Genomic DNA, 120,855 nt, shown 5'->3' on the forward strand with positions numbered 1-120,855 from the left:
AAGAGGTATTAAAACAATGCCCCCCCCCCCTTTAAAAAAATATCAGTTCTATTAAATGTACTGGTTGCACCACTTCTTGGAAAACTGGTCTAACAAGTGTCAAATGCACTTTTGTGATTGCCTAGACTAATTATGTGCAATATGCAGTTTGTACTGCTTAGTTTAAAAACAATTTTGAGATTGATGCTGGAGCAAAAAAGATATGTTTTTAATATTTAGTATACATTTAGTATACTTGTGTGCTGGATAAATACATATCTGCTGGGTATATGCATATTCATGTGTATATATGCATTCAACCGTAGTCCTTGCCTTATGACCATAATTGAGCCCAAAATTTCTGTTAAGTGAGACATTTGTTAAATGAATTTTGCCACATTTTATGACCTTCCTTTCCACAGCCGTTAAGTCAATCACTGCAGTGGTTAAGTTAGTAATAGAGTTGTTAGGTGAATTTGGCTTCCCCATTGACTTTGCTTGTCAGAAAGTCGCAAAAGGTGATCTATCTGACCCTGGGATGACTGCAACCATTGTAGATACAAGCAAAGTTGCCAAGAATCTGAATTCAGGTAGTCAAGGGCTACCTATATTTGTTTCCAAAGACATTTTATGATCTTTTAAAGAATCATAACTTTTTTAAAAAAAAACTGGCAAAAGGCATGCCAATCTACTTCTATACGATCAGAGAAAACTCTATGGATGCAGATACAGAGTCAAAGCTCAACTTGAGAGCATTTTTACTTTTATCTAATTCGTGTGAATGGTCTTGGGACAAGGTTCCCCATAGCAATTATCTGAGAGAATGTTTTCTTTGTAAAAAAAAAAAGAAGAAGCAGTTGTATTGACCCTATTCATCTTTTGCCTAGCCAAGAAGTCCATCCCAATCTTGGGCTTTTCCCTCAGAAAATTTATTTAATCTTTAAATTTGTAGAAAGACAAATAATTTGTTACTCTTAAATTAACATACTGTCATTTCATAGAAAACATTTGCCTCCATATAGATTTGCCAAATGCATTTATACCTTTCTCAATTAATGTAATATCAGTTTGGATACTAATTTGTATGTGAATGAACAAGTAAAACAAAATTTGAAAGTTACAGGATAACTATAGGATAACTTTATGAAATAAATAAAACCTGCACAATCTCCTGGGGTGTTTGTATGTGTGTGTGTTATTTTTTCATTTATGTTGCCAGCAGGACCAACTTTGATAACTTTCAGTGGTAAAGTTATACATTCAGGAAATCCAAAAAGGGAGCAAATTCTTTTTCACAGAATTGCATATAATTATTTACAGTGTATTGCTTTGCTGTTCTTCCATGGCTGCTAGGGGGATTTTTGCAATACGATTTGATTTCAAAAAAGTAGTGTTATACTTTCTTGATCATAAACTTCAATTTTACTTTTTTTTCTAAGTATGGTAAAGGACATATTGGACCTCCAAGGTATTCCTGTTTATGTATGAGCATTTTAAAGAAGATAAAATAGGCAGATGATGTTGTTTATTCAATCATGCCTGATTCTCAGCAATTTTATAGACTAGCTCTCTCCACATTTTCCATTCTTATATGATCACTTTTACTTATTTTACTTGACTGGTGTTGACTTTTAGGGTGTATCATTGTGGAGGTTTATTTCATTTGATTTTTTTATTTTTACATCAGACCATTCTAAGCATAATTACCTTTCCCAGTGAGTTTGATCACATTACTTGGTTTAAATAAGACAAAATTTTTTGTGATTTTTGCCTTCAAGCAACGTGTTTGATTATATACACACCAGCACTTGCTTGCCTGTCACTTTTTGCTGTGTAAGGAATGAACAGGAGCCTTCTCTGCTAGCGCAGCTTGAAGGAATCCATTTTCTTCCTGTGTGGTTTCTTCATGGTCCAAATGGACAAATAAAGGATTAATGCCACTTTCAGTTTCTTGATCTACCAGTCATACATTCACAGACTACATCACACAGAAGAATTCTTCTTCACTATCAGTAGCCCATTATGTGAGTATTAAAGAAATAAGTTGTACATTTACTTCACTTACAATACAAAGGTGTATAGTCTGAAGCCTGATGCTGAGGAAGGCCACTAAAAGCCTTCAAGACTGCCCCTAGAACCTTTCCAATGGTTGTTAGTAAATTGCCTTAATGTGATACATTAATGCATGCCAGAGGTGGTATTCAGCAGGTTCTAACCAGTTCTGGAGAACCAGTAGCGGAAATTTGGAGTAGTTTGGAGAACTGGTAAATACCACCTCTGACTGGAGATTTTACAGTATCCTTCCCCCGCCACGCCCACAGAACTGGTAATATTTTTTTTTAATCCCACCACTGATCCATACGTTGAAAATGATGTTTATAATAACTCAATGTAAATTAAAATTTAAAAATACCATTAAGTTCTGCCACACTGATGATAAAAAACAGTTATCTCCCAAACAGTAAGCATCCTTCATCAGAGAAATAATTATCCAGGTTTTACTCTTCTGTTGTGGTTTTACCCACGAAAAATGTTTGGATCATGATTTGAAACTTGCCTAGGAAGCACAAAGGTGTTTCCTATATGATGAGGAAAAAGTGTTTATGGCCCTTCCCTACCATTGTTCCTGTTTGTGTTCTTTTTCTTGCCATTCTGCAAGATCACAGTCATTTCTTCACCCTCGTGTTTATGAGTGGCAATTTAACATTGCAGTTGGACAACCCAGATTTCTTTGTAGCATCAGGTGATTCTGAAATGCCCAATTCAAGGAAATTCATCTTGTATCCTAAATCACAGACAAAATCAAGTGACGGAGTCATTTCTTCACCCTCGTGTTCACACATTTATTATTTCAAATTTCCCCCTTAGATTCATCCCAAGTTTATTGTACACATTGTTTGAAACTGCAATACAGGTCATCATCATGTCATTGCACGCAAGGTATCTTATTATTAGAGAAGCATTGGAACAGCAACAAAATCTCTGTTGACCAATGATGAAAGAACAAAAAATATAAAACAATATATACCATTTTTTGCTGCTTAGCAAATATGATTCAAACACCATAGCTGATCACTGCTGTAAATATACTGCACCATAAATAAATGTAAAGTCGTTGTACAAAAAAACTTAGACATTTTTCATACAAACAGGATACATTTGGAAGAATTACACAAAGATTTTCCTTATATTTTCCTTTAAAAAAAGATTGTGTTTATATTCTCAAATATCCAAGTACTAATGAAATGCAGATTAATACAGAAAAGCAGGGGAATTACTATGGGCTCTGATATATTTGACAAGTGCTGTTGGGGAAAGGAATATAATTCAAATTGAGAGAGTGTATGTTTCATTTGAAATCACTTATTTTTCATCTGAAATCTTTAAAACCAAAACGAGAGCAATCTAACGGAACTAGAGGGAATCAAAATGTATTGAACAGATCATTGTTTTGTACTTTTCTTAGTTTAAAGGACTTAAAACACATTTTTGTAAAATTGCTAATTTCCATGAAGAATGATTACCAACCAAACTATATATCATATATGGTTGGAGAATTTAATGCACCAAAACTTTTTTGTTGTTAATGAAAATGAAACTTGAAAGTAGCAAATAACTGAAAAAGAGGTAGTTAGGGCCTCTCAATCCCAATTTATTGAAAACCATCTTTTCCTTCTCATTCATAAGAACAGGAAATACATGATTTTGTATTTAGATTAACGTGATCCCAATGTCTGGTAAGTGAAAAACATTTAAACAAAAACCTGAATAAAATATATCTGAATTTACTTTGAGATTCTCTGACACTCAGTGACGAGACTTTAACCTTCAACAAAATCCTGCTTTTCTTTTCACCACCACAGACAATATTTAGGATTTCCCTACAAGTATCAGGTTTTTTTCTGAGACTGATTGAGATCTCTTTTGTAATAGTAATATAAAAGCAGAACCAACAACCTCTTTCACATGACTAAAAATGCTTATTAGAATTATTGTTCTCTACACACTTCTTCAGAAAACAAAATATAGAATGTTATACCAATCCTACGGCAGATATTTTGGGATAATACAAGATAAATGGAAAATTTAGAACTATGATAGTATCCAGCTCTGATGGGTAACTACATCTTTTATTTATCATATTTCATGACTGCTGTAAGAAGAAGAAGAAAGAAAAGAATGAGGTGTCTATCTCACCAAGTGAATTAAAAATCAATCACAAGAGTATGTTCATGTTTGGTTTAGTTTTTAAAGGTTGCTTTGTTTTTTAAAGTTAATGAAGGCTCACTATGGTAGAAACAGTGTTATTAAGGAGTTCTGTCTTTCAGAAAACACTCAAACTGTTCTGCCAGACATTTGGGATTGAAAAAAGTAGGACATTTCCTTTCTCTCAACTCTTTTGTTCACCATTGCTGCCTGTGTACAGAGTCTTAATTCTATGAGCCTTTCATATTTCCATTAATACAAGATACCCTTATTTAACCACTACAAACCCATTGAATGAATGTTAAGCCCAGTCCCAGAATCACACCTGAGATATTACACTAAATCAGACATTTGCCTACGCAATATACTTATTGTTCTGAAAAAGTTTCCACACATACAATTGTACAGATGTTGACTTCTATTCAACCTGGAATCTGGTGTGGCAAGATATGACCTCATGTGAAAAGCAAACAATGTATGATTAGGTAAATATCTCCTTAGTACAAATAAGAAAACTATATATTTGAATTTCTGCTTTGATGCTCTCAGATAGAGGGCTTAGTGTTGCTGGTATCATGGTTGCATGAAAAAAGCTCAAATATCTTACCACTTAAATAGCTACCTCTGTACCTCTTATGCATAGGAAGCAGAAATGATATGTGAAACAATATTCCATCAACTTCTATATAAAGAGGTGTAAATCTCCAGTGGAAAGAAGGCATTTAAGAAAGGCCACATACTTAATACTAATAATCTTATGCTGCTGCTGTTGCTTACGATATAATGTTCTTACAAGATTGAAAACAGATAACATTAAGCTAAGTTTTTTTCTCTTTTTATCATTATTAATAGATTCTGGTTTAATAACCTGGCTCATTGTGATGAACAGTAATTAAATATGCATTTATGATAAAGAAGAAAAAGCATAGATGAAAATTTCTAAAATCTAAATGATGGGAAACAAAAACTTAGCTAGATTGTCCTTCTTTGGCATCTTCCCATCAGAGCAGGGGCCAAAATTCTGAAGGGCAGCAAATTTGGCAAAGTAGACTTGAATAAGATAAGGTTAAAAGCCAACTGTTATGGAAGAGGCTGGAACTGTTGGGAAATATCCAACACTGGAAGAGCCTGGCTTTATTTTTTGCAGGCTAAAGAACAGAAAAACACCTCTACCCCCATCTCCAGAATTTCACAGATCATTACTTTAAAATGGCATCGGCAACAAATTACCAAGATGTTCTAATGATTGAGCCTCCATAGATGAATAGAAGACAACTATTGTTTTGCACACTATCATTCATTTACATACAGGAACTTTTTAATACACTATACCCCTGCTGTTCTCAAAAACAAGGAAAACTGTCCAAATCTTTAATATTTTGAATTAATTTTGAAACTGTAACCAACACTAGAGCAACTTATATTTTCTTTATAGGACATTTATCTGAACCACTGAAATGTTAAAGGACTTCATTCTAAAATTCCTCTTTTTACCCTGGAGAATTATAGGGGACCTTGATAGATAAATCAAGTCCCTTAGACTATACCAAAAGAACTCAGAAATGAATTATTCTCTTACGTCTTAAAAGATCCTACGTTTCCTTTTCTGACCTGTTACATGCTTGGGCTTTAGTAATTAAACCAGTTCTGCTTGGATAATGAGACTTGCTAAACTGGGTTGCTTTTATCCTCAGAATCTATTTTACTGTCATATTTGCAGTTGCAAAGATCTTCTCACCTGATAAAGAAGAGTTGTGACTGACTTAATTGTTTCTCTTTCATCATTCTTGCCCAATCTTGTCTCTTTAAAGTGTACCTTTTCCTATACATATCTGTTATGGAAAGTGCCTGACTTAATTTCTCTTGACTGTGTGTAGTTTCTCTTGACTGTGTGTTATGGAAAGTGCCTGACTTAATTTCTTTTGACTGTGTGGATTTATCTCCTGGATGAAGAAAGTAAGAGATCTATTATGAAGAAAAGTACTTATGTGTTTTAAAATTATCTCTCCCCTTCATTCTATAAGCTTTTTCATTTTTAAAATCAGCTATGGGAAATCAATATGTCATTGGAACCATACATATTAAAGGAAGACAAGCTGTTGTTTGAATCAAAGATTTTGTTGTATGTATTCCTAACAGCATTTCCTTTCGATTATAAATATGGATCTGTAATTTTGAATTATCATAGATTCCCATTTTCAGGAATACAGACATATAACCATCTCATTCTTCTACTAAAAGCATTCCAAAGAGAAAAAGATGCTCAGCTCAAAATATGAACCCCATTTCCAATCAATCTTTGAAGAAGATGTGGCCTGCTAACTTCACTAAGGGCTGAGGCCATTACAATGTGTATCACATATAGACAATGACTGTCTGTAATTCTAACAGTAAGAAACAAATATTAGCTCAGATGTATTCATGTCAAGAAAGAGACTGAAAAGAAAGCATTACTTTGTTTCCCTTTCTCCGTAGCACTGTCAGTCAATGCAAAAATTGAGTTTGTTTGTTAATATGCCACTGTAAACTAATTCCAAATTTGGCTTAGCAAAGTAAATCTAGAAAGTGAGATAACACAGTATAGCAGAAACCTGTTAATTTCAAGTAAACAATTATATGCTATTGTAAAATGATAGAATGCCTTTTCTGTATCACTTGTAGGGGAGAAACTCATTATTTCAAAATGTTTAAGCACTTATATCACAAAACCAAGTTATCAAGGAAAACTGCTGTTATTTCAGTATGCACCAAGTGGAAGACTGGCAACATTTTGAAATGTGGGCTTCTTTCGTTGGAATCTCAAAAACAATGACCATTTAAAGACTGCAGATTTTTGTGCTTGATCAGATGGATTATGGGTTGTCATGAAAATAAAGGAAACCCCAGGAGGAAAAAATACACTTTCTGCTTCTTCTCACCACAGTTTCAACACTATAGGTAAAGCCAGCCAGAAAGATATAGAAGAACATGCATTCAAATGAGTCTTCTAGGAAATGCATCTTTGTGTACTGGATCCATCCATGCCTGCTTTGTTGCGGAGACCTGTGTTTGCAGCTGTTTGGCTTCCAACAGCTGAAGTCCAACTTTTCTCACCAATGTCCAATGGAAAGACACAAATCTTCACACTGTATTTCCAAGGCTGAATATTTAACATGTTGTGGCCAAGGACTGATGGATGGGGGGCTGGAAGCAGCGCACATGCTCAACTGTTGAACTGTCTGTTTCCACCGATTTCATGTATTTGTTCAGGATGGCAAAAATCTCATTGTTCAGAATTTGGTACTTCCTGATCCTGTCAGCCATTTTCTTAAGTGGCTGGAGATTAACACAAAAACAGGGAATAAGGACACATGAACACCATCTCTACTATTTTTATAGCCATTCTTTTGTCAATAGAATCATCAAGACTACTGGATAAATATCTAGAATAGTTCTCTCCTGCCTCTAAATGGGAAAATAATGTTTCAAACTTTCTTATTTCTTAGGCATCATAAACATAATATTTCTTTACATGCTTCCACAAAGGAACTGGAAAATAACTCATTTGCCTCACATTTTTATTAAATTTATGCACAAGTCTATATTTGTTAAATTATTGACTTCATTAAGTCATTCTTTTCCTCTTTCTCCTTGCCTCACTACCAGTGAGACAAAAGTACACAACACCTTTGCTAATAAAAGCCAGCAGACCCCGAATTTATTATATGTATATACAAAGCACTCACAATAGACATCATCCTGTTCAGTTGGGATGAATTATTTACTGTTTCTTTATATAATTCTCCCACATAAAAATGCAAAATCCCCAAAATACAAGTTGTGCTAATCTGCCTTTTAGAATAAAAAAGGCAGTTTCAGAAGAAATTCCACAGCTTTGTGATAAAGCACATGCTTTACATGGAGAATGTCAAAGGTTCAGAAATTTGGATCTTCATGAGCAGAAAATCATCTCACTAAAATAAGATTCAGTGCAGTGCAAAAGTTCTGAAGTTTGACCCAAAAACCTTTTCAAGTTTCCACCTGGGATATGTAAAAAAACTGTTTAAACTCTGGGGAACCACCAATACTCAATGTATAGGGTGTACAGTCAGCTGGTAGAATAAAACCTATACAAGTCCATGTGTTCCATCTCAGACTTACCACGTTCTTTATGATTTCATCCTTCCCATCCTGTCTTTGCACTTTTAACAGATGATAGCAGAAGTCAAAAAGGTCAAAACGACGTTGTTGTCCCAGAAGAACTATGACTGAGCAACCAGCCCAGTTTAAGCCATCTCCAAAGCACTGTCTAGAATAAAAAGGAATAGCGAAGATGTTATTTAGAAATGATGGAAAGATTTGCAAATCTTCTTGCTTGATTCTATGAAGAAATCATACATTCTGAGAAGTTCATGTAACAAAAAGACAGCCATGTGGCCTTTGTTCAGAAATAGCCTCAACACACGGAATCCAGTCACTAGCAAAGTATCCCTATAGATTTACATGTCATCAAATCTCAGCTGTTTGCAGAAGGGATGTAGCCTTCAATGCAGGCCTACTCACTCAGCAGTGAATTCATTTGTTCCAACTGGAATGCAGTATACAAATTGCATGGCGCTCCAGAGCCGGTGAAATTCAACGCATTCATCAACATGCATGACGCCGTTTGTTGGGGGAGGCCCACGCCAGATGGGATCTTGGAGGTAGCTACGAATGCGGGTCAGGATAACTTCAAACATGGACAGCCCACAGCACAATCTCTCCTTGGTCAGCAGGTCTCCTTCACGGGCTATGGCTATTTGCTGATGAGGAAGAAAGCTTTATTATGAGATACCAATTTCTCCAGAATTTTCAGATTGATCTCCCAACCCAGCCCTCTAGTAAAGTTTGGAACCTGTTAAAATGTTTAGGAAAGGGCTTAGCTTGCTTAGATTTAATTAAAATCTAGTAAAGTTTTGCCTGAGAATAACTGAACTGCTTTGTTTAGTTTAAGGAAGTTGCTTTCTAATACACCTTTGTATATTTTATCCAAATATTTATTACTTTAGTGGTATTCTTTGAATGAAATGACATTTTGGAAAGAGCCAAAATTTGTTGCTCTATTGGGATTTTTTTTTAAAAAAAAAAAATATTTTCTGCACGTGACATTGGTCATGCAAACTAAATTCCTGACAGTGAAATATATGTCTGCAATAATGTTTTCTTACTGTAGTGAATATTTTACTTCAATGAAGTGTAATTTGCATAAGACCAAGTATTTTATATGTGCATTTAATAATTATGTTAACAGTATTTGCTTATTATACATTATTAATCCTGATCTGCATGCCTTTGTGGATTTGTATTTCCTGTTTAGGATGAGTTTACATATCTGAGTACATGCTTAAATTTAATATTGATAATCTGTAATGCAAAATTTATGAGAAACTTAAAGTGTGACAGATAATAAAGAGAACCTAGGAAAAAAACCACTGTTCTGGTAATTTTCCATTATGTATTTTAATTATGATCGCAAGAGAATAAACATTTTTGAGATAAGAAAAAATATTTTTCTCTATTTTGAAAATTGGAAAGTCAATTAAATATTTCTACTTCCATCCAATTTTTTAGAACTCAGAAGCGATGGTAAACATAGTCAGAAAATAATTTTTTACTATATCAATAATTCAATATTTTGGGTAATCTAAAAAGCATGAATCATTTGCATGCAGAAACAAATGAGGGCTATATATACTATTTCCTGGAGAACTGCATTTGTCAATTTTCTGCACTTTCATTGGAAAGAGAGCAACATGATGAAAATACAGATATGCAGTGTAGAAATGGGCAGCAGGATGACAGAATGAAATTGATTAGCACACAACTGTGAACAATTAAAGGTATTTCAGCCTCACACTGCTATGCCATTTCAGTCCTTTGATAATGCAGTAGCAACCACAAAAGAGCACAGCTGGATGGACTTTACCTATTCTATTTGCTTTACAAAAATGCTAAGGCACCTTCATTAGTACATATTGAGTTATTTCAATACTGTTTATCTTTTAGGTTCAAAAAAACTATGAAAGTAGGTCCCAAATGTGCTTTTTCAAGATGGTGGGGAATGGAAGGAGTTATACTCCTTGCAGATAGCTGGTAGTTTGCATTCTTTTATTTGGTTGTTAAGGTCACCTGTAGGTTTATCTGTGCCATCAGGGTCACCTGAGTGGTGCAAATGGGTGTGGAGCCTTCTTGGAACTGTTGAAAGGACTGTTGTAGATTGGAGATAAATGATGTCATATCCCTTCCCCTCTATTGAGGGTTGTTCGATTTTGACATAAATGGCCTCTTTAATTCCTCTTTCAAACCAGAGATCCTGTGTCCAAAATATGGACTTTGTTGTCTTCAAAAGAGTAGCCTGTGTGTTTTAAATGCAGAGTGACTGCTGAATCTAGTCCTGATCTGTTTTTTCTCCTATGTTGTGCCATGAGTTTATGAAGTTGTTTCATTTCCCCAATGTTCAGATCTGAACATGGCTCACCTTAACGACCCTCTAAAAGAATGCAAATGACCAACTGTCTGCAAGGATATAAATCCTTCCATTCCCCACCATCCAGTCAGAGCTGAAGAAGCTTCTTTAATGAGATGCTAAACATCGTCAAAGAAAAAACGCACCTCTGGGACAACCATGACCTGGATGACTGATAATCTCCATAGATATTAAGGTAGGTGTTACCCATTACTTCTAGTTGAAATATAAAGTGGACCATCTAGTATGCATATTGATAATAATGGACCAATCCATTTTTAAACCTAGGCACCGAAAGCTAAAAAATGATATAGAAAACTGTGACTATAGATGTACTTTACCAAGGAGTAAATATTTGCAAATCAGTTTATATTGGGAATCCCCAAAAATAATTCTCAGGCTATACATCTGCTACTTCTCTTGCATACTGAAGATTCTTACATTGAAATCTTACACTGATTTCCTCTCAGGTAATTTCCAACTCAACTCAGGGAGTTATAGGATTGGGAATCAAATATGGGCTTTGGGAATAGAGTTAAATATTTTTCACTATGCAACAGTTGCATTCTTACTGATTTATTCTAATCAGATTTTGAGGAAAAGATTTCTAAGTACGAGATTTCTTAACATACATAGACAGTATGTCTTTAAAATTAACAAAGCAGAATGTCCTTTAAATAGCAGCACATTAGTGGCAAGAACTTACTTTTTTTTTTAAATAAATGTCAGCTGGGGCAATTGGGAAAAAAAGTATTTCCTAGAGTAATCTGATGCTTAATGACTGGACTACTAAAATATACAGTTCTCTACATGGGTATGCTACTCTTCAAAAGACAACTGAGAAGCCACAGTAGGCCCAAAACACAGATCCCTACTGGCCAAAAGGCATAAGCAGTTAGTAGTACCACACCAATATTTTCGTCACTGCATTGATTATCAATAGCTTTCCAAGTCCAATTCAAAGTGCTAGAGATTACATATAAAACCCTACAAGACTCAGTCCTTATATGTCTTTTCTGAGTATACTGTACCTGTCCACTTTTATTCAGGTGGGAAGTTTAAAGTTTCTGCCTCATATAAAGATGGTGGCCCAAAGGTGATCTTCTCAGTTGTAGCTCCACATGAAGGACCCATTTGTCCCCCTTACATTTAAGAGGTCCCAAATCTGAAATCAACCAAAGTATGCTGTTCTGTTGTGCCCCTGGCTGCTAATAGTGGAGATAAGCCCTGTTCTTGATAGGATTATTGTTGCTGTTGATATTGTGGCTGCTGTTATTATTAACCTTTATGAAATATTTTACTTGGGCCGTGATTGCTCATACTGAGGTTGGTTTTATCATATTGCATTAAGTGCTATAAACTGTCTTAGAGTCTTCACAATGGGCACCACAGTATATAAATTGTACACAAAAATGAACTCATAACTCTTCAATGAGAAAAAGACTTAAAAGGGAATATAATATTTCAAGGCAAAGCAAGAAAATAAAGCTCTTCTCCTTTTGGGAATCTTATTTAAGAAGAGTTTCTTGAAGTTTCTAAATAGATTTGTCTAAGTTTTTATAGAGATGTTGATTTTTCTTCTTCAACATCTTCTTTGTACTACCCAAATTAAAATGGGTACACTGATAGTTAAGTATTTCCTTAAATGACATAAGTATTTCAGTCTCTTCTTTTCTGCTCCAAGTCTTCTCTAATAATTTTAATGCAGACTATCATCAACTAGTATCAATAACAACACAATGTTTCTCAATAGTTTCAAAGAGTGATTAAGTCTAAGTCCATATTTGTTTCATGTAGCAAACCTGACATTGGAGTTCTACTATTATTAACTAAAGTATAGATTTGCTTTTGATGGTGAGATGGATGGTGTATAAAATAAGTAAATAAATAAACAAATAAATAAATAAATAAATAAACAAATAGTGTCACAGGGATATTCTGAAGAGAAAAAAATAGAAAACTTTAGAGAAAACGCAAAGAGATGCAAATCAAATTATTGCATAGAAAATTTATGTATTCGATATTTGTGACCTTTCCTGAAATTAACAATACAATTAAGGAAAAATAGATATTTTATTATTTTCTTGAGACTAATGTGACCTATCCTTCAGAATGACATTGTTTCACATCTATTCCTCTGTTTTCCATAATAAACGTAAATATGCTGAGGTACACATGGTTCTCAATCATGTATGCAGTATGTTTGAATATTAAGGAATGCCTATCTGCTCTTCAGAGAAAGGGTACGATGTTGTACAACTCAAATGGAGAGATTAACCTAGGACCTGGGCTGTGAAAAACTCAGTGGAATCCCACAGAAATAGGGATAGTTTCCCCAGAGGCACTACCATCTATGTTACTCAGAAGCAAGCAATCCAAGAGCAAGAAGGCCCAAGGCTTTGCTATGTTAGGAGCAATCATCTGAGATCACTGAGAACATGTCTCGCTCTGTACCGGTTTATATTCAGTGTCTCAAAATGTTCTTACTATGTATACTATGATGGAAATAATTCAGGTTAATAGTGGTAAATGATTTGCGAGTACCTGATAGTATATTAAGATACTGTCTAGTGAATAGGTGTGTCTACGTGCACTTTCAAGTCAGTTTTTGATTTCTGTTGACTGCCTGGACAAATTCCTGCACTTTTAGTAACCTTGAGTTATTTGAAAAATGAGAAAGGTGTATTAGGAAATCAGCAAACATTAAATTGCAAGATTCAACCAACAGAATGTATAATTTGACTTAATTTTCCAAATAGGACAGCTGGTTCAGTTTGAATAATTGTATTAGAGGCATCCAAACAGATTTAACTTCAGCCATGAGCATTTGCATTTTTATAGCATTAATCAATCTGAACTGATTCAGTTGAATTCAAATCATCAGGAGCAATCTGTACATCCATGGGATGTATAAGACTGAACAAATTATATATTTTAAGGTGTAACGATTGTTAGCAGTTCATGCAGCTTCAGACTGACTATGAGGATTTTAAAAAGGTTCAAGGCTAAGCAAGCTAGCTTCCTTCATTCGGGACTGCTAGTGAAGTTTTTATTTTTTTAAAGAATAAATTCTATTTCCCACCATGTCACATCTAGGTTGGCTCTAAATTAAATGTTTCATTAAATGTTCTCGTGTGCCACACAGACTGCAGCTGATACAGGCTTACAAATATCTCACTGAAATCAGCAGGAGCAATGGATGTCATTCATTTTATCTGGACTGCTGTTGTAGGACAACTGATCATCTAAGACTTGGGTATATATGGATATTAGACAAAGAGCAAAGCATTACATACAGAGAAGGCCCCAAGCACAGAAACAACACCTTCAGGGCTGGCCTCCACCATCTGTGTAGGGACAGTAACTACCAGCATGGCATCTGGGGATTCTGTGAGTTACTGTCTTCACACATTTGGAGGGGGCTAGGTTGGAAAAGGCAAACACAGGTGAATATTTGTCACAAAATTCCTTATATTGCTTCATTTAGTCCTCCACAAGGATCAATTCAAAATGGGCCCAAGAAATGCATTTATTTTTAAATGTTACGATCCAGGACAAATGTTAGAATTCTGGGAGTCATAAGACAGACATGTAGCCTGAACTATACTGGTATTCTGTGTGAGAATCTCAGTCATTTTCAAAGTAATAATCTTTAGAGGGGAAAAAAAACCCAATATAGCTGATAGCTTCAAGGCCGAGCCCTCTATTAAAAAGAACCACAAGCAAAGAGCAGATGCGTAGCAAAAAAGAGCTTTGCCAAGCACAAAAGATTAAGTAACTCATGCAAGTGAGCCAAGCCACAAAATATAAAAGCGTGGAGAAAACCCAACATTTCTGGAATTGCAACCTGCCAAGACTGGCCATTATACTGTAAGTATGTATTCAAAAATGCAACATGTCTGTGTATGACTGTGTAATCTATGCTTGAAAGGGAGACAAGTAATCAAATGCCAAAATATGTGTTATCATCAGAAAGACAAGATTGATTGCAGGTTCTTGTGAAGGGTACACTAAGAAAGTGAATCAAGAAAACGTCTTGATATAGAACCACATCCCAAATGGCAGGATAGTGAGGAATGGAAGGATTTGTATTCCTTACAGATAGCTGCAGTATAAATCCTTCCATTCCCCCACCATCCTGTCAGAGCTGAAGAAGCTTCTTGAATGAGAAGTGAAACGTGTTCAAAAGAAAAAAACAAGAAACCCCAGATGCCTCCTGGGACAACCATGACCTGGATGACTGAGAATCTCTACAGATTCAGTGAAAAGGTTTTAAAAGAAGGATAATATCAGATACAGTAGCTTTCACTTGTCGACTTCTTGTTCAGTGATTATGAAAGCACTAAAAAAATATTTACGACCAGTTTTTGAACTTGCAGCTGTCCCAGCATTCCTATGTAAAGTAAAACACCAAGTGCCAATTGGTATTTTGGGCACTTGGCAATTGGCACACATTTATGACGGTTGTAGGGTCCCGCGGTGAAGTGATTTCCATTTACAACTTTCACAGCAGGTTTTTGACACCTAAAGTTAATGGGAAAATTGGCAGAAGTCGCAAGTTGTGATCATATACGACATTACACATAACCACCACACAGCATTAGCTTCAGAGCTGCAGCCAGAATTGATGTTGTAAAGCAGCGAGGTCATGTGGTGTTTTACTTTACAACCATACCACTTTGTGACGGAGTTGCTCGTCTCAATTGTGACCTGTAACTTAGGACTGCTGTATTGATTTTATCACTGGACACTTCAGTGTGTGAATATTGTTAGCTGTCTAGAATGAGTGGGTGGTTTATAAAATTTTGTAAATAAACAAATACATAATTTGATTGCCACAATTAATGTGCTGTCTGCAAACGGCATATTATAACAAAGTGTCAGTGAAGATATGGAAAACTTGACAGAGAAGTATTGTAATGGGTGGCCTGCTCTTATTCTTTCCCATGACAGAACCAATAATAATAATAATAATAAAATGGAGCCAGGGGCATAGGATACAGTAGGAGTCCATGACTACTTTGAAACGTCAGGGTCCCCTTACAGAGACAAGAGAATGCCTTGCCTGATGTTCACTTGAACAATAACAAAATAAAATAAAATAATTTATATTCAGGCCAATAATGACAAATTAATTGTCTCTGGCACATAGGGTGATTATGGGGACATGACTGCATAAGAATCATATTGAATTTCATCCATTTTGCTCAGTAATGTTTCAATCAATATTCTGGGATGTACAGTTGAAATTCAGGCAACAAAAATAGAAAGGCTTCCTGAGGTCCGGGACATTCGAAGGATGGGGGATGCGGGGAGGAAGAATCAGGGGTGGGTGATGTGTTGTGTTACCCATTCAATATGGGTTTCAATGTCATCCTTACCTGAGGAGTTCCCAGCCTCTCTATTAAGGGAACCAGGTGAAGTGGGGCATATTTGGCTTCGAGACGCTTCATGCGTACCTCCAAGCGTTCTCCTTCTGTTAAGCGAGCAGCAAACAGTGAAATGAGAAAGCAAAAAGAAAAGAAAAAAACCTAGCATTTCAGAGTCATCTCCCAACCATTATCCAACTCTGGGACAAGTATGACATAAAACTGTGGAAGTGAATTGAGAAGAAGGATCACTACTTACAACTGTGACACCAAATACACTTGTAAGAGGATCTTGTATTTAATGCAAACATCTTGCTTTGCTTACAGGGTGCCCTTTCTTGTGAATTGGCCAATAGGGTCCCTAGTCAAATGAAGGCAATGAATAGCTAACTACATCTAAGATTCTTTGAAAGCTGAAATTTCTGTAACTTCATTGCTACTACATAGCTAGGGAATAATGACTGATATCTGTGCATCTCTTCACACCTTACCTTTGATGTAGACCCTGGGCAAAATATTTTGGAAGGGAGCAGCATGCAGCAAATCACACACTTCTTCCTGGGACTGAGGCAGGGGGAGGAAGAAAAATAAAAGGTGTTAAAAACTACCTAAGTACTGACTGTTTAGCTGTCAACCAAAACGGGAAGTGCAGAGTGATCTATTTGCTTTCAAAAGGCTATTCAATTCTAGCTCAATATCGAGGAAAAACGGACACGTGTGTCAAAAGTAAGTTTACAATAAAGATAATCTTGGTTTTTTTTGTAAAATTCAGCGCTTCTGCTTTGTTATTTCTTCTTATTCAGCAGTAGGATTTCTTGACCCTTGCTGCTAAATGGTGTATTTTCCATAAGACTGTAATAAGGACTGCTGGTAATTAACCATATTCCTCCTCCTTTGGGTGATCTGAAGTTGTCAGGCACAGCCAAAGATTGTGAGGGACTGTGTTGATATATCTTGAATGATTACATTATTCCACATAGATGTATCCACATATAGGCTGCTAATAGATGTATATAATTGATTTGTCCTCTCACAATTGCTTTTTTAAAATCAGTCTAAAGAAGAATTCTCTGAATGATTTGTTTAAATACGAACTATAAAGGCACCCTGAAAATTTCATCCAGTTGCATTGACGAAGCATGGAGTATGTCTTGCACTAATAGAAAAAACTCCAGAATGTACCAGACTTTCAGGTTTTCTACCAGGCCATGACTTTAATTAGGACTGAATATCTGCACCTGGAACTGAGCGTCCCCATTACAAAAACTTAGTGTGTAAGCCACAGTGTATTATGTATGTGACAGATACTAGTTGCGTTTAAGCCAGTAAATTCAAGCAATAAGCTGGAGTCTAGGTTTATGAGAAAATGTGCTTACATTATATTGTAATCTCTTTTGACAAGGCTTTGCCTTGAAAAATAGTATGACAATATTATAAATTAAATTAATATACCGGGGTTGTTAACTTGCCTTTTAATGAGGAAAAAAAATGAAAATTTGGTGATTTTTTTTTTGGCTATGTTAATTGCAAGTGTGCATCAACAAAGACTCAACATTTGGTAAACTGAAAAAAAAAACAACCAAGATGGAAAATAGCAAGGGCATAGCTAAAAATAACTTTTTCACAGAGCCTTCTTTGGCCACTGATGGCAGTGGGACAATGATCAATCCAATAGATGTACAGTCCAAGTTTGGAGCTTGGAAAGGCTAATCTAACACCTGGACACAGAGTATTCAACTGCCCTTGGAATAGTGTTGCAAGTCATTTTGTTAGCAGCCTATGGGCCCTGTAAAGCTCCAGCCCCAGTAGTGTACTTCTAAAATTTAATAGCAAATCTCCAAATTATATGGGGTAGTGGTGGTGTTCACAAGTAACAATATATAAGTAAATATATATTTACTTATATATAAGTAAATATATATTTACAATGTATAAGCAAATATATATATATATTTGTGAACACGCACAGACACACACATACAAGTCTTAGTATCTGTTTATTGAGGAAAATGCCCAAAATATTTTTAAAAGGGTCTGAGAATTCTGTTACTGCCCACTTTGATATCCTCATAAAATGATTCCTTGGCATCACTCAACAGAGGTTGACTTCCTGAGTGTCTTCTTTTTTTTAATCAACTTCCATTTGGAATCGGTTGGTAGTAAGTAAGAGATCCAAACTACAGGAAGCAGAAGATGAACCAGACTGGGGGCCAAAGTTGACTCAGCACGAGATCTTCTACGTTGGGTATCTTATTTGTTGCTGTGTTTTTCACCTGAAAGCAGCATGAGAGCTGTATGACATTTGGTTCAAGACTGTGCTTACAGGAAAGGAAGACTTATTTGATACCTACATGTCAAGTGGGGGGAAAAAACAGGATGGCACAGAGGAACTCTGCTCATACAGACATAGGCCAGATTCAAATCTCCAGAATTCCTCTTACTTTCAAAAACATGGAAGATCTTGATTGGCCTTCAGGCTCTGGGTATACAGTGAATAATACAGCTGTTCTATCTATCTATGTTCAAATCTATGTTTCATGGACTTCAAAGAGGCTTGAGCTTTTTGCTGCAATACTTCCTGTGAATTTTAATTTGCTGCATGTTTCCTGGTATGGACCACTCTTTTTTAAAAAGAGACTCTGTGATGTCAGTTGCCTACTTTCCTGGGAATATAGCCCACTGATCTCAGGTCAAAGTTATTTCCAAGTAGCCATACTTAGAACTGAGCTGGAAGAGGCTGAGAGAGGAACCACAAATGAGAAGAAATTTGAAAACACATACAGAGATTGAGAGTTAATCTAAACTGCAGACACACAAAGAGGCAAGACCTCGGAAGCAGGAATGTTGGCAGAGACTTGAGTAATGATTGCAGCAAATTCTGCATGACTCTACATGGCGGTATAGCAACAAAGTAAGCCATGATAGCTGCATGCAAGGAGGCAAGACACTGCAAAAGGAGGTGGTTTTGATACACCCTTGTGTGAAGATGCATTTGGAACGTTGTGATCAATTCTCCAATTCCCAGCCACACTTTGGTATGGACCAAAACATGAGCACTGGTCCCTTATCCAAGCCTCAGTGATTTACAGAATGTAATTTTGTGTACATTTTTGTAGGGGAGTCTAAAGGAGTAGCTGCCTTTTGGTAATATCTTATGGTAAGTAATATATCCTATAATTAGATATCACTGTTTCCTATTTTATAAAAAAGGCCACATCAGAACTTGGAATGTTCAATTTCAATCTTTGGAAGGCCAACATAGAGGGGAAGTTTTAGCTGCTAGAGGTAGCATCCCAACCAATCTTTTTATGTGAGAAAAAAACTCTGCGCACTGTAGAAGTTTTGTATAATCAGGGCCTGTGCTCTCCTAGAGTCTTGGAACCATCACTCCAGTACAGTCACTTATACCCAGATTTCCCCCTACCTCTAAAGGAGAGGGAGGAGTTTATCATTTTAATGCCAGAAGACGGTTTTCTTTATGCTAGGAGGCAAGGAAAGGTGCACACTTTTTTAAAAAAAACTTTAGAACAACTTTGGAAACACCCTAAATTCCTACTTCATGATAAGTTAGTACATTTATACATTATTTTGCTCTCAGAAAAGAACAACAGCAGAAAAGTAAACATGTCAAAATATTTTCTTAAAGTCATCAGCAAGAGACAGGGTCTCAATCAAAAAACATTCATAAATAATACAATGTACTCAATAAAATATATTCTGCATGCACTATGCTTATTTTTGTGATCATAAAAAGCTCAGAGGAATTATTTTAAATCCTAACTACTTCATTTAAAAACTAAAAACTGCCAGGAAAATTAGGCAATTTCGTTATGGATACAATAAATATTTCCTCCTTCTTCCAGGGGACAGTTCTTGGCATAGGATTCAGAATGCTTACCTCCATTCCACCTTTGGCAATCTGCAAATTATTGACACTACAGTATTGTCATAATAAACAACATGCTATTATTAAACAATTAAAAAAACAAACATGTCCAATAAAAGGGAGAACCTATTGTAAGCTTTCAAGTATAGTTTAAATACTATGCAATTTAAAAGGATTGTCGCAGCAATAAGGGGAATAGGCATGACTTCTTGAAATCATGACATCTTTAAAATTGGTAAATATCTTTTTCATCTTAATGGAAGAATAGAAACCTCAGAGAGTTATAAACTGGTATGGGGTAGGCAATCTGTGGCATTTCAGAACTTGCCGAACTACAACTTAGAACATCCCTAAGCTATATAGCAAATCATGACAGATGCCAGGAATTGTAATTCAGCAACTGGAGTTTGTCTATTTCTTAATTGGTTATTAAGATTTATTCTGACAGAATAAAGATCAGTTTTTTCATTTGGAGCTGGATGCTATCCCAGGTATGTAGGAAGCAATATTGGGTGCTAACGTAATGAGACAAGTTGCCTTTACAGATATTAAGAACAGTTTTATGCAAAATTAACAACATTCACTGCAACTATTACTGCTGCTGCACCTGAAGTGGGATTAATAGGCAAGGGCTATCAATCATTTCAAAATTGAAGCATGTATGAAGCACATGTATCATGTTATCAAGGTGCACATGTTATTATTTTAATACTATTGTGGTTTGTTAGAGACGCAGCTGCATTGAAGCCTGAAGGCAACTGTGATTTTTTTTGCAATAAGAAATGGAAAAACAAGTAAGCAAATAAATAAAATCAGCTCTTTGGTATTGTCTTTAAGCACTCAGAGTGCATTCATATGGACAAGTCCTTCTGCTTCTGTGTTTGTCTCTGTAGTTCATTTCGCCAGGCTTTTGGCAAGCCACTGAAGAGTGCTGTGACAAGTAATAACAAGCTTCAGCATCCTTTACAATCCTGGACCTTTCTGGCTGTGTGGGCTTTAGCTCACTGAATATCCCAGGCAGCATGGCCATTGCTACCATATATTCTGGGATTGGACATCCACCCATTGGAGTGGTACACAGGTTGGAGAAGCCTCTGGAGTGAGAACATAGGAGTTCCTGAACTAAGAAATTCTATAGTTCACAGCTAAATTGACATCTAATTGAACACAGATAGCTCATTTGTTTGTTCCTTTGTTTCTCGTACAATGATTTAAGCCCAATTATTTTCCCAAATAATTCATTTTAACTCACCAGGGCCTGTTCTATGAGAAGGCAGAAAAGAATGGCATTACCCACTTCCCTCAGACTTTGGAATACATCAGTCTTTAGTTCTGCATATTCAATTATGTCTTTCAGCTGGTGGTGGAAAAATTCCAGGATTCCTAAGGAAAAGCAAGATATAAATAAAAGACCCAAAGGTGCTTTTTCGAAAGGCTTCTGGACTTCCCTAGTTTTTCCTTGAAAACATTTCACTTCTCATCCAAGAAGCTTATTCATTTCTGACTGAATGGTGGCGAATGAAAGGATTTATATTCTTTGCAGTCATCTGGTTGTTATCACTCTGAAGGTTGGTCGTTCATTCTCTAAGAGCCATGGAGGCCACTTGGTGGTTTAACTAGGCCTACCTCATAGGACCTGCCAGGTGTAAATTTAGAACAGAAGGATCTGAATCATGCCCTCTCTGAAGCATATCAAATGCAATGTGCAGATGTAACTGGGAAGAGGTGGTGCCTCAGATTTTGTTAATGGCAGTAAAATTAAAACAATGTGGGTAAGTAACAGAAACAAATAGAAAACTCTTCACTAAGAAACCAATGGACAGGTACAGGATGGGAGTTCTTAGCTTGGTAACAAAACTTGTAAAAAGATCTTGTAATAGCAGCTGATTGCAAACAGTGTGAGGTGGCTGCAAAAAAGACAAAGGCGATTTTTAGACTGCATCAAAAGAAAAAATGTGTTCCAATTCATGGGAAGTAATTGTTCCACTTTCTTCCACTTTGTTCAGATTCCTTTTTAAATACTGTATCCCATTCTGAGAATCATATTTTAAGGATTCAAAATAACTGGAATGGGTTTACAGTAGGACAAAGAGGATAATCGGGACTGGAAATGAAATCCTATGAGAACAAACTGTGAAAATTTAACTTTGACAAAGGATTGGAGTGGATGGACTATACAGCACTATACAATACTTGAAAGGATGACATATTGTGGAAATTCAAAAAATTTCCTCCTGGTGTGCAGGAAGAATAGTGGTTTAATTTACTCAAAGACTGAATTTGATTTAATGTTAGAAAAAAAAATCCCAATAGGAAGTTTGTCAGTGGAGCCTACAGCTCAGGTAAGGTATTGGCATATCTGGGATGCCTTCATTTGGGTGCTTGCACGGGGCTCTACTCTATGTTTCTACAGTGATTCTTATACAGTAACCAGGTTGTTTCTACAACTCTCAATTAGTTGCTAAATTAAATCTCTGGAATCTTAATCTTTAGAATATATTTCTACATGTCTAAAGCACAAACTGAGACCAGAAGAAAATAATATAATTCAAAATAAGTCATGCTGATGATTTTGAACAAAGAACAGGAACAACCAAACGTGATAAACAAATAAGAATTAATAGAATAACAGAGTCGGAAGGAGTCTTGGAGGTCTTTTAGTCTAACACCCAGCTCAAGCAGGAAACCCTATACTATTTCAGACCAATGGCTGTCCACTGTCTTCTTAAAAATATCCAATGTTGGAGCATCCACAACTTCTGGAGGCAAGCCATTCCACTGATTGTTCTGTCAGGAAATTTCTCCTTAGTATTATGCAGAAGTACTAATCTCACAGTACTGACCTGGAGATCCATACTCATGCCTTGGCAGGCGGCAAATCTTCGGCATCACCTCTATCAAGGTCTTCACATACTGAAGGATGGTTCCTTGCAGCTATCAGAAGCAATTGGAGATGAATGTCAGCTCTGGGAAGTAGACTCAACATTCAAAACATCTGCAGTTTTACAAAGTGGCCTGCAGCTGCAAATCTTGGCTCCCTTCAGCCAATGTATGCAGTTACAAGTAATCTTGATCCTATCTCAGTTCAAAGAAGAAGGAAGCTTTAAATATAATGGCTTATTAAACAGAAGTAAAGAAATGTAGAAATGCCGGAAAAATCTTCTGAGTTCAATAGTTTGTAAGAAGAAACTGAGGCTTCAGAAATTTCAAAACCCAAAGGGGAACATTTGCCAAATAAAAACAGATGATTGAAATTGGCAACTGGATGTGCAAATGTCTGGGTCTCTGGAAGCTCCTCATAGTGTTTTTGAGCTGGGATCCAAACAAGTACTTTTAAATCACCTTTAAGTGAGCTACAATACTTAGAATATACCCAAATAGCTGTTTAAAAATATTTTTCTTTGAAAACATAATAAGAAAACAATTTTAAAAGTTTACACTAATAGTAACCCAATTTAAAAAACTCAAGCAGATGTTTTATATTTTTATATTGCAGTGCAAAAATATTTTTTTTCTTTTTTCCTTTTGTTACCAAGAAATCACTATATCTTATGTTGATCTGGTAATTTTGGTATATGGGTTTCTGAACACAGGTTTCCCGTATCATGGGAACTCTATTTCTGCCAGAATAATTAGAGATTTATAGCAGAATTACTGGCAGATGTGAAAAGCTGCTTCAAATCCTATGCAGAAACCATGTCTGGAAAATTAATTAAAATCTGCCTTGCAATCTTGAGCAATCTTGAGCAATCTTGCAAGCTATATTGAACGTCCCACGAATCAACTTCTATTTACACAACATGAATTTTCCTTCCTCTCTTCCCCAGATCCACTTCCGATCCTTCTCGAATCTTTGCCAGAACATCAGTTAAATTTCTGGAGCAGATTTTGGGCAACCACAAGGAACTTTAGGAGGAAGAAGAGAAGCAGAAAGACGAGGATTAAAACCAGTGGGTTTATTTATTCCCATTTACCAGGCTTTTGACAATCTTCAGCAGTTCTTCCATCACAACAGCAATCCCTTGGTATCCAAGAAGTCGGCAGATTGTCTTGAAGTGTGGGGGTCCCACAAAGTTTCGGTAAGAGCTATAAATGTGGCTGTATGCAATGTTGAGTGGCTGAGAATAAGAGGAGCAAAACGTTTATTTAATAAGACAATTAGCATATTATGGTTACAGTAAGGATAATATGTTGATAAGCACCAGACAATGATTTATACTTTATTCTCCCCCCCTTTTAATATCCAAACAATCTGGCTCAGATTCTTTTTTCTCTTTTAGCAATGGCATTTCAAACAACTACTAAACAATAATGCATTGATTCATAAGCTTTCTTTAAAGATAATCTAAAGCCATGGAAAGATAATTTAGCAATGCAGGATAGAAGCTGTACTACTAGCCCTGCAGTCTGAGTTTTGTTGATACTGCTATATTTTCTGATGCCAAAAGAACAGTTTAGAATCCATCTTAAAAAGTTGCTTCTGTAGGGAGCTGCTCCTAAAAACAGCATGAAAATTTTGATGTCCAATGTCCAATGTTCTCCACTTGCAACCATGATCAAGCCCAATGTAATGCTAAGCAATGTAAGTGAGTTTTGCCCCATTTTACAACCTTTTTTTGCCACACTTGTTAAGTGAATTACCAAAAAGTTGTTAAATTAATAACAGCGTTGTTATGTGAATCTGGCTTTCCCATTAACTTTGCTTGTCAGAAGATCACAAAAGATGATCGCATGACCTCAGGAACTGCAACCGTCATTCATGCATGCAAGTTGCCAAGCATCTGAATTTTGGTCACATGACCATGACGATGCTGCAATATTCATAAGTGTGAAAACTGGTCGTAAGTCATTTTTTTCAGTGCTGTTGTGACTTTGAAAGGTCACTAAATGGATGGTTGTAAGTTGAGGACTACTGCTATATAACATCTTGAGATTAAGTACAGTGTGAATAACTGATAACAGTTAAATATATACATGGGGGGAAGGGGGCATCTGATCTCTTAAAATTCCAGAAATGCTCTGATTACAGAAATAGTGAGTTACAGACATGCATTAGCTTCCTTGTTCAGAGCTATTATTTGATACATAATGCTGCACTGTTTCAGATGGCGTAATGTGGAAAATTTAAATTCCTTTATTCTGAAGTGATTAAAAATAAGACTGTATGTTATTGATTATTATTCCTGCCAAGTATTCCATAAAATCAAGAGCACAAGAATTTTCAAAAACCCTATCAGCTGTATGGAGATCCAGAAACAGCAACCATGTTGTTTGACTCACCTTTGAGCCATAAAGATAATACGGCTGAACATTGGCGGGTTTATCTCTCTGGGGTTCTTGGGTGAATGGAATTGCTGTCCGCACAAACCTAATAATTGTAAAATGATACAAAAAAAGTATGTGTGAGGAGGAGGAAAGCTATATCAGTCATCCTAACCCACTTATGACACAAAATAGCTGTTTCAATTAAACATTGCTCCCTAATTTAACACTACATATCTGAGATGTATCTTCAAGTAATACATCTAACACTTTTGTATTTGTACTAGTAATTTCATTCATTATATAATGCAACCTGGTTTGGACTGTAGAATAGAAAGGAGCCATTTAAGCTATAAACACCTACTCATTGCAATAATTAAAAATTAAATTATCCTAGACAAATTATATGTTCTAACGTTTGGGAAGAACAGTGAACACAAAGCTGCCAAACCATTGCAGTTATCTATCTCTAGCAGCTTAAGAGATTTATCTGTAGTCTTCAGAGAGGGGACCAACACATGTTATTTTGACATTTTATTCATACCTGTTAGTAGATCCATTGTAGCAATAATTAGGTAAAAAGTCAAAGTTTAGCTCCCAGAAGACATGCAACGTGATACGCCCATAAGGAGCTGAAACATTATGATTGGCCTCGCGGAACATGGCATCAAAACTGTCCAAGGTCATGTGGTTGCACAAGAGTCTATGTGTCAAACGATTGATCTCCAAAAGCCATTCAAGTTCCTGCATCAAAAAAAAGAAAAGACATTCTGCTCTCTCAGGATAAAAACTGAGATTCCTCATACAACAATGTTTATTTGTCCCATGTTATTAGATGAAATCAAATATTAACAAATGCATTCCATCTACGGGTACTCTCTGACATACAACCATAATTAAGCCCAAAATTTCTGTTGCTAAATGAGACAGTTGTTAAATGAATTTTGCCCCATTTTATGACCTTTTTTGCCATAGTTATTCAGTGAATCACTGCAGTTGTTAAGTTAGTAACACAGTTGTTAAGTGACTTCACTGAGTTTGCTTGTCAGAAAGTCACAAAAGGTGATCACATGAACTCAGGATACCGTAACCATCATAAATATGAGTCAGTTGTCAAGAGTCTGCACTTTGATCACATGACCATGGGGCTGCTTCAACAGTAGTAAGTGTGAAAAATGATCATGTCACTTTTTTTCAGTGCTATTGTAACTTCAAACAGTCACTAAATGAATTGTTATAAGTCAAGGGCTACTTGTATAAAATGCATTTGTGAATCAGAATCAAATCCAATTTTTGCATCTTCCCAACCCAAGTTGTTTGTAACATCCTGCCAATTTCTGGGGAATTTGAATCTTACACATATTTAAGAAGTATGGAAAAATGATATTTTTGATTGATTGATTGATAATAACAAAGAAATATTTATAATTCTTCCTTGCCTATAAATAAAATCATTAAATGCTGACATTTAAGTTGTCAAAAGTAATGTATAGGATTGACATCACCTCAACATACTTGTGAGCAAGTTAGAACTCACTGTAAAAGCATACATACTGAAGATGTATTTTTTTATTTTATTATCACACTAGCAATAACACACTTTAATAGAGGTTGATGGAAATAAACAGAACATATCAATTGGATACAATTATACTAAATATGCAGTATTGTGTAGTCTTGTCTATATATTTTATTTTGTCCCTTGTTTTGGAGCAATACTTACCACTATGGACGTCAGATCTTCACTTTCAAAGCGGCTAATAGCCTGATCTAATGATTTGTACATTGCAGCTGAGATACGCTGAGTGATAAGTCTGTTCAAGTCAATGGATCTGCCTAGCAGCTGCAAAAGGCACATGTGTAAAACCAAGAAATTAGTGATTAAAAAGAGAGCCAAAATCAAGTACAGAATCAGAACAGTAGAGTGCTTAAGATTTTGGACTGGCACAAGGTGTCAAACCCCAAGATGCTAAGCAAGACCAAGGGGACAAAGGCTATCAGCTTCCAATAAGGCACCTTTAATGTTCACCTGGGGTAATAAAATTTTGAAAAATTTGAAGGAATTCGCCACCTTCATTTATAGTGAGTTAATTACCACAATGTCTCTTTGAAGGCCTTTTCCCCAGATTTCTTCTCACCTGGGCTACATTACTATTTATAAGATAAGCTGCCAATGGAGTTAGCCATTATTTATTTCCTTCCTTATATTGAGAGTATTTTTTATATTTTCCAAAAACATGCCTTATGTAGAATGCCTTCTTCCATACAGAGATTCACAGGTGAAGCCCTTACACACATACCTTTTGGTAGTATGGTTACCTGGAAAACATAAATACTTGCAAGCAAGTATTCTAAGCCATGGAAGTGTATGTCAGGCATACTAATTCCCCCAGACTTTGGCATAGGAAATTAAAGCGTGAATTAGTCCTAAAGAGCAGCCCATAAAAACACCAAAGAATTTGCTAAAAGGAAATTGTACCTGGACATGTCTTTGTTTGAGCAATGTTTCATAGCGATTTGATGGTGGGTAAGGGATAATCACTCCATAATTTTTACATTCAGCCCGGAAGCGCTTATCCAGTAAAACACTGCAAATGAAAAATACTCATAAGAATCTTTACTTGATTGCTTCTTCACTACCACAATTCATTTATTCTCAAGACGTCAATGAAAAGAACTACGGTATGTAATAAGATCTAGTGTTTGCATGAAGGGATAATGAAGAAAAAAATATGACAGAAAAAAGCTCAAGGTAGAAACTGACATGGAAGCAATTCTTGCTTTCTCTCCACAAATTTTAAACAGACCTACAAGACCCTATGTACAGTGTTAATATGAAAAGATGGTTAGTCAGGAATATTATTTCTAATGTCATCACCATCATCATCATCATAGAAATCTGCAAACTTAAATTTTTGGTTGTGGAAAAAAATGTTTCCAATATCTAAAATAACTTGTTCAGCTACTTTGGGAAGGTATTGGCTCATTAGCAGAAATCAAAAGCAATAATTTACCAAGACAATGTGAATTGCCAAATTAATTATGTGAACCATCCATGGAGAGATGAAACATTCTAGAAGCAGCTACTATTTTGATAATAAAAGAATTTAATTTCTTGATGTAAAACAGATTTTAGGTGATATTATTCAACCAGTTGATTTTTAATTGCTGAAGAAGCATTAATCATTCAGCAAGAAGCAATACTATGCAAAGGTTTGCCATGAATTACTGCTATCATGTTTGAGTATGAACAATCTTCTTCCATCAATTTCCAGCTATGTCTACTTCTTGTAATGTCATCATACAAATCATATATTCTTTAGCTCAAGAACTAGTTTATTCATACAGAAAAACATTAATAGCTGACACAATACTTCCCAAACCAACAGAGGTTTCATACCTGCCAGCCATTGCTTTATAGTAAGCAAAGATTTGATCTGCCAGTTTATACACAAACTGATCAAAACATAAGTTCACCTGGTAGAAAAAGAACAAAAATGGGCTTTATAATAACAGGCATAAAAGTTGAAGTGATATATGTAAAATAAATCAAAACTTTGATATTAATAATTAATACCAATAATGCAGAGAGAACTTACTTCTGCTTCAATTTCATCATAGAGAAACTGCTTTTTAAACTTGGTCAAAGCATAATATGCGCTATCGTTGTAGAGATCCAGTGGGTAGAGCACATATCTGCAATTAATGAAATAGGTCAGCACAGACAAGTTTGTGCAAATATTTGTCTCAACTATGGTAGAAATTTTAAAATGCTATTTAATTTAAAACTACTGGTTTTGGGAAAGCCTGCATAAAACTTGATATAATATTAAAGCAAGCTTTCTTAAATTTGTGCATTACCAATCGATATTTGCTTACAATCTCTTCAGCTCTATCAAAACTTTTCTTCATGCATAAAACTGTATTTTATGAGCCTACAATGGAATACAGCCAATCGCACACTGTCGTGAATTTCATGAATTCATTCATTTGCAATATTTCTATTAGCATCTACAACCAAGTGCCCATCTACTAGCCTGCTCATAAATTATTTCCTATCATCAATTTTTCCTTACATCCTTAAAAATCGAAAGGAAAAAAAATCGCTTTATACAAATCACTTCATACTGTAATTCCTTTATATTATATGAAACAAATTGTTGTTTAAGAATACTTCAGCCCTTCACTCCTCTTTGTGAGGATACCACTAGACTACATGCAATAAATAAAAGTAAATTATCCTTCCAAAGAGATTGGCAGGTGCAACGAAACAGGGAAACTGATTACTGCACCTCATCACGAGGCACAAAGCTGAATTTGAATTAAATCAAATTCTTTCAATTATTATCACAAAGACACCCACAGATACATTTCATATCATCCTGGAGTTCTTACTCCATCATGGATGGTTCTTTGGTATCCAGGATGTGATCAGTTAGAATCCAGGGCATTGACATCTCAATGGGAAACTGAATTCGGCGACCCATGGTCAACTCCAGAAAAAATTCTCGGAACCAAAGTTGGGACAAATCACAGCATTGTTGGAGGGCTTCTGAAAACATAAGATATTTCCCCAATATAAAGTGTAAGTGAAAACATAATAATTCTCCAAAATAAAGTGCAAACCAGGTTTAATGAATATAATCTAAAAAGATATTGCAAAGTGTGCTACAACATATTATATGAAGATAATATAACAACATATTTGAACTGATAAAATTGAATATATAAATATATAAAATTAGACTGTTTTCTTACAAGAATACGATTGCAATTTATTAAACAAAACTATTTGGTTAACAATTGTTTTCAAATTCACACCCAGTTCTAATAGTTCTTTAATATAAATTACAATGCACTGAAAATTTCATTGTTCTAGAGCTGGTTATTCTTGACAAGCTAATTATTGATAAGCTAATTCTGTCTAGGTTATTTATTTCAGAGTTGATATTGCTACTTACCACTTATATTCAGAAGATGTGTAAAGAAGAAGGACTGTTTATGGAATTCTTCAATGGCCAGAACTATTGGCCCGTCCAGGCTGCTTCTGAGAGTCTTCTTTGAACCACTCTTGTCTGCAATGAGGGATTCTAGCATGGTTCTCACCATATAAAGCTGAAAAGACATGTTGATGACTGTTATTGCAGTCATCCTTTTATAAATAATAATAATAATCGTGTATAAATAATAGTGCTGGTAATCTTCAATTTAATACCAACTGTTTAACAACCAATTGGGGTTATAAGGGTCATAAGAAGGTTCTATCAGAAAATGTCACAAGGCTCCCCATTAGTCACATGACCACATTTCGGATGCTCGGCAATCAATTTATATTTATGACTGGTTGCAGCATCCTGCAATCATGTGATCATGATTTGCTACTTTTTTGAGAGTTTTTGATGTTTTACATTGGTTTCTGGCAAAAAGTGTACATTCGGGAGAAAGGGTTAGCCTTACAACCATATGATTTGATTAATGATCCCCATAAAATGGTTGTAAAATCAGGTCTAGTCACATGGGTGCCTTGACGTACAACTATCATGATTTATGACTCAAATTCCAATCCCAATTGTGATTGTAAGTTGAGAACATATTCATATTCAGTGGAAACTGAGAAGAGAGGTGGTATCAGTTCTTATCAGCTGTTCCACAACTGAGGGTGTCCTATTGAGTAGGCCTGCTCAAAGGAACTTGGAAAATGGAACTCACTTGGAGATCAGAATCTCAAATGAACTTCCCTCCTTGATCTCAGTGGAAAAACAGATTCATTTTGGAGCAGAGAAGATTTCCTACTACTATTATAGTTGTAACAAATCTCTTTCAATGCAGAAAGAAAGTCTCTGATGTGTACAAGTGGGTAAATAATGGAATACAGGTAATACTTAAATTATTACTGTAATGGAGACTGCCCAGTACAATCGTAAGATGTGACAGTCGTAAAGCTGGCGGATCATGTGACCAACCCATTTTACGATGTTTTTTGCAGCAGAGTAACCACCATAGCAATAGCCCTAGCAACAGCACTTACTTATATTCTGCTTCCCAGTGCTTTACAGCCCTCTCTAAGCAGCTTACAGAGTCAGTATATTGTCCTCAACAATCTGGGCCCTCATTTTACTGACCTCAGAAGGATGGAAGACGGAGTCTTTATTTACTTTATCGGTGTGAAACAGAACAGTATAATAATAATTTAAAAAACTATTCTAAACATCTGTTTGATAAATTAACCTGCATCTTCTTAATAAAGGAACAGATACCTGTGTACTGGAAGGTCCAACAGCTCGTCGTGGGACTTTGATATCAAAACCACCTTTGGGGTCTTTCTCCCCTCTCAGACAGGGATCATTTGGAGGCTCACGTCCTCCCTCCCAATCACAGATTGTCTTTCTAATTGCCTGAAGAACACTAGGAAGATGAAGAGTGGACCTATCATTGAGCTGAATTGCTGTATTTATAGCTAAGTTTAAATAATCAACTTAAATATGAAGTCAAAATATAATTATGTAATGTATAATTATGTATAATAATGTAAGTATTAAATCTGATATTTAATGATACTAGCATCAGTGCTAATTAATCCAGCATGTACACACAGTTCTACTACTTTGTCATGTAAAATATTCCATACCACATTAAAAGGCTAATTTCAGTTGCTAATTCATTCAGGTTACAAGCAGCAGATGAATGAAGATTGTCTTCGGTTACACCCACACATACATACCAGTGGTGGTATTCAGTCGGTTCGCAACGGATCGCGTGATCCGGTAGCAAGAATTTGGTGTGGGTTGCCGAACCGGTAGTAAGTTCTGGCTGGTCACGCCCCCACCCTCCCAACACTCGCTCACCCTGCCCACCTGCCTGACATTCGTCTAAGGTATTTCTTTCCTTTTTTTCCCTCCCAATAATCAGCCGTAGATAAGATCAGCTGTGCCGGGATTCCCCTTGCTGAGGCCCAGGAAGGCAAAAAATGGAGGGAGGAGCTCAGCTCCCCCCTCCATTGTTTGCCTTCCAGAGCACCAGAGGAGCCTTGGGGGAGCAACCCCCCCCCCCGAGGCTTCTCTGAGGCTAGAAGCTTCCAAAATGGAGCTTGGAGGAGTCCTGCATGCCCCTCCCATGCTCTGTTCCTTTTCTTCCTGAGCCCCAGAGGAGTCTTAGGGGAGCAAAAACGCCCCCCCCCCCGAGGCTCCTCTGGGGCTAAGAAGCTCCCAAAAATGGGTGGGTCTGCAAAAAAAAAAAAAAGCCACAACCACCCAGTCACATGGCCATGCCCACCAAGCCACACCCATAGAACCGGTAATAAAAGTTTTTGAATACCACCACTGATACGATACATACACATTATATGCACACCCACACAAAGAGATTGTGTGTGTTAGTGGAAGCGGTGGCAGCGGGGAGAATAGGAGAAACAAAATGTTCTGATAGTCTATTAAATGACATTCGATATAGGCTAGAGAAAAGTAAAAACTACAACCCCAAAGCTTCATGGTTATAAGAGACATTACTATAATCTATGTCCTGTCAAGATCTTCTCTATGGAAACAATTACTGGCCAAATATTCAGCATATGTGGATACTGTGTGGAATGCTGATTTTCTTAATGCAAAGTCCTGGGGACAGTGACTATTTGAAAATGGCTTGCTTGACACTATTGTTCCATATAACCTGGCATTGTTTATTTTTGTTCCAGTTTTCTACACTTGCACCCTAAGTACTTTCCGACCTTTCTATTTTTTATTTGACAATATTATAGATCCAGTCTGGCATTTCCTGTGAGCCATGCATGGAATTAATGCTGCACTTAGAAATATGCATGCTAATTTAATTCTGGGTATAGGCGTGCAGAAAACAATATTAAAAATAAAGTCCAAGTATTTACAAAACTTTTAGGAAGTGACACTGAATCCGATTAAGTTACCTGATGAGGACATTTTTCTTCTTCCTGACTGCTTGCCTCAGGGGCTCTCTCAGGGTTACCTGAGCAAAGTCCTGTAGAGCAGCATAGATTGTGTTCCTGATAGCCTGGTTGAAGACGCTCTCCATGCGACCCATGAGCACTTGCAGGCCCTTGATCATAGCAATAACCTATGTAGAATAAAAATAGTCACTGTGACTCTTTTAATTACACCAGGCCCATTCACATGCAATCTCAGGACAGCATCCCAAAGGCACTCTTCTAGTGTTATCCTGGAAGCCCTGGATTTGAGTGAACTTTTGTTTGCGTACCAGAATACAAGAACAAGTGGGGAAAACAGGACAATTTTAATTTGAAGACAGCAATGTTTGGATCCTCCAATATTCCATTTCAACACAAGAAAGAGTGCAGAGAAGAGCAACCAGGATGATTAGGGGACTGGAAACTAAAACACATGAAGAACGGTTACAGGAACTGGACATGGCTAGTCTAATGAAGAGAAGGACCAAAGGAGACATGATAGCAGTCTTCCAATATTTGAGGGGCTGCCACAGAGAGTAGGGGGTCAACCTATTTCCCAAAGCACCTGAAGGTCAGACAAGGAATAATGGATGGAAACTGAACAAGGACAGATTCAATCTAGAAATAAGCAGAAACTTTCTGACAGTGAGAACAATCAACCAATGGAACAGCTTGCCTTCAGAAGTTGTGGGAGCTTCATCACTGGAAGCTTTCAAGAAGAGACTGGACTGCCATCTGTCAAAAATTGTGTATAGTCTGCTTGGGCGGGGGGATTGGACTAGATGACCTACAAGGCCCCTTCCAACTCTGTTAATCTATAAACTCTGTAAACTCTTTAAGATTGCTTCAATCATCCATTCAAGGAAACTATCTCCCCTGGGCAAAAATGAGGGATATAGCCACCTACCTCTACAAAAGCAAACTTTTCCTCACTGGTATAATTGTATCTTGTAGCTCTCTCATACTCTTCAGCAGTGCCTGGACAATCTTTGTTACAGAACTTATCTGTGGGATGGACCAGCTTCCAAGAATACTTCAAGGGGGGAAAAACACAGAAAATCCAATTGGCAAAACCCAACATACTGATTATGTAGATTCTGTTTTCTTTAAATTAGGTTTTTAAACCGTACATAGGCACACACATCTTTAAATAACACTTTGATTATTGCAAACTTTTTAAGGAAAGTAAATTGAATCATGTTCAAGGGACTGGCTTATGCTGAAGGCAGCTTTACCTTAAAATCAATATTTAAATATATCAGAAAAAAAAATACTTGCCACTTCCATCACATGTGCACTCCACTTTGATAAAAGTTGAAGTCCCCGTAAAGCCAGGTCAAAAAGCTCCCTATATTCTTCATCTGACTTTTGACTGTCCAATCCTGAACCAGTTACAACCTGGAAAAGGAGTAGACAATTGTCACACTCAGGAATCTTTTCCTTTAGTTGCTTCATGTTGCTGTTTTCATTAACTGAGCAAGACATTGCAAACATTCTTCAACAAGAGTTAATTATGGCCAGGGAATGAGGGGAAGAGCTGAGAAATTAATTTATTGATTTATTTACTCAATTTTTATAACCGTCCATCTCAATCAGTGACTCTGGATGGTTTACAAACCCAGAATTGCTGGAAAGTTGCCGAGATAAAATATACAAATAGCTAACATCAAAATGACATGATTCCTCTAATCAGTTTCATATTCTAGTCCTTCACCTATGTATCCCAAACAATATAGTTCAAAGATAACACTCAATTATAAAAACTAATCCAGTTTCCTACACGTTCAAATAAAACTAGGAAGAACCTCAGAGAAAAATGCAGAAGTACCAACACCTGAATTTCTTAATTATTGCAATTTTCACTGAATTCTTTTGGAGACACTTTGACTAACGGTAAATATCTAGTTCCTATAAAAGAGAAATTTAAGGATAACTTTTCCTTTGGGCTCATATATGCAAATTTACTGTGTTGTATAATGACCGCTATTGTGCAGGTAATCATCTTCCCACTGACTAATTGTGAATTATTTTTAAAGTTTGAAATGGGAAAGGCTGTAGATATCCAAGCTACACAGGTGGTCGGTTTAAACAATGTGCAACAGTACATAATCTGAAAGCACTAAAAGCAATTTGGAATTTGGGAGGCCAAGGAATACCTAGGGATTTTTAATTGTTTTCAGGAGGTTCATATTTATTCTCAGTTGTATAATGGATCCACAATTCAAATAAGTAGATGGGATTTGGACAAAGATGAAAATTGATTTGGTTTAACCAATATTTAAGTTTAATTGAAAAAAAAAATCAATTAAACAGAATTACAAAGATTATTTTTTAATATTTTTCCCTACCATCTACATTTTAAAATTTACAATTTAAAGGCAACCTTTGAAAACATTTGCAGGCAGCATACAGGGCATCCCAGGTCTGCACACGGCCCTGGGCTATTGCATTATATACTTTTCTATGCAAAACAGTAAATAAAAATTGGACTGCAGACTGTATCTCTGAAACAGAAGAACAGAGAGAGTTACATAGTTTTGAATGAGGAAAATCTTTCTACTCTGAATATCTGGAGAGCTGCTATTGGTTGGAATAGACAGAAATGGACATTCGTCACCTGAATCTCCAAGAGGCAAGCTCTTTGCATTCCAGCACCATAATCAAACACAGAAACAGAGTAATCATGAATTGCCCATAGAACACACTCGACATTTATTTTTTCACACATGGATTGTATAACACATGCCTCCGTGGAAGCTTACCTCACTGTTGCTGTAGCGAGCAAGTTCAGAGATAAACCGGATATGATCATCTCGGATCTGTACCATCTGCTCACAGATGTTATACTGTGGACTGATGCTGCTCTGAGTGCATGTCCATCTGGGCAGAAAACCAATGTCTTTAAGTTAACACTCATTTCTGACTCTAGGGTTATTACTCAAGATAACTTTGGTCCACTGGTCCACTAATATCTCACTTGGTCCAATGTCTTTTGATATGGTGCATCACCCAGTAACTGACAACTGAAAACTATAGTTGTTGGAGTAGATATGTTTTTTTAATTTCATAATTTATCCTACACTTGATATGTTTATTTTACTTATTTTATGTTTGTGGTAAAACTACGGTAGCAAATCCATAGACGACAAACAGAATTATTGACTCAATAAGTGTATGACAGAATTTGAGTACTGGTCTTTAAGAAAGTATATATACTGTGAACAAAAGATATGTAGAATCAAAAATTGGGGTCTATTTAACATACATTTATAACATTCTAGGTCAAGGCTGTCAAACTCGCGGCCCGTCGGCCAGATGTGTCACACACTGGCCACGCCCATGCCTGGTTTAGCAAAGGGAAAAAAAGTCATGATACGACATGTGACACCACCATGACAAAGCGAGTTTGATACCCCTGTTCTAGGTCTAGGCCACTATAGAACAAAATCAGCAAAAAAAAGTTAAAAATTGAATTAGGAAACAAATAAGGGACAAAAATGATTTGATACAACTAGCTACCCTAATAATAATAGCAAACCATAGTTTAGAATCGTTTCCTTTTCCTGGCTGCCAGAGCAAGGTCTATAGCTATGATTCATCTATTCAGATAGCACACAGAATCATAATAAGTAGCAAATGCTTCATAAAGTTCTCAAATTAAGAATTTCTAAATTTTAGTTATAGATTCACCATTTCTCCATTTAAGATGACATCAATAATGACCCATCTTAAACATGATTTTCCATAAAGTTTGAACTTAGCCATTCATTCTTCTTCTTTTACATGACTATGATTTATTCCTAAATGTAGCAAATAAACCTGACTTCTACTTAAATGTCACAAAGGAGTATTTATGCAGGCTATCTGAAGTGCCAACTCTCCTATTTAAAATTTGCTGCTTATTTTGAAAGAATGGATATTTTAAAATCTCATTGGGACTAGATAGCCTTGGTAATATTGAAGTAGATGCAGTTCTCTTAATTATATTGACAGTGATTATTAGGTCCTATTATATTTCCAGAAATCCAATACTTTGCTCTTACCCTTCCAGTGTATGTTCCCCAAAGAAATCATCAACAGGTTATCAGTGGTGATCAGATATTTTGCTGTACTAGCCCAACCTGCCATATATAATCTATTCCATTACACAAAATTAAAAGGCCATACAAGAAAAAAAACACAGTTAATTATATCTCACCACAAGGATGGGAATGAATTAGGGAGACAAAAAGGAAAAGAAAGGTATGAATGTGCAGGAACATAAAACCCCCACAATTGTTGTGCAGCCAAGATAGTGTTCATAATCTCTTCTCCAAGGAAGGAGAAAGAGGCACAGGAGGAGATACTGCTCTGCTTAGAAACTGAATAAGAAAATAATTGTTAGTAAGTAAAGATGAGTGGAAGAAATAGTTCATAGTTTGATTATTGGGATGGAGTAGATTAGAAATGGGATTTAAACACACATTGTTAAATACTTCATTGGACTGGGCTGAGTTTAAAATCCAACTTATTTTGGCAATAGAAATAAAGGTTATAATGATAAGTGAGAGACAACATACACATTTATGCTAGTATGGAAACCATTAATCAGATACCATAAAATGAAATAAATATGCACCCAATGAACACCATGAATTCCATTGATGAAGTCCAATTATAATCTGATTTTTTTGCAGTAATTAGTGATTGTCTCTTATTAGCAATAACTCTGTGACTGCTGGCATTCTGATCTAAATCTGAGAAACCGAAACTGTTTATTTGGTTTGAATCTTGGTAGTTATCCCAAAATAGAATCATCAAGTTGTATAGTGAAATGGAAAGTGAAATTGCCAACTGAGAGGTATGCATCACATTAAATTTTGTGATCTTCGTATGGTTGAGCCACCTTGGATTTACATCTTACAATAAATTGAACTGCAACACTTAACCTTCATGCCTAGAAACAGTTACAGGAGAGGCTGCCTGAAATACAACAGGACAGCATTGCCTCCCAGAATTCCATATCAAGATAGGTGGTCATAGTTCAACCCTTAATTGTGATTTCATTGACCAGGATCCTTAGAGAGGAGATGGGCAGCATCAAAATGTAATAAATAAACAAGCAAACCCATCCTCTCTAAGCTACCACTGAAAAGGCTCCCCAAGGTTGACAGGAACAATGAACATGAACTATGAACAATTCCACTGAAAACAATTCCAGTTTGAAGTAACTCGAGTTTATGCTACATTTCTTTGGTTATCCTGTCTAAAACCCAATCTGAGAATTCTTCTGGACAGATAGAGTGCTGTGTTCATGCTCTGGAGGATTTTCTATCCAATTGAAAAATGTGGATAAAAATTACCCAGAGCAGGCACACTCGGTCACATTCACATTCACAGGATGAGCATTCATACCTACATTCGCAACTGCCAAGCATGCAAACAAATAACAGTCAACATACAAGTACAGACACAGAATTTAATATTTGCAATCATATTCCCAATGTATATCATTACTCCTACACATTAACACCCATATCCATTTTTCTGCCACGTAAGTGTACTTCATATGTATATACTTGCACAAATCCAACCATTCCTTTCCATCTTCATCAATACCTCTCAGTCAGTACACAGGTATTCAGATATTGCCCACCATATACATATAAATTGTCAGTGCAAATTATTGACCTGCACTCAGTTCTAGGAATCACTTCCCTGTATCGCCAAAGACACATCTTTATGGCTATAATTTATGAACAATTTGCTAGTTAGAGACATTTAGCCAGCCTGACTGGTGAACATTCAGAGTGTTTGAGGAAGGTAATCTACATCCTTGCTTGGATTAAAAAGATCTTTAATATCAGGGCATTCCTCACTACCCAAAAGGACTGGATAAGATTTGAAACTGAAATTAAGATGGAAATAGCAAGGAAGAAGTAAGGGATTTTAAAATCTGTCTGACTTAGGGGAAAACTCTAGGAATGCACGAATGTTGAATGGTAGCCAGAGTTCACTGAGGTTGAAAAGTGTTGGTATAAGGCAAAAATATAAGTCTTATACTTGGTATAAATCTTCAATAGTTGCATCCCTGGATTTGTCACCAGAAGGTAATATCTCTGTGCAGCCAAGCAGATGGGTAAAATAATAATCTGATTTAATTGCATCTTCAGAGCAATTCTAGAGTTATTCTTGAATTGATTCCTTAATAAATTTTTAAAAAGGTGTGTGTGTGTGGGGGGGGGATTTTAGGCACTCAATCAGTTCAAGATCACAGCCTGAGATGTTGGGATGTCTAAGAACCAGAAAATACCAGAGAAGGCAGATTAAGGTTGAAGAACATTTAATTTCAAAAGTGGCAGTCACTTGAGGAATCAACATTTAAAAGACTGTGCTGTCTGCATGAGTTATCTTTCCATTTCACTAATAAAGGAGAATATTTGAAGCCCAGGGTTGACATGAGGGGACTTTGGTGCTCTCTGAGCTTGCTTCTTTTCTGGCAGATGTTTCATTAACCAAACTAAGCAACATCATCAGACTAGTAAGGAGGTACAGTTTATAATCTAGTGGCTTGCCTATCAATGTTGGTGGTCTTAGAGATTCTTTGGCTGATCTGTTGGCTGTTGGCTGATGATGTTACCTAGTTTGAGTAATGAAATGTCTGCAAGAAAACAAGCAAACTCAGAGAGCACCAAGGACCCTTGCCCCCGCTTTCCATTTCATTTTTAAAGCTTACTGATAGATCTGGCTAGGGAACCAATGAAGAATGCATTTATTTCAGGGAGGTAAGCTACATTTAACTGTAGAGAATTGGAAAAATCAGTGTCTTTCAAGATACAGTAAAGAGAAAATAAGAAATCATATTGTGACATAAAACCTTAGCAAAGCACTCATTCTTATCAGTCATTTAATCACTCGGACACAGGCTCACAGGCAATCACTCAGTTGAGCTTACACACAAGTGGAAGAGTAGACTAAGACACACCAAAGCCAAGAGACATTATGGCAGGCACTCACTTGGATTTGTTCTCCTCATAGTGAGCACTGGTCTTAATGTATCTGGCCAGCTCTATCTGCATATCGCCGAATAAAGGAACCACCTGCAGCTGCTGGAAGAAAAAACAAGAAATGGTTTAAAGAAGGTAAAGAGGCTTCCTTTGGTATGAGTGTGACACATGGCGTAAAAGAGCATTTAACCACCAGAGGGGGCTAAAAGTCTGAAAGAGGATTCCTGACACTATTGGGAGGAGCAAAATAGTTTGTGAACTTCCATGGTGAAGCCAAGAAATATGCGTTATTATGATGATTCAAATCAGGTCAGCACAATTTTTAGCTAGCAATTTATCATCATTTTGCACGGGCATCAGTTCTTTTGAAAACCATCTCTGCAAGATTTCTGGATGCTCGATCTGTTGGAAAACCACAATATAGTACATTGGAACACTCTGGGGTCACTAAGCGTGGGGGCTATATTATTGAAAAAGAAATATTAATTGATGGTCTTGAGAAGGTTAATCTTCTCAATGGGATCTATTAGAAAGAAGCAGCCATGTCCCAATGGGTTCTAGTGTGAGGAATACAGGTAGTCCTTGACTGACAACCAGAATTGAGATCAACATTTCTGCTGCTAAGCAAGACATTTGTTAAGTGAGTTTTTGCTCCATTTTTTGACCTTTCTTGCGACAGTTGTTAACTGAATCACTGCAGTTGTTAACTTGGTAACATGTGAATCTGGTTTTTTGTTGACTTTGCTTACCAGAAGGTTGCAGAGATAACCCTGGGACGCTGCAATCGTTATAAATATGAGTCAGTTGTCAAACGGCTGAATTTTGATCACATGACCATAGGGAGGCTGCAATGGTTGTGTCAAAAATGGTCATAAGTCACTTTTTTGGTGCCGTTGTAACTTTGAATGATCTCGAAATGATATATTATCATCATCTCTTTAACAACCACATAATCCCTTGAAGGGTATAGTCTGGACAACTGAATGGAGCTAGCAGAGTGTTTAATGGCCAGATGCCCTTCTCCTGTCACCAACGCGGAGTTTTGTTCAGAAGATATATTCTCACTGTGCCCAGAGAGAGATCTGCCTCTACCTAGGATCGAACTCACAGCCTCCTGATTATGAGGCAAGAGCTCTAGGCCACCGCACTACTCCTCTAAATGATCTGTTATAAATTGAGGATTACCTGTAGCAGTATCATGTGAAAACAAAACAGTGGCTCTAAATTGCCTGGCACAAGAGGGTAGAGCTTCTATTGCTTTAATAATTGCCTAAAAGAGGAATGTCAGCAGAATTAGTAAAAGTGCATCAGCATTAAGTTCTCTTGAACCTGGTCACCCTAATGTGATTGTCTCAACCCAGGAAATATATATTCACCTTTTACTTCCTGTTTTGCCTCCCGCTACCTTCATTCTCAACACATTTAAACGCTTATTATACAGACAGGAAGATGGGATTTCTGCTCTCATTATGAATCTTGAATCACATGTTTCATTTATTAAATATGAAGCTAAGTCTTCTCAATTGTCTCAGACTATAATGAGTCTCATAGAACTAAAAATGAAAACAGCTTTGGCTAAGGAAAAAGGAAATTTACTCATATATAAGTTTTCAGTATATGATTATATGCTTCACTTGAAGCAATTACTTGAATGTATTAATAATCTTGGATTACCATTATAGGTTGCAAAAATCTGAATCTTTGCTGCTATCTAATGAACTTCTAGATTTTGCAGCCCAAATACGGTAGCCTTAAATAGCCATGTTTGCAAAACCTTACAGTAAAGATTACTTCTTAAAAATAATTTGAGATTATATACCCAATTTTATTGACAAAAACAATAGAATAACAATTTCATACAACAATAGATTTTCCCCTAAGAGGAAACTATAGTATCCCAGGACTGCTCCTGGACTTCTCCAAAGGTGCTTTTCCCAAAAGACAAGTGGATTTCCTTTGTTTTTCCTAGAAGACATTTCGCTTCCCCAGAAGCTTCTTCAGTTCTTCATTTCATTTCATGTTGTTGTATGAAATTGTTATTCTATTGTTTTTATCAATATAATTGGGCATATAATGGCAATCCAAGATTATTAATAAATTCAGGCAATTGCTTCAAGTGAAGCATATTATCATATACTGAAACCTTGTATATGAGTGTAAATTTCCTTTTTCCTTAGCCAAAACTATTTTCATTTTTATTTCTTTGAGACTCGATAATAATCTGAGACAATTGAGAAGACTTGTCTTCATATTTAATAAATGAAATGTGTGATTCAAGATTCATAATGAGAGCAGAAATCCCATCTTCCTGTCTGTATAATAAGCGTTTAAATGTGTTGAGATTGAAGGCTGGGTATGGTAGCAGGAGGCAAAACAGGAAGTAAAAGGTGAATATATATTTCCTGGGTTGAGACAATCACATTAGGGTGACCAGGTTCAAGAGAACTTAATGCTGATGCACTTTTACTAATTCTGCTGACATTCCTCTTTTAGGCAATTATTAAAGCAATAGAAGCTCTACCCTCTTATACCCTTGGCCACGCAATTTAGAGCCACTGTTTTGTTTTCACATGATACTGCTACAGGTAATCCTCAATTTATAGCAGATCATTTAGTGACCATTCCAAGCTACAACGGCACCGAAAAAGTGACTTATGGCTGTTTTTGACACAACCATTGCAGCATTTCCATGGACATGTGATCAAAATTCTTCTCCAAAGGTGCTTTTTCCAAAAAGCAACTGGACTTCCTTTGCTGTTCCTTGAAGACATTTCGTTTCTCATCCCAGAAGTTTCTTCAGTTCTTCTACATGTCAGAACTGAAGAAACTTCTTGGATGAGAAGTGAAAGTTCTTCAAGGAAAAACAAAGGAAGTCCAGTTACCTATTGAAAAAAGCACCTTTGAGATAACCATGACTTGGATGACTGAGAATCTCCTAGAAAAAGTGACTTCTCATTTCCATGCTTCTCCAAAAAATATTTTTGATTACAGTGATTTATTTGAATCATTCACTCTACTCAAATAGAACTACATCATCACACTATGAATTACATCATCAAAGTTGAATCAATCAATTAACAGCCAGTTACTAACACATTACACTTAAAGAGGCAGAGCTAGGATTAAAGAGGATTTCACTGATTTGTTTTTGGTAAAGTAAATGTTTTAACCTGCTGATAGTCCTCATTTAATAGGTCCTTGTTCAGCAACTGTTCAAAGTTACAACAGATCTGAGGGGAGTGTATAACTACCCCTCGAGTGATCAAGTGATTATGATTTGGGCACTTGGAAACCAACTTGCAATAGAATGGAATAGAATAGAATTCTTTATTGGCCAAGTGTGATTGGACACACAAGGAATTTGTCTTTGGTGTATATATTCTCAGTGTATATATAAAAAAGAAAAAAAACACTGCAATTATGACATTGCAGCATTTGATGGTCTTATGTTCACATTTTGCAACCTTCACTGTCAGCTTCAGACAAGCAGTGTCAATGGGGAAGTCGGCAGGAGGTTACAAAGGGCGACCACTTGACCCTGGGCCATTGCAACCATGTGGGATTACCTACCAATGCCAACTGGGACTGCCAAAATTGCTGTTGTAAGTTGGCATGGAGATTGTGCTTTGTGATCACACTGTTTTGCAATGCCAGTTACTGTGAGTTAAAAAGATTATAGAGATATACCTTAAAGAGATATAAGGTAACTGAAGACTATAGAAGTCTAACTCAGATATTTAATAGGTTTTATAATAGATCTACACTGTGCTTGGCAGAGATTTAACACTATTTTTTAAAACAGGTACAAGAATCCAGTGGACATCATGTGATAATGAGGACTGTAAACTTTGGGTACCATTTTTGAAATTCTTGCACTCCAAACATTAAGCTTATGGAAGAAATTTTCATATTAATTTTTGACAAATGCATGAAATCACATTAATATTTGCATGCAAGAAGAAGAATAAACAAGTATATCAGCACTCATTCACAGGTGTATGCGTAAGCAGAAGAATTCTTTCTGGAACTACGCAATAGCTTCAAGGAATGGTGAAGTCGAACAAGCATACGAATATCTTAATTTAAAATCTGGTTTTTTAATTAAGCAAGATCCTTAGCAGTCAACCTTGCTGATGGTCTGAGACTAGACCAAAATGAGGTGACATATTCACTTCATTCATCTTTCCTTCATTTGCTAAATGAAACCCATACTGTTATGTTTGAACAGCAGTAGGTAGAATGTTAGCAATTAATAATTAGAGATGATGTCCTGTAGCTACAATGTAGTAGTTTCTGAGTTTCACTTAACAATGGAAAGTAGTCGTTTTAATGAACTTGCAAGAATAAGCATTTAGCAATGCTGCAAACTGAACTGCTATAAAATAAGCCACTGGAGAGGGCACCTGAAGTTTTACAGCAATAATCTGTTGCCCTGATAAATAGGAACTATGTTTGGCTGCTTATATACAATGGTTGCTATTTTGAAACTTTCAAAACTTCTGCAAACAATTGTAGAAAATTGTGAACTTTAATTCTCAATTCACCTTTCACTTCTCCACAATTTTTCAGCGGGAGAAATGCTACATCCTTTGTTTAAAATGCACCACAGCATGGAAAAGTACCATGATAAAAGAAAGAAGCAGGCTAAATGGCCAGACATTTTTTCACCCTGATACAGGAAGCACACATGACCGATGCTAGTTCTACAGTTGAGTAGTCATACTTTTTAAGGTGGGTTGAAATTTCTATCACATGCAGGTCCTATTCTTCTAATTAGTCCACATATGGGAACCATTTTTGGCAAAACATATAGTAAATTCTAGGTTGGATATTTTTGAGATCAACAGGTAATACTACTTACACAAATCTATCTGTTACCTAAAACCACTGCAGCTGTTGCTTGATCTGGTTGTTAAGAGCTAAGTCAACCAAGACTGAAACAACCAGAATACTTTTTATGCAGTTCAGTTTTTAAATGAACTAAAAATGATAATAAAGTTTCCCTCCAATTGAGTTTAACTTCTGATGGACTCATTGGTGATTTCCTTGGCATCTATTCAGAGCTATATTCTTCTGGAAGACCTTTTTTTAAAAAAGACTTCTCAATCTAGTCTCTTCTATAGCTTTGCCATTTTTGGATAGCTTCCACTGTTACACAATAGAACATGACCTCCCAGCAGGTCCAGCCCCTTTTAACTTTCAGAGATCAGCCAAAGTCAGCATTACTATGTTTTTAAAAGTTTGGTACCAGCCTGAAAATAGTGCACAATTGAATTTTTTTAAAAAAACGAGAGGAGTGAGGGGGATGTATCAGAAGAAAGAACCAACCAAATTATGAGTTTTGCAGTCAGCCAGTACTGTGAAATCCATAAGAACTTTCTTTCTTCTCTCATTTATCCACACCATTTTTTATTCAGAAAGTACGTGAATGGAAACCACGGCTTCCATTTATTGATGTATGTGCCTCCGTAAATATGCACACCCTGTATGTTTTTGTTTTATTTCCCCTCTCTGTTATAATTTTGTACATTTTCTTTTTCTTTCTTTTCTTGCATTTAATTTTAAAAAGGAAAATTAAAAACAAAAGTATCTGAATGGAAAAGCTTGTGCACAGTAACTCACATTCTATTAAGGAATTCACCACTATCTAAAAAAATGATCAGCCTATTGTCCCAATATATGTAGCTATGTCCATTGCAGGAACGAGGTTTTCCCTGAAGAAGGCAAGCTAAACAGAAGAATTCCTGTCTATGATGCATGACCTGCTGTTGATTATCAGGGTTTATTGTGCTGAGGTGAAATCTGGTAGATATGGAATTAATCTGTATGGATCTGATTTTAATCAGGACATTTGTGCAGAAATATTAGCATGCTGTTAAAACACACAGAATAAAACCCCCCATATGCTTATTTTCAATTGTGCAGCAGTAAAATATTCAGATGTTTGCAATTCAATCACACCTTTGGTTCCAGCATGTCAAATCCTCCTGTGTCTGCTTTATCCCTAGGCAATACCAATACAGATAATCTCAGGTTCCTCTGGAAATAATCATGAACCAGAGCCAAGCCAGACACTGACCTTGAAGAATTTATCAATTTTGCTGAGGTTGATTCTCTTCTTGGCATCTAATTTGTAAATATTACTGACATTTCCATCCATCAGGTACAGACCAAAACCCATGACCTAAAAGAAAAATACGAGCAACATCTGAATATTTGTCACAGTCATTTCATAGTTACTGTCTGAAAGAAAGAAAAGACCATATTCCATGCATAAATTTTCAATTAAAAAAAATCTCTCTCATAATATCTGAGACTACATTTACTCTGTAACTAACCATAACATACTTTTGATTTCTGAAGGAAGCTTCCTTAAATTGCTTCAAAGTATTTGTCCAGTTGACTCAATATTGTCCAGCCAGACTGGCAGCAGTTTTCTGAATGTAAAGTTATTTTATCTTGGCTTGCTTGTACATCTTCCATTTGCACTGCAACATTTTTTAGAAAGTGCACACACACAAAATATTAGGGCCTTTCTATGACCCACAGGCTTCAATCCCTTATATAAATAAAGAATTTTCAAATTGACTCGGAAAAAGACTTGCAGGATTTTTTGAATGTATTTTTAAATAGTTTTAAATCTTTCTTTTAATAATCCAGAAGTTATCTTTTCATGGAAAAGTTAAAAAAAATCTGTATACAGTCTACAAAGAGAAAAATGCCAAAAAACTCCACCAAAAACCAAAAACCACACCAAGACATGCATCATGAAAATAGGCAACACAAAATACTGAAAGATGGCTAAAATACATTTGCAGAGAATTAAAAGAAGTTACCTTCAAAAGCATATGCTTCTCGCTGGGTGTCAAATACATCTTGTTTTCATAGTAATCCACACAGATGTTGACAATATCAGCCAACAGTTCTTCATAACCAGGGATTACTTCCAGCTGCTGATGCAAGCACTTAAAAAAAAATTCCACAAGACCTTCACAAATGTTCAATGGGAATGAAATAAAAGGTTGTAAAGTTTAATTTAGCGTCTTCCTTGCAATGTATAGGCAAGGAATTAATTTAAATGAGTACTGCTTACATCAAGCACTGCCTTTGCTCCTAATAGTTGTATGCAGTGCTGGTTAGTATAAGAACAATTAAACCTCTCTTTCCTATACTTATCTGCCCATTCTTGATGTATTTCTGCTACCACCATTCTTTTTGAAAAGGCAATCGTTTTGACTTCTGCACTAGCCAATTCTACATTTAGTAGCTTGCAAGATAGTTGTTTACAAAGGCCGCAAAAGCAATAATTTAAGTGTTTGTATAAAAAAATGAAGTGGAGTTCTTGGTTTTCTCTGTCATCCTCTATAAAAACCTCCCCTCTGCAAAAAACTAAAACCAAACCTTGACACAGGGCAAATTACTATACATAAACAGGCAGCACACCCTACTCTCAGTGACACTGACAATGTTACCTAGTTGGATAATGAAATGTTGGTAAGCAAACAACCTAGCTCAGAAAGCAGCAAGAACTCCATAGTTCAACCCTGAGCTATATATATATTATTTTGTTGAAATGGTATAGGGACAAGAGATTTAGTAGTGGATTATGCCAAATGATTATTATCAGGGTGTATTCCTGACTCTATGCATTTCTCGCTCTTTCTGTGTATATGTGTGTTTCTATGTATTTGTATGTGTGTCTGTGTGTGTGAATGCATCTATTGTATAGAATAAAAAACCCAGTATTTGGTTGCTATGGAAATGTGGTTAAAAGCCTTGCACGAAATTTGCTATTTCATAGCACAGTGTTTGTTATTTAATGGAGTTGATGTATAAGTGCCATCTATATTGATTTCATAATTGCCCAGTGCTTCATAAATAGTCCAAGCTGACTAATTTCCTATGTAACAACTTGCATTTAATAAGGCCCAAAGACCCAAATACAAATAAGGCCTAACAGTTATAAATATATTTCTTATGATGTACTATGTTCTCCAGACTCAAGTCCAAAGCATACATGTCAGGTCAAAGTAAACTTATTTAAATATCATAATATGTGGGAAAAAAGATAAAAGAAAACATTCTACCTGAGTGATCCTATTATGGTTTGCTAGAAACATGGACAGGTTCTGTGATTCCTGAATAGACTGAGGATCAGCCATTTTTCTTAAAAACTGGGCTGCTCTGAAAAAGAGAAATTCAATTTTGTTGATAAGTTGGAACATCATACCAGCATATTGCTGAGTAACACAGACTTATAAAACAGAGCACAAAAGCAATACAAGAATGTCATTTCATTATCTTTATTCCACCATAAATATATTTTGACACAAAACAGGATTTAGAAGCCTCTTGACTAAATACTATTAACTTTGGATCTTTATCTCAGCAATAAGCCCTATGAAAATACACATGTATGTATTAATCTCACCTTTTGTAAGCAGAGTGGTCATTTTTGACACTGCACTTCATGTTCTTCAATTCATCCAAGACTGCAAACATATTGATAAACTTCCCCAATGTCAGTAGATACGCTTCTGAAACAAAGTCTTTCCTTCTCTCTGCATGGCACAAACGCTTGACTTCACCACAGAATCGTTCAATGGCCTTTCTCTAAGAAATAGTAAGACAGCAGTAATTTAAAGAAGGAGTAAAAAGGGAGGAACTGTCAGTAATGGGTGAGAAATGAGGCTTTATTAAGTGCCTGAAATTCCACTATCTCAGATCTAAGCTTGAACCTGCCTTATTTCCACCTCCTAAAGAGTTAAGGGATGTTGTTGTTTATTCATCCAGTTAATCTATTGGTCTCAACATACCTGGTCTAGTGAAACAGTCTAAGAAACTAAAAATGGCAATTGGCCCAGACTGTGACATCCAGAAAATACTCCAAACAAGCTGAGAAAATACTAGGAAGCTTCCAAGTGCTTGGCGAATTGAAAAAGAAGGGATTCTTTTGGCTATGCTAACTGTATCATTGTGAAGCATTTGTTTTTGTATACCAGCTCTTATGCCTTGTTTTCCTTATGGATTTGTGTGTGGTGGCTAACTTCCATTTTTCCTGGTTTTGCCTTTGGCATGATGCATTTCTTGCTTTCTTTGTTTCTATTTTTTTTAGAAAGTACACATTGGAGATATTTTCTTTAGCACCCACCATTAACCTGCTGTCTCCATGGTATGGGGCTGAATTTTGAGTTCTGGCCTTGATTCTGATTTTTTTTTCATTTGGTAGTTGGACTTTTTCTTTAAAGCCTCACCAAATTATCTGTTTGAAAACTGACATTTTGTTATTTACTACTCCTCTAAAGAATTTAACTGAGCAAATATTTTCCTCAGTTTGCACTAGATCGTGAAATGTATCTAAGCAGGATGGTGCTTCATGTGACACAATTAAGCAAAAAGTGACCACCACACCATAATATTTTTTTTTGATGGTATCACCTAATTGTATGTTTGTGCACTTGAGTAGCCCACAACTATGATACTGTTCAAATATACAGTATTTAAAATATTTCTCCTGTTACTTTTAGTTTAGTCTATTTCTATCATATTATCTTCCAACTTAAAAGGCTTTCATTATCCGGGGCCATGTCCTTGGGTTTGCTTATTTGGACTATGATTTGCGGTGCAGTTAAACATCTTTCAAAACCGACCACAATGTACCTCACATTAGATTAGAGAATGGTTTTCCCACATCTGTGTAACTAGTTTTTTTAGGCAAGCAGAAGGAAAGGTCAGCCAATATTGACAAGAACTTGAGTACTGTCTGTGTGGCATCCAATAACATTCATTTGTTGACAAAATGGCAAACCGATTGAATGCTAGCTTTTCCCGACACCCATCAAATCTGCCTCTGGAGAATATTGTGTCTTTCAAAACAGTTTATACAGTCAGCAGAAATTTGTTCATACAATTTTAGATATACTGCCCTCTTTTACAAATTAAATCAAAATAAGATACCATGTAGGAAAAAGAACAATATTAAGCACTTAGCAAAATCATCATGTCTTGGGTAAGTTTACTGAAAAAATGATATTTTATTTATTTATTTTATTTATCAAATTTATTAGTTGCCCATCTTACCACAGGATAACTCTGGACCAATAGAAGACCTATTTTTATTTGTACAGTATCTTACACCCAGGGTTTTTCATAATAATAAGTGAAGAGGACCCAAGTGAAGCATAGGAATTTGGAACACCTACCTGAAAGTACATGAACTTCATGAGTTTTGTCACTTCTGGCTCTAAGACTTCCACTGTCTTCTCATAAATCTCTACTCGGTTTGGTTGCTCATTACACTTTACCTGAAAGTTAACATAACAATTTGATATTAGTAGTCCTCATGGACATGATGAAGAAGATCCATGGGACATAGAGCAAGATCATTTTTAAAGGGTCAGTTTTAAAAGTCTGACATAGCAAAAACAAAAGATCTTGGAGTGCTTTTCAGATAAAACCAATTTAGAATGGGAGGGGCTTTCACAGGCAAATCATAATCAGTTGTCAGATAAAAGGCTTCTAAATGAGAAAAATGCAAAATTGTCAGAAAGTTATTAGTACTAGGAATATTCCATCATTTACATGATGACACTTTTATATACAGTTTGTTCTCTAGATCAGAATGAACCAATGTTGCTGATGCTTACTTCATTTATTACATTAATTTATATATATTTTTTGCCAACGAATAGCATTCACAAGCTTTTCAGAAGCCAAATACTTTTGTCTTTTACATTTAGCTTGCTGAAAACCCATTTCTTCATTCCAGCCTCCTTGATATGAATGTTCTGGGGAAAAGCATAATAATGCATGTGACTTACTATAATTGTATTTGTTGATTTTATTACATATTTTATTAGTTATGCATACTATTCTAGATACATCACTCCTTATCACTCATCCCCTCCCACTTGTGACTGTATGACTGTAACTTTGTCGCTTGTATCCTTACGATTTATATTGACTGTTTCTTAGTATGATTTGATTGCTTATTGTACCCTATGACTATTATTAAGTGTTATACCTTATGATTCTTGACTCTTGACAAATGTATCTTTTCTTTTATGTATACTGAGAGTATTTATACCCAGACAAATTCCTTGTGTGTCCAATCACACTTGGCCAATAAACTAAACTAAACCTATTCTATTCTATTTTATTCTATTTTCTATTTTCTATTCTATTCTATTCTATTCATCTAACATTATAACACAAAATAGATTATTATGGTTGGTTGCGCAGTCAGCCAGATGTTTAGTCTGGATTTGGCATTTTGGTTCACCTATCAAGTGTCAAGTCAATTAACTGCAGGATCAAATTCTCTTAACTGAAGATTATGGAGTGTAATTTACCCAATGGTCCAAAGTGAGTTTGTAGTATTTTTTTTCAACTTCCTAGTCTAGAGGTGGACTGGCCCAAATTCACCCAACCAGAATCTGTGCTTGGAGTACACTAGAACCTGTGTCTTTACACTCTAATCCAGCACTACACTGTCCATAATAGGTTTAAATAAGAAATAAAATCATCTGAGTGAATGCTTATTTATTAGTGATTTGTTCCTTTGGAAACACAGGTAGTAAAAAGCCCACTGGTCACCGTGGGTCATTTTTCTTTGGGTCCTATAAGTTATTAGAGTGTCTTCTGAGAAAAAGAAAAGCATATAGCATTCTTAGAGAATATTTCAATTTCTTCTTGACAGAAACTTCTCTCTAATTGAAGTGGATTACAATTTAACTTGACATCTTACCTGGGGAATAGCTCTGGAGCAGCTCCTCCAAGTATAAAGCATTACTGCATATTCATGCCCTTCCTCCAACATCTCATTCTGAAACACATTTGGACAATGTAATAGCACTAGTTGTCATGTAACAGTCTACCCTGCATCCCCTCAGTCAGCTCTGGATCACCTGATACCTACCATGCTAGAATGCACTGTTGCTTGCTCAATGTATCTAGCAATGCCAGTTACAAAAGCATTTCTGTCTTCAAAATTTGTATCAAAGTTGGCCTGAAAGTAGATAAAGAAATAGTTAAATATTATTTTTATTTGGGTTTTCATTTGTTTTCAGAGATTTTCCATTGTCCTATTGTAGGAGTTACCTTAGCAATGTGAAACCAGTTAAAATGAAAAATATAACACTTTATAGAAATAATGCATAAGAAATTAAACAGCTATAAAACAGTTATCAGGTAACAGAATGTAGTTATCTATCTATCTCAATATTAAAAAACCTGTAAGTGAATAGTACTACTGTACTAATAAGATAAATCAGATTAAAGCAAGAAAAAAAATAAAACAATTAAAAAAATATTAGCTTTATAGTGATTTAGTGATTTAACTGCTTGGCTAAGATCAAGTGTACAGTGCATTATATAATGATAACTGCACATTTGATCACTTGGGTATATACATAACTACAAAATCCCTTTTTAGTTCACGTGCAAAACCCAGAGGGGAAAGTTTAAAAAAACATTTTTATAATATATTTATTGATATTTACCTTATTAAAAAATAACATTTTTGCATTCATTGGTAGAAATGAAATCGATACTAGAGCATCTCAAAACTGTTTGATGGGAATCCTAAGTTCATATCAAAACATATTTTGATATTAGGAGCAAACCAGTAAATTTAGCCAAGCTTGTATCTCTTAAAAGTCTGCATAACAACTAATTTTAAATGCTTTGTCAAAAGAAGCCAGTCCATATAATTTCCACTAATCTTTCTCCATCAGATTCAAACAAAATTCGTAAGAAATTAAAATGAAAGAAGAACCAAAAATTTCCAAATTCCTGGAGGAGGGAAGATATGAGTTCAAAAAAATATTAACTTGTTTTCATGCCACTAAATGAGAATACAGCTTTACAGCCAAACTATCACATGGCTAACGTTCTTATCCTACTTCTTTGAGTTTTTTTTTTACTTGTCCTCTTCCACATTATTCTATCTGCCTCTTGGAATTCTCCAATATTTTCCCCATTGACAAACTTTCTTCTTCTCTTCAAAGTATGATTGATGAGTTACTTTAAGGTATGATTCTAAGGAAATATTGGTTACCTGGTACATAATGGATGATGGAGGTGGCTCGATGCATGGCTGCTGATCTGGTAATGGCAGCTCCTCCAGGAGGTCCACATTGGACAGAGCATCTTCCAGGGTTACGTGAGTTGTCATGGTTCCCAGCTTTTAGACTCACCGCTAAAACAACAATAACAACTGCTTACATTGTGAGACTGAAATAGAAATACATAACTATAGAATGAGTACTGAAGGAAATCAGGCAACAACACAAAACATGACTGTTTCTGATGGGGACTATGAGTTCTAGTGCCACCTTAGGCTGGGTCAGCTGGGTGATGTTTAGGACAAGAGCTTTCAGTGTGAAACTGTCCTTGGAAATTCTCTATCCTCCAGGTCATGTTCCAAAGGTGCTTTTTCAAAAGGTAACTGAATTTCTGGTTTTCCGTTGAAGGAAGGCAGTAGCCTTAACATTTAGTTTACAGTAAACCCCCCCCCCCGATCAATATTTATATTTTGATTCCTTCTACCCACTGGAGCACAAAAAGGGAATTATGAGAACCCTACACCACCCTACACCAATGAGCTGAAAGCCTGCCTACCAGCAAATATGGAAAAGAAAAAGAACCAAAACGTATCAAGGAAGCCTTCAGAACATGTGGCTATTCTAAGTGGGCCTTCATCAAATCTCAAAAAAGACCCTACAGGAGCTCGTCCATAACAGACAATGAAGAGAACAATAAACAAAGCAACATTGTCATCCCATACGTTGCAGGATTATCGGAAAAGCTCAGGAGGATCTTCAGCTCACACAACATACGTGCATACTTCAAATCCAAGAATACACTGAAGCAGAAGCTTGTCCACCCCAAGGATAAAACACCCAGACACAAACTGAGCAATGTATATGCAGTACAATGCAGTGAGCCATGTGCAGATCTGTACATTGGGAAACGAAACACCACTTCATAAATGCATGGCACAATGTAGGAGAACAAACGTATCAGAACAAGATTCAACAGTCCATCTGCACTTGAAGACAGCAAAGTCCACATTTTGGACAGAAAGGACTACTGGTTGGAAAAAGGGGTCAAAGAGGCCATCTATGTCAAAATTGAACAGCCCTCTCTTAAGAGAGGGGGAGGGATACAACATCATCTATCTTCAGTCTACAACACAGTCCTTTCAAGAAGGCTCCACACCCATTTGCACTGCTCAGGTGACCCTGAGGCCAGGTGGCCTCAGTGACTCTATAAAAGAATTCAACTGACTAGCTGTCTGCAAGGAGTACAAATCCTTCCATTCTCCATTCTGACCATCCAGTCAGAGTTGAAGAAGCTTCTTGAATGAGAAGTGAAATGTCTTCAAAGAAAAACTAGAAAGTCCAGTTGCCTCTTGAAAAAGCACCTTTGTGACTTCAGTGTGAAACTGATTAAAAGCTGGTCTGTTTCAAGAAGCAAGAGAGAGGGAGCCCAGGGTCTTAATCAGCTCATTAAGGTCACAGAGTTGATCTTACTAATTTTTCCTTAGAACTTTAAGAAAGTGCTAAGCTGCAGAGACAAGCAGTTCAGGAAGAGATACCTTGCAACAGGGGCAAAAAGTAGGGGGAAAGACACTGTAGGAGAGAACTTTATCTGCACAAGATGGCAACAATTACTGATCTTCTCAGCTCTCTCAGTCATATGTTCACTTAGTGACCATTTTTCTTATGACCCTATCATTGGAACAGAAGTGGTCATCAAATGAAGAGAGGGTATAAGCTAAACTACTAATAAGAGTGTGCCAATCCAAAGATATATATCAAATGATTTCTCTCCTGTGACTGAGCAAAGCAACTGCTCACCTAGGCTTCATGAAAATAATAGCATAAAGCAAGAGAGTTTTAGGAAAATGACCTATGGGGCCCTCCTATTTTATCTGAAAAAACTTAATCTGAATGCTTCTGCACATGAAGAAGCTAAAGAAACTAAAATATTGAATTTCAATGCCAAGGTAGCAACCCTAATTATAAAAGTCAATTACCTTGGAGAATTATTGGCACTATAATAATATTGTTTCGAAGGCAATGAGGTGACATTTGTTTTTTTCACAGCAATCTTATCTCTTGTATAATCATTTGGAGGGGAGGGGTTTCTGCTTGCAGATGTGCAAATAAATTTGGAAACTAATTTCACAGAAAAGCAGTCTTTTTCAACTGGTATGTGAGGCAATGTAGAAGCACTACTATTTCATTGCAACCTAAACATCATAGTAAGCAGTTCAAAGAGCTCAGCAGGCAGAGAACTGTTTCATCAAAAGAAAACACAAAAAAAAGAGTTGGAATTATCTCCACCCAAATATCTCCACAATGTATGGAAGATATGGAAACTAACAGAAGTGTTTCCAAAGGATGGATGGGTATCAAAAAAAGTCAAATGGTGCCCCCAATCCTGTTCATATGTATTATATATAAAATATTGTCCTCAAATATTATTTGCAAAAGCATTGCTAAAATAGGAGTTGAAAAGCAGTTTTTCTCTTTCAAAACTGCACAAAAAATCATGATATATTCTATGAGGTTTCACAAAAATGAAGCTTCTCTTCTTTATTAGCATCTTTATAGTTTAACAATTTAAAGACACAAAAATTTATTGGTGGGACTTTACAAGCTTCTTATCTTCTGCATCAGGGGAAATTTCCCTACTATGTTATTCCCACAAAGAAGCTGTGTTAAAGGGACAGGGACATGAGACACACACTCACACTTGGCAATCCAACAACTCTAATAAAGAAACGAATCAGGTTTCTTAATCCACAATAGTTTCTACTGTTTACGTAGGTAATTTTAACTTTGTGTTCCCAATTCTTGATTTCTAAAAAAGCAAATGAGTTGTTGGAGCAAGAGATCTACCCAGCATTCTCACATGAATGAAGAACATCTGCCAGTTAATGTTGGAGTTATTATCACAAGCAATCCGAGCCAAAGAAAGTTGCCCTTTTGCAAAGCTGCAGCAATGGGTTCATGGGGTCATCGATCAAAGGTCAGCATGAAATATTAGCCAACAGAAACCATCTGTGCCTCCTCGTAGGCCTAAACCAGGCAGGGTTGATTGAAGTGAGATCTCAAAAGTGAACAAAACAGGATGGTGGGGGAAGGGGTGTTGAGGAAAGGCAAACAAACTGTTAGGTCTGTGGTTCATGTATAAGTGCAACACTTCCTGCATCATCATGCTCAAGAGACAGCAGTTGCAACTCCAGATTCTCAAGATGTAACAGCTGGATGTTAGATGAAGATTATTCAATACCAATGAACTTGAAAGAGGGACTTTTGAAAAATAGGCTGTTTTACTTTTTGTACAGGAAATACAAAAACACAGAAAGCACTATCACTGTACAATCTGGAGTGATTTATGGCTTCATTACAAAACAAATCCATGGAGATTCACCTACCCCCTTTTCATACAGATAAGTATACAAGTATTTCCAGCCACTACAAAACAAATGAAATCAGTAGTATGCTTGGATCTCTGGAATGAATTTGCTACTTTATGAACACAGAAGAGCTAGTTAATTAATTTGGGGTTCCTTCATTCCAAAATGTAGTTATTACTTTCCAGAGATGCTCAGAAAACATAGCTCTTTCATGTGCTTCTAGTATCAATCTAAGGCAGCAGCAACTCCAGTGGAAAATAAACTTTTAATTGGCTTGGTGACATCTGAAAGAACTATATGAATCTGGAAAAACTGCATTCTTGCACATTCATTTGCTGATTTTGGTTGGAAGTATTCAATTACATGGAACACATAATTTAATTGTGCTGCCATTCAAATGCTGAATCTGATATTGATTCAGGATTCTTCAGTTTATTTGCATTTATTTTATACATTTTTGTTAATTGCAGTATGGAAACAAGGGACATAAAATTCAGAAAGAGTTTGGTAGGTTTTCTAACTAACAAATGTTACTAAAACATGTAAGTATTTGTGGGGACTTCCAGCGGAAGAATGGAGAATTGAAGACAGCTCTGGAAAAGGACAGCCAATGACCAAGGCAAAGGAGGAGGAACTGGTGAGTGGATAGGTCCTAGGAACATCTCCAAATAAGGATGGAAGATTGCCTACGTGTGCTCCGGATAGTTGTTTCTCAGGAGTCTGTAGGACATTGGTTTTCTGAGATTTGAATACTGAAAAACAATTGGTGTCATCATCTTGCTCACAATCACAGTGGAAACTTTTAAAGGACACTAAGTTTGCAAACTGCACTTTGCAAATCACTCATGGAAATTGCTCATTAACTACTTCTAAGCTATTAGAAATCTTCAAAATGACAAGTTTGAAAACATCAGGTGAGTCTGCTTTTAATTCTGGATGAAAGAATACTTTAATTATAAGTTTATAAATATGAAATAAGCAGCAAAAAGTAAATATGATTTTGATCTTAGAAAGTTATATATCAACTAAAGGTCCAAAAAAAAGGAATACTGAATCTTTTATAGTAATATTTTTTAATTAATTATAAACACCTTTTCATGGGAAATAGATTTTATTTTGGTTTTCACAAGACATAACATAGATATGGAATTTCATGATTCCAAAAATGAGTCCAGAAAAACTGCATGCTTGCACATTAATTTGCTCATTTTGATTGGAAGTACTTGATTGCATGGAACTCATAATTTGATTGACTGGACACTGGAGAGGACTAAATTTTGGGTAGAGGAAAGATATACAGGTCAACAAGATGGTTATGACGTTTGAAGAATGGAATCAGAAAATGGTAGCCACAATAATAACAATGTCAGTAATGATATCTGCTTCCATGATAAGACTATGTCCAACAGATGTGATTGAAAAAATATCATATGTAGAACAAATTTTATCTGACAAGACGGAGGTGGATTGAAAGTGGATTTGCAAGTAACAGGTCAAGACAATAGTTAGAAAAGAATGTTTCACTTGATGTAAAAAAAAAAACAAACCTGGTTAGATTTTAAAATTTAGAAAGAAAATATAAATGATAAACCAAGAGAACGACCTGGATATTTTTGCAACTAGATTTACAGAATGATGGAATAGAGAGTATGACAATATGGAAATCTCAAGAAGCTAATATTGAGGCAGGGGGTATATTCACATTCCTATCATTCATGGGAACTATGACAGGAGGCTTTTGGTGAGCCATTCCAGAAGAAGGAATAGCAGCATTTAATACAGGTCTTAGTCTTCAAGGTCATCCCTCTTCTTCAGTTTGGAGAGGAGGGTTACTAGGCCCAATGGTCTCAGACAGCTTTTGCTGAATGACACATTAGTATGCAAAATACCTCATTTATCCATCACATGGTGGAAAAGTACGTGTGGATGGGACTTGCTTCCAAAAGGTGTGGCTGGCTGAGGACAGGGACGTAACCATGCAAATCTCAAAACTTTTTTTTCTAAAAGCCATACAGACCAATTAGTTTCTCTGATCTAGAAAACAATCTTTTACAATCCAAACATGGAAATAAGCACTGTATTGCTACCATCATCTAGGCAGTTTTATTTCGATACAAATGGTTTCCATTCTAACTTTTGTTGCTATTACCCTTCTTATCCTAGGGCAAGGAATGGGAAAACAAAATATGAGAAAACATAAGGAGAAGGGAACTACTATGTATTAACTAAACAATCCACAATTATGACATCAGAAGAGATCTTAAAATTTTCTACTGATTTGAATAATAATATAGAAATAAAAGATGCAATCCATTAGAAAAACAGAGAAAGGCACTACAATAATTTAAATTGAACATGAAGGTTATCTTAAATATGTTCAATTAAAATAAATCACAATGTGTCAGATAGGGTTTATTCCCAGATAAGCAGCATAGAAGTGTCACCCACATGTTTAAAACAGGAACTAGTCTTGAATCTAACCTAGCAAATTTCTTTTTCAAGAAGTATGATGGTTAAATATTTTTGAAACTATTCTAACTTTCTCAGTCCCTACAAACAGACTTTGTCTTTGGAATTTGTTCTTTCCCTTATGATGTCTGATGTATTAAAAGAAAGTCTAACAAAACAAACATGGATGTTACTTGGAATTTTGTTAAAGTTCCATATACTTAAGAGAAAGAGACTTCATCAAATTCAGTTTTTACAGTTAATTTCTCAGTTGCTTAAATATTCCAAGTAGTTAATATATACATGGAAGAAGTAATCAGCTAGCCCACCTATCCATCTATTCTAAGACAGTAACCTGACTTCTTGTGCTCTCCCTTCTGTAGCTAAGACTTCCCAGTCTTGCATGAGCTCATGGAAGAATGCCAATTCATCAGTTTCTGGGGACAGCCAATGGAGGACAGAGATAAGATGACAATTGCAGCATCATCATCAAAATCCCATCCCTTTTCATACCTGTGTGAACCTAACAAAAAAGATTTGGTACATTCAAAACTGCCCCACCAACTTCCCTTTTTTATTTTAACTGAGCACGCCTGTGCTTTATTGTTTGTTATGGCCTAGAGGTCTAGAGAAGTTGCTGTTCCTTGATCTACTTGAAAGAATCACATTCCTTCCCCAAACAAACTCAGGAGAGTTTACATGCAATTTCCTTCCTTTGAGTGTAATTTTGTGCACATTTGTTTCAGATTAGAACTTACTATATTTGTAGACTTTTTTTCTTACTTTATTGTTCTAAATTGAGCATACCAAATCCATTTAAAATTTAGTTTTTCATTAATGTAGCTTTCATTCTTATTGAATTAACTATTACTGAACAGATGGTTATTGTGGCTTTGTCACCCATCTTTGAAGTAGAACCGAGTATGTTTAATTTGAGTTGTGTGCTTCTACTAAATAAATGCATTTATCATTTCTTTATCATTTAAATCACGCAATGCCACTTCTTGGGTTCCAATACCTCTTAGACAGAGTCCAAAAACTCTATTCCCATTTCCTTAATTATTTTCAAGAAAAATGTTTTTTTTGTAATCATATTCCAGGGAGAAAACATTTTTCTATATTTTAAGAAGAAATATTTGAGATATGAGGCAATTTCTTGCCGGAAATCAGTGGAGAAGCTGGCAGGAAATTGTAAGTCCTAGGACTGCAGGCAGGTTGGTGTTGCTACCAGACAGAGGAGGGTTCAAAGGTAAGCGTGAAAGGCATTGTGTGGGTCAGGGAAGGTGTGCAGGATGCACAAAAGTCAAAGGGAAGGCCAGCAGGGAAATTTGGAAATCACTGGGGATAAGTCTCCCCCAGCAGCACATTGTCCCCAGTGATTTCCTAATTTCCCTGCTGGCTTTCCCTTTGACTTTCTGGATGTTTGTAAATCCACTTTCTATAACTATTATGGGTGAAGTAGTCATTATGGCTTAATTACTGTCAGTTTTTTTCCATTAGTCCTCTTTTTTCAAAGAGGCAAAAAGAACATTTAATTATATTATATTATAATACTTGGGCCTTCTTTCTCTTCCTCTCTCCTTTTAAAAATAGCTCTGTTGTCACTATCAAGTCTTTAATACAGCATTTATTTGTACTTTTCTTTTGCTTACTTTTTCAGTGTAGGCAAAACAAAATTTAAAACTTATGAAAGGATTCACAATATAGTTGAATGCAAACTGTTGATCAAGGTTTAGGGAAGCAAAACAAAACTGAATTGTGATAAATAATCCTGATCTGTTTGATTCAGAAAAGCAAGCTCTCTTCCTCAAGCCCATTCCAAAGAAGGCAGGGAACAAAACTAAGGTTAAATCAAGTTAATATAATTTTCAAACCAAATCAATGATTCATCTTTCTCTGATGCTCCTCTTCCATCGAATGTTAGCTGTACATTGGCAGGGCCCTGTTCCTTTTATATCCTGCAAACATAGTAATGAAGTACATATAACAATAGTCCAATCTGACACAATGAAAGTCCTTACAGTGGATTCAATGAAAATTTATCTTAAATTACCATTGGCTTCTTTCTGTGTCCTATCAAGATAGCTTTGATTTCTATACAGTTAGAATCTTCATGTGGCAAGTTTCCATCATATGAATTTACCTCCTATGAAAACAACTTGAGAAAAAGTGACTGTACCCCAAAATGTTCTGTGTGGGGTGAGTGTATGGAAAAAAACATATATGGTAACATAGTATTTTTCAGACTATAGTATATATAATTTCTCATACTGATTCTGATTCTCACTGAAAGTCACACTGGAAGGTTTTCAACTTATAGAAGTGACTTTTAATTCTTGCCCTAATATGAACCCTGTCTTTTTATGAATATTTTCTCACAACGAAGAACCATTGATAAATGTGTACAGTTTACAGATGAAGCTGAGTTCTTGGCTCTTGTAGTGAAATTTAATTTCACATTTGCTTTTTATTCATTATAGTATAAAATGTTTTTGGAGCCTTACTGATTGTTTTTTATTATTGTAAGTAGTCTTGTATATCATCTTGGTACCAAAATAGGGCAAAAACATAATAAAATCAAAAAGAGAAGAAAGTTATTTAGAAGAAAATCTTCCCTAATTCAATAAGTACCACACCATGTAAATATGAATAGGTCTGAGCCTCAAATGGCAAAGAAAAGCATTCATGGGCAAATAAAAGATTCCAGGAAAGCAAGATGGGTTTGAAGAAAAAGGTGTTTAATCAGTACATACCCAAATGCACACTCTGAAAATTATGTTTATTTGTGCTAATCTGGAAGAATATGATTGGCTGTATGGATAAAACTATTTTCTTGGCCGCTGAGTTGGAGAATTTATTTTATTTTGAGAGCTGGTGTTAGCTAAAGCTTTATTTCAATGCAGATTAAAATCAGCTGATTTCTTATACCAGCCAAAAACATTTTTTTATCCACAAAGGTCCAATGTTTCTCCTAACGAAATAGCCTAGGAATAACATCAGATCTCTGCATGCCTCTTTCCACTTCCTGTAATTAAGTCAATCTCATTACTTGAGATTTTTGTGATGGGAAGTCCCTAGGCCCCCATAGTGACAGCAACAGATGGCTCAGGGGCCTTCTATTTTACTAACAGCAATCTCGTTTTTTACCTGCAAACTTCAAAATCTGGGTTGTTTAACTTTCACAGGGCCTACCTTTAAAATAGCCTAATGAAACTACACTAGACTATTCCTTTCTGTATGTCCAGTTCCCTTTTTATTTCAGAGATCTCAGCTGTGATTGACAGTACAATTCATTGCAAACCTTATCTAGCTGTTGTTTGGCACTGATTTCCAACCCACATGTTTTATAGGCACAAAAGCTTGCCTCATACATTTGATGCTACAATAGTATTATTTAAGGTATCCCCAAGGGTAGAATTTAAATGACACATAAAAATAATAATTTGATGTAGCCAATTTCAGATTCCAATTCTGAAATTCTAGTCCATATTGCCCATTGGTCTAACCTTTTCTTTAAAGACTCCATTAAGAACAAGATGGTAGAAAAAATGTTCGAATAAGCCTGACTTAGATAACTACGTTATTTTTCATATTTAACCACCCAAGCATCTTTTTCTATTTTTCAAGTTGAAAAACACACCTGCTGCGATTCCATTTCCTTTGAGCATTTTCTATTAGCCACCCCTCCCAGATGTTTGTTCCTATGCATCACACCATTTATTTTGAAAGAAAGACTAAAGTAGCAAGCTCCTTTCTAATTGCGGGTGGTTTAATTTAAACCCCCAAAGCCATCCCTTAATTCAGTCTGACGGGTGTTTGTGTTAAACACCAAAAAAATCCAATTAGCATTTCATGGCGTGGAAAACGCAGCGTTGGATCACATATATATATTTTTTCCACGAAAGACATCAATAATAAAGGCTGATCACATGGCAGTTGCTTGATGCACTCTTATAAACAAGGAGGCCTCTCGATGCGTAAGCATAGGTATCTCTAAGCATTCTGGGATATCGCTCGTAAAATCCTTCTTCCCGAGGGGGCTAACAGGGCCCGCTCTCCCGGCAGAATGACAGCCGCACCTGCTGGTGCCCCCTCCCTTCCTCTCGCTCCCCCCTCAGCCGGGGTCTCTTAAGAGCCTGTTGCAGAAAGGCTTGAATCGGGGCAGCCTCTGCCGCTCGGGCTGAGCCGCCCTGCAGCAGCCAAGCTGTCACCGCCAGCTCTTGCAGGCAGCCGCCTCCACCTCCCTCGCACCCGTCAACCCACCCAAGGCCGCCCTAGCTTAGCGATCGGAAGGGTTACGGAGGAGGCCAGAAGCGGATGAATGAAAGGTGGTGGGCGGCGGAGGAGCCGAGGGAAGAGTCTCGGTTCCAGCGCCCGCTTCCTCAAAAGCTACACCTGCGGCTTTGCCTCTCGCTGTAGTGTTTCTCCCCGCTTCCCTTCACGCATCTGCCCCTTCCCCCGCTTCCAGCCCGGTGGCCGGCAGGTCTCCCCCTCTTTCATTCACCCGAAGAGCAGCCCCCGCTCGCTCGCCGCCGTCGCCCGAGCGGCAATATCGGGGTCCCCGCCTCGTGCTCGATGGTAGCTCTCCAAGCCCACCGCAAGAAGAAGCCGCGAGGTTACCGGGGATACAAATAGCGAAGAGTCCCGTTACTTACCTGGCGGGAGAGGAAGGATGCTTACAGGGCCTCTGCGGCTGGGCTCAACGGTGGCTACAGCGGAGAAAGAGGAAGGGATGCTACAGCGTCGACGCTGCCGCCGCCGCCGCCGCTGCCACCACTCGGCAGTCTCCACCTCCGCCGCCACAGCCGCCTCCTCCTCCTCCCCCTTCCTCGATTGCTGCTGCCGCTTGGATCTATTTGTCTCTCTCTTTCTCTCTCTCTCTCGCACACGCAGAGCAGCAGCCGACCGGGCTGTAGCCGGTGCAGACTTTCTGAGCTCTTGCTCTAAAGCGACTCCCACCCGCCGCGAGAAACCTACTTCTCCATTGCCCGCCCGTCCGCCGGCTGCTTACCCCTCAAGAAGCCACACTCTTGTCCCGAAGACAGGTTGCACCTGTTAATCAGATAAGGATTCATTCATACTTTTTAAAAAAATCTCTCTCTCTCTCTCTCTCTCTCTCTCTCACACACACACACACACACACATACACACACTCACTCTCTTATCTAATTCTAATTAAAAATCTTGGGGTTTCCCCATCCTCAGACTAAAAGAACAGAGTTGCATTTGTCATGAGCAAACTTGTATTTTACATGTGGAAGATGAACTTCCTTTAAAACTAATGCAAGTACTCCCCCCCAAACATCTTCTCTTCCTATAACTAAACGTGTTATAATAAATGTTTTGGAAGGAAATCGATTCTAGAGCTCCTTCTGAAAAAAAATGAAGCTACAATGTCTCTATGGCTACTGGACAGGGGGAAACTATGGTATTCCAGCCTGATGTCCTCCAAAGATGGGCTTTTGTCTTTCCTGCCATAAACTTCTGCCATGTTGGAAGGGGTTTATGGAAATTGAATTTCAACATACCTGAAAGACACACAAGTTGGACTGCTTCAGTGGGTTGTGCACAGAATTTTCTGAGTACATGACTGGAATTGCAACCGGATATGAGTGATGTAACATAGATAAATCAAGAACATTTTAATTAACAGTGCATACATAACTTTGACTTCATGTCAAAGTTCACGTTTATTTTAATATTCTTACTTTAGATTTATTCATTAACAGAATTAAAGAAAACTTTTATACAGATGACTTTTAAATGCATATCTACTCTGTCACATTTTATAAATATGTATAGAACCATTATTTATTTCCTGGCTTAAAAAACATATTTAATATTTTAACAATGCTCAAAATGGATAATACTTTTAAAGTATAAGCATAATATAAAACATATTGCAATTATATACAAAATCCTTCAATAGCAATTCCTTTCAAACATAATTCAATCATTTAAAACCATCCCTAAAATAACTAGCATAAAGAAGTGTACATCCCCTCCCAAATGGTTAGCAAAGAATTTTAGTAAACCTGTGTGGGAACTATGATGAGAGACCACCACAAACCTGGTTTGGCCCAGCTTTATATCAATTCAATGCCACTAAGGAAAAACCTTTATTAATAAATATAATATTTTATGAACCTGTGATACTACTACAAACATACCTGCAAGGAACTAATTCATAATTTAAGAGTTGGAAAAATAATGCATGGCTCAACTGAAATATGAATGTCCATGTCCAAAGCATGTAATATATACTTTGCTTGATGACATCATGATGCACATGATATCACTGGCGCCTCTATGGTACCCAGGCTATTATAATTGATTGGTGCAGTGGTGGGATTCAGTTTGTTTTATGACCAGTTCAGTGGGTGTGGCTTGGTGGGCGCGTTTTGCCTAACTCGGGCGTGCAGCTTTCCTCACACCAGCTGAGACCTGCAGCGCCAATCAGCTGAGAGGATAAAGAAGAGAAAAGCACAGGGGCAGGTGGGAGGGCTGATCCTGTGCCTTCCTCTTTTTTTCTCTTACAGATTGGTGCCTGATCTTTTCCAGCCCGAAACACAAAATCCAAAAATATATACCAGAATTCTTCCATTATTTTTATCTAACCTTTCAATGCATCGAACTATTTCTTCAGTGCATCGAACTATTTCTTCAATCTTGGGACAATTTACTTTTCCATCTAATGGTCAAAAAATTTTTGAGCCCCAGGTCTGTGACACTAAGAACCCTGAGAACCTGACCCTGAATACTTCAGAAGCATCCTTCACAGCTTTATTTCTTTAGAATGTTAATGTTTTACAAACATTATGCAATTAATTTCTTTTACTGTGTGCTGATATGCATGCGTAGTGGAATTTTAATTCAGAAAAACAAAGTTTGATGTAGTCCATAATCTTCAATAGTTTTCTCCTCCTTGAAAAAGTAAGATATAGCAAACCCCAGGGAAGACGAATTCAGCCATATTTCAGGCCCACAAGTGATTTACACTAAGCAAAGTTACATACTGCTTATTTTTAAAGGAATGGTTAAATATATGTTCGGTATATTTCTGACTAAAAAAATTTACATTCACAGTCACAAATACATCAGACCAAGTTGATAAGAAAAGTTCAGAATAATTTCATAAAAGCAATTTTTATATTTGGGGATATATATATATATATATATATATATATATATATATGTGTGTGTGTGTGTGTGTGTGTGTGTGTGTGTGTGTGTGTGTGTGTGTATGTGTATGTATATATATATATATATATATGGATCTTTGGTTGTTGTACAAATACCTGAGAACCTCAGAAAACAAATATATATATATATATTTGTTTTCTGAGGTTCTCGCGGTATTTGTATGTGGATCTTTGGTTGTTCGGGTTTTCTCCCGCGTAAGATTCGAAGTATCTAGGCAACGTTTCGATGAAGTCTCATTCATCATCTTCAGGCTTCTGTCTCCAGCTCTGTGCTTCTCAGAGTAATGTGAGATTGCAGCTGCTTCCTCCTTTAACTGCCAGTGGGGTGGGACTTGATTGGGTGGGGGCTTGGCTGTGTTCTGATTGGGTGGGGGTGTGTTCTCATTGGTAGGGGTTTGGCTGTGTTCTGATTGGTTGGGGGTTAGCCGTGTTCTGATTGGTTGGAGGCGTGTTCTGTTCAGGTGGGGGCTTGGTTGTTCTCAGGTTAGTCTTAGTTGCTGGGGATTTGAGCTGGTGAGTTGTGATCTTGCTGTTTGGCTTCTAGTACGTGGTCCTGCTGCATCTTCATAGTGGGTGTCGGTTTGCTTCATGTATGGCTCAGAGGGGTTTGAAGTGGGTAGTGATGCAGCTGCAGTGCAGCTTCTGGTCCATGGTCGTGTCTCATTTTCTGAATGGGTGGGAGTCTGTTTTCTATATGGAAGTGTGGTGGTGGCATCTTGTGTGGCTCTCATGGGTGTGGGTCTGGTGTCCTTCTTCATGTTAGGTACTCGTCTGTTCATGAGGGTGGGTTTCCAAATGGCTGGAAGGCGGGAGGTGTCATCTCGTTTGTTCATGCTGTGTGGGCGTTTTTCTATCTCTATGGCTTCTCTGATTATTCTGCTGTTGAAGTGTTCGGTTTTGGCGATAGTTCTGGTATTTTTAAAATCAATTTCATGTCCTGTGGCTTTGAGGTGTTGGACCAGGAAAAGGTCGTTTCTTCTTTTTTGATTGAGTTCTTATGTTCTTCAATGCGTGCACTTATTCTTCTGTTAGTTTGTCCAATGTATGTGGTAGGGCAGGCAGTGCAGGGGATTTCGTATACTCCTTGGTTTTCTAATTCAATTTTGTCTTTGGGGTTTCTTAGGATGGTGGATATTTTTCTGTTTGTGCAGAATGCTGTTTTGATGTTGTGTTTTTGGAGGATCTTGCTAATTTTGTCTGTAGTGCCTTTTATATATGGGAGGAGGGCTTTGCCGTTTTCTTGTTCTCTGTCTTGGATTTTGGTTGGGGTTTCTTTTTGGATTAGGTGGGTAATCTTCTTTCTTTGGAATCCATTGGCTGTAAGTACGTTGGTGAGAGTGTGTAGTTCGGTTTTTGGTGTTGTTCATCAGCTAAGCATTTTGTTCTGGAGATGAGTGTCTTGGCTACGGAATTGATCTGTGCTGGGTGGTGGTGTGAGAGTGCATGTAGATAGCGGTTAGTATGTGTTTTCTTCTGGTAGATGGTGTGTCCTAGGGAGCCATTGGATCTTTTGTATACCAAGACATCTAGGAAGGAAGTTGATTGTTGGCTTCTGTTTCCATGGTGAATTGTATTTTGGGGTGTAGGCTGTTGAGGTATGTGAGGAAGTTGTTCAGTTTTTTTCTTTCCGTGTGGCCAGATTATGAAGGTGTCATCTACGTATCTGAGCCAGAGTTTGGGTTTGTGGTCGTATTTTTCTAGAGCTTGTGTTTCAAAGTGTTCCATGTAGAGGTTTGCGATGACAGGTGAGAGGGTGATCCCATGGGTGCTCCTTCTATTTGTTTGTATTTTTGTCCATTGTAGGTGAAGTATGTATTGGATAGGCAGTGGTTGGTTAGATCTAGGATGTGCTTGGGGGGTTGTATTTGTTTTGGATGGCTGTCAAGGCTTCTTTTATTGGCACTTGGGTGAAGAGGGATATGACATCGAAGCTTACTAGTAGGTCGCTAGGTTGTAAGTTTTGTTTCTTTATGATCTCGATGAACTGGAATGAGTTTCTTACGTGTGAGTTGATGGATTCTGCATAGGGTTGTAGTTGTTTGGCGAGGAATTTGGCCAGGTTTTGTAGAGGTGAGCCTATGGAGCTGACTATTGGTCTGAGTGGGGTTCCTTCTTTGTGTATTTTGGGGAGACCATAAAGCTTGGGGCATCTGGATGATTTTTCTCTGGGTATGATTCCTTGCTGGATTTCTTCACTGATGGGGGAGGCTTTTATTTTGGATTTGGTAGTTTTTTCTAGGTAGGTGGTGGGGTCTGTCTTTAGGGGTTTGTATGTGGGGTCTTGGAGTAGGTTGTATATGTATATGTAGACATTCACATATCCATGCAACTTTTAATGAACCTGACAAAAAGCTTATCACGAACTTTAGCTTAAGAAAACTAAATTCATTTTCAGAAAAAAACCACATCTCTTTTCAGCATTTTTTTGCATGAAAATAGTTACACCAATCAAACAATGGTGATTAGCCCTAGAAAGAAAGGTAGTTTGGGGGTAAAATCTTTAACCGTTGATTGAAAGTTGAAACTATCAGTCATTTATTTACAATCTTCCTCCTTTTCTTTCTAGGTAAAAAGCTCAATATCTCTCTGTCTTTCAAAATTTCCAAATTAATAAAAAGCTTCAACTGGTCTCAGATAATGGATTCAGTTGTACTTCAGTTCAGATATCTCATGAATCTGTCCATAATAGTGTAATTATGGAATATGTGAATGAGGGTTCCAATGTATCTGATGCAAGCCCTTATTTCACTGCAGCCAAATCAGAATGAAGATCAAAGATGTCTATTCCTTAATCTCTCTATCTAATCCACATTCTTGACCTTCCTAACTTTGTTGCATTCTGTCTCTCCATTCAATCCATTCAATCTGCTATTGAAACTGTTCATTTACAAATAAGTTGAATATTTTCTTTCAGCTTTAAGCAAGCTTGTAGGATCTGTATCGTAGTTTCATTAAATAATTTCCCCTATTAGGGTCTCTAACAGATCTCTTCAGCTCATTACTGCTATTGTTATCATTATCATCTCTATCCATTATTTGAAATGGAAACAGTCATGGGAACAGCACACCAGACTGTTTTTCTGTATCTTGTACTGTCCACTTTCTTGGTTCTCAATTCTTTCAGAAGGCCAAGAGTCTTCTTAGTATCTCAGTAGCAGTTGTATTACTCCTTCAAGATGCAGATTATGAATATATTTTCCCAGTGATTACAAACATGTATGTTTTTGTATCCTCTCAAATCCACTAATTCTTAATGATCAGAATCAGAAATTTCATTGAGATTGTAGAGCAGGCGAGAAAAAGGCGGTCTATCGTTTTGCTTCTGAAGAAGAAAAAAACAAGGAAAGAGAATTAAGTGCTAACTTATGAGTGCATTAGAATGGCAATAATGAAAAAAAAGTCTAAAACAAAATAGCATTTTAGATGACCATATTGATGAATTTAAGGGACTATAATGGTGTTCTTCAATAGCAAATGTATTTGTCATTTCCTCCCTCCTGGAGGTGAAGCCATTTGTAACAGATAGAAAATGTCAGAAGGGAAATCCACAACAAAGCTACTAGATGAATGGTTCAACTTTACAAGAAAGATATTTAGCCCTATTCTTAAATAAGGATAATTTAAAATCCAAATATAAAATGAGCCATTCTAAATAATGTTTACTTTAAAAAAATTCCACATTCCATATTAAAGATGAACATTTGCATATTTTCAGCATTTCTGCATTGATAGAAACTCTTGACTTGTAATTTAATAGATACAAAGTAGTAGCAATACCACTTAGCACTTAGACTTATATACAGCTTCACAAGGCTTTTTAGCCCTCTCTAAGCAGTTTACAGAGTCAGCATATTGCCCCTCAACCATTTGGGTCCTCATTTACTGACCATGGAAGGCTGAGTCAACCTTGAGCCAGTGAGAATCAAACTGCCAAACTGCTGTCAGCAGAAGTAGCCTGCAGTACTGTATTCTAACCACTGCGTCACCACAGGTCTTAGTAACATTATGTATGGTCCCTATACCTTAGTTAGAATACGTGTAGTTGAATGATTACATGCTTTTCAATAATAAAACTTCTAGATAATAACTTAGTTATATCCTTAAAAACTCTTGGTAATATCAGCTAATGTTCTTAAATAGAGATATACTGACTATGCAAAGATCCACCTGGAACTGTGATTTGACAATTGTTTTTATTTCTTTATTTTTATGAGTAAGCAACATTAAAGCCTTATACTTGTGTATCATTGAAAATCTTCAAGGATAGAGCAACTTCTGGAATCTTGGTGGATATCCTACACTGTTATTATAATTTCATTCCATTTTAGCATTATATCTGCTTTCCTTCAAGATCCAGTAAAAATTTGCAAACAAAATGTTATAGATTTTTAAAACTTCTATATTTGACTAATTAAAAACTCAATATATAAGTTGTTTTTCTTAGAAATTTAAAATACATTTTAAGCTTCGAGTTAATTTATTTTTTTTCTTACATTTTCCAATGGTGCTGTATAAAACTTTTGAAAACTGGTTTTCTAGGTAGCAGCTCATACCCAATTTCAAACGTTAATCTGAGTTAAATTCTCTGAGTTCATGAGAAACAATTAGGGAAATACCAAGGCTATAGGCTAGATAGAAAATCAAAAACTGCCATTTTTTGAGAAACCATTTCTTTACTGTTATCAAAAAAACCTTTACAGTCAGGTCCATGAAGTTACCAAGAGTTGGGTGTGACTCAATGTAAAATATATTACTTCATTCTTACATCCTTCTTGCATGAAATAAGATGCACTAACCTCATTCCAACAGTGTTGCATAATTTTATAAATGGTATTGGAAGCAATTCTGGGTTTATACAAACGGAAGCCAGCACTGACTTCTTCTACCACCTCAGCATTTGTCCGATTCTCATAAGGAGTTTTGCCTTCAGTGAATACCTCCCACATCAATACTCCTGAAATAAGGCAGGATACATAATTTATGAAGAATAACATAACAGTGTCCGCCATTCTGTCTTCCTCAAATATCTTAATGTTCTGATCCAGTGCTTAAAATAGATATTTTTTTCAGTGAGATTCGCAATGTAATCAATCCTATATATGACTAGAGAAAGTTTATAGGAACTTTCTCCCAAATTAAAATGTAAGGTTGCCCATTGGTTAGTCATCCTAATGAAATAATATTAGCAGGCTCCAGATTGTCAACAGATTGTGAGTTTGCTTTCAACTATATAGTCATATGTTGTTTGTTCACTGTGACTTACTATTACTACACTCCCCCTCCTCCCTAATCCTGCTGTTTTCTGTGTTCTGGTGGCAGCAGAGGCAGGAAGGTACTACTGGGTGAGATGAGTGAAGAATGCCAGAAATGTATCAACAGAATATAATCCTAATAGAGTTATCTAAGGCATGGCGATCATCCCAGCTACCCTTCAAAAACAAGCAGGCCTCTATATTGGGTAGTGGTGATAGAGGAAGATGCTAGAAGGAGACAATCACTTTAGTGACAACAGCAAAGGCATCATTTCATATTCGCAGGAAAAGGCAATTATCAAACTACTTGTGTGTTTTACAAAAAGACCACAAGGGTAGACATTAAATGTGAAAGACAATATAGTGCCGAATGATGGCCCCTCCTCAGGTCACATGGCACTCAAAACACTATTGAGAAAGAGCTGCAGATCTTTCAGGGTACAAATTATTAGATTAAAGCCTCAGGACATTTAGTTGGTGATGCTTCCATGGAAGAAAAGAAACTCTGAAACTACAAAGATAGAATTACAATCGGAGCATAAAATGTAAGAAGCATAAACATGGGAAAGCTCCACAGAGCGAAGAATGAAATGAATCACTTACACATTGATATTTTAAGCATCAGCAGTATAGTCAGAAGACTATACTAGAGCTAGTCCTCATTTAGCAACTGACTTCTTTAGCAACTCTTTCAAAATACCACAGTGATGAAAAATTAACTTTGTACAGTCCTTGCGTTTACAATTTTTGCAGGTAATGTTCAAGTTCCAAGTTAAGCTAAAATGGAAGCAGAAAGCCAACTAGTTTCTATGATATGATCTTGACCATATACCCATCATTTCAAAAACATTAGGAATCACTTTGAAGTCCTGAACCTCACCAATAAGGAACCTTAGGAATTGTGGAATGAATTTGAAGACATTGTAAAGATAAATGTGAAAAGAGAGTGTCAAAGACCAAGAAACAAAAAGAAAGAAGGAAAGAAGAAAGGAAAAGAAAAGAAAGGAATCAAACCACTTGTCAGAATAAACAATGGAAATTGCCAAAAAGAGATGAGAAGCCAAAACCAAGAAAAAGATCTCAGGAAGAAACCTAACAAAGAGTTTCAGAAAACTGTTAGAAGAGATAAAAAGCAACTGCAACAATATCTATAATGACACTGTGGAAACAGACATGAAAAACAAGGAAAGCCTTCCAAAAAAAAATCTGAATTCAAGATTTTTCAACTTGAAATGGTATGATAAAAGACACCAATAGACAGACAGCAACTGATCCCAAAAAGGACAAACAAAAATAGAAGGAGTATGCTGAAATTCTGTACAATAGTGATGTCAAAATCCAAGATACTGAAGAAGATATTCCATACTTCCAAGATCTTCTAATAGAAGATGACATTAAATCAGCATTCTCCTCATTATCAGTTTGGAAGTCTATGGTAACTGATGGAATATTTATAGAATTGTGGCAAACAACCAAAAAAGATGGGGTAAAGATTCTAATCAAACTACACCAGCAAACAACATAGAACATAGAACAACATAGAGGTCAACAGATTGGAAGAGGTCAGTTTTTATATCAATACCAAAGAAATGTGCAAAATATTATAAATACTCCTTCACATCCTAATAAAACAATGCAGACATGGAAGAGGAAATGCCACATGCTCAAGTTGGCTTTGGAAAAGGCTGAGAAATGTAAGACATTACTGGATAATTGAGAAAGCCAAAGAATATCAACAAGAAGTCAATATGAGTTTATATTTAATTTATGGAATTATTGAAAAGCCTTTCATTGTGTTGATCATGTCAAACTGTTGTATGTGCTTAAAAACCCTAAAATATTCAATTTCCTTCATGCAAAAACTATACAAAGATCAGGAAGCCACAATAGCTTCAGATTGGCAAAAAAGAGAGACAAAGATGAGTACTCGCCCCTTTTTTATTTAGCCTATATGCTGAATATGTATTGGTGCGAAACTAAATTGGAGGAAGCTGAATATGGGGTTAAAAGTGGGTGCATACCTGCATGATGCTGATGATACCATTTTGATAATTGAAAATGCAAATAACCTGATAGTTCCAATAATGAATTAAAGGAAAGTAGAAACAGATTATGGTTAAATATACAGATGGCCCAACTAATGACAACAGGTGCAATTAATAAGAAAGTTCTTGAAATAGTGGGATAGCTTATGTCTCAGAATAGCACTTAGTAGAATAGAAATTAAGGCCTGGAAATGATATTCAGATGCTATTCTATACATTCAGGTATTCATAAATTACTTTTAGGTATTCTAATCTACAAACATCATAATTGTGCAGGAAATATTTTTCTCTGTGACATTATATGAATGTGAAAATTGAACTTTGAAAATGCAAGACAGAAAGATTCCTGACAGGTTTCTTTTTGGTGTTGGAAAATACTTTTGAGAGCACTACAGATAGTCAAGAAAACAAACAAATGAATCATTGAACAGATCAATTCTAAGTCCTCACTCAGGGCACAAATGAACATGCTCAAATTGTCACATTTTTGATCATATTGTGTAAAATTCTAGCTCTTGGGAGAAGTATGTAATCCTGGGTGAATTGGAAGAGAAAGAGAGAAAAGCATAACCAAGGTGGGTGGACTCAGTCACAATGGCAATGGATGCACCAATGAAAGATCTGAAGGATTAAGTTAGGGACAGATCATCCTGGAAAAAATAAATCACTATTAGCATAAATTTAGAAAAATAAAATAAAGAACAGCACTGATTCATTTGAACAATCTCCTATGACCTTTTCTTAACTTGAATCAAAATTTGTTGATGTGAATCAACTTGCTAAATGACTGGCTTCAAAAGAGCTTGTCTAAAAGAGGAAAGGTGAAAGGTTGAGAAGCAAAAAGAAACTGACCTGTCCTTGAAATGTAAAATGCTGTTTTTCTGATTGACTATAAATAACAAACCAGATTATTTGGGAACCTTGCAAACCTATCACAGTTGACTTTATTTTTATTCACACAGCATGGACACTTTTTTAAACAAAAATTTCTTTAGCTATTTCTTGAACAACCAGTCCCAGCATACCTGATCACTGACTATGATAAGAGACACCTCCCCCACAAACCCACCACCCACACTAAGCTGCACTACGTTCTAACCAAATGAATGTTTTTGTCATTCAGGTATTGCAAATGTATTTATATATTCTATCCTAGATTCCGTTTTAGCTGAATAAATTAAAATTTTAATTGCTTTTGAGCTGTTGATTTATAGATATGTATTCATTTTCATATCTGGATTATATTACTGTTTGGCTGATTTAACAACCCAGTAAAAATATGAAATAGACTGAGAAGGGAGAAGCAGAAAAGCTCCTTTTATGCAAATCGTGTGATGTGGAGTGACAATAAACTATGGAAGGCTCTTGTGTTTTGTAAAATTTTTGTTACTCTACGTCTTTACAAAATTCTAAAAATAAATATGGCTTTAAATACTTCACACTTTAAAAAATGACGTTGAAATATTTTTAGAGATTATCTAAGACAAAAACATGGTCGAATTTCTTGTCCTGTTAAGATAAACAATGAACAGTTTTTTAATCATAAGAGCTTGAAGCAATTATGTGACTAGGATATTTGTTGTTAAAGACTCTTACCAAATGACCATACATCTGACTTGGTGCTATAGCGGTTATAGGAAAAAACCTCTGGTGCTGACCATCTGATGGGGAATTTAGTACCCATGGAGCTGGTATATTGATCATCAAGAACATACCTAAAAGAGATAAATTTGTTTAAAGTAATTAATCAGTAATTATAATGGTATAGCTCATGCATGAAAAAATATAAACGGATTAAATTCATTATTAAAAAGAAAAAGGATATTCTCAAAACTTATTCAACATAACGCAGATATAATATGTCTTCAAGAGACACATATTTCGAAGAATGACGAAAGACATCTAATTTGTCCAAAATTAGGTAAACTTTTTACAGCACCGGCCGACCAACACAAGAAAAAAGGAATTGCAATTTATGTAAAACAAGATGTAAAGGCAGAATTAATCTGGTCGGATCCTGAAGGAAGAACTCTGGTTATACAAGTTTGGATAAACCACATCACATTTTTACTTGTAGCAATCTATGCCCCAAATGATGACCAGGGGAAATTTTTAAACACCTTCACCAAAAATAGTAGGCTTTGAAAAAGAAACATTTGCTTGATTGGCGATTTTAACTCCATTGCAGACTACCAGAAAGACCATAGTAATATGGGGAAAAAACAAGAAGGGGAAAAGGGAACTCTCTGCGGCATGTAAGGAAATGTTGAGAGAGTTAAATTTAAAAGATCTATGGAGGGAACGGAATCTTGAAGGAAAACAATTTACATATTATTCTAACCCACATAAGACTTGGACCAGAATAGATATGGCTTGGATGGATTTGGACTTGGCTAATGAAATAAAAGAAATCAAAATTCTACCGAATGAATGGGCTGATCATAACCCAATACAGCTAATTTGGAGGGATAGGAGACGAATAAAAAAAAGATGGACACTAAATAACCAAATTGTAAACGAAGAAGAGTATATTAATAAACTGAAAGAGGAGCTAAACTATTTTCTAAAAGATAATAATAATGAAACAACTTCAAAACAGAACATTTGGGATACTATGAAAGCATTTATAAGAGGCACAACAATTTCCTATAATGCTATGAGAAACAAGAGAATTTATGCCCAACAAAACGCATTACAACAACAAATCCAAGATTTAGAAACACAATTACAAAAAACCCTAAGACCCAAGGACTACAAAATCAGTTAATACTAGCCAAACATAAGCTGAATTTAATTGAACAAGATAAAATAGAAGTTAGCTTGAGAAGGTCCAAACAAAATTATTTTGAACACGCTAATAAACCAGGAAGATGGCTATCTTATAAACTTAAAAAAGAAAAAGAAAAGAGATTGATACACCAATTAATAGACGAGAAAGGCATCCCACAACATGAGATTGAGAAGAAAAAGGATATTATATTAAACTATTTCCAAAGATTATATAAAAAGAAGAAATCAATGAGGATAAAATAAGAACTTATCTGGAGAATACGAATGATAAAACAATAGGGAAGGAGACAAAGAATTACTAAATAAGGATATTACATGGTCTGAGTTAAAATCTGCAATGGAAAATCAATGTAATAATAAATCCCCTGGTCCAGATGGGATTCAGTAGAATTGTATAAAGCCACAATAGATTTAGTAGGGCCTCTGATGCTGGAAGTGTTTAAGAAGTACTTTGGCTGCCAAAATGCCAGACTCATGGAGGGAGGCGTTGATTGCGTTAATTCGAAGGAGGATGTGGATGCCAGATATATCAACAATTATAGACCAATCTCACTTTTAAACGCCGATTATAAATTATTTACCTCAATTATTGCGAATAGAGTAAAACAAGTTTTAAATTTATACATTCATGAAGACCAAAATGGTTTCCTTCCATTCCGCCAAATTAAAAACAATTTAAGAACCGTTATTGACGTCTTAGAATATTATGAAGCTCATCCAGAGAAACAATTTACACTCTTGTTTCTAGATGCGGAGAAAGCATTCGATAACTTACATTGGCACTTTTTAATACAAAAAATCTATAACATGAATCTGGGCACTAAATTCGAGAATATTATCACAACAATTTACAATACCCAACAAGCCAATATACTAATTAATGATGAACAAACAGGCCCACTAAGCATTGAAAAGGGCGTTAGACAGGGTTGCCCTCTCTCACCCCTCTTATTTATATTTGCTTTAGAATCATTGTTACGCGGATAAGACAAAATCCTGAAATCCAAGGGGTTAGGGTCAAGGCAGAGGAATATAAATTACAGGCGTTTGCAGACGATATGGTTTTCTTCCTAGAGGATCCCATGGAAAAAGGACATAATCTAATAAAAGAACTAGAACAATATGGTTCAGTAGCAGGATTAAAGATCAACAGAAATAAGACGAAATTACTGACTAAAAATCTAACAGAGAACCAGAGGAAAGAATTAGAAAAAACCATGGGGATACAGGCAACAAAAAAGGTCAAATATTTAGGCATATGGTTAACACCACATAGTAAATCACTCAAAGAGAATAATTATGATAAACTGTTACAGCAAATTAAGAAAGATCTAGAATCTTGGAATAAGTTGCAGCTTTCTTTACTGGGCAGGATTGCCACAATCAAAATGAACATTTTACCAAAACTCCTTTACTTATTCCAGACAATCCCAATAAAATTATCAAAAATTTTTTTTGATGATATAAATAAGGTAACTCTTAAATTTATTTGGCAAGGAAAAAAGCTAGAATCAGTATTAAGGCCTTACAAGATGCAAAAAAGTAGAGGTGGGCTAGCGCTTCCAAACTGGGAATTATATTATTGGGCAGCCAACTTACTATGGTTAAAAGACTGGGTCAATTTACGGAATAAAAGAACTCTAGCCTTGGAAGGGCACGACCTTCAGAGAGGATGGCACGCATTTCTATGGGATGTGGGAAAACTAAACAGGCGTACTTTCATAGACATCTTATTAGAGATTCACTATTAACTAATTGGAAAAAAATATGTAAAAAACATTATTTAAAAATTCGATTTGGCTTTCAACAATGGAGGCAATGGTTCATCCCAACAATTTGGATATAACAAAAGCGACTAAATATAAAGATTTATTAGATCCTTTAGGAAAATTAAGAACTCGACAGGACTTACAGGAACAGGGATTTAAAATTGATCAGTGGTTATATATACAAAGCCATAGTAGATACAAACAAGATATCAAAGAGTTTGGAATCTATAGCAAATTACAACACTTAGATAAAATCTTATTAGGATCAAATAAAAAGAATATCTCTAAATTTTATAAATATCTATTGGAGGTAGAATTAGAGCAAGAGATAGTGAAAGGGAACATGATAATGTGGAGTAGGAATATTGGAAGAAGCATTACATTAACAGAATGGGAAAAGATCTGGAATAGAACCATTAAGATTACGAAATCTGCGGCGTACAAAGAAAATATGTATAAAATGTTATATAGATGGCACTTACCCCCTTCGAGGTTAGCGAAAATGAACCCAAACTCTAGCCCAAAATTTTGGAAATGTAAAAACATAGAGGGAACCTACTTTCATATGTGGTGGACCTGTAAAGAAGCCCAGAAATACTGGCAAAAAATTAGAAAATGGCTGGAGGAGATAACCAAAGATCAAATTGAATATAAACCAGAGTTCTTCCTACTAGGGATTTCTGATAAACATTTTCCTAAAAAGACGAAATATATAATAATTCATATTCTAACTGCGGCCAGATTAGCATTTGCTCAGTGCTGGAAATCATCCCGTTTACCTACAGATCAATTGGTCATTCAGAAAATATGTGACTGCGCAGAAATGGACAATTTAACCATAGCTCTTAAAAATAAAGAGTCTTCAGCATTTGATAATAATTGGAATGCATGGTATAATTGGTTATATCAGAGATAAACTGTTCAATGAGCATAAATAAGCATAAATATCCATAAATAGCGATAAGATGTGTATATTTAAAGTAAGAGAAGAATTGGAGAATTGGATCTTGTAGACTGTCAAAAAGAATATTTGTCTGGTTTTAACGTATTTTCTTTTTTCTTCCGTTTCTTTTTTTTTTTTTCTTCTCTCGTTTATACTCCTTTTTCTCCTTTTTCGGTCGCAAGACCGAGCGTTTTTTTTTTTTTCCTCTCTCTTTCTCTTCTTTCTTTCTTCTTTTTCTCTCTCTGTTTCTTATGTAATGTTGTTATGTTATTTTTTTAATTGTAAATTCAATAAAATTTATATGCAAAAAAAGAAAAAAGATTAAAATCTCAGAATGTTACTGAATCATTAATCTGAAATCATGAGTTATAATGATATAGGAGGCTCTATTTTTTTATATATCTGATCCACTGGTAGTAGTAGAACAGGAATATACTGTATATACCCAGATTGAAAGTTACACAGTTTGACTTTCTTTCCATGTTATCAAACTAATCATTCTATAGACATGCTTCTCTTTAACTGTCAGTACTATGGAAGCTATTGAAATAAAACAGACTGCTTGTTGTTAAGCTGCACCAATGCCATCATTGATTTTATGAGTACTGCTATTCTTTCACATCCTCCTCTTTAAAAAAGCAGTAATGACTGTGGAAAGAAACTGACTTCAGTTGACCAATAAAATATAATTGGAATATGTCTGGCTGGCAAGTGATAGAAAGGTGTCTGCAGACTTCCGATTTGAGCTTCTTTGGCGACAGACCGAAACCGCGACTCTGTGTGTTTTCGATCCATGCTCACCGCTGGAGCGCCCCGAGCCAGCTGGTTTTGTGGCTAAGCCACCCCATAGAGGTAGTGAAGAAGGGGGAGACTGCCTGCAGGGTTGAGGAGAGCTGCATCTCTCCTCCTCAGCTGGCCATTACTCCCTTTCCCGAAGGCGGTTGTACCGGTGGTCAGAAATGGCCACCACAAAGAAGAACTCAACCGGAAAAGAATGTGCAGGAGGGAGATAAGAAGAGAAAGTTTTGGTTGACCGGGTCAAACAACAAAAACAACAAATAAGGTACCCTGGAATTTAAACTATAAAAAAAAAATAACACTGTTCCCAAAGAAGATTTTTAAGCAGCGAAGGAGAGAGAAAAGGGAAAGGGTTTGGTTTTTTCCCACCTTTTCCTTTTCCTATACTGACAGCTAAGAGACTTAAGCAAGAAATTGGAAAAAAAATGCACTTTGACATTAATAGGCATTTAAAAAGTCAAAGGGATAATAAAGATTTCTGGATATTGAAAAGCTTTTGAAAACAGGAGAGAAAAAGAATAAAAGGGCAGGATCTGGAAGGGAGGAGACTGCCTGGAATTAAAAAGAACTTACAGTAAAATCTCAACAAGACTTCTAAAAGATACATCTTTACTGAAACATGGTAACAAAATAGTAAAACCCCAGGAAGAGAAAGTGAAAAAAGAAATAAGAAGGAACAGCTCGGGAGTATTTGGATTACTTGGTGATCTCTGGATTCTTGGTTACTGCATTTGAATGACTAAAATCAATTGGGTGGTTGTTTAAAAGTGTCTAAAATGGCTCCACTCTTCGAAGAACTGAAAATGGAACTTAAAAAGTACAAAGAAGATGCACAAGAAGGGAGAGGTTCTTTTGGCTTCATATTTCAGTTCTTAGAAATGGAGATTTGGAACTATGAGAAACAACAAGAAATGCCTGCAGAACAAGAAGATTGGGACAAAGAAGAAGCCATCTTTAATGAACAAGTAAGTGGGGGAAAAAAGGAAAGCGGGGAAAGAGAATTGAAAGTTTAAGACTGGGAAAAACAACCCCCCAAAAGAATAGATTGGAAAATAAGTATAAAACCAGAAAGCAACAGAAGAGGGAAATGCAGAAGAGAGAATTAGAAGTAGAGAGACAAGGGGGTAAAAAGGAGAGGGAGAAGAAAAGAGGGAAGAAAGAAAGGAAAAGAAGCTATAATGGACAGAAACAAGATAAAGAGAAATAGGGCCTATTTAGAGATAATGGGTGAAAATCTAATTGAAAAAGGGATTCTGCAAAGGTACATAAGATAGTATTGTTATATTAGAAATAGAAATAATTTCAGAAAATATGAAACAAATGTATGGTTAAAATGTTTGATAAAATAGTTATCGTAATTTAGTGGAATGTTTGTCAATAAATAAATGTAATAAAATGAATACTTAATGATTTATAAAACATGTGAAGAGAAACAAGGGAAAAATTAATTATGGAGATTATACGTGTCTTCAAGGAAGTATAATGTTTAATTGAAAAGAAATGTTAAAGATGTTAAGACTTTAATGAATATTTAATGAATTGGAATGGAATGAGGGTTTTAATTACATATATTTATAATCCTTTTTAAAAAGAATATAGTGTGTATTATAAGAATGTACCAAGCGAATTTGTTTGGAAGTTATGTATTATGTATTATATTGAATGTTACAACCTTAAGATATATATTGAAGTTTAAATAAGAGTTGAATGGATAAAATTAAAAGACATAAAAGTGTCATACTCCAATTTGTAACTACAGGACAAAATTTGTTTAATGAGAAAAGATAATATGAAATTGAAACAGGACAGACAAAAGTATAAATATAATGATTTTAATTGAGATGAGATAATCAAAATAAAATTGAGAAAATTAAAAGAGGGGAAAACTATATAGTAAATGCAAAATAGTAATAAGATATGGAATAGAACACAAAAATGAGCATGAAATTGAGTTTGTGTCTCTATAAAGAAGTGTAACCTGAGACCATGCTATTTTCAAAACAGATATTTTACTTGTATTATGTTTTTTGTGTGTGTGAAAACCCAAATAAAACTTTAATAAAAAAAAAAGAAAGAAAGGTGTCTACAAAGTAGGAAATGATCCTAGAAAGCTATGCATGATAGGATGTTGGGTGTTTCTGTGATTGGGACATTTATTAGTGAACTCCAATAACATCCAATGCAGAACTTCTATCAGCATAATTAAAGGGAAGAGAAATTGCAGGATAGAATTGAGGGAACTAATGTTGCACTGTCCCAAAGGTGCTTTTTCAAGAGGCAACTGGACTTTCTGGTTTTTCTTTGAAGACGTTTTGCTTCTCATTCAAGAAGAGTTGAAGAAGCTTCTTGGATGAGAAACGAAACATCTTCAAAGAAAAACCAGAAAGTCCAGTTACCTTTTGAAAAAGCACCTTTGGGACAACCATGACCTGGATGATTGAGAATATCCCTAGACATTTCATATCCCACTGAGCAAGTTGCTATACAATATAACACACCCAAGTAGGAGCTGTAGCTGCCTCCTTCAATGTAATAGTGCCTATAGATGGGTTTGGCTTGGAATGTTGGGAATTACAGTCCTAACCTATCTGAAAAGCCCCTGGTTGGGAAAGGCTGTACTATGACTCTTACTGTCTTCATATTTGCAGTTACATACTAGTTATATATTTGCAGAGGTGAACAGTGGGAAAATTCAAATGATAAACTAATACAAAAATTGAGATCCTTTAGTTCTCTTAAGCTGGCTGTCAAAGGAGGGGTAGGTTATAGAAATTTCAGTGGAAACAGATCAGAAGTGAGCTTTAGAAGCTTTTGCTAATACAATAAAGTTGAATTGGGTTAGGTTGGATATAATTAAAAAACTGTAGTGGATTTCCACTTATCAACTATAGGGCTAATAATGTATAATACACCTATATTACCGTGACATTCCAAAATCTGAAACTTTGACAACTTGAAATTCGCCCACCAAACAGTTTCGAGCAGCCTGCGGGAAAGAAAAGACAGGATGTACAGTATTTGTACAGATAATATGAGCCACATTGTACAATACCAAGGTTTATTGCTGACAGAAAACCCTTTATGAACTTCTGGAGAACAGGAAAAAAAAAGAACTTCACCAGTGACCAGGATATGAACGACCATGCATAGGGCATGCTGATCCAGGAGTGATATAATTGATACGTGAGATGAAGCTGTGCAAAGCCCCCCTAATTCCTGGATGCCATCTGCTTTTTGAGCAGCAGCCATAAGTCTAGAAGATTCTGTAAATGGAGCTCTGGCTTTGTTTGAGACTATGCTATCTCATCCTGAACCAAAGATGGAAAATCTCTGGATCTAGGAAGTCACATAATCCACTAGCAGTCAATTTTATGAAGGTGGACTTTGAACCTGTTTTTTTCCTTATCCAGTCCTTTATACTCAAATACTATCTAGGCCCTGCAGATAGAACCTTGGTGTGATATCATATATTATCATACCAATAACAATAAGAAATTAGCAAACCCATGAAGACATTAAATTTACTTTACCTAGAAAACTACTGGGCCCTACAAAAAAAATCAGTAAAAAATTTAATACTCTCACAGAGAAGGAATAATCAGAAATATTGCAAAATCCCTACTGTTGTACAATCTCCATTATTTTACAAACACTGAAAGTCTTCTTACATTACAATTTAAAGATAATATATGTCAGTAATTTCATTTTTATGCTGATTTTTTATGTTAAAGATTTATTTGCAGGAAAACAAGATGTGATCCAAACATACCAGATCTCTATGAATGACAGATGCCTCCTCAAGATAAGCCATTCCCTCACACACATCTTGACACATTCCAAGAAGTTCTTCCTTTGATAAGCTTCCACGTTGCTTCTTCAAATAATCAGATAAACATCCAAACTCCATGAACTCAAATACTAGACATATAGGAGAATTTTGCAGGCATACCCCATGTAACTGGACCAATTTGGGATGAGATAGTTTCCTGATGATGCAAAAAGATAAATCAAGATTTTTCAATGGAAAATAAGGAAGAAGACCATAAAAGAAGAAACCCAGATATATGATGGATATACTAAGAAATAAAGAAAAAAGGAAAAGTATAATTATTTTAAATACCATGCTACATTTCCCTCATTCGCTATGGATAATTCTTGAAATGGAGATCAATTGTGAAGTTAACTCTTTTCACACATTTACAAAATTTCACTGATACTTTTTATTTTCAGAAAAATAAGAATCTTATTAAATATGTGTCCATACAATCACCAGGAATAAAGGTCACCTTAAAGAAAAATAATTTTCTTAAAACTTAATTAAAAACAGTATTAGAGATTGTATTTTGTAGAACTTGTAACAATATACCGATACAGCTTCTTCAATCAAGAACCCAATTGTTTAATGCCTGATTGTGCCAATCATGTTTAGGAGACAGTCATGTTTGTGAGACATAGCAAAACAGTGTAAGAAAGATTTTTCTTAAATTACATTGAAGAATTGCATTGACGAAACAAATTGGAAGAAGATTCTAAGTATAATTATAAAAATAATAATTTAAAAAATTGTGATCCAGCTTATCAAAATTTAAAATAAATTATAATGTGAACCACATCAAGGGATTAAAAGTCATGTCATTGCATTATTCATTACATAAATAAAATGGGAGTTTAGTAGGTATTTATACTGCTTACATCATGACTTGGGCCTCTTCAATAAAGTCTTCTTCTGACATTGTTCCTGTGCGAATTGTCTTTATGGCCACTTTCATCCGATCAAGCCAGTAGCCAAGATGAACCACACCAAACTCACCAACACCAATCTCCTTTTCAAATGTTAGTTCTTGTGGATTAATAATCCATTTGCCTAGGAAAAAGCAAAAGAAAAACAATCTAATAATTGCTTTTGCTTTTGTCCAATAAATAATAATTGTTATATAATCAATAGTGCCAGTATTTGTGGATGTGAAAAGAACTTGGTTAGGAATTCTTCATTTAATCATTACTTCTCTAATACTCCACATCAGGGGTGTCAAATTCAAGGCCTGGAGGTCGGATCTGACCCATGGGGTGCTGAGATCTGGCCCACAGAGCCACCTGGAAACAGCAAAGGACCAGCCAGCAGTGCTTCTGCCTTTGAAAACGGAGCTCAGGAGGGTTGCAGGAGGCCGTTGCAGCCGAAAGCAGAGCTTGGGAACCCATTTTCACTGGCAGGGTACTCTGTCCACCACAGATGGCCCTGACATGAGTGATGTCAAGTTGGCCACACTACCCTGGCCACACCCACCCCATCATCCAAAAGTCAAACACAACCCTGACGTGGCCCTCAATGAAATTGAATTTGACACCCCTGCTTCACACCCTTACTCCCATTCACAGAAACAAAGAAACATTGTGATTGCCTACCCTTATTTACATTTTAAAGAAAAGAACTGTGACTTTCACTTTCATTTCGTCTCAAAACCAAAAAATTACAAGCTCCTTTAGCAAGACATCTAGTTTACTTACTTACCATAACTTAATCCAGCTGTAACAGGAGCTTTTTCTCTCCGGGTGGAGACAGCATACCTCAGCCGAGTAACAAGACCTGTGTTTTGAACAAATGTACAAATATATTTGAAAGAGACTCAAAAGTAAGAGTATATAAGGGAATTTTTGTAACTCGAGATTAAAATAAGGGGTCCTTGGTACTCTCTGAGCTTGGTTGTTTTCTTGCAGACATTTCATTACTCAAACTAGATTACATCATCCATGCTAGTAATGTAGAGTGATATATTAGCATTGATGTTGTTACCTGGTTGAATGAAATGTCTGCAAGAAAACAACCAAGCCCAGAGAACACAAAGGAACAAATAAGTGCCAGCTTTTGGCAGCTTAAGAAAAAATGATGGTCCATAAAAATAGAATTATGGAGATGTACTATAAGAATGTACTTGAGAATCAAATATAGAAATAACAAAGTTACCAATGTGACACTTCAATAAAGTATACCAAAACAATTTTCCTATTATGTAAAAATTTCTAGGAGTGTCTGTGAAGTTTTGAATATGCAACATAGGCACTATCTGAATATGCTAAGCATTTTATATTAAATTTCTCCCAGGATATTCAGAAAATCAAAGAACTGTCATTTATGTATATAATTTCTCTTGAATATAATTCAAAGTTATACTTAATGGGGCACATATAAAGAGAAGGCAAATATAGGCTTCGTGCAAGAGATCCATTATTTAGGAAATTTTCAGCATTTTATGATACTAAGATACTACTTTTATGATACTATGATAAGAGCTTTGATAATAAGGAATTATTTAAAACATCAGATGTCAAGATAATTTTTCCCTCCATTTTTAGAATCTTAGAATTAAGTTATCTGCATCTTCTTACTTTTCTTGCCTGAACTTACCTCCTGCATTATACTGATGATAGTTGATCAATTCCGGGATACAATCAAAAACATGTTTCTCTGCCAAGTAATACCTCCTGGGCTTGTCACTAGTCTCCTTGATGTGATAGTGCTTTATAACAGGGCTATTGTCATTGCTAAAAAAGATAGAAAATATGCCACTTTAAAATAAGGTAAAGACTGCTAAAAATGTGCAAGTAAGGCAAAAATGACCAATGATTCGTGAAGCATCAATCCAATTCGGGTTTGAACCATAGAATAAATACTATGAACCACTTTATTAGAGTTCTGCTACCTATATAGTTCCACAGTATTTTTTTTTTTTACTGTGGAACTTGTTACAGTGGAATTATATATTTTCTTCTTCTCATGTTATGTTTCTTCTTCTCATGTTATGTTTCTTCAAACAAGTACCAGAATGCCACACTATGGAAAACCTGGAGGCAAAATTGACTAGGATATATATAAGTTCTACCATTCCTTCAAAATGAAGATATAGAACAAATAGCCTTTTATCTTTCCTCTGATTTTAAAAGAATAATCTTGCAATTAGAGAAAATACTAAAGGATCTGTGTAGAAAATCTATTGGCATTATTAAATGTCTCTGAAAAGCCATACTTTACATCTTTAGGAAAATGAAAAAATAAAAATAAAATAAAAACTATTTTTTTATCTAGGCTGAAACTATCAAGATTCAACTTTGGAAAGATTAAAGAACATTCACTAAAATGAATACATCAATGGTATTATATTCTATTGTTTTATCAAAAAAATGAAGACTATTTCTATAAATAGTTGAAAGAGATAGCAACATATAATTGTGTTTGCTGGGATTATTATTTAAAGAACCAATAATTCTGAAAACTAGTTTTTAGAGAAATATGTAAATTGTTTATTCAGTGGCATAGTGGCCTAGGGGTGAAGACACTGCCAGCCCACTTGGTAGGTTGAGTTCAATTCTAGGTAGTGGCAGATGTTTCTCTCCTAGGGCACAAGAAAAAAATACCTGCTGCATATTCCATATAGGCATCAGGAAGGGCATTTGGCCAGTAAATGCTCAAATCCATCCAGTCACCCCCACTCCACCCCAAATTATGGGATTATAGGATCATAAAAAGTGTTTATGTGAGGGATAACCTTTTATATTCAAATCAGATTAAGTAGCATCAACTCTTTCCAGGTGCCATCACTAAAGGATTGTCACCCAATGAGGTCTTGTAAGGAGTCCATTTTGAATTGCCATTGCCAGGTCTGGTTATCTTTATCCATTTGGGCTTTAGGAATATTGTGAAAAAAGCTATCTGTTCCATGTGTTGCAATTACAAGTAGACCGCTGGTCCAGGATATTTGTATGTTTTGGTTTTTATTTTTTTCATACTCCTTTAAATGCATTTGGGTTTAGGGGGTCATTTTTTATATATTTTGACACTGTTAGCTGCCCATATCCTTGGGGAATAAGCAGCAGACAAGCAGAGCAAATGAATAATTCAGAGGGAAGCATGAATACCTATAGCCTAAAATTAGTTATAGTAATATATTCCAATTGTAGACCTTTAGCACATCAATTATGTGCTAAAAATTATGTGCTAAAGAAAGTGTATTAATAACAAAGCCAGGTTATTAGATATAACATCTATTTTTACCTTATTTTGAAATATCAAATTATGCTAAAAGGCATTTATCACAACAATTGTGCAAAAACAAGATGAAGATGGATTACTATTGTGAAAAGAAGGATCTCCAAAAAATGTCATGAAAAAGCCATATATTACAATAAATTATTTTTATTTATTTCCAATGTCTGACAAAGTTGTATTGAATATTCATTTTTATTTAAATGATTTTTTTAAAAAAAGTGCCATCTTTCCTAAGATCTAGCTTACTTTAATGCTTTTGTGAAAACAGAGACTGTATAGGTGCCAGGCTGCCTTGAGTCTCTCACCATGAAAGCTCCTTCTTTATTCTGGAGAAAGATGAAATACAATGAATTTACAAAGGAGTCTATTAAAGGACCAATTTTAATGTCTAAAATGCTACATAAGCATTCGTTCATTCATTCATTCATTCATTCATTCATTCATTCATTCATGCATGCATTCATTTATTCCAGTTGTGGGAACTTTTGAACAAGTCCACGCAATCTTTTTGGCAACATGTTCTTCAGTAGTAGTTTGTACAGTGAGTGACTTGCTCAAAGTTACCCAACTGTCTTTGTGCCTAAGGTAGGACTAGAATTTGGGTTTTCCTGCTGGTAGCCCAGCATCTTAACTGGCTGACCAAATGTATCCATTGCTAATCATATAATAAAACATTTATACTTCATGCTTGTAAATGTACAGATACATTCATACACAATTTTCCTAAAGCAAAGTAAAACAAAGCACAAGCACAAGAGAAGCAAGAAAATGAGATGTCTAACAAGGAACAAACCAAACACTCCAAAATTATGAAGAATGAACAGGGATTCAGTAATGTCAAATTAAACTGAAAAGTTGGACTGTTGGTTTCCCAAAATATTCAAAAGCTGCTGAAAGCTGGAATTTGGCTTCTATTTTAGTTGTACCCCCAAAAAGCTAATTCCTTCTTGCTTGTTCTGTATTGGTATTTCATGTTTTCCAATAGCAGTCTTCTTCCAAAGGCTCAGGCCATCAATAGATAGTGATTTTGCCTATATTTTATATGCTCAGCAATCATGTAAGGGAAGCAGACAGACTGGGGAACAATGAGTGGGAATTTTAATTTACAACAATCACCATAACCAGCCAATTCAAATTAAAGGTTTTAAACAAATTCAATTCAAAACTACTACTCGATTTCCTCATTACATCACTGAATGTAACTTTCCTATATGCCCAAGCAAGACATTGATTTAAGTACAGTAAAATGTGGGTACTACCTAAAGGGATTTACCTTACCTCTTCCCTGAGCATTGCTTCTGCTTTGGTTCTGCTGATATTCATGTTGTACCAGCTGCAATGATTAAGTACAAAGCAAAACAAGTTGTATCTCAAGTGGAACTAATCCATAAACAGCATTAATGTTTGGTGTCATGGCAAATAAATAAGATTTTTTTTTTTGTAGATATAGTCCTCAGGTTATGGTGGTAATTGGAACCAGAATTTCAGTTCCTAAACAATGTGGTTATAAAGCATGACCACAATGATTAGTGATATGAATGCCAGCAGTCCCCATTGTCATTTTTAACTGAATCCAACCAGTCACAATTCAAGGACCACACTGATTTAAGCCATTCCTGTCTTGGTTCCTCTCAGTCCTGAGTCTTGGTGAGATAAGGCCTCCTCTCGAACTCTCTGTACTTCTGGCACAGGAGCACTAGTGCAAGGCTGAATTAAATGCTTGGCAGTCTCAGCCAGTCATTGTTATGCCCAGGCCTCTAACTTCTGACCCAGTACTGCCATCCCACCCCTCCTGTTGAGAAGCCCATGGCGCAATCAGCCGCCTTTGTGCCACAGTGCAAAGCACCAGGTGCTCTGACCATCCAGCACTCCATAGATCCTGCCATCTCTAGCTGACCTTCACCATCTTTTTCTTTTCACTGCTGCCTGGCCTTATGCAAGGCAGATGCTTGCTGTGCCAGGCTTTCTTCCTGGGCCCACCACTGCCTTTGAAATTCTTCCAAAGCATTGCATGATTTGGAGAAGGGTGGACACAGCCTTCTTGCAAGCTTTTGGAAGGCCTTGTCAATAGCAAGTATAAGAAGATGTCAAAGGTCAGCTGGTCCTAACTAGGATCACATCTGGTGAAAGGAAAACTGAGATTTCCATTTCTTTCTATGATCTCAGAAAAAAGAAACCCAACATTGTTCTAACCCAACATTGCTTGAGAATTCTGTCTAGCTAATATTTTTATTCATGCTTTTTAATGCCATTATAAATTTATTTTTCTAATAAACATTGAACTGACATCTTAATGTTAAGATTTAAAAAGTACATAATTCAAAGTTTCAGTTAAAACTTAGTCTCTTGATAATGTATTGTATTACATACAAAGGAGCAATAAATTCTTACTTATATTTTTGAATATTATCTGGTGATTTTTCTACTATGTAGCTGCTTGGTACATATCCTCCATGCCTGAAACAAATAAATTATTCTATTAAAATATGAACAACTTCAGCATATGACTTGATTAAAATTGTCTGTTAGAGCAGAATACATGATACCAAACCTTCTGCTGATGGAATTAATAAGTAAATGGTACCATTTCTGACTGAATACAGAAAGTTAAACTTTCTATTTTATTTCAAATTTTATTTTATTATTTAACATATGTGATAACATACATGGACTTGCAATATATTTTAATATTTCATCTAGATTAGTGAAAGACAATAACATATAAATGTTAAAAAGATTTATGTCTAAATACCAATGTCTAGGTCTGTAATGGTGAAGCTATGCCATACATGCCGGAAGTGGCACGCAGAGCCATCTCTCTGGGCATATCAGCCATTGCCCGTTACTCTTCTGGCTTCTGGCGCGCGTATGCACATTGGCCAGCTGATCTTCATGCATGCAGAAGCACCAGAAACTGGAAGAGCAGCTCCCCGGAGCACATGCACATTCCAGACAGCCAGTCCTTGCATGCTCATGCACGTTACAAAACTGGAAGACCAGGTGGACGGTGTGCATGCGTGCACTGGAAAGCTAAGCTTCTGGTTTCTGGTGCTTCTGTGCACGTGAACTGGGGAGCTGCTCTTCTGGTTTCCGTCCGGTGCTGAAAAGGTTAGCCACCACTGGTCTAGGCCATCAACAAAAAAACATAATAAAACATATATGTCTTATTCATATATGTCTTAAGGTATAGTGCAGTAATTCAGGACAGGAAAGCAAAATGAATAAGAAACATACAGCACATAGGGAAAATGTAATGTAGGAGGAAATTAGAACATGCATTTTTTTAGACTTACCCATTCTTATCCTGAACCAACCACCAATGGACTTCGGAGCTATCAATAACATAATATTCCTCATTGCATCGTAATGTCAGTTCCTGAGGATTCTGAGCAGTATAATCATAAATGGCAATGACTGAGGATTCCTTGGTATCTAATGATGATTTCTGTTTTTTTTAAAGAAAGACATATTAAAAGCAGAAAATGACTGCAAAAAGTATATATATATAGGCTTCTGATGACTGATGATAGCAGATGACAATCTGCTGAAACGTTGCTACAACTTTAAAAGCACAACTATAATGACATGGGAAAATACCCGAACAAAGCTGAATACCATACATACATACATACATACATACATACATACATGTATGTATATATTTGTTTTCTGAGGTTTTCGCAGGTATTTGTATGTGGATCTTTGGTTATTCGAGTTTTCTCCTGCGTAAAATTGGAAGTATTTAGGTGACATTTTGATGAAGTCTCATTCATCATCTTCTGGCTTGTGTCTTCGGTTTTGTGCTTCTTGGAGTAATGTGAGCTTGCAGCTGCTTCTTCCTTTAAACTGCTAGTGGGGGTGTGACTTGATTGGGTGGGGGCTTGGCTGTGTTCTGATTGGGTGGGGGTGTGTTCTCATTGATTGGGGGTTTGGCTGTGTTCTGATTGGTTGGGGGGTTGGCTGTGTTCTGATTGGCTGGGGGTGTGTTCTGTTCAGGTGGGGGCTTGGTTGTGCTCAGGTTAGTCTTAGTTGCTGGGGGATTTGAGCTGGTGAGCTGTGATCCTGTTGTTTGGCTTCGTGTTTGTGGTCGTGCCACATCTTCATGGTGGGCATCAGTTCGCTTCATGTATGGGTCGGAGGGGTTTGAAGTGGGTAGTGATGCAGCTGCGGTACGGCTTTTGGTCCGTGGTCATGTCTCATCTTCTGTGTGGGTGTGAGTCTGCTTTCTACATGGAAGTGTGGTGGTAGCATCTTGTGTGGCCTTTGTGGGTGTGGGTCTGGTATCATTCTTCATGTTAGGTACTCATTTGTTAATGAGGGCAGGTTTCCAAATTACTGGTAGGTGGGAGGTATCATCTTGTTTATTCATGCTGTGTGGGCATTTTTCTATCTCTATGGCTTCTCTTATTATTCTGTTGTTGAAGTGTTCAGTTTTGGCGATAGTTCTGATATTTTTAAAGTCAATCTCATGTCCTGTGGCTTTGAGGTCTTGGACCAGGGAAGAGGTTGGTTCTTCTTTTTTGATTGAGTTCTTGTGGTTCTTGAATGTGTGCACTTACTCTTCTGTTAGTTTGTCTGATGTATGTGGTGGGGCAGGCGGTGCAAGGGATTTCATATACTCCTTGGTTTTCTAACTCGATTTTGTCTTTAGGGTTTCTTAGGATGGTGGATATTTTTCTGTTTGTGCAGAATGCTGTTTTAATGTTGTATTTTTGGAGGATCTTGCTGATTTTGTCTGTAGTGCCTTTTATATATGGCAGGAAGGCTTTGCTGTTCTCTTATTCTCTGTCTTGAAACCCCAACCAAAATCCAAGACAGAGAACAAGAGAACAGATGCCTTAACCACTCGACCAAAATGGCTCAAAATTATACCTTTTGTCTCTAAATAGATACTGAATGAATGAGCCTTATAATTTTTTAACCAAATTGGGCTCTAGTTGCTGTATTCTTAAAAAATTAATAGTAGAAGGCATCATTCAAATGATAGATATTGAAATATGATCATCACAAATTGCAGTGTTATTACTTTGAACTAGAGAGGTTACAAAACTAGAGATGTTACAAAAAATTGCAATCATTAAACCACATTTTAGATGCAAAATTTGATACAAGATTTCAAAAACTGAACTTCAGGCCTCATGACATCAATGCCATAATATGATGGCTCCTCCATTAGCACTACCCATATCTTGATGCTCACCATGTTGTTCTCTGGTGTAGGCGGAAGAGGTTTACTAGAGACTAGGAAAAGAAAAACATATGAAATCAACATAACGTGTGTGCATACCAAACAGGAAAAAAAAAGAGTTTTATAAACCTGAGTGTTTTCAAGGACTACAGATTAACTGTATATTGATTGTTTCCTATATTTTTTAATCATGAACTGAAGTATAATATCTCCAATGACCCAAGGAATGGGCAAGATACTGTTTGGATTAAGAATCATGACTTAAAAACTATAAGCAAGCATATCTTGCTTTTTGCTACGAAATAATTTTAGGAAATGAGCACTTGACTCCATCTAAACTACATCTTCAAGTTCTGCCAAATACACAATTAACCACAATTATAAGTATACCAACTTAAATGGAAAAGAAAAACGTTTTACAAATAGAAAGACAATTCACACAAATTGTAAATGTCTTCCCATTTTGTTTTTCAGAGCCATGTTTTTCTTTGGACCTAGTGTTCTTTTTTCTTTACAATACACAGGATTCAGTGGTGTTATGATAAAGATTTCATATATATGCAAGAAGATGTATCTCTTCTCAAAATACCTACAAACATAGCTGTACAATGTGTAGGGAATACACATTGTACACTTAACTGTACAATGCTAACTAGACAGCCATTTATTTGGAGTAGGATTTGGCAATGGCCACAACAGCAATCCACAATCAGGACATGAGTGACAAGAGGATAAGAATATTGCCCTTAAATACAGAGGCCAGAGCAAAGGAAGTCGGTGTGCCAGAGAGAAAAAACACTCACAGATCCTAGTGAATCCAAAAGTGAAACCTTAGTGCTTAAAGTAGATAATCCGCAATACATATTTTGCTTGTTTAAGATGTATAGTTAATGTACAGCTCATACACTGCTCAAAAAAAATAAAGGGAACACAAAAATAAGACATCCTAGATCTGAATGAATGAAATATTCTTATTAAATACTTTGTTCATTACATAGTTGAATGGGCTGACAACAAAATCACACAGAAATTATCAATGGAAATCAAATTTAGCAACCCATGGAGGTCTGGATTTGGAGTTACACTCAAAATTAAAGTGGAAAAAAACACTACAGGCTGATCCAACTTTGATGTAATGTTCTTAAAACAAGTCAAAATGACGCTCAGTAGTGTGTGTGGCCTCCACGTGCCTGTATGACCTCCTGATGAGGTGGTGGACGGTCTCCTGAGGGATCTCCTCCCACACCTGGACTAAAGCATCCCCCAACTCCTGGACAGTCTACGGTGCAACGTGGCATTGGTGGATGGAGCGAGACATGATGTCCCAGATGTGCTTAATTGGATTCAGGTCTGGGGAACGGGTGGGCCACTCCATAGCATCAATCTTGCAGGAACTGCTGACACACTCCAGCCACATGAGGTCTAGCATTGTCTTGCATTAGAAGGAACCCAGGGCCAACCGCACCAGCATATGGTCTCACAAGGGGTCTGAGGATCTCATCTCGGTACCTTATGGCAGTCAGGCTACCTCTGGCAAGCACATGGAGGGTTGTGCGGCCCCCTAAAGAACAGTGTATCTGTGTGCTGTGTGTGTATTATTCAAACACTACTCTCTATATGCCTCCCTGTATGCTCTCATTCTCCTAACGGGGAATTACCTCAACACACTCCTTTATTGGGGAGGTCTTGCTAACTGCCTATGCTTTCCACCTGTTGTCTATTCCATTTGCACAACAGCATGTGAAACTGATTGCCAATCAGGGTTGCTACCTAAGTGGACAGTTTGATTTCACAGAAGTGTGATTGACTTGGAGTTACATTGTGTTGTTTAAGTGTTCCCTTTATTTTTTTGAGCAGTGTATATTGCATGCCATCTAACAATACTATTCACATATGTTCCAAACAGTGACTGCATCACAAACACAGTGCAAGAAGCACAAAAGAATAATTTAGGTGGATTTTCTGGCATTTCACATTGCTTTGTACTGCTCCGGTGGCGCAATGGTTAGAATGCAGTACTGCAGGTTACTTCTGCTGATCACCAGATACACCAGTTTGGCAGTTCAGGTCTCACTGGCTCAAGATTGACTCAGCCTTCCATCCTTCCTAGGTGGGTAAAACGAGGACCCAGATTGTTGGGGGCAATATGCTGATTCTAAATCACTTAGAGAGGACTGTGAAAGCACTGTGAAGCAGTATATAAGTCTAAGTGCTATTGCTAAGTGCTACTGCTATTATAGAGACATTAAGTATTTAGACATTTATTGGTTTTATAGATGAGCAACACAGTCTGCAAATCTTCAGTCCCAAAGGAAATGAATAGATCCACATCACAGATCCAAGCCATATGGTGAGCAGATCACTCATAAGCCAAACCACAAAGCAGTCAAGCCACTATATAAAAATAACAGAATTAAACATAAAGCTTTTTTGAGCTTCTCTCATAGACATTTTATAGATGTTCTATAGCTTATATAACAGTACTTTAAATTATTCTTGAAGCCTTGATGGAAGAGAGGTTTTTGAATTTCCTACCAGTGTTGACTGGAATGTACTCCATACAGCCTGTTGCCATCTTTTCTAGCTGAGCACAACATCTCCATCGTCCATCTATCCAGAAATTTGGGTGAAACTTTGACACCAAAGTTGTGTTGTTCCTAGTTTCTAAAATGGGAAAAATGTCAGATACGCCCAGCAGAGCAATTCTGATCATGGTAAACAGCTTTTACAATAGACTTCCCCCATTTGATACCCTGTAAGTGTATTGGGATTGCCATTTCCCAAATTCCGGACAGTCATTTTAATCATTACATGTGATGGGAAAGAATTGCTTCCATTATATCCTCCACCCCATGAAACAGAAGAGAGCAGGTATTCATGAAAGCATCCTGATCATGAGACAGAAGAGCAAAAGCTACTTTTACTGTGATTAAAACAAAGCAAAACACAAAACTCCTGAAGTTTGGAGAATAGATTTCATCATGATATTATGAACAGATGATGTACATGCCATTGCACTTATTACAAATAATAAATTAATAAGCTGTTGTCATTGTAATAAGGGCCAATCTTGTTTTATTTTAATGTGCTATTATGTAAAAGGAGTCATTGAGGCAGCATACAATTAATTAGATAAACACATAGATAAACACATGTCCTTTTCATCCTTAAACATTATTCCCAGCCTATGGAGGTGAAATAAACCTTTCCCATCAACAGTTTGCCATCAACTTTTTTTTAAAAGTGATATTAGAATAATTAAAGGCTGCAGCTGGAAACAGGAATATAAAAGTCATTTCAAAGCTACAAAAGCTTATGTCCAATATGTATTTCTTAAAGCCTTCAATTGCCAGTATGCTACCTTGACATACTGAATTTCAAATGAAGTGTTGACCTGAGGAATTACAATGTGATGAGTTACAAATTACCTTCTTTCAGAACCATGACCCATTTCTGGCAGCTTGCTAGGTTGGGAGCAAAGATGTAGAGCATATAGTTGTCATGAGAAATCTGTGATGGAAGGGGGAAAGGATTTAGAGTCAATTCTAAACTAACAGGATCAGACCACTTTCTATGAATGGTTTCTAATGTGATGTTAGAAGGAAAAGTGACCTAGTATTAATCAATAATAAATATTCTAATGTGGTGACATATTACCAACAAAACTATTGCTTTAAACATTTTTCCAAGTGAACATTATTTCTTATTCTAAGATATTTGTGTGTGCGTGTGTGTCTGTGTGTCTAGTGAATACATTATATATATATATGCACACAATGGATAAAACATAACAAAAAGCACCAAAAATCCATTATTCCATTGTTAGATCTTAGCAAAATTTCAACAGATTTCCACAGATTGGAATAGAATATTGCTCTTTAAAAGAAAGTAAACCTAACTGAGGTTATAAAACTCTTAGTTTCTTAAACAGAAACCAGCTATCTCTACCTTGATCAATCATGAATTGTATCACTAGGGTCAAAAAATTTTCTCGATTTTCTGAATGGCACTGTATTTGCAGCACATTATGGTTTGTTCCTTTCACTGCCAAACAGGAAGCTAACATTTGGGCTGCAGCTGAGGGGAAAAAATGATTCCATATGCCATTTACATTATTATATATCTGATTTGCTTTAGCACAACCCACTCAAAAGAACTTGTATATTTCCCAGAAGAAACGAAAAGTTTTCTCCCCAATTAATTACTTGTGTTTGGGGGTGGGGTGGGGAGTTTTTAGAGGTTTCTTTCTAGAGAAGAATGCTATTGGAAGCATTTTGTGGCAGGTGAAAATAATGTTTGCAAGAGGCAGAAATAGAAAAAGGAAGAAACAGCACAAATATGTGCATAAAATTAAATTTTATATACTGTTCTAAAATTTGATCAGAAAGGTATTGTACAAAGCAGCTGGAGTCTTTTTTAAAATGTCAATGAGAATCAAAAACAGAAACAAGTCTGAAAATACTATAAGCTGTTTCCTGCTCACTACCTAAGCAATTTCTGCCCCTTAAATCTTTTGATCAATTAAAAAAGCATTAAGCATGACTTGCAAGTTTAATGTACTGGTTATGTTTAGGATGATTGAATAGCATATGTTGATACTTACCTGGAAAGGATATTTATATTGACATGGAACTGGGATATCACTCTTTACAAGTTCTACGCATTTAATTTTGGATAGTTCAATTGAACCCTTTAGAATTCTTTTTTTCTAAGAGGAGAAAAAAAATTCAAAATACAATTAGGGGCCATGATTGGTTTCATTGCTTACTTGACATTACACTACCAAGTCTTTAAACATTCATTTCTGGAAAGTATTTTATCAAGGGAAGTGAAAACAATGAATGACATGTTTTGATTTTCAACATAAAAAAAGAAAGAAGAAAGAAATGTCTAGGGAAATGTCTAATTAAATTTCTGAACATGTAGCTGACTTATTTCCTGAGAAATAGTGGGATTTTTTTTCCTCTCTCTTTTTCCTTGGTAGATCTAGGAAGCATCAATGCATTGGCTTGTATATTTTTCTATAAAAGATGCACTGAACAGGAAGCCAAAAAAGCAACAAGTATAATAACCCTGCTGTCCATTAATGCCTTGCTTTGAATTCACAGCTCTCTTTGAAAGTAACTGATTTCCTGCTTTGATTTTTCTACAACTGTGATGTAACACTTTTTTTCATTCATTTCAGACAGAGCTTAAATGTGGCGTTTAAGGAATAATTCTTCTAATGTGGCAAGCAGCTGATCTTATGCCTTTTCTATCAGAAACAAATCTATGTGGCTTGGAAAAATGATACACAATTAATTATATAATTCATAAGAAATGGCATTATCATACAATCACAAGAAGAACACCAGAAGCATCTTTGATTGAAGAAAACTTTCACAAAATGGGAGGATAGATTTTGCTACAGTTGTCACTCACATATAATTAAGCCTTCCATAGCCCACAGCTGTGTGATAGCTTATATTTTTCCATGCTTGAGGATGACAACTTAGTCCAATTAGATTGCCAGTTACATTCTATTTATAGGTTATGGCATTTGCATTCACCATATGCGAATCTGCATAGACTTCATCTGTCATCCATTATTTAAAAATGTGCCCAGAAGAATGCTAAACCCACATACAGAAGGATCCTGCAAAATGCCTGTACAGGGCACAGTGAAGCACTGGTTAGGCATTACAGAGGCACATGATGGCGAACCTATGGCATGTGTGATGGAAGTGGCATGCAGAGTCATCACTGCCAGCATGCGAGCCATCGCCCCAGCACAGTTCCACTGTGCATGCATACACCAGCCATCTGATTGTTGGGTATCTGCCCTGCATGTGGGGGGGGGGGCACATGCAGGAGATATGTGTGCATGCTCAGGGGGTGTGGAGCACAGGAAGGTCACGCATGCATGCACAGGGCGGTGGGGGAGCACACGCATTCATTGCATTAGGGGTGAAGGCATTCATGCACACATGCACGCACAAATACACACACTTTTGGCATATAACAATGAGAAGGTTAGCCATCATTGACATAGGCAGATGTAAAAGGGGAAGTAAAATATCCAACTCTTCTGCAGGTCTCATCCCAATCCAAAATACACATGGAGGGCATGGTGGAAACTTGCCAGCAGCCTTCAAATATAACAAGTGGGTGTTGGGTCTGGTTATACCATTATAACATCATCAATGAGGCATTAGAGAATATTCCTCTTAAACACAGAAGATGAAAAACTTTAAATATCAAACAGGTGAAGAGTAGCTGAAGAAGTGGCATGTTCCTCCTGCTAGACTAGCAAAAATGTTTAATCTAAGCCCTAACTGTTGGAAGTGTAAAAAGGAAAAAGGTACATATTTTCATATGTGTGGACCTGCCCAGAGGTCAATAAATATTGGAATATAATTTGATTGTGGCTAGAAGAAATAACAAAACAGAAAATTGAACTCAAACCAGAACTATTTCTATTAGGCTTAATAACAGAAAAATATAATAAAAAAGATAAATACATTATGCTACATAGCTTAGCAGCTGCTAGGATTTCCTACGTACAATTTTGGAAGCAGGAAAATGTACCATCAGAGGATGTTGTTATAAAAATTTTTTTAGATTGTGCAGAGATGGACAGACTAACAATGAAATTAAGAGACAAAGAAGAGTAGACATAATGTCTGGGATGCCTGGTATGAATGGTTTAAGAATAAAAAGAAATCAAAATGACAATTAGGTAAAGAATAATGAACTATATAAATACTTATATCTATATTCATATCTATATATACTTATTTATATATTAAGTTGAAATTGTATAATGAAAGAAATGTGTATATAGAAAGATGATAAGGAAATGTAAAAGATGTCTTGATGTTGATATAATGATGTATAAAATTTTATTTTAAATTTTGAAAACTAAGTAAAATTTAATAAACAGGAAAAAAAGAAGAGCCGAAGTATATGAGACAAAAGATAACTTCACAAAGACACAACCTCCAAACCCATGTCCTCTAAAGGCAGAGGACTGGATAGCATTGGTTCTGAATTTGGATTACTTTAATTATAAGCAATTTACAGAATAAGTCTGTTCTGGAATTTTTCTTCCAAACCAAACTTTGCTCCAAACTAGGCAAGTGATAGCAAAATATGCCTGCCACTCCAATATGTCCCTGTGATTATAATTACATTTGTTTTGTTTCTTTTGCCCTCATTTGTAAAATGACTTGATGTAGTATATATCTTAAGTTGTAAAAATGAAAAGAGCCTCTCCCTGGTTTATTTTCAGCAAATCCTTGATACATATCAATATTTATTGTGAAATAAAATATTCTGCATATGTTCAAATGTACTAAATTCTTTCATGAATTCCTGTGAAAAAGAATTCCCCCAAGGTTATGTAGAAATAGTCAAACAATTTTCTTGACAACAGAATGGAGACGGTTTGTCTTCTGTAATATTTTTCAGTTGCCCAGTCTGCTATGTCAATTTCCTTCATCTCATTTTTAATGTTTATAATAAGTTTTAAAAATAAAATAAAACAAAAAAACATACAAATATAAAATCTAAATATATCATAATGATTTTAATGAACTGAACATGATTGAATAAACAAAAATAAAAAATATATATTGAATGAATTCAAATGTTGAGCTTATCATTAAATCTGGACCATATAGAAACTTAATGTCATCTTATAATTTTTAGAATACTAACACTTTTAAAAAACAGATAATAAGCTCAAAACGTGGATATATTCCTTAAAAGCAGCAGAATAATTTTTAAATGACATTGAATTATTCCCTTTAGTCCCTTTTAGAGACCTACAAGTGTTCTAAAAAGAAAACTCTTCCTAATATGGCAAATTCTACGTTTTAGGAAAATAATTCAACATTACATTGGAGATAACATTTCTTTGCCAAATTATATCTATATCTATATTTTAATTTGAAATAAAAACAAAATTACAGTAGACCTAGACCAAATCATGTGAATTAAAGAATATTCGTAATCACTAACATAAGAAGTTCTAAATGTGTATCCATTTTTAAACATTCCTTGAGGGTTCCAAATAGATCTGAGATAATATTGTCTGATGAATTAGTTTCATTTTTAAATCATAAGTATAGTTCACTTTTTTAAATATCTGGACTCATTGATTCCTAAAATTGGACATACTAACTCTTCTGTCCATAGTTTTATAACAAATAATTCCATTTACCTTTTTTTATATGTTTTAAATTTGAATTGTTGGCTTCCATTTAAAGTGAAGCATGTCTTAAAGAAACCAAAATAGGAGGTATCTTAGAAGCTATTAGCACATATAGACCATAGTGTTTAGTTGCTTATATTGCCAACTCTATATGGAAAGTAAGTCAAACTTAAAAGGCAATCTTTCAAAACCTTTACAAATAACAATTAAAATATCAAGTGATTTAAAGTATTTCAATAAAACACATTCCCTATATTTTTACATTTAGCCCTGGTATTTCCTAATGATCCAAGTACTTATCTTACTCAACACAGTTAAGCTTGTGAGTCCAGATAAGATTGGCCAATGCTGCTGCCAGCTGAAATACATCAAAATACTTTTACTGATTCAGACTCCTCCACCATTCCCAACCTTTTAAAAACCAAAATAGCCTGGACACTTTTATCTATGCTTTGAGAACAACTAGATTAATCTCTTCAATAAATTGTTAAAGCATTGTACATTTTAAATTGCTTTTTGCAACTAACACAGCGAAAATCTAACCTAGTCAAATTGTAAGTTACCTATTATAGTACAGTTGTTGTGGTTTCATATTTATTTGTAGGAAAAACACAAATGGCTATTTTTAAACTTTCAGGCTATATACAATGTATGATTTGGATCATCTCTTCATGGAAACCTATTGCCTGTAAGGTTTGGCATTGTAGAAAAGACCTTCTCAGTAATCCTTGCAAAATATATCTAGGAGAATCTGCCCGAAGCCTATACTTTTTAAAGATCATTGTTGTTTTGTAAGCATCCAAAACTTTAGCAGATTTATATTATGCTTAAATAGAGACTTTAAGATTTTATTTGCTTCCTTTTTATAGACTATTATTATAATAGTTTACAATGCCATCTTGAATGTTAAAAATTAAACTAAACTAAACAAAGATAGCCTATGAAAAATATCCAAATAATCCAACAAGGATAATTTATTAAGGGCTTTATCATCAGATGACAAAATACAAAATGCAAGGGATGAAGAAGAACCATGAGCATTTCAGAAGTGCTTTGATACAGACACCTTAACACCTCTAGTTTAAAATCAATCTTATCACAGAGATTGAATACAGTCAGCAATAAAAGCTACATTTACAGGTACTATTAAACTAAGGTCTTCTAAAGTCACAACATAAGCCTAAGATTGAAAATCAGGCTCGTCAGATGTTACATCTTTTCTACCCTGCTCTACAGAGTAGAGAGTTGGTATCTGACAGAAAGCCACTTGAAGAGACTAGAAGCATTTGAAATGTGGATTTACAGACAGCTATTACATATAAGCTGGGTTGACAAAATCAGAAATGACAAGGTGATAAGCCGCCTGGGAAAGCTAGGGAAAATCATCAAAGCCATTAAAAAATGAAAGTTAGAATATTTTGGACATGTGATGCGACACCCAGAAAAATACGACATACATCACTTAATCCTCCAGGAAAAGATTGAAGGCAAACGAGGTCCAGGCAGAAGAAGAAATATTGTGGCTTCAAAATCTAAGGGACTGGTTTGGACAAAATTCACCACTACTTTTTCATGTGGCTGTTGATAAAAATAGGATCACCAACATGATTGCCAATGTCTGATGACAATATGGCACAAGAAGAAGAAGAATTAAATTATAATTTCCAAAAGCCATTCAGTGACAAAGAAATTAGAGCTGAATCTCCAGCCCTTGAAAATACAAATACCAGCTGAATCTCAATCTTTACAATAATAAATCACAGTAAAGCCCAGCCATTACTGTTTCAGTAAATGAATTTCACCTGGGAAGGTTTGTTGTTGAGATTTGTTTTGCTACTTAATGAGCTTTACTGCTTGTTACTGAGTTTGTGCTTATCTGTGTACAGGGATCTACTTTCCAGAATTAAAGCTGGATTGTGTGACATAAAATAGCTACCTGAAAGTGGTCATAAGGAAAGGTTATAAATGTTACCTACTATGATGCTATGGCTAGCCTATGGATATTTAAGGAGGTACCATTTGATGATACCGAACAGAGCAAATTAAGCTGCATAAATCTTGATCTCAACACAGGAGTCAAGATGTTCCATTGGTTGATTGTTCTCACTGTCAGAAAGTTTCTCCTTATTTCCAGGTTAAATCTCTCCTTGTTCAGTTTCCATTCATTATTCCTTGTCTGGCCTTTGGATGCTTTAGAAAATAGCTTGACCCCTTCCTCCCTGTGGCAGCCCCTCAAATATTGGAAGACTGCTATCATGTCTTCCCTGGTCCTTCTCTTTACTAAACTAGCCAAGCCCAGTTCCTGTAACCGTTCATTGTATGTTTTAGCCTCCAGTCCCCTAATTATCCTGGTTGCTCTTCTCTGTACTCTTTCTAGAGTCTCAACATCTTTTTTTATAATGTGGTGAACAAAACTGGATGCAGTACTCTAGGTGTGGTCTTACTAAGGCTTTATAGAGTGGTATTAGTACTTCCTTTGATCTTGACTGTATCCCTCTGTTAATACAATTTAGGATTACATTAGCTTTTTTGGCTGCTGCTGCACACTGCTAGCTCATATTTAGCTGGTTGTCCACTAAGACTCCAAGATCCCTCTCACAGTTACTGCTATTGAACCTGGTTTCGCCCAGTTTATATGTGTACTTTTGGTTTTTCTTGCCTAAGTCTAGGACTTTACTTTTCTCTATATCGAATTTCATTTTATTAGATATGGCCCAGTGTTCTAGTCTGTCAAGATCCCTCTGGATCTTGAGCCTATCTTCTTGGGTGTTAGCTATTCCTACTAGCTGAGTATCATCTGCAAATTTGGTAAGTTCCCCTTCTATTCCCTCATCTAAGTAGATAATGAAGATATTGAAGAGTATTGGGCCTAAGACGGAACCTTGTGGCACCCCACTGTTTACTTCCCTCCATGTAGACTTAGACCCATTAAGGACTACTTGTTGAGTATGATTTGCCAGCCAGTTGTGAGTCCATCTAGTGGTGGTGCTATCTATTCCACTTTTTTCTAGCTTACTAAGAAGAAGGTTGTGGTCTACTTTGTTGAATGCCTTGCTGAAATCTAAATATATTATGTCTACAGTATTTTGCTGGTCTACTAATTTAGTCACTGTGTTGAAGAATGAAATAAAATTGGTTTGGCATAATATGGTTTTAACAAACCCGTGCTGACTGCTAGTTATTCCTCTACTTGTTTCTAGATGTTGGCAGCTCTGTTTTTTTATTATCTTTTCCAGTATCTTCCTGGGTATTGATGTTAGGCTGATTGGTCTATAGTTTCCTGGGTTAGTTTTTTTTCCTTTTTTGAAGATGGGAATCACATCAGCTCTTTTCCAGTCCTCTGGTAGTTCCCTGGTGCTCCTGGATTTTTGAAAGATATGGTGCAGTGGTTCTGAGATGACCTCTGCCAGCTCCTTTAAAAGTCTGGGATGTAATCCATCAGGTCATGGTGATTTGTTTTCATCAAGATCAGACAGGTGTTCTTTTACTAATTTTTTTTTTTTTGCTTATTTTAACTTTTATTTCTGGTCTGTCTTTTACAGTTATGTTTTTGGTGGGTTGAGCTATAGTTTCTTTTTGCATGAAGACTGATGCAAAGAATGAGTTAAGCAGTTCTACTTTCTCTCTGTTGCCTGTTACTTCCTTGCCATCTTCTCTCTTTAGTGGACTGACTGTTTCCTTGATTTTTTTTTTTATGTGTATGTTGGAAGAAACATTTTTTTTATTATCTTTGACTTTTGTTGCAAGCCTTTGTTCGTTCTGAGCCTTTGCTATCCTGACTTCGTCTTTGCAGATTCTGGCTATCTGCTGATATTCTGCCTTTGTTGTATGTATTAATTATATTTCAAACAAAATATAATTTATATTGCTAAGACATTTACAAACTTTTCTAAAGTTTGTAAAAAACTTTAGAAAAGCAAGCAGTAAAAATGCTTAAAAGAAAAAGTTTTTAAAAATCTCCTTCATACTTTACTTTTCTCTTCTCCAAACTTAATCCTTTATTATTGTAGAAATGTATCTACTGCTTATGAGAGAGAATTAGAATATAATTTATGAGTCTTTCCCCAGTGTTGAGTTAATTTCTATGTTTGAATTGTCAGTAAACTATATCAGTATAGCATTTGTAGTCCTCATGGCTGAATCCTATTCATAGAAAACATAAGGAATGGCCTTGAAGTATGGAGGAAGAGTTGCTACCAAGGCAACAGTCAGATAAGCAGAGCTTCAGCTGAAAAAAATAACTTGAAAAAACTGCTTCAAACAACCCTCTCCTTATTTCAAACAAAGATAAAGGGAAGGACAGAGGAAGTACTTTTAGATTTTCAAGATTATGTTACTGTAGTTATTTAAATAGAAGTACTAATGACCTATGTGGTATTGGTTTCTTCGTCTGGTCTACCTTATAGTGCTGACACTGCCTCAGCTGACTGTGTTTGAATCACTGCACACACTTAGCTTCCCTCCAAAGTAATGGGTGACAATGCCTAACAGATTTTATACACTTTGGAAATAGTATAGGAGAGTATCATAAAAGCCCATACCAGCACAATACCACTGAAAAAGAAAACCAAGAAATCAAAGAAGAAACCAGCATGGCTGCACAAAGATCTCTCTGACAAATTGAAAGACGAAAAGTACAAGTACAGAAAATGGAAAGAGGGAACACAACTAAGGCAGAATATCAGCAGATAACCAGAATCTGCAAAGGCAAAGTTAGGAAAACAAAGGCTCAAAATGAACAAAGACTTGCAACAAAAATCAAAGATAACAAGGTTTCTTCCAACATATAAATAACAAGAAAAAAAAAATCAAGGAAACAATTGGTCCACTAAAGAGAGAAGACAGCAAGGAAGTAACAAGCAGCAGGGAGAAAGCAGAGCTGCTTAACTCATTCTTTGCATGGGTCTTCACACAAAAAGAAACTATAACCCAACCTACCAAAAACATAACTATAAAATAAATATATAAATAAATAATGAACTAGAAATAAAAGTTAAAATGAGCAAAAAAAATAATAAGAGAAAACCTGTCTGATCTTGATGAATACAAATCACTGGGGCCTGATGGATTACATCCCAGAGTTCTAAAGAAACTGGCAGGTGTCATCTCAGAACCACTACCACATCTTTCAAAAATCCTGGAGCACCAGGGAACTACCAGAGGACTGGAAAAGAGCTAGTGTGGTTCTCATCTTCAAAAAATGGGAAAGAAACAGACCCAGGAAACAAAACATCAATACTTGGGAAGATACTGGAAAAGATGATGATGATGATGATGATGATGATGATGATGATGATGATGATAATAATAATAATAATAATAATAATAATAATAATAATAATTATTATTATTATTATTATTATTATTATTATTATTATTATTATTATTATTATTATTATTATTATTATTATTATTGGTGAAGCTATTTTCTAAGGCATCCAAAGGCCAGACAAGGAATAATGGATGGAAACTGATCAAGGAGAGATTCAACTTAGAAATAAGGAGAAACTTTCTGACAGTGAGAACAATCAACCAATGGAACAGCTTGCTTTCGGACGTTGTGGGAGCTTCATCACTGGAGGCTTTTAAGAAGAGATTGGACTCCTATTTGTCAGAAATGGTGTAGGATCTCCTGCTTGGGTGAGGGAATGGACTAGATGACCTACAAGGTCCCTTCCTACTCTGTTAATCTGTATCATAATCAGAGGAAAAAACTATTTCAGTGATGATATGCCTAAACTTCACCTAAGCCTGTCACACTTGTGATCAGGGGATGAGATGACAGCAAAATCATGGGAACATGGCAAATATTGCCCAAATGTATTTCTACAGTGCTTATATGCACCGACTCTTAGTCAAACAAATGAGGGAAAGAAATTTCAATGTTAGATTTGAAATACATTTTTAAGTTCAGACCAGCAGGCAATATTAGCAGGATCAAGGACACTAATTTTGTTGAAGCGTACAGTTGAAGGGTTTGCTTCCAGTGAGATTCCTACAGAATCTCATAAAGAGAGAACTGTAAATATAGTCTTACACAATAGGATTACGATGAGTCTATCAGATTCTCTCAATCATTATTGCTAGAAAGAAGACAGGAGACCACTAATCAATGTGCTTAATTGCTTACAATACTAATTAGGCAAAGAGCAGGGAGCAGAATGCATATAAAATGGCTGAGGGCTGCAAACTGCTGAATGCCCATATATGCCATAGATTTTTACAATTAGTTCCCTTTTGTCGGTATGCTAAAAAAAAACCACGGTCATCTATTCTGAACTACAACTATCTTAGCACTGCAAAATGGAGCAATTGAACATCTCTCTGCAGATCCCAAAAGCATATTGATTCCTTCATCATGGAACTTGACAGTAACTGATAGGAAACTGAATGCGCTGGGTGAACTGCAAGCTGGCACTTTATGAGTTCCTTGCTTGCTGCACCTTGATAGCTACATGTTTTGTAGGTTGGACCTAATTCAGGGCTCAAGTGAAAACAATATAACAATTAATTTCAATGTCTCAGAGTAAAAATCCATAGAACTTCAGCAGGTAACTTAGTGCCCTTGAAATATTTTGGAGTTCAACTCCTGTCAACCTTATTTAAACAAGCCAACTAAGAAGGATTGTGAGAGTACTAATCCAGGATATCTTTAGGGAACTCTTTTCCTTATCCATGTACTAGTGCAACAGATAATGATTATAAAAAGTGACCCTATAAAACGTCCAAGATCTAGTATTTATGGCTATTGCTGCTTTTCAAGTAATGCACAGCAGGAGAGGAACTGCAAAAAGATGTCTCAGTCTCTCATAAGGTGGTTTTAATTCTAAAAACCACAAGATACAATTCAGAGTAACAAAAACGAGAATAAATTAAAATACCCACTGCACCTGCACTAACATGAAGTGCATTTGACAAAAGTTTGTATTATCTATATACATAAAATGCAAAAAAAGCACATCGATAATTTTGGCAGATAACATGAGAAGCAACTTGGAAGAATGGTTTAAAGCAGCAGGCATATTAACTAAAATTAGATTTGAGCTGTGTGGGATATATCTTCTGTTATCCAATATAAGGAGAATAAAGCTCTTCTTCAAGTGAAGCACAGCTCCTAGGGAATTGATAATATAGTACTTTGCAATTTTACCAGCAGCAGTTTAGAAGGATTTGCTAGTACTTTCTTGCTGGATTTCCCCGCCTCTCAACCTTCCAATCTAGTCTGAAGTTTTAATATTCCCTGGAATATGAAATAGCTGAGGAGACCTGATCCTGGTTCTTAGCACAGAGGACATACTTGCCTTTTATTATTTTTTTAAAGAATTGTCATTTGTTCACACATACTTAAAATTGTACCCAACAGAAGCAAAAATGGTTTCAAGTAACCTGCAAAAATAAAAGTGTTCAGTTACAAGATGACACAATAAATAAATTATTCTTGGGGGGCGTTTTAAATTTATCACTTAAGCTTTTAAACATTAAAAGAGTAAAGACTCAGTAAAGACTGAGCCTAATTCAGTTGGGAAACTAGACAACAGGAAATATTGGAAAAAGCATGGATGGGTTCATGAAAATATCAGCTGAAGTCTACCATCCAAATGGTAAATAGATCCAGCTCTACTCTACTTTTGTGAAGAACAGTCAAATTTGATCTGGTGCTGCTTTGGGTAAGTGGATGAGAAACAGGAAAGTTGTCTTCATTTGTACCAGCAGACTTCACCAAAAGAATCTACTTATCAACTCTGGGAATGGATTACTAGAGAGGCCTTTTTTGTCTTATGGCAAAGCAATGCTTGCCTAAATCTAGAGTCTGTGTCCCATTTCTTTTCTGTCCTGGATATGTTCAGATCAATAATGAAAACTCATTCTCATTCATCACTCCATGGTAAATTGCATTGGGTTCAAAAATATCTCCTAATAGGTATGTATACAATATGCAAAATGTGCAAACCAATTTAAGCCCAACAATCCTACATGTTTCTTTAGAATTAAGCTCATAAAATATGTAATATATTTTAAACAATTTTTACAGAAATATATATGAATGTTTTGCACACTTAGATATATTCCAGCAGAATAATCTATTTAAATTCAAAATTATATTCATGCCCCTTACAAGTTATGTATCTATGATTTAGTTTAGTTAATTTATGGTTGGATTCTTTCTAAGCAGATGTTTCAAGGCATTGTATAAAAATATAACTGAGAGAAAGACACAAAAACGGCAGAATAAATGATCAAATTATTGTAGAAGATTTTTTTTCACAATTACTGCCTATCACTAAGGTGCATTCTTCTGAACTAAGCTTGATATGTAAGAAATAAGATTGGAAATAAACATAATGAAGGCTTATTGCTTTTATGGTTTACCACCCTTATATATGAATGTTATCTTGCTCACAGCTCTCACCTATGTATTAGCTATGATGCCTCTCTATTGTCCAGCATTCCCCAAGTTAGATGTTCTTAGAATGTATGACTTTTGACTCTCATTATTCCATACTCAGCACAATTATTATGATTTAGGAGTTAAATGTTAAAGATAGTGATATCTATGGAGATTCTCAATCATCCAGGTCATGTTTGTCCCAAAGGTGCTTTTCAAAAGGTAGCTGAACTTTCTTAATTTTTTTCCTTGAAAATGTTTGAATAACCATGATGTCAGTTTTGGCAGGTGATTGTAGGGAAGCAACTTTTTCTCAGACTCACCTGGCTCATGTATCACGTAAGCTCATATATCAGACTTTTGTGAATATTATGATACAATAACATAAGTAAAGGATGTGAAATATTTTAAAATACATATTTAAATGCTAAATATACTATATTTGCATGATAGAGGTTTCTATGTCCATTTATATATATTGATAAAAAATGTTGAAAACAGAGTTGGATCAGCAAAAAATGAGGGAAGTTTTACAAGCTACAGATTTTCAGGAGAGAATTGTGGAACTTCTGAAAATCTGGTCAGCTGTGGTACTTGTTTAAGGATTTTACTATAAGGAAAGAAGAAGTGGTAGCACAAGAGGTATATAGCACAATTGCCATATATCAAATTTAGTAATAGATTTTTAAAATGTATTCTTAAAATATTTATTTAAATTAGACACTGAACATTCCCATAAGATTTGTGTCTTATGAGTTGTGATTTTCTAATTCAGTCTGGATTCAATCAAATATCAAATTATCAAAATCTTCAAAGCAGGATTGAGGAGATCCAAAGCTAGAAGAGCTTGTTTCTTATTGATCATGGTTCCATTACTGACACACTTGTTTTCTAGATTATCATGATGTGAAAAAAAGCAATGATTTAAGATTTTTTTAAAAATGATACAAAAAAAATTGAACTATTCCTGGCGATCTGCATGTCTTCTTTAGAACAGCAAGAAATACCATCAGTGCTTCATGACTGATGGAGTAAGTGTATAAGAATTTTTTTCAACACAGTACCTTTCAAATGAACTGGATTTAAAACTCATGGACATTATGATGACTGAACATTGTAAATGTTGCTGTTCAACAGATCTGAAAGTCATGACAGTGGAAGGGCTAATATGGAGAGATGTATCTTGGATGAAATCATGCAATATACTAGAAAATAAATGTGGAGTAATTGAATCCTGTATTTTTATACCATCTAATTCCTCATCACACACAGGCTTTGCTAGGCTTTGAATAACTTAATAAATATTTTATAAATGCAGCTGTTCTGTGTCTTTGTTATCCCACTATGGGCATTTCTGAATGTGCTGTACTATATCCTTGTTTTAAAAAATGTATCTTTTTATAAGGCAGCTCTTGCTGTTTTGTAATGCACTGTCAGTTAAATGCCTCAAATGCTACCATCAATTTTTTCTCCAAAGAATCTTGCATGCTATATTATAAAGTAACTCTGATATGACCAAATGAGACTGACTCCCCAAAAGTTACTGCTGTCAAAAATTCTGCCACCACCAAATTACACTGGTTACATTTTTGCACATTTTTGCATGTGACGTTCTATAAATGTAGAATATTTCTATAATTCAGAAGTCACTCAAAATTTTAAAACAGTTCAACACATACCTACCTCCAATGAAAGAGTACATTCTTTTTCTTAAAGAAGGAAAGGATAAAATGACTTAACATGGAAGAGTTATGTTATCAGTTACCACATAGCTAACTTAGCTTCCATTTTCTAAAATTGCTAATATAGTTATAATTTTATTACAGGAATCCTTACCATGACTTTTTAAATTGTAACTGTCATCCTGGCACATGAAGTTCTTTCTTCTCTTGTGTTTAGCACGCAATTACCATTAGTGTTAATGAAAGGTTTGTATGTAATCAGGGGAAGACTTAACCCCAGAAAAACTATCAACAATAAGCTTCTGTGTCTTCAAAATTCATTATACAGTGCACAATGAGGACCTATCTCATCATGAAGGAAAGCACTCATAATGGGTGTGTGTTTTCAAGCTTGACTCCTTGCATAAGTCCACCAGCATCTCATAACTGGCTTCCTTATTATAAGATGCAAATTACCATTGCAGACAAAACTTTTTCCCCCTCTGAAAATCTGACCTTACATACACTGACGTATGCATGCAAACTATGCATATGTCTGCAGTCTAATTGGCAACCAGTCTGACCCTCAGCAAAATTCCAGAATGTGAATTCTAGAAGTACAAGTATTCCCAATCTTTTCAGTTTTTTAAAATTAGGATGATGCCTTTTTGCAAATGTCCCTCAAGGCAGATTTACCAAATAGAACCTAAAACTAGAAAACACAAAGACTGTAACAGCAGACAAATTGAAACATGCTAAAATATAGTCATGAGATCATTGAACTGATGCCCCCCCAAAACCAATTAATTTCACTGACAAAGGCCAACATAAATCAGGATCAACAAGACTTAACAGCTTTCTCTGGAAGGGAACTGCAGTAGTGTGGCACAACCAGAGAATACTTTTAACCAAAGGTAGCCTGGGGAGCCAAAAGTTTGTTCAGAGATGGAGTTCAAACAGATATCAGAAGAGTCATAGGGGCATTAGAGAACCTTTAGTATCTGCCCTTGGTTACTCACTGAAGCACTTTACTCCTGTTTTAAGGAAAAATAGAATGCCAATCTGGTTTAACTTTGGCATTAAGAATTCTTGTTCCCAGGCCAAATGTTCAGGCATAGCGAGGGCAATATAACATTCTGTGCCTATAAACTACACTGTGCAAGCCAATTAAGTATTTTTAGTTTCTTTTGCACAATACAGGTTATCCTTGACTTACAACTAATTGAGCCCAAAATTTATGTTTCTAAGTGAGAAATTTGTTAAGATAATTTTGCCCCATGTTACGACTTTTCTTGCCACATTTGTTAAGTGAATCACTGCAATTGTTAAGTTAGTAACAGGGTTGTTAAGTGGATCTGGCTTTCTCATTGACTTTACTTGTCAGGTCACAAAAGGGGATCATATGACTCTGGGACACTGCAATGGTCATAAGTATGAGTCAGTTGTCAAGCCACTGAATTTTGCTCATGTGACAGTGGAGATGCGCACAACGGCCGTAAGTGTGAAAAATGGTCATCATGTGTCAGTTTTTTCAGGGTTGTAACTTTGAACAGTCACTAAACAAACTCTTGTAAGTCAAGGACTCTCTGTAGTTTTTTTTGCCCCCTCCTAATCATATACTAATTACAAAAGCTTCTTTCCATGATGCTTGGATTCTGAGAGTTGGTAAGCACTGATTGTATTATCCTAAATACATTTTTTTGCAGGTGTAAGATTCAAGCACTTTACTACGTAATTAAACCAATGCTGCAGTTCTGGTGGCAAGAACAAAAGATGTTCCATGACACATTTTGAATTTTACACTTTTGCAATCAGAGCAGGTTTGATAAATTAAGTCAGAAATTAGTGTAACTCAGCCAATGAAATAACAATGAGAATTTTAAAAACATGTAAAAATTCCCTTGGGGATTTTTTTTTATATTATCATCACTAAGGCCGGAATTTTAAATGGAAGATTAATATGGGGTGAAAAGGTCTTTATTTCCTCTTGAAAGGCCATTTTTCCATTCCAAAAATGTTGGCAGGCAGAAAAAAGTATGTATGATCAGAGCACCCATTGGGGAAGAGTATCAAAAAAGTCAAGTTGTGATCATGCAACGCAAGCCCCCGACCCCACAAAGTTCTGACCCTCTGCAAAATAGAGACTAATTTTATTCATGCCATATGAAGTACCTCCTTGCATGTAATAGTATGACATTATGTTTTGACACATTTTGGCTAGTTATATACAAGTGTAACCAGGGGACAGATTTGCCCTGGGGTTGCTCACACTAATATATACAAGCTATGCAATTGAGAAAGCACCTTTCAAGTCAAAATACTGTAGCCCACATTCCATTGATAGGGAGGAAATGCAGTGTAATGACCCATAATTGGGATGCAAGTAATATATACTGATGAGCAATTTTCTATGACCTTACTTTTCACAGGCTGAGGGTCATACCTGGCCCATAAATTGGTATGCCAAGTTGCAGTCTGTAAAAAATGGGACCAAGTTCCCCCCAAATGAATATTATTTAGTTAAATGTATCGGGTTCTATTTTAGAAAACAAATTTTCAACATTAAAGTTTACAACTTTTGGCAAAGATCTGCAGACTGGATAGCACTCCTACCTCCGAGGTTTTTGCATGACAACCTTGTAAGGTAATTGAGTGAGAGAATGAGAGCGAGAAGGAGGGAGACAAGGACACTGGCTCAAAGTCACCCAAAGCATTTTTAGAACAACCAGTAGGAGTGCGCTTGAACCTGACCCATGTCTTAGTCTAATTCCATCTTTGTATAGTAGCATACTTGAACATTTTAGCGGCTTGTATTATGCACCTGCCTTAAATTATGCCACTCTTAAAGTGGGCCTGATTTGTATAGATTATTCAAATCAAACTAATTATATATGCCTGGACTACATAAAGAAGTAGGTTAAAAATAGAATAAAAGTTAATTATTACTTTATGGAAACATGCCAATAAATATTGATACTTTTATCTGCTTGCAAAACAGATATCAAGCTCCAATGTTTAAGAGATACAGTGTAGAAGATGCAGAATATTTACTTCCAATCACCTGCTATTTACTTTAACTTAAAATCAGTTCCTGGCAAATAGATGGGGAAGAAATGGAAGTAATGACAGATTTTATTTTCCTGGGCTCCAAAATCACTGCAGATCGGGACTGCAGCCAAGAAATTAAAAGATGCTTGCTCCTGGGGAGGAACGCTGTGGGGAATCTAGACAGCATACTAAAAAGCAGAGACATCACCCTGCCAACAAAAGTGTGTGTAGTCAAGGCTATTGTTTTCCCAGTTTCAATGTATGGCTGGATCATAACAAAGGCTGAGCGCCAAAGAATTGAAGCCTTTGAACTATGGTGCTGGAGAAGACTCCTGTGAGTCCGTTGGACTGTAAGGCGATCAAACCAGTCAATCCTAGAGAAGATCAACCCTGACTGCTCTTTAGAAGGCCAAATGAGAAGGAAGGATTCACTGGAGAAGAGACTAATGCTGGGAAAGATTGAGGGCAATAGAAGAACGAGACAACAAAGAATGAGGTCGCTGTATGGAGTCACTGAAGCAGTAGGTGTGAGCTTAAATGGACTCCAGAAGATAGTAGAGGACAGGAAGGCCTGAAGGAACGTTGTTCATGGGGTCGCAATGGGTTGGACACCACTTTGCAACTAACAACAACAGCAACAGCCATATGGGAGCCTACTGCAAACTGGTTGAACGTATTGCATGAAGAGATATTGTTCAGAAAAGATCCTTGACTGAGCTTTGAGCTAATAGCCTAAGTGTATGTGTGATGTTATTTTGGTTGGAAATTGGAGAGTGCTTTTTCCTTTTTTTTTATTAACTAAAAAGCAATAAAAAAGAAACAATACAAAATTTCTGAACGTTTATAGGGCACTTAGTACAGGAGAGATAGTTGAAAAAATAATTATGGACATTGTAGCTACAGTCCTGTCCTATCTAATTCTTTCTGAGATACCTTTAAAAGATGAGATGAGATCTCACATGTACCAATCTCACCTTAAATTATCAGAACATAATTTACACTTTTTACCAGACGTGTTCAACTTAGAATTTAGTTAATATTATACTTTATTTTACTGCTTTTCTGTTTTTCAAGATTTAACACTCCATATCAAATGTAGGAAAATGTGTGCAAATTGGGGGGCCTTATCCTTGGTTTCATTCAATGTAAGGTTCACATGAATCATATCTTTTTTATTCAAGGAGGTAAAACAATAAATTAAAACAGAAATAACTCCAAGATCTATTTCAATATTTACTTCTAGTCAACTTGGCTCACAAATAGAATTTCATGAGATTCAGACACAATCTTTCACTGTAATCTGTTTTCTTCTCGGTACAGTAGTTCTCTTATTTATATCTCTTAAAACTAAAGTGTTTATAAAGGAATAGCATGGTCATGCAACATCTTTTTACTGTTTTTGTCTTCCATACAATTACAGCCAATTCTTGGAGACAATGTGGATAAGTTTCTTCAGTTTTCTTGGTAAGGTTTTTCAAAATTGGTTTGCCATTGCCTTTTTCCTAGGGATAAGAAAAAGTGGCTGGCCTCAGGTCACTCAGTTGGCTTTGTGCCCAAGGCAATACTAGAACTCATCTTTTCCTGGTTTCTAATTTGATGCCTTAACCACTACACCAACTGTCTTTTTTAATGGTAATATCTGTCAAAAACCACTCTTGGGTGTGAATCTTTTTCAAACAAGGCTTTTATCATGCAGTTGACTGCCCTGTTCAGAGAACTTTACAAGGAGATCAAACATGTTCATAATCCATTTGGCAACCCTATTTTTTAATTAGTTACTTTTACCCCTTATTCTATTTTCTTATTAAAAAAAGAAAATACTGAGCTGGAATACCACACTGTCTTTTAATGGGTAAATCAAGAAGTATTCGGGGGTAACTCCAGTATTCAGTCTCTTCCTTTTTGAATCACTGCAACCTTAAGAAGTAACAAGACAAAACTACTGGTAATGTAAGAAAAGAATCCCACTTGAATTGACAGTTCCTACCTTTGGCACTAGATGTTGCCCTTCACCTGTCCCTCTAAATAATAAAGAGGGAAACTGTCCTTCCTATTCAGAATATCTCCCTTTCTATCATCCGTTACCACCTCCTATTTATGATATTAAAAACACTGCAGAGCAAGAAGTGAAAGGAAGCTGGTGATAGGACTTGAACCAGCAGTGAGCCAGAAAAAGCACATTGCCTTTCATTCTATTTTCATGAGTGATTTAAAGGAAGACAGTCCAGCTTCTATGGAAAGACAAAGCAATACGATGGTAACAATTTTATCCTAACCATTTGTAAGAATTATCTGCAAAAAATGTGTTTCAAAAATATCCAAGATCCTAAATTCAAAACTGTTTCAGAAATAAATATACAAAACAATCATAAAGTGGCAAAAAAGAAACTATAATTTTAAAATACCTATGATTTCAGCAGTGGCTTCCAAATTGGTTAGCCAAACTTGAAGTGTTTATCTGATAATGGTTACCTGCCAGGCATTTGGAGAGTTGGCTGATGGACTTCGCTAAGCTAGGGATCTGAAGAATTAGTCTATGTTTCATTTTGCTAGGTATTTAGAAAAATAACATTAGGCACATTAACTTCCTTTGAGGATATCTAAATTACAGAAACAGTAGTATTATCAGAACACTCAATTTTCCTGAACAAGATACACCAGACAAATTTTTCTAACATGGCTGTATATGTGTGTATACATATAAAATATTGGTTCTGTATGTACCTGCATAACCCTGGTTTTCAATAAGAAATATGGATCCTGATAAATCTTTCAATTATAATCAAAAGACTGGCCTTGAGAATGCTCAAACTTATTATCAAACTTTTGAGATTCAACATTTTTGTATATACATCAGTTCATGTAAATTGAAGACATAGACACCATGGGCGAAAAACACCGGACTATCTGTATTAATATTGTGGCTAAATTAAAGCATTTCTGTGTAAAGGGATAAACAGCATTATGCCTTTATTATTCCCCTCAAATGCACAAGTTAATGTGTTAATTCACAAATTAATTATTTTTCATATAAGAAATCATTAGTCTGATGAAAGCTTTGTTCTGTCCAGGTTAGCCATGGGAAGTCACTAGCCTTGTTTACAAAATAGCTGCGATGCTACTGGGCATATATACTATGAATTCATTGTATAGATAATTTTGAACAGAGTAAAACTTTGAATCCTTGCTCTCCAAAAATCAACAGTAAAAAAAAAACCCAGTGAAATATTCATTTTCTTAAGAACATCTGTATCTTTTGAGTGACCGAGCTAGGAAACTTCATGGAAAATAGTATACCTACCCCAGGCCGACATTCAAAATATGCCAATCTTGATTTTGTTAAGACGAAGAATCGAACTTTAAAGTTGGAAGGGGAGGTCCTTCTCTTTTGCTGAGATTTTTTGATCAGTTCTTCTTCCAGAAGAACAGAGTTATTCATTGCCAGCTTGTAATGATCCAAATTCCAGGATGAAAAGGGATCTGCTCCTAATACGCCACACATGAGACTAGGAAAGTGAAATTAGAGACAAAGACTGAACTGTCTCAAACCTGGATGCAAAAAACAATGTAGGTGCTTTATCTTTCCATCTGTCATCCAGGCCGTACTGTTCTATAGCTTCCTGATATAAAAGCCATAACCACATCCTTTCAAACACACTACACAATACATTATAATTTATGTTACTCATATAATTGAAAGGTAACTCAAAAGCTTGAATGACAACTGTTTGCTGTATTCAGCTTTAGGCAGAATTGAAATTAATATTTTTTAATCCTTGACATTTTTAAACTTGATTCCAAAGTTCAGATTTTTAATCAGCCACAGTTACTGATATACTTTAAAAAGTCTTGAGTATGCTTAATTATGTTGATATTTCTTCATAACATTGTAGAAAATATATACATATTTTATAGACTATATAAAATATCTATGCATATATCTCTATACTATAGAGAAATAGATCCCCTAAAATTTAAGCATGTTTTCCAAATGGAAGCAAAGCCACCAAAATAGATTAACCATTATTCATTGATCAAACAGTGAATCAAATAATTGAATGAAATCATTTGGCACAGATCATAATTTTTGACTAATCATAACTATATAAAATTATAACTGCTTATATTTTTAGGATATTTGAATGATTTTTTCTATCTATGAGCCCATTCTCTTACCCATTTATTCTCTTTCAATTTATTGTGTGCTCATTTAGTCATTTTATTTTGTTCAATTGTTCAACCAAGAGTATTATCAATCATGGTGTCTCTGCTCAGTTTCAGTAGAATTTGTGGGTCTGCAAATATTTTCCAATAGTTGTTTCATTGTTTTGACTTAAAGTTTAAGAAAAGCATGTAAGGCAGAGATGTCAAACTTGATTTCATTGAGGGCTGCATCAGAGTTGTGTTTGACCTTGGGGGGCGGGGGGGGGGGCGCATGGCCAGCTCAACTTCACTCATGTCAGGGACTCCTGTTGTGGCTCGAGTACTCTGCCAGCAAAATAAAACATGCATTTTCGGCTGCGACGGCCTCCTGCAACTGTCAGCAAAAATGGAGCTTAGAGGGCCTCACACAGTCCTCCTGAGCTCCATTTTCGCTGGCAGAGGTACTGCAGGCTGGTCCTTCACTTTTTCTAGGACAGCCCGCAGGCCAGATCTAAGCACCCCGTGGGCCAGATCTGCCCCCCAGGCCTTGAGTTTGACACCCCTGATATAAGGTGCGAGGAAGAATGTGGATTATCCCAATTGCTTGACTGGCTGATTAAATCAGTTAGCATGTGACTTATACCATGCATATATGGAGGTAGCCAATTATCTCCTAGCAGGAGAGAGACAATAATCTTTCTTCCAATAATTCTCCTTGACCAAGGAGATCTGCACAATTAGAGGGCAGTCTTTAAATATTCTAGGATTATCTTCCTAGAAAATGTGATCAAGATAAGTTTGACAGGTATTCTTATAAATGATATTGATTTGTTTAACCTATTTGAATCAGATTTCAGCAAGATATGGTTGCTGAAATTGCTAGGTGGTTTTGACGGATTATATTTTCTAGAAACTGCATGGGGGAGATTGTGTTAGTCAATCTTCCTCTCAGTTTTATACTTGACTACTGTATTCTTCTGAACTGCCAGTCAGGATTGAGCTTTGGCTGTGCTGTTTTACAGGAATCTAGTACTTTGTTCAGAACTATGTGACACAGATGACACTAATGGTCTATAATTAACTTATAGTCAATTGACCTGCAAGATTCCATTTTGGGCTCATCGATGTGACTATGTTGGCAAAGATTGAAATGAGGTCACTGTGTTGATGACATCCAGTTCAATTGCTCCTTTACCACCCATCTCCAACAAAAAGTCTTTGCCAAAGTCCAGTATGTAATGAGAATGACTGAATGTAAAATATTTTATAAAAGGTTTATAGTCTGGAAGTAATCCTTTATATTCCAACAGTCACTGGATTATTAGTAGGAAGCTGTGACAAGAAATGCATTTACACAATTATGCCTAGCCAACCATCATTTTTTTTGGTCCTATATTTAAAGAAAAGGCTTCCATGCTGTATTCGGGGCATATTTGCTATAAGCTCTCTATGGAAGCTATTGCTGCTATTGCCAAATGGATGGCACATTAGCCAAGCTTATGCTATTAATTTTCATTATCTGTTTATATGAAACTTATGAATCCTGATACTATGCTCCTCAGTTGCTATTTCCGCTATACTCTATCATTGCCTTCTTATAGAACAGTAAACTAGGTAGCAATAATATATTACATTGCATATACTAAGTACTCCTAAGTATGAAGAACGTGCACAAATTGTGATATAGGCTTTCTCTTTCAATTTGTATTCAAATATTGAAGTTTTGAAAATTTTGATTTAAAGGAGCATAAATTATATGCAAGATTTTTTTAAATTTTTTTATTGGTTTTTAAAAACATAAACAAACAAAACATAAAAACATCAACCTATCTTCCATAGGTGTACATACAGTGCGCTGGTTGGTTTACAAATTGTTTTGTGCTTCCATTTCGTAGTCTTCAATTACAATTACATTGCATATCTCATATTGTCAATCAAAAATTAAATACCTTAGTATCATTTATCAATCATTTGACTATACTTTTATTCATTTATGTTTTACATGATAATCATAATTTACTTAGTTTATTTTATAACAGTTCATATTATCCCAAATCTATCCTAAAATCATTTTGTAGATATAAGAAGTACATCTTTATACATTTATTATCTTCTAAAAGTCTACATATTTCATTACTGTATTTTATTGTCTAACCATTGATAGAAAAGATCCCAAATTTTATAAAGTTTATCCTCGTTCTCTAATTTCAAATGTCAATCTACTCATTTCAGCACATTCCAATATTTTCTTAATAATTTCCTCCTGTGATGGTATTTTCTCATTTTTCCAGTTTTTAGCAAATACAATCCTAGCCGCTGTTAATACATTTACAATCAGATATTTCAAGTCTTTACTATATATTTCAGGTAAAATTCCCAATAAAAATATCTCTGGTTTCAAATCTATGAT

The 120,855-nt window shown here is 35.9% G+C and overlaps 2 protein-coding genes and 1 long non-coding RNA gene across 5 annotated transcripts; 1 reads left to right on the plus strand and 2 right to left on the minus strand.

The window, feature by feature from the left end:
- Positions 1-2,794: 2,794 nt before the first annotated feature.
- Positions 2,795-63,788, minus strand: CYFIP2 (cytoplasmic FMR1 interacting protein 2). Of its 3 annotated transcripts, none has more exons than XM_087924228.1 (31): positions 63,641-63,788; positions 53,166-53,306; positions 52,026-52,115; positions 51,855-51,932; positions 50,311-50,412; positions 48,540-48,721; positions 48,196-48,292; positions 46,945-47,073; positions 46,188-46,292; positions 40,119-40,207; positions 35,885-36,002; positions 34,401-34,520; positions 34,030-34,155; positions 33,105-33,271; positions 31,444-31,591; positions 30,148-30,301; positions 29,582-29,738; positions 28,786-28,882; positions 28,587-28,663; positions 27,666-27,774; positions 26,910-27,029; positions 25,731-25,930; positions 25,205-25,292; positions 23,899-24,042; positions 22,768-22,858; positions 21,177-21,307; positions 16,530-16,602; positions 16,051-16,145; positions 8,728-8,966; positions 8,326-8,473; positions 2,795-7,500 (listed from the first exon to the last, which is right to left on the minus strand). In XM_087924228.1, exons 2-31 carry the CDS (start codon positions 53,280-53,282, stop codon positions 7,333-7,335), a joined length of 3,759 nt encoding a protein of 1,252 aa, XP_087780354.1. In that variant the 5' UTR covers positions 53,283-53,306; positions 63,641-63,788; the 3' UTR covers positions 2,795-7,332. The 3 variants fall into 3 exon arrangements, with proteins under 3 accessions (XP_087780354.1, XP_026552456.1, XP_087780355.1); XM_026696671.2 differs by having other exon boundaries at positions 40,119-40,210; positions 63,641-63,786; XM_087924229.1 differs by lacking the exons at positions 2,795-7,500; positions 8,326-8,473; positions 8,728-8,966; positions 16,051-16,145; positions 16,530-16,602 and adding an exon at positions 18,025-18,311 and having other exon boundaries at positions 40,119-40,210; positions 63,641-63,779.
- Positions 56,381-59,755, plus strand: LOC148126902 (uncharacterized). The gene is made up of 2 exons (XR_015741707.1): positions 56,381-57,451; positions 59,369-59,755. It is a non-coding gene; the product is annotated as an uncharacterized LOC148126902 (long non-coding RNA).
- A 4,819-nt stretch (positions 63,789-68,607) lies between the features above and the next one.
- On the minus strand, positions 68,608-117,854 carry ITK (IL2 inducible T cell kinase). The gene is made up of 17 exons (XM_026696143.2): positions 117,604-117,854; positions 97,617-97,721; positions 96,442-96,523; positions 95,549-95,677; positions 93,026-93,066; positions 91,119-91,270; positions 90,217-90,282; positions 89,104-89,158; positions 88,072-88,151; positions 86,188-86,324; positions 85,294-85,368; positions 84,477-84,648; positions 83,554-83,770; positions 82,706-82,770; positions 75,081-75,199; positions 70,984-71,141; positions 68,608-69,509 (listed from the first exon to the last, which is right to left on the minus strand). The coding sequence occupies exons 1-17, from the start codon at positions 117,802-117,804 to the stop codon at positions 69,438-69,440; spliced, it is 1,926 nt and encodes a 641-aa protein (XP_026551928.1). The 5' UTR covers positions 117,805-117,854; the 3' UTR covers positions 68,608-69,437.
- Between the last annotated feature and the right edge of the window lie 3,001 nt (positions 117,855-120,855).

Source organism: Pseudonaja textilis, chromosome 2, assembly GCF_049901715.1.
Source record: "Pseudonaja textilis isolate UNSWEBS1 chromosome 2, rPseTex1.2, whole genome shotgun sequence".
Lineage (NCBI taxonomy): Eukaryota > Metazoa > Chordata > Lepidosauria > Squamata > Elapidae > Pseudonaja > Pseudonaja textilis.

What these genes read in the sequence shown, in the direction of transcription:
- CYFIP2 (XM_026696671.2), bottom strand. Translation starts at nt 53,282, where the DNA reads ATGACAACTCACGTAACCCTGGAAGATGCTCTGTCCAATGTGGACCTC. An exon ending in CTCGCTACAGCAACAGTGAG is followed by an intron (nt 34,521 to 35,884) that starts GTAAGCTTCCAC and finishes CTCCTTTTCCAG; the next exon opens with GTTGTAACTGGTTCAGGATT. An exon ending in ATGAAATCATAAAGAACGTG is followed by an intron (nt 7,501 to 8,325) that starts GTAAGTCTGAGA and finishes GTTAATCTCCAG; the next exon opens with CCACTTAAGAAAATGGCTGA.
- ITK (XM_026696143.2), bottom strand. Translation starts at nt 117,804, where the DNA reads ATGTGTGGCGTATTAGGAGCAGATCCCTTTTCATCCTGGAATTTGGAT. An exon ending in GTTTTCACAAAAGCATTAAA is followed by an intron (nt 86,325 to 88,071) that starts GTAAGCTAGATC and finishes TATCTTTTTTAG; the next exon opens with CAATGACAATAGCCCTGTTA. An exon ending in TGCAACACTGTTGGAATGAG is followed by an intron (nt 69,510 to 70,983) that starts GTTAGTGCATCT and finishes TTTCTTCTTCAG; the next exon opens with AAGCAAAACGATAGACCGCC.